This window comes from Falco punctatus, assembly GCF_963210335.1.
Source record: "Falco punctatus genome assembly, chromosome: 4".
Taxonomy (NCBI): domain Eukaryota; kingdom Metazoa; phylum Chordata; class Aves; order Falconiformes; family Falconidae; genus Falco; species Falco punctatus.
In genome coordinates this window covers 78,253,351-78,397,529 of record NC_137583.1, presented here as the reverse complement: position 1 = coordinate 78,397,529, position 144,179 = coordinate 78,253,351, and the positions used below count along the sequence as shown (strand labels likewise).

Genomic DNA, 144,179 nt, shown 5'->3' with positions numbered 1-144,179 from the left:
TCACAACGCAGAACCCCCTTGCTCTATCACACAGCACCTCTCTCGTACTCTCCTTTACAGATCTGTGGCACACCACTTTATTAGACAAATATAATTTATTATGATATCAGATGTGATGAACCTGGATTACGCTTCACAGAACTGCAGTGTTTTTTTCTCCCTTTTGCCGTCTACCTAATGTGAAACTGAAACAACAGGGTGATACTAAATAATAGATACATTGTATTCAAGCTGTATGAATAATTTATTTTTATGTCTTGTAAAAGGCATCTCTGTCTCTGCAATGCTTGTCCAGGTTGAAGAAACAGTTTGTTCAACCTCAAATTGAATGATTTTTTTCAATTTTAAGGTGGAATTTTAAAAATAAATTCAGATAACTTTGGAACAAAAACATCAAACTACCTTATTTGAAAATGATGAAATAAGTGCTCTGACTTTTATAGTGCTGTGGCTCACATTTTGATGTACAACTTGATATGAATTCAGGACTACATTTAAAACTTAAATAGTTTTGAAACACAAATTTTTACTGACTTGTGAAGAAAACATTTTTCCAAAACACTGCTCTCAACTTCCAGCATTACTGTTTGTCCCTTTGTGAGTACCAGCATACCTGATGCAAAAGCCTTGGCAAAACCAGTATTTTGTCACACAGTACAACTGATATTTATTCCAAAAGGTGCCGAAGACCTCGTGCCCCACCGCAGAGGGCTCCCTGTCAAAGGCTTCCACTGCCCAGGTGAAAGCATTACCCTGTACAGTAAGTGCAAATGTATTTTTGACCCAATAATCTGGATCCATTTTTAGTATTAACTACAGGAGAATGTTACATAGTCCATGGCAAAATATGTTACCAGCATAGAGATGGTGTCTTCCTTTATGAATGATGCATTTTTGTGTTCATCAAAGAGGTCTAAAAGAGCAGCAAGGCTGCAGAGGGAGAATGCCACTTGCACAAATCACAGCTGGGACACCAGCCAGAAAAGCTTTTTCTTTTCCAGTGATTGCTTTCTTAAGCAAAAAGTAAAAAACTTCATTTAAAAAAAACTTAATACATAATGATTTGTCTTTTCCTGCCTTTCCCTAATTTTCTTTCAGTTATTTCCTTCTGATGAAACAATGAAGAAATACCAGATGAATTTGCAGTTTAACCTATCTGAATTTCCATTTTTGGTCAACTGGGTGCTCAAGCAAAACAAACCAAAAAAGCATGCTGCTCTGTCAGAAAGTATTTTCTGTGATCTCTTTCCTATATTAATTTTCATTTTCTTTCAAAACCCAAAATTGCATGGCTATTTAGCCGTATCTTCTTGCTAATGCTCGTACAGGAGGAGCTCGTACAGCTGCCTCTTCAAGGTTTTTGGGCTAGGATTTCTGCTCGGCTTTCCAAAACATCCCTAGGAGAGACTTTGGATCAATTAATAAGGTGAAGTCCATAAAATCTACCCCAACAGGACTAGACCGCTCCAGTTGTACAGCAAAGCACACAGAAATTAGAGAACGCCAGCTAAAGATGCCGATGTAACTTAAAGTCGGACTCATTTGGACACATGATACAACTTTTCGTTACCTGAGCACAACAGTTTTTCTGCAAGCTCTGCTGCACACTGTTCATGGTGGCGTAGACGGCGTTTTGTCAAAAAGCCAGCTGTTCTTCCTGGCTTCCAGCCCGTGTCCCCTCCCGATGTAGTGCTCTGCTGGGCGCAGGACCTGCCGCGCTGCTCTGCCCTGGAGAGGATGCTTAGGCAAGAACTCAAGCCGCTGATACAAAACAGAGCAAAACTGTCAACTTGTCACTCTGCCCAAGTCTCTTCACAGCACTGTCTTCATAATGTCTGAGTGTCTTGTGGGCAAAATTCTGGAAATTGTTATAGTGAGAATCCTAGAGTGGGAAATATGCTAATTTTCAAAGCTCTATTAATATATATATGTGTGTATGTGTTGAAAGCATTTATGCAGCGTGTGGGTTTCCAAGAGTACTAAGTGCTTCTAAAAACTGACACTTCTCTGTCAGTTTTTGTTTCACAAAAGCCCTTTAAAGCCCTTTCATAAGCAATTAAAATATATTTTAATAATTATTAAATGTTTTGGAGGAGGAGTTTGCTTTTGATCAAGCTAACTCAAAATGCAGCACGGCTCCATTGCAGGCATTTTTCCCATTCACTTTATTAGTGTTTTGGCCTGCCTCTACGTTAGGTTTGAGCAAATGGAGTTCAAGATTTCAGTTCACAAAATCAATAGAGCTGCCTGCATAAAAGAGAGATAAAGAAGGAGGAATCGGGACAATGGGACTAAAACACACCTGCTGTGGCTGAACTAACATTGAGGAAAGCAGAATGTATTCTTTACTTCTTTCCTGTTGTGAATATTACAGCCATTGTTTTGCATTAGCTTGTCTTTCATTTTTTTCTCGTGGCAGAAACCCAGCGATGCCAAATGATGCCAGCAGGATTTGGCATTTTGCTGGAAAGAAAAGACAAAGTGGTGTGAGATGAAAAATACCTGTGCAAATGCACTAGTTCCCTGGTAGATGCAACATTATTTACAGTGGAAATAATTTCTGTTCGTCTATGGCCCCAAGCTTTGCTTGCTTCAGCAGCTTTGACACGCAAGGGCTGAAATTGTCTTAACAGAGCAAAGGAAAGAGATATTTTAATGTAATATTTCATATCTATATGCTTCTTATTCTGTACAAGTGTGGCTTTGCCAACCCAAATGGAGTCCTGCAAAGTGCCTGTCTTCTAGCTAGATGGAACTGCTAGAATATCATGATGGCTAAAATTGCTTGAATATTAGATTCAGATAATGTTGCCAGGGCTCAGAGATTGTATTCAAACAGAGGAAAACAGCAGATAGACACTAATGCCCTGCCTTTCTCAAGAATATCAGGCTTTTACTGTAAGGATGCCATTTCATTTGTTTGTTTACCTATGAAGTTCTAATAAATATTAGATTTGAAAAGCAGTATGAATATTAATAGCAGGCAGGGAGCAGAATACCACCCACACAGCACCTGGCTCATGAAGCTCTTTGCTGTGGGAAGACCTTATTTTGCCTTCCCAAACCTGACTGTCAGAGGTGCTCCTGGTCATAGTCAGGCTCATCAGTCACAGCCAAAGTGATGTGGCGTGGGCTACAGCCAGGGTGCCCCACAGCATCCCAGCCTCTCTTCTACTCTGCCCTGGCTTGCATTGCCACCACCCGAGTAGCTGTGCAGACTCACAGATCACCAGAGAGCTGTGTAATGCCCAAAGAGAGTCCTGAGAAGACCCCTGAAAGAAGAACCCTATGAGTGAGTCAAGTCCCAGCCCTCAGAGCCTGGCCAAGCGCACTGGAAAGAGGATGCACCATTGAGCAGCAGAAGCAAAGAATGCCCTTCAGACTCATGGACTAGGGACATCCTCCCTGCATTCACAAAAAGGGAGAAGACCTACTATTGCCCCTGATTTTTCTCTCATAACAAGTTGGGGAAACACTTCAGCTACCTCTCCTGACCCATCTTTTGAAGAAAATTGACACTGCTGTTGAAGCTGTACCATTTCATTCTAATGTACACAAGCTGGAAATTTAGTTAAATTTCCTGTAATGGAAACTAACTGAGCCTTCATCTCCCCTTCTGAAGTCTTCAGTGGATAATGAAGGCAATACATGCCCATCTAGATCTTTCAGAAATGGTTGGCTTCACCCACGAGCACCATCTTTCATCTTTGGTGAATTTAAATACATAAAGGGTATCTAGATTCAGAGCTCCTAAAGTTTCAGAAGTATCATCTCAGTTCGAGCAAAGGAATGGCTGCCTGTAGCTAGCAACTGGCAGAGTTTCAGATACCCATCACTTTCTTCTGAATTCATAATTTTTGAAAATGGACTGGGGGCAGTGGGTAGGAAAAGAGAGAACACTTCATTAAACAAGTATGAAATTTGGTGCTCCTCAGCAGAAGACATTAACATCCTGGAAAGAGTCTTATGGATGCCCACCAAAACAATTAGGGGCCTGGGGCACGTGATGGATAAGGAGATACTGAAAGATTTGGTTTTGCTCTGCCTTGGAAGGGAAGGCTAAATAGAGATTTTACTGCTTTCTTCAGCTGCCTAATGGGAAATCATAGAGAAGATGAAGTCCCACTTCTCTCAGGGCTGCACAGTGAAAAGAGGCAACAGTCACAAGCTGGAGAAAGGGAAAGGCCAACTGCATACAAGAAAAAGGTTTCACCATGAGGTTGGTCAAGAACCAGAACAGGTATCCAGAATTTGTGGAGTCTCTATCCTTGGAGACATCCAAAGACAGACTGGGCATGGCCTGAGCAACCTTGACTTTACTTAGAGCAGGGACTTGAAAAGAATGGTCCCCCTTCCAGCCTACATGCTTCTGTGATTCTAAAAGATAGTAACCAAAAGGTTTGCTTTTTGCCTAGTGTATTTTGATACCCAGCAAAAAGCTTTTAAAATTATAAAAATAACATTAGGTAAATTGACCTTGCCCAGCTTCTCTGCTGTTTATTCAACAATAAATCTGTTAAATGCTGTTTTTCATTGGAAGACCATGAATTAGTGTCCTTGAAAATAACCTATCCATTTTGTCAACAAACCTTAGTCCATCTGATTTATGCTAGATACGCTGATTTTATTAGATTAAACCTTGGATACGCCATCTATCCAGCAAGAAAGCAAAACATTGCTAAAGACAATTGGTCCAGTCTGATCTCTCTGTGCTGTGTAAGTGAAGAGGAACTTCACTGAAGTCAAATGAATTTTTGCTGGCGTAATAGTGGCTCCTGGGGGAGCGGAATGAATCTTGGCTGCCCCAGGCTGTTTGACAATAGAGAGCAGCTCAGCAGAAGTTAATGGTTTTATAGTGTTTACTTCTATAATTGCTGGGAAGGCAGAATACCTCTGCAATTCAAGATTTCATGCATAGCTACATTAGATCAACAGCACAAAATCACTTCTGGCAGAAGAAAGGCCTGTTCACCAGGTGGTGATGGGAATGGTTGTCATAAATGGGCAAAGCATTAAGGGTGTTTGCTGTAGGGTTACAGTAATAAACAAGGGCTCAGGAAACAGCTAGAATTCTTCTACCTTTATTTTATTTTCATGTTTATGGCTGTACTAGAGTGAATTTGCTCTACTCCTACCTGAGCCAATAGAAATATCTAAATGCAACACACACCTGTGACCACCGCCGTGATCCTTGATGAGGCCAGAAAGAAAGAAGACTTTGGGGGCTTGTTCCATTTTGTGGGTGAAGTTTAGAAAGAATCTGCTTGCAGCCTGTTGATGACTTTGCTTAAGACGAAGGGAAGGATCACTTGTGTTTTATTATTAGGGGGCCAGCAGCAGGAGACATGTAAGACACCAGAATGTGATATGTTTCTGGATTGGTTTGAGTTTTCTGCAAACATTAAGTCTGGTCTTAGTCTATGCACTCGTTATAGTCATTATAAATCTAATCAACACACTTGAATCAATGAGAGGAAAGACAATTTAAGGAGATAAAAAAATCTGGTAAATGACAGCTGAAGCAGAATGCAAAGTTTCTTTCCAAGTTGTCATAGACAAAAAAGTGTAAGACTAGAGCATTGATAGTAGGCATACAGCCCCAAGAAAGTGGCAGAAAATGCTTTTATTATAGAAAATAAAAGAACTTTATCATTTATTAAGATTTCACCTGAAATGTAAAACCGTCTATCAATTTAAGTTCAAGAAATGAAACTTGAAGCTTCTGTAAGTCTTCATAAGGAAAATAAAATGTGTAATGGCTTCAGAAAACGCCGCTGAAAATTACTGTTTTGAAGATCTGTAAAAGCTTATTTGGAGGAGGGAAGAGGGCTGTAGAAGATTGCCTTCATGAAAATTAGCCTTAGAAAAAAATCTGCAGTTATTAAACTAAATCAGCTGATGTTTTGTGTGCCTTTAAGAAAAGAATCTAAGCCCAGTCTTTTTAAAATATATGCTTTTTCAAGCATATTCAGACTAATTTAAATTACAAAAGGTCCTTTCTGGTTGAACAACAGCTTTCAGTCTTGAATATCATTTTTGGTACAATAGACTTTTATACAAATCAAGGTGTGTTTTTTTGTAGAGTCCAGAGCTAGCTTAAGTCATTACTGGATCTTGCAGAATGAATCATGACAGTATATAGAAAATATATGTAAATATGTACATATCTATTCTTTCTGCTTCTGGTGGAAGTTCTGGAACTACATTTTTTTATTTAAATTGTGTTTTCTGTTATTGCCTGACATCACACGTGGTATTCTTCTGCTTCTGTGCTCCTTCAGTGTTCGGTGGCTAAGAAGAGATGAATCCGCTCCGTGAGTGAGAGGCTGGCGGGTAGGGGGGGTCAGGCTCGGGCAGTTCTGCCTGGGTTTGTCCCATATCCCATGCGGGACTGGTTTCAGGGCAAGTGTAGGGGGAGGATGGGCTCCAGAGCCCTTTCCCTGATCCAGCTGTTAACTGGATGAAAATGAGTAGAGAGTAGAGTAGAGAGGGGACATCACTTGCATTCATCTGCCAACGGCATATTCCTTTCTCACAATGCCATCCCAAAGCAGCTGGAGCTGGCAGGTGTGTTCAGAGACAATGCCCTTGCAGCTGGGGGTCTGTTTGTTGCAATGGTCTATAGCTGAATGCATCCCCTGCCCCCTTAAACTTCGCATTTATCTACATATGAACAGTAGTTAAGTTAGCAAAGTACTGATTAACCTTGTTCAAAACAATCTAGTTAAAAGCAAAAGCTGAACGGCAGTATTTGCATAGAACACCTCAGTTCTCTTTTTAACGATAAGCTACATTTTAGAAAAATAGTAGCACCTTTGAAGTAATTCTTGGGTGTTACAACAATGCACAGGAAAGTGCAAGCGCAATTAAAGTAGGGTTCCATCTGAGACTGACTAATCCAACAACGTGTGCTCCTGACAGTGTCAGGGAGCCATGGAGAGCACAGAAATCATCATATTTTGTCTCCATAAAGGAGAGCCAAAAAAACCTCTTGATTTCTAAAAATAAAAGGTTTACTGACATCATGAGCTAGTATGGGATTATTGACCCATGCTTGCCTCCATCCCTATTGATGTAGAAGGTGAAAACTTGCTTTTGAGGTTTCTCCAGTGTCCTCCATTATACTAGCCTGGTTTCAGCCATCGGTATCCTAGCCTAACCCAGACTATTTAATCTAAAAAGCTGCAAGGCTTTGACAGGCAGGAGGAGGACAGAAATTGTAATGGAAATGATACAGCCGTTCCGGAGAGCTGGTTTGCCCATTCTGAGAGTTCAGGCAGTTTTTCCCATGAGATTTGCCTTGATATTGTACATGGCCAGGATGGCTCTCCTCTCATCCCTAAAAGATCTGCTCAGGTTCACCCAGAGTTGAGAAGCTTCAGCTGACAGAAGTTATCCTATATGAAGTGTGACCTTGTAACTTCAAATTAGACTCTAAGCATATCCAAGCAGGAGCTGATTGCAGTTGCACAGGCATTTCCTACCTCGGCGGCTGCCCTGCACCTTGCTGAGGGAACATGCCGGGAGGCTGAGCAGCGGCAGTAGCTAACGCTGTAGCTTTGCGTTCCTGCATTCTATCCTGTTGTCCCCAGCTCCTGGCACCTGCTCAGACAGAGAGCCCAGGGGAAGCTGACCTTCATCCTGGGGCACAGCAGGGAAAGGCACAGTCAGCGGCAAAGCAAAAGCCCTGAAGCTGGGTCAGCAAGGTGCTGTGCTCTCTCAAGCACCCCCTGACCCCCAGCATAGCCCAGTCACTTGAGCACACATTTCTGGGTTGGAGCTCAGGCTTAGAGCTCAAAAAATTCCTCGATCAACTATCTTCTAGCTTTCTAAAAAGTAAAGATGGTCTCTGAGCCTATACCTGTCCAGAAAAGGTTTCGGTCTCAAAGTAGGTTTTATTCTTCCCAAGTTACACAGTCCTGGGATCTGAGAGGAGCTGATGTTTTACATGCAATCTTAGCCTTCTCTGTGAATGCCATTATAGCTAGAAACAATCCTACACAACCGATAAAATAAGACACTAATTGTTGTATTTATTCCCCTATGAAGGTACACTCTGCACTATTAATTGTACTTAGTCACAATCTGTTCATCATCTAATTGTTCTCCACAGAGCTGAAGAGAACCAAATATTTACCCACATGATTTTATTAATATCTAGTCATGAATCATAACCACTCTACAATGATATTCTTTTAGAGGCAAGAAAAAAATGCAGAAAAGGAGACATGGAAGGTTGAGCAGAGTTTGAGTGACTGGGTGCCACATGGCCTGGGGGGCTCTCTGGGGACCAGGAGCCATGGGGGCTCTCTGGAGGTCCAGAGACCATCCCACCATCCTGGCCAGGAGTGGGGCACCCAGGGCCACCCCACTCCCAGGCACCACTGTGGGCGCCACAGCTGGGGGGCACGGAGGGAAAGGGCTCCATGCCCCACCACATGAGCAACACAGGAGCTGCAGGGGCCTCTCCAGCCTGTCGGAGCTGTGGGTCCAAGACCTTCTCTGAGGATGCAAGCCTGGTCTCAGCTGGCATCTCTTCCAGCCTTTGCTTTGGTCTATCTGTGCTCTCAGGGTGGTATTTCTACTGCATTTAACTTTAATGCAGATTAAGCTTTTCAGTGGCACCGCTGGAGAGACACCTGCTTTAAGACTAGCCTGAATTAAACACATGAGCTGGCAGTGCACTAATCAACCAGTAGGACTAATTGACTTTCCCAGCATGTCCTAAGAGAAGTGTACCAAAAATACTTTACTGATAATATACTAGATATTTTCAGACTCTGAAGGCAGAGTCCTCAAGTCCCCCAGAGAACTGCCTTTGCTGCAAAGGGCAGTGGTGTGAGGTGGGCTAGTGGCTTACACTAATCCTTGTTTCTTCCAGATAGATTTGCCCCTTTACAACGCAAATTATTGTGAGCATAGATGTGACAGATTATTTGATCATCTTGTAGGAAGAAAAATGTCTGCCTTTTAGTGGAAAGGGATATTTACCTTTTAACACACTAAAATATGTAAAAACAAAGTGCTTTTGGTCACTCTGTATTTTTCAAAGGATTCTAAGAGTAGATTTCATGTTAAGAATTGCAGGGGGTTTACAACTTTTAGGTTGAAAATAATGCAAACTCTTTCTCTGCCTGAACAGAAGTCAAAGTCAGAAAATTGATACAGTGGATATTTGTCTGTATTAAAAATTGAGTCTTATAAAGGCACACATACACCACCATCATGAGACGGGATCCTCACTGTGGTTCTGCCACACATTTCGTAAGAGACTTAAGCATAGAAAATGATGCCTGCAATTTGGAGTGTGACTGGGAGGACCAGGATTGACGATGATCTCCTTAAGAGCCCCACGGACCCAGGCTCCCTCACTCCAAGCCAGCAGTATAGGTATCCAAGGAGGGCTGCAGTGCCCAGTCTGGCTGTGTGACAGCAACACTTTTCTCCATCTTTGAACTGGAATTACTCTGAATATTGTTAACATCTTTTTTTATTGCTGCTACAATTTCTGAATATTAAACATGTGATTGTCAATTCAGTATTTAACCTCTGGTCTAATGAAGTTCACGAAAATGGAGGCATAAAATATCGGTATGAAACCAAAGGATTCTGCTCCTCTTCAGCAGCATTTAATGGCTAGTCTGAGATTCATGCTCCAGTCAGATGGGCTTAGCACTAAATGTCACCTTTTGAAAGTAAACCAGATTTAATGAATATGCAATTAATCCTATTTACCATTATTTCTGCCACTTAGTAAAATTTTTCACTGTGTTTCAAGAGGATATTATCACCACAGAAATCGACTTTTAAAGTAAAGCTCTTACAGCCTTATTTATTAGAGGATTATTCTTCATTTACTAAACCCATGGCATATTTTACAAAGTAAAAACACATTCCTATACACAATGAGGAATATAAATGTCCTCTGTGAGTTTACATTTGGTAATTTGAGCTCTTCTTTATTGTCTTGGAAGCTATGCAGCTGTGAAGGCTCTAGAATATATAGTATGGACAGAAATGTCAAGATTCTTCTGTGGAAAATATCTTCCCCTTCATCCTGGTGTTTGAGTGTTTGATAGCCAAAATTACAGATTTACACGTCTGGGAATATTTTTTTCTATAAGCCACAGTTAAATTTACCTTGTTAAATTACTTAAAACACAAAGCAATAGAAAGTTCAGTGTGGACATGTGAGTTCAGCAGATGAAGTACCTTGCTTTGGAAGGTGGAAAATGCAAAGAACAGTAGTTTTACAGTCTGGCAGAACTCCAGAGCAACTGCATCCCCAGAAGCAGATGAACTCCAGAAAACAAATTTACATTTGTAAAGACTGTGTAATCACCTCATTAACAATATACTCCCCAAGACACTATCTAAAAGCATCACTAGATATATTGCAATATAGTTTTCTTTCACCATTGGCTGTGGCCAGCTGTGTAGGATCTGTGGATAGAATTGCTACCACGCTACACTTGACAACAAGAATGTATCACCAAAATAAAATTTCCTGGCAGTAAAAGCTCATTGTAGCAATAAAAATCATTATCTGAACAAATAATATCCTCATAAAAGGGGGGGAAAGTACACTGGTAGCTTTGAGGATAATTTGGAAGATACTATAACATCGGGGTGCTGGCATATCCAAGTGATTATACACCTGATTCACATATTTTTGTTGCAAATTCCTTGCTATGTTGCTAGAATACTGGTTGACTGAATTGTCCAGCAAAGAGAACAAAGCATGAATAGTACCCAAGAGCCAGCGGACATCTCCCTGTCAGGTTTCTATGCTCTCAGGCTGTTAGTTGGTCTGGATCCTGCTGAATGCCACAGTACAGTTATCACTCATTGCAGCAGACACAGAATTGTAGTTGTATTTCCACGTTCACACCCAAAGACATAGCCACGAGCCACAGCTTCATTCTGTATGTGACAAGTATGAAGGAACAGAGTTTGGCTGCAAAAGTGCAAGGATTTAAAGCACGTTATACAAACAAGCACACTACACAAACAAATTAAGAATTTTGTATTTGAAATAAAGACAAATTATTCACATTCCTGGGAAAACTGAAATTACAGAAGAAGCAGTTGTTCAAGATCATACTCCACCTCTCAGCTGGGGACTGCTTAGCTCTTCTGACAGGTGGATAGAGGGCTCACAAATCCTTCCATGTGCCCTCACCTCCCGTCTCACAATGTGATAGCAGCAAAAGTTGTTTGTGAAACAGCTGTTCTGCTGTGACAGTGACATTTCTGACATGATGTACAGTCCCTCACTTGACCTAAAAAGTGCTTGGTTGCTGTGCCCTGCATGGTCCATGCCAGACTACATTCTGGTGAACAAAGACTGATTCTTTCCCTAAACCTCTGTGAGGGTTTTTGTTGTGAGCAATACTGAGTTAGGCTGAGAGCCTAAACACAAGATGTGCCCCCCAAGTGAATTCAGGTTAGACTTGAAATCAGATCTTCAGATCAGACCAGTGCAACCTGATTATGCCATCTTTTTCCCCTCTTTTTTTTTTTTTTTTTTAATAACACCAAGTGGTATATTCAAGGATTTATCTAGAGATACTATTCTCTATGGATACATCTTCTATTACTACCACCAAGAACTGAGCCAATCGCTGTTCTCTAATTCAATGTTGACATCCACTTACTGAGCTGTGGATGAGATGAGGAAGCCGAGATAAGTGAGAATTTTTGCTAACTTATGTTATTAAGTAGATTCCATTAGGCCTTGCGTCTTTTCCTTCAGGGACATCGATTAGATTCTTCTGAAATGCAAAAGAATCATACTTCAAGACAGGAGCCATTTAAATGTGAAAAATGTTTGCTACTGAGAGAAACCAGAGGCAATGAAGAACACAGATTGTCACCGCACATGACACAGATAAATCCTTTGGAAAATTCCTCTGCGCTGCCTTCACCTGGATCAAAACCACATGCTGGGCATACAAGTTATCAAGACATCTCTGCTTTTCAATGAAATAATAACATCATCTGATAAGAAAACAGATGTACCTTAAAGACCCCTGATAATGAGAAAGCATGTGAAATGCACAGGTAGCGCACATTGGCAAAATTGGACAAAACCAGCAATACATATTCAGATGCTAGGGATTTAACAGTGAAAGAGGGCACAATGTGGAATAATGTTCTTTCAGATGAATAAGTACACTAGAGTTTTGTCCTTTAGGAAAACAATCCAGCATTTGGTTTAGGCTTGTTGGATCTGCTGCCTGGGCTAGTTTTGCTTCCCAGTGCTGTTCAGGAATTGCTGTGACGAGCTGTGCAACCAGAGCATCGGCATAGCCAGAGCAGACTCAGGGCAGCTGTCTGAATGGAGACTGGGAGCAGAAAGCCAGACTGTCCAGCTCAAACCTGACAGTTTAATGACTCTAATCTAGTCCTTATCTTCCTAGTGTGCACTTTCATTGATAAAATGTGAATTGCATTTAAAAAAAAAAATCAAGGGCTAGAATTTTTACATTATCTGCTCCTTTTTTTCATGATAATGTATATTACAGCAGTCTTTATGGTTTACAGTTTATTCAGAGTATACCTAGTACCTTCAAGTTGAGAGGCTGTTTCATTATTAAGCAGCATTGCTAATGAGATTAGTTTCTTTCTCAACTCTTATCATTGTACGCATTGTAACTGTCGAATTTTAATTTCTAGAGCCAAAAATAATCAATTTTTATTTAGCAATGTTCTTCTTTTCCTGTCATATTTGCAAAATGCTTTGTACCATGGAGTTTCTTGGGTATTTCCTTTCTCACTGGGGACTTGCAATGCCAAAGGACCCACAGAGTTTTCAGTAGGTCCCATGATTTCAGTATCTTGTGGTCCTGTGCAGTGGAGAACAAAAAGTTTCAAGGATAGAAGAAGAGAACAAAGATTTTTTTTTTCCTAGATGTCAGGTAAAGCTGATTTTTTTTCCTGAATACTCTTTAAAAATAAAAATCCCAGAAAATTGGTACCTTTCTATATTTTTTTGAAAAACTGACATATATGAGTAATGGCTGGGTACATGATCCTATACCCAAGCTTGGCAGGAGCCATGGAGCATGAGTTGCATGCTTAACCACACCTTCTTCTCCAAGAAGGAAGCCAGGGGGGACTTGTAGTTAGTTATTACTGTTCTGTGTTGCAATCTGAGTTACGGCAGTCAGCCAATAATGCAACACACCCATATCAGTTAGTCCCCAACAGCTCACCTCTCCAGGTATCTGTTACATGATCCAGATGACAGGCTCTCCCCACCTGCCTCAGCTACACTGGGCACCACTGTCACCCACAGTCTCTTATAAACTTCAAATGTCCAAACCAGTTTGACTCACACAGGGCACCATTTTTTGCAATTCAAGTTACGGCAACCAGGAAATAACACAACACAAAATGGCAAGCTGCAAAAAGCTTTACCATAGGTCAGATTCTACTGCCCATGCAGTTTCTCCATCCTCCAGAGGCCAGACCACACTGCTCCTTGTCTCTGCTACATCCATTCATTCCTGTCCCACACTCCTCAGAGCTATTTAACCACCTTGTTGTAGAATCACAGCTGCACATCGTCAAAGCAAGGCCACAGCTGCATATTGTCAATGCCAATCAACCCACTGTCTTCATTCCCCTACAGTCCTGCATCAGACAGTTTGGGTAATTCCTGTGCCTGAACTGGGGGACAAAAGACAATTAAGACCTCCATGCAGTGCCTAGCTAACACCTCAATTCCTCTGCTCCTGTCTGCCTCGCCTGTAGCGTTGCTTCTGCCCAAGTACCTGACGGCCACAAAACTTCTTAAAATCGATGTGCTAATGTGGAAGGTAAGGTCCATTTGCTCCCAAAAGGCATCAATAATCACACTGGTGCATGCAATAAGCCACAGCAATTTTGATGTGGGCACAGTGCTCTTGTTACAGAATCCTCACAGACCAGGTCAGTCGTGATGCACCACCCCCTTCCAGAGCACTCAGAAATAGGGCTGTGCTGCTCCCATTGATGTGGAAGTGAATAGTGGCAAACCAGCATTTAGCACAGGTTTCATTGTGCCTGGCATTTTCCAGGCTGAGCTTTGTTGCAGGCTATTAGAAGATGGCACTGAACTGCAAAGATGAGATTTCACTGTGCTGTGAAACTCCCACAAAAGAGTGGTAATTGAAATTGCAGTTTTGCACAGAGGCCTGTTTGTTAAGGTGCCTGGCTCCGTTTTGGGCTTTGCAAGAGAGGACTTGTCAAAAAAAGACCCTTCCTCCCTTTCTGCTGCACCAGTTCAGGGAATTCAATCCACTGGAAAGTTCTGACCATTTGGGGTTCTTTGGGCACGTAGCAGATGATCAATACTTGCGTGGGTGCTGCTCAGACAGGGAGTTTGGTGGATCTTTGCAAGGAAGAAGGGCAGGAGCTAGAAATTAAGCAATTGTAGCTCTAAGGAGGTTTATTCTTCTGCAGCTGACGGGAAACATTTGTGGAAAGTAAAAAAACCAGGGTGGTCCCACAAGCAGGCTGTGGGCATTACCAGCTCATGGGAGTTGTCCACCCATGATGACCTCTTTGCTCTGAGGAGATGAGAACCATTTGCCAGGGCAGCAGGTAAAACCCAAAAAGCCTTTTGCAACTGTCTGTAACCCAGTGTTTAAACCTATAAATCACAGCCTCCCCAGCTGGTATCCCTCTTCTAGACCTGGATGAGGTTGGAACTCCTTGAGTCCAGAACAAAAGAAATACATCACGGCCAGAAGCTGGGCCCCACTCACCCAGCCACAGGAGATGAGCACAGAAGCCAAAATCACTGCAAGGGTCCTTCTCCTCTTCTTTCTCTGAGCTGGGATTTTTGCACCTGCTGTTACAGCTTGCTTGCATGGAGGTACTGTAACCTGGTGACCACACTTTGGCACTTACAATTCTGGTCAGAAAACGAGGGAACAGAAATAGATAATCTGAATGTTTCTGGTTTCTGGTTTTATTCCTTAAAAAAAAAAAAGGAAACGCTCTTACCACGATGACAGCATTCCTTCCAAAATCCTTGTGCAACTGGATTATAGGAGAAGAAACAAACTTGCCCTGTAGCTCAGTGGGTTGTTCCCATTAGGCAAGTCCCGTATATTTCCATAAATCCATATTTCAGTAACTGAGCCAAGCCACAAGCAATGGCAGAAAAGCCATGAGCATCTCCACTGTCTTCAGCAACTTTCCTGTTCTCTGCATCTTTGGTTCCCTTGGAGATTCATTAATCAATGCATTTACTTCCCCGGGTAAATGAAGTTCCTGGAACCCACGTAACAGGAGAATTTCCATCACTGAAGGCATTTTGTATAATTTTACTGTAGCCTTATGCTTTTTTGTTAAAGGAAAACCTCAGAGTTTTCTCAATACAAGGAGGTGCTTCAGCAGAATACTTGTAAAGTGTTTTAACACTAAAAGTGTAAAATTAAGGAGGAAAGAAGAAAAAAAAAATAAAAGCCGGGGAAAAGTAAGCTAAACCCTGGTTCCACCAAAGTCCAGAGCAGACCTGACTGGCTCATATCAGACAAGACATGCTCATCAGAACACCACATCAGAAATGTCAAACCTGACTATGCAATGAACACCTTAAACAATTCTGTATAACCTCATAAAACAGCATGTGAATCTGTTAATGACTCCTTTAGCTCTTGTCCTTTACCTTCTCCCTCATCCTTAAACCCTACATAATAAGCCTTGATACTGGGAAAGTTTGAAGAAATTTCCATAAGGCTACAAATGTCTCCATTCTGAAGCCTGCATGATTCTCCACTGCAAAACAGAAGCCTGTAGCATGTCTTTTGCTTCTGCGTTTGTGTTCTTCAGATCATTCCCTTCTTAGTGTGGGTGCCTTATCACCTGGTAAATGGAAAAGATGTTTTATCATTTCAAAATTCAAAGTACTCATACTTCTATCTGCTGTCATGAGGTGGGGTTTGGGTGGTACAGGAAGTCCTACAACCATTTGAAAAATAAAATTGCAAGATACTTTGGAAAGCAACGTTTGCAGTAGGAGTTCCCAAAGATGTAAAGCTCTTTTGGGCCAACAGCCAGACAAATACAGGAGTAAACAAGCACTAGCAGTCTGTTGGAGGATTTCAAGACTACTGTGGAGCGTAGGTTGCATGAGTAGCACATTTATTACTTTCCATGCTAACAAGTAATTGAAGTATTGATTAAAATCTTGAGTGGCAGGATACCAGGGTGACTCAGACACGTTCATTAACTCATTGGATTTTTCTACATGCAGAAGATAAGCTGCTAGCTTTGTTCTCCCATTGCGTGGCTAGTCGTAGTAGGCTCATTTGTGCCACATGGGAACAGCGGGGTCAGCTGCCCTGCACCCCCCTAGGAGACATCCCTTAGGCACAGAGTCTCCCAAGGCTCTCGGTGGGACCGTGCAAATGGCATGGACAGTCTCAGGTCTTCCATTCCCTTTGGGAGAAGGTCACGCCAGCATTAGAATTATACAGCATTATCCATGCATTAGAAGCATGCCTCTAATTAAGGGCTATATGCAGTTTAGGCACTTCAACTGCCTGTACTTTTTCTGTTCAGAGATGCTGTGCAGCACTCCAGCAGAGGACAATCTGGCAAAGGTGTGGTACCTGGTCACTAAAACTGTTATCAACATGGTGACTGACTCCAGTTGCAACACAGTAATGTGTTTATTAGTTACAGGAACCTAGTTCATATGTCCCAAATATTGCTTGCTTTCAAAATATTTCCCAGAAAGAAAAATTCTACAGATCAATGACAATTTTTAGTTTTCTCTGTGGTTTTTTTTCCTCCCTGCTTTCCTTCCCCTTTCCTCCCAAGGAAATAGACTGTAGTAGATGGTTATGTTTTTCATGTTCATCAAGGCAAGTAAGAAAACGAGGCATGAGTTAACAAGCGTTGTACAGGAGGCAAGTGACTAGTATTCTGCAACTAAATGTATTTTATGGAAGACATTCATTTACATAGTAGGGGATGCAGAACTCTCCAGCTTTTAAAGGAAATTAAATTATATGCATTTCCAAGCCAGTACAGAGAATTCAGAACCTTTTATTCTTTTTTTAAATTGTGAAGAATGAGAGACCATCAAAAGAGATTTGTGTTCAATATAGAGAGTAATCTACATTTCTTGGTTAAATCTGACCTTTAACTAACAGGGGGAGAAAAACAATAGATTGGAAACACATTTCAAAGGAGACATCTCCATTCAGGTTTTGTTCTCCTTTTCAGAGCCTCACCTACAAATTTTTGAAGGCACAGAAGTCTTAATTCATTGCCATTAAGGAACACAAGAAACTTCAGAAGGACTTGGAGATAAATAGAGTCATTGTGTGACTGAGGAGAGACTTTTTTACTTAATATAGAACATAAGAGTTTAAAAGTGTTATGTTCAAAGAAATCATGGCATAGCACCAAACAGTTCATATTATAGTCCCAAACTGTGGCTTCTTTTTCTCCTGATTTATATAATCTGCTGTAGTTCTCCCAGACTTTCTGAAAACACAAGCCTTTCATCAAGTTTTTTGTTTTGTTGTTTCAATTTTGAGTCAATTCTACAAGGTTTAAAAGACGAGACATGACCTTGTCATCTTGTGTATCAGTTCTGATATTGCACTGAGTACTTTCGAGGACACATGGGAACCAAAGCCCAGCCTGCCTTGAGGAAATTATTGTGACTTCTAGCTCTGGCATGCAGAGCTGGGAAGAGAGTTTAATTTTGCCTTGTCACAGACTATTCATGTTTCAGTGCTTCCAGGTCTACTGGCTGTTCACACATACCGTTGTAACCTCTTATAGCACACAGTTCAGTACCTTTCTCATGGTCATCTCCCATGGTCTTTGCAGCAGAAAGGGGAGGACCCTGTCTCTTCATTACCACTTTGGTGTTCCATCACCTGAGGGAGCTGTCCCCCCTGTCTTTTGGTCTTCTCCATCGCACACTCAGTTGCTACAACTCTGTTTGGGCTGGGAACTACCCTTGCAAAGCTGGAGAGTTACAATCCTGTAGTGGAATGAAGCTGGGTTAATTAGCATTGATAATATACAGCTGTGGGCTGGCTTCAGGGGTGTCAGGTTGGCCGATGTAAATAAGGTGCAGCTGTGGCCGGTTCTGTTGAGTGGTTGAGAGCCAATGAAGAGAGAGCAGCCGAGGAAGAAGCAGAGAGAAGAGCGAGTAGGCCTTGGATGAGGTGAGGAGAAGGCAGTGGAGGGACTGTATGAAGAGTATGCTGGTATGAGGTGGTAAAAGACCTTGTTGCAGCTTGATAGTTTGGGAGAGTGCTGCAATACAATCCCACTTTTCAAAAGGAACTAAGCAGTTCAGATGGGGAGATAACTCTACAAAACCCACTTCTAATTCAGCCTGAGCTCACTCTAAGGTGTGTTAGGGCTGGGGTCCTTTTGTTATTGCAAAGTGTTTCCGCCTCTGAATTTCTGAGTTCAAATTAAGCCATAAATAATGTAATCCTTCAAGGTAAGCTGCATTTTCCAGGTTTCTAGTGTATTGTGAGGACCAAAAATCTTGAGATCGTTTGGCTAAGGATTAGCTGCAGAAAATCATGATTTTGTGTCTTGGCTTATTGTCACTCTAAATGTTTCTTGCCAAGAGCAGGAATCATCTCACAAAGCCAAAATCTGAAATATGTCCTCAGTGAGAAAAGGTCGTCATCTACTGAGTTGAGACATTTTGGTCATCTGAAGAATGTTATCAGAGGCTGACTTAATCCACCAGGACTCTGTGCTTGACAAGGATGGTTAGACTTTTAGGTGTAAGTCAATGAGTTGTGACAAAAAAATGTCATGGAAACCAGTGGCACCACTGGCAAAAACAAGCAATATTGACAAGGTGGAAGAGTGTCTTTCCCAAACCATTAGGTAGGCAGAAATGCTCAATTAAACCTCATTACATCCCTTGGTGACCTTATTGCATTACTTGGTGATATAATCCATGTGCTTAACAATTACAATGTTTCAGTGGTGATTTAAATGTAAACAAACTACGTTAATTGGGATGTTACTTGTTACATGATATCTTTATTCAATTTTAGTGTATAGCAGTAAGAAAACAGGAAATTAATTTACCCACAGACAATACAATGATGCTTATTAGCTGTTATCACAACTACTTATGAATACAAACTACAGCGCATTAATGAGTACTAAAGGGAAATAACCAAAATCCAAACAATTTGCAGTTATGGAAACATCCTATTTTACAGTGGGGCATAACAATTCATACAACACTTTTCCATGCTGCATAGTGGAAGGCAGAAGTGTCATTCAATTGACATGCAATCACAAATTAACTACGGGGGGGGCTGTTTATGTTTGGTACCTTCCTGTTGTCTGCTCCCCCAGTAACAATGTATCTCCCAGCGTTTTATGAGCCCATCTTCTAGAGAAAGCTGGTTTCCAGAGAGACTTAGATCCACAGATCTTAAGCCCTCGTATTTGCGGAGGAGTCCCCTGAAGGTGCCTGTCTCTTCTCAAAGACCACACTGAGAGTAGAGATAACCGATTTATACTAGATGCCCTACTTACAGGGCAAAGTCAGGCAACAGGAATCCCACTCTGACATTCCCTCAACCACCTTGTACCCACATCTTCCCTTCTCCACTCCCTAGGGAACTGTAATGAGGAATGCTGTGGACAAGGCACAGTTGTTTAAGCTGCAAACTATGCAGTTACTTCCTGTAAAAAAAACTTTTTTCCAGTTTCCTTGAATTGCAACCAAAAGCTTAGGCAAAAAAAATCCTTTCTTCCTCTAGGAATGAAAATGACAACCCTTTGAAAAGTCTCATAGAAGCTGTGTTCAACAATTTCCTTTATGGTTCACACTCTGGGATCCCACACTGTGTGCATCTGTGTATGGGGAAAGCCATTTACCACTTGCCTGCAAAAAAAACCACCAAAGATCCTGGAAAAGAGAGATTCTAACTGGCAATGGATATTGTGATCAGTCTGGGCATTGTACTGGACTTTTCTGTTGCTGTTTTCTCACTCTTTGTTCTCAGCATTTATTTTTGAATCAACTCTTAAGAATATGTATTTAGTGTCACTTTGTTGGGGCTGTCATCTGAAAAAAGAAACCTGGCTGGGAATTTTGCTGAAAGCTGATCTGCTTAACCAAGGCATTTATCCCACACCATTTTCTTAAACTTTTGTGAAAAGAAGAGATGAGTGAACTGCAAAATAGCTGCACTTTTAAAATTTCCTAGCACTAGTTTATAGGGAGCACAGAACAGGTCTGTAGAGCATAATATATTCTTTCCTGCACCCTTGCAGTTTTGGTTGTCACCAAACACTTTGTTAAAGTTCAAGCTCCTGAGCAGGTTCAGCTCTGCATTTTGTTATGTGAGCTAGGTTCATAATGTTCGTGAGGGGAAGATGAATCTCTTGCATTTGGCAGAGTAGTCCTGTTGGGTCCCTTCCTCTGCCTGTGAAGATATAGATGTGCATCTTCCCTCAGGGTGCTCCTGCATGGTTGCAGGAGAAATGAGGAGCTCTCTGTTCCTCCTCTTAATGTTTGACTGTGGATAAATATCTGGATGGTGAAAAAGACAATACATGGAATCATATCTGCAAACATGATTCCCAGCCTGGAGAACCTCTCCTTTGTTCTGACTCAAAATGACACCACCTCAGACCATCCTTTGGCCTTCCAGTGAGGACACTCCCTTCAGCTTTGGGAACTCACATGTACTCTGCTTAACCCAGGCAAGGATCTTAACCAGGAGCAACTGCTTTTCAGCCACCATTTTGTGTGGAGGAGGGCTTTCCCAGCAAGCCTTTCTTACGTGAAGTAAGCCTTCACTAAGACATGGAGTAAGACTCACCCTCCAGACCACCGGCTCGGGCCGTCACCTGGAAGAGGGGGACCACTGTTTCTCACCCGGGTACATGAATGCTGCCTTCATGCAAGGACAGTTCCTCTGAACCTCAGCTAGCCCTTCGTCAGCGGCTGGGGCTCTCTTCATGACGCAAGATGTGAATCAAAATGTCTGTAAAGAACCAAAACGGTCTCCCAAGGCTTCAGTGAGTGTTATAACCACTTTCTGTTTTTTTGGTTAAAATTCACTTTTTGGCCCCTTTGAGTTTGTCCTGTTAAGGAACAAAGTGGAAGACTTCATTTGAAAAAAAATAAAGATTTAAAAAATCATCTTGTTATTTTTTGAAAAATATATAATTTTGCTTTGAATTGAGGAACAGAAGGCAAGAGCACTTCACAGCACCTCAGTTGTAAGCTGAATGTAACTTATCATGTACCACTGGATTGTCAATTGCATCAGTGCTATATGTTTCACCCCAGAGTTTTAGGTTGTTGCTTTCACTGAACTCATTCATACAAAGGTTGAACTTACCACCTGCTGACATGCCATTAGCATTGCTGTTTGAGTTTTTCTCTCTGCTGCTCTATTATCTTGAAAGGTAATAATTATAGATACTTCTCTTTCTGTGAGTCCCAATCTACACAGGCTTTCTTACTGACGACAGTCCTGTTTTCATGGAGCTTCTTGTGCTTCACCAGAATAAAAGCTTCTTGCCCCGGTATGGGGGAGAAAAGTGAACTGCATGAAGATCTGCTTCAAAATTTGTTCAGACCTCTAAGTTTGCAATGCAAGTTCCACAAACTGTAAATTAGGGTTTTCAATATAAGTGTTTCTTTTATTAGTTTTAAAGGCAGTTGAATCTGCTGCTTTCAAAAATCTTTAAAAATAAAGCTTTTGAAAGGCTCAAGCTGATGCTTGGTCAGTGTCTAATGATCTGGAAAATTGCTAGTTCAGAACCTCTCACTCCATGCACACCAGTGAAAGGGATGCTTGGCCAGGCTGATGAAGGAGAGGTGATATGCTAGTTCATAGCAGAGAGAAAGGCTCTCCAAGTGCATCTTTGACTTCTTTGGTGTGAAATACATTTTATTGTCACACTTCCCATGACATGTACAAGTGGAGCCACAGTTCTCCCAAGTTATTCCATCATGCCGTTATTCAATCTATATAACACATTGGATTGAAGGGATTGCTTTTCACTTCTGCTTCTTAAAAATTGCACAGAGATGGGATTTTTCCCTCACGTAAGTGTTTTTCTCTAGTCTTACTTTCACTGGGTTTGCTCCTATAGAGCTGACATCTTAGGAAAGGGTGGGTAGGGAAGATCTGTGGCAATGATACTAGCAAAACCTGCACCTGATTTGAAGTAAGCAAGGGGGAGAGGGGTGAGGCAAAAGGAGGTTCATACAGATGACTGAAATTCAGGATATGCTGGTTTCGCTCTCAGCTTAACCACAAAATTCATACCTGACCGGAGGTACTTTTCCTCATCATCTTTTTCCCCATTTATGCAAGATATTAATTCTATTAATTGTTCCATATAAGAAGAAACAACAAAAAGATTGTTTCAGAAGCCAGTTTAATGAATACCAAGGAATCCCACTTAATCTGGTGGGTCTTTATCTGAATGAGATTTTATAGTTAGAAATTAGTAGTTGCCAGTGATTAATATCCAGTGCTTATCGATATCAGCTGAAGTATGTGAAATTAAGGATCCTAATTTATAGCAGTCTCCTGTCCATGTCTGTAAATCTCACCTGGAGTCTGTCTGTTAGAGACCAAGATAATACTGTTTCTCATGATGGCATAAACTACCATTTCCCATGGAAAATATGAGTGGAAGAGGCTGAGTGCAGGAACACCAACAAAATACCAGAAAGATTTTGTAAATAAGACCATAATGTTTCCAAGATTTTTTTATTAAAGCCTTTTTTTGTGTTGTTTTCAAGTCAATTATATATCACTGTCTGGCAGTAGAAAACATAACACTCTTCTGCTTGTAAAGTATCAAAATGCATTAGGTTAAAAGGATGTGTTCCATTTCAGTAGCTATCATTTTTTTAGAAATTGGATAAAGAAATCATTTCAATATCTCTTCTTTACACAAGAGTAACCTCTCATAAAAGGTCTATTGTTTATTACTTCAGACTTTATTAAATATTGCTTGCATCCTGCAGGTTACTTACCACAGTTCATGACTAGCCAGAATTGCAATTATTTTTTAAAAAAAATTGATACATCTATACATTTTTGGAGCACATAACCATTGTCATTGTGCTGGAAAACAGAATTAATCTCAGGTTCTTCAACACAGAACTGCCCAGAGATAATCACCTAAAAACTGATGGCAGCTTGAATTTTCCTACTGACTTTAAGCAAGTAAACAAATGTAGCTAGAACTGCCTAAGTGCACCGGTGGGCAGTGGGCATGAATGGCCATGCTGCAAAGGCTTTGGTATTTTGGGATTTTTTGTTATTAAGAAAACTTTAAAAAAAAACAACTTAAAAAAAATCTGTGTTGATCTGAGAATCAGTGGGTGTTTTTCTTCAGCAAAAACTGAGTAAGGATTTCTAGATATTGCTTAAATGATTAATATTTAGGACGATAGGTAATTGAGTCATCTCTCTAGATCAGAGCAAGGCTGTCTGTGAGTGGCTGTGCTCTGCTATCGGATGCCTGGCTGTGCACACCAATTTTCCAAGGATCATTACATGACTGTAACTGTTACAAGTATTTTCCTCAGTGGGATAAGTTTTTCACCTTATGCCAGTGATAAATCTCCTGAAATACCTGTTCCTGTAAAGGTCTAATTTAGCCAAGTCATTTATCAATGGCAGACTACATCAGGCTTTGCCACGAGCAAGTTGCACTGTGTACATTTATCTTGCAACTTTTATTTCATGTTAATGATTTTAGAGTAACCAAACCGTTTCATCCAGATCAAGGTGTGCCACAATACCTCTCACTTCATTGTCTCTGCATCAGTCTGGATGCTCAGTGGACTTCTCCCTTTCTCTCATTTATATACTCAGCTATAAAATCCACCATGGCAGGCCCAGAGCCCTGGCATGTTAGGTCAAGGAGAGGAAGAGAGACACTAGAGGCAACACAAGGACTCTGCAGACAGCACGTGTGAGCCAATCTGATCCTGGTTTCCTCCTGACCACCGAGAGGGAGAGCTGTGCCTGGAGCGTGGCTCACACACTCCTCTCAGAACATCTCTGGTCACTAGTGATGACAACACAACCTTCTCCCAAGTTGTTTGAGCCTCTACATAGCATGCAACAACTCCAAACTGGAGAGGCAAAAGCAAACTCTTCCCCACCCACCAGCATCCTGAAGGTTGGAATTTTGCCTGGAATCTGGTTTTCTCCCAGGTTCCTTTACTGCCCTGCACTAACGTACCTTCACCAGCAGCAGACCCAATGGGACATTTTACTCCTCCTTCATTCCAGTCAGCAGAAGCTGGCCTGCACTGTGAATATTTTAGGCTCCTCAGGACAGAGATGATCTTTCACCCACACGGTTGCCTCATGTGACAGAAGGTGGATCTGTTATAAGGTATTCTCCAAAACAGACAGCAGGTCATCTTTGCAGGATGGCACAGTCCCTCACAGGCATGAAGGGTCAGCGTGCACTCAGTGCTGCCTCACAGGCAGAAGTCCTGCCCTGAACCCTACAGCTACAACCAGGTCTACATCCCTTGGCCCTGATGTGCTTTAACCCCAGCTGGTAACCAGGTACCACACAGCCGCTCGCTCACACACCCCCACGGGTGGAGCGGGGAGGAGAGTCAAGGGGAAAAAAGGTAAACGCCATGGGCTGAGGTAAGAACAGTTTAATAATTGAAGTAAAATAAAATAAAATAATAATAATTGTAACGAAAAGGGAGACAACAAAAAGAGGCAGAAGAATAAAACCCAAGAAAAACCCCAAGCAACACACAATACAGCTGCTCACCACCCGCTGACTGATGCCCAGCCAGTGCCCCAGCAGCATTTGGCCACCTCTGGCCAACTCCCCCAGTTTACACACTGAGCGTGCCGCTCTATGGTATGGAATATCCCTTTGGCCAGTTCGGGTCGGCTGTCCTGGCCCTGCTCCCTCCCAGCTTCTTGTGCACCTGCTCACTGGCAGAGCACGGGAAAGTGAAAAGCCCCTGACTTAGGGCAAGCACTTACTTAGCAACAACGAAAACATCAGTGTGTTATCGACACTATTCTCGTACTAAATCCAAAACACAGCACTGTGCCAGCTACTAGGAAGAAAATTAATTCTATCCCAGCCAAAACCAGGACAGCCTTTTCACGTCTTGGCCTTCATGCCCTCCAGAGCTACAAGCATTACCATTATTCTTGAGATAACTTTTCAATCTTTTCTCTCTCCTTCCAACAAAGCTCTAGGCTAAAGGCCCTGCAAGTAGTACAGCTTCTGTCTCTCCCCACTGCCCACACTCCCCTCACCTTCCACTTATTTTCCTACCTTCTGGCTCTGAGAAAGGCTGGGATTTGTTTGAGGAATTCAGTGAGACACACACTATTGTTTACTGCTCCCACTCACCTGGTTCCCCCCCGTATTCGAGTCTTCACCTGCTCCCTGTTTTGTGTACACAGTCTTCTCTTTTCACCTCCTTGCTTGTGCCTCACAAGACAGCTTTCATTGCCTGTGCTGTCACATGCTTATGTTGTCCCATGAGTACGCTTTCATCCCTGAAGCTTCACGGCGTGTCACACCCAGAAAGCAGAGATTCCTCCCAGATTTAGGCTTTGATCCCTCAGCCACCTAACTCTTCTGCAACATGGAGGAACGAAAAGCAGTTGAAAGCACTGGAAAGGGCCTCAGGCCCCGAGTCTAAGGAGTCAGCACACCCCCATTTGGCACCAGCAGCCGCTGGCCAGGTGCTCAGCTGGCCACAGCTCCCAGCAGTCACACCCCCGGCTGCACCAGTGCCAGCCCAGGCTGCTCGCTCGCTCCCCGGCGCTGCTCTTAGAAAGACAAGTCACTGCCGTAAAGAACAGTGACAATAAGAAAAGCAAAAATAGTAAACTTAGAGACCTTAACATATTACATTGAAATCTTGACCTACTTTTCAGTGGCTGGACTGATACCACACAGTCCCTTGCTCTTTTCTTAGCCCTACTGCCTATCACACACGCCCATGATCACTAGATCACAGCCCGTCTATAATAAGAACAAGTTTCCAGGTTACAAGCAGGAGGGTATAATAACCAAGAAAAGGACTTGAAGTGTATTATTTCTAGTATCTGAGATATTTGATTCCTTGTATAGGTGAAACTTGTAACCATCCCCACTTGGCCAACCTGTCTATAGGGTGCATATAAACAACACGCCCTGTGGGATAGTAGTGCTGCTCAAGAGATGTACGTATACATAACACATCTAGCACAAACGTTTGCCACCCTAAGATAACCTGATAGCAATTAGAGCATCAGAGAGTAGCAGCTATACTACAGTTACCCAGAGGGTGTTTGTATTAAGAAAAGCTTGATAATACTTCTTCTGTCCCTGCTGGTTTGGTGCCATTTCACTGTCCTGCAGGTGAGGTCCCCCCCTCCCCCGTGCCGTTAGAATGAGCCTGGACTGGCTCTACCTCTGGCCTTTTATCTCTCCCAACATTCTTCTCTAGCTCACAGGTCTGCAACAAATGGTTTTGCCTGCCCTCTGCTAATCCACTCCCATCCTTGAAAGTGCATTAAGCTAAGGTAACAAGACATTTTCAATTTGGACAAAAAAACATGTCTGCATATGAAGTTATCCAGCAATAGCCAGCTGTCACTGCACATTCAGAAGATTTCATCATGACCCCCAGGCGAATAGCTGGGGCTAAGCTATTGGATGGGCACTTGTCTATTCTGATTCTATCTGGCATGAAACACTATCCCACACATAAAACGTGCAAAATTCCAAAATACTGGGAGTAAGCCAGAGAAGTGAAACAGCTCTTTAGACTTTTTAACCTCTTGTTTGTAAACACCAAGATGAAATGAAGCAAGTAAATATGTATTTTATATATGAGAGAAAAGTTAAGTATTTGAATGCCATATTTTTTGTTATCTGATGGGGCAATCTTTTTGCAAATAAGGGGCGTGATCATCATGGAATAGAATCAAAGATTCATTTAGATTGGAAAAGAGCTTTAAGATCATCAAGTCTAACTGTTAACCCAGGACTGCCAAGTCGACCACTACACCATGTCCCTAAGCACCACATCTACACGTCTTTTAAATACCTCCAAGGACAGTGACACAACCCATTTCCCTGGGCAGCCTGCTCCAATGCTTGACCACCCTTTCCATGAAGAAATTTTTCCTAATATCCAACCTAAACCTCCCCTGGCATAACTTGAGTCTGTTCCCTCTTGTCCTGTCGCTCGTCATCTGGGAGAAGAGGCCGACCCCCACCTGTCTACAACCTCCTTCCAGGCAGCTGTAGAGAGCAGTAAGATCCCTGCTGAGCCTCCTCCTCTCCAGACAAGCCTCCTCATAAGCCTTGTGCTCCAGACCCTTCACCAGCTTCGTTGCTCTTCTTCAGGCGTGCGTTCTTCTTTGGACATGCAATTCAGGTGTCTGGCCAAAAGAGATCAGTTTAGTTTAATTAATCCTCATGTAATCTATTAGATAGCACTTGTATATTGATTTCTAAATTACTTAAGTCAACATCTGTATCTACAATGCTAATGTCCCTGTGCAGCGTTAAATTTATGTGTGAAATATTATTTTATAGATTCTGTTAAAAATAATGCAATTGGTTAATTTGAAATTAAGTAAATTGTTTTTGGTTTTATGAACTTATAACACAACGCACTAAAAATCCCATCTTGTTTGAAATGCTGTACTCAGCATGGAGGACATGCTACTTGCTGCATGAGCACAGCTGCCGGAGTTAACCAAACGAATTTCTGTTGCCCATTGCTATTGTCTTGTATCCCTTGGGTAAGTTAGAACAGACTTGTCATAAAATATACTTAAAATCAGACATTAGAGATCTAGCTTGCAAGCATTTATCCCATCTGTCAGTGCCAGAAACAGTCAGGCTTGGTAAAGCTTGTTAGGCCTCTCCAGTATGTCCTGTACACACTTTTAGATCACTGGGTAAAATGCAAAAAAACAAAACAAAACCAGTTTGGGGTAACCTGATACCCAGATATTTTGTTTAACCCAAAAATGAAATGGTCTGTTTAATTCTCAGGAATGATTGCCTTAAGAAAAATGAGTTAATTATGAAATGAAAGTCCAAATATGTTTTATTCATCTGAGAAATTACCAAAATTAATTAGACAGAGCAAACTTTAAACAGTTGTTCCTTCAAAGGAGCTGCTGTGCAAGCAAATCATCAGAAAAGTAGATGGAGTCTTTTTCCTACGAGAAATTCAGATAGCACTGGGCATTATTTTGGCTCTTCCACACTCCTTTATTTCCTCATGTGTATGTTCAAAACAGACATAAGTTCAAAGTGAAAATCAACTTGCAGCCCAAAGCTAACTGCAAGACACGACATTTGCGGTGCACCAAGGAGAGTCTGTGCACTGGTGGGAACATCAACGCCATCGGGCAGTGAAATCTGCAGTGGCCAAGGGCAACCCCCTTTCCCTCTCGGCCACCGTGCAGAGGAGCAGAAGCAGTGATGGGGTGAGCCTGGAGATGGGGCTTCCTCCATCCCTCCAAGGCTCATTTCCAGCTCCGGGCGCTTGTACCAGCGCTCCCAGCAGGCACGCTTTCGGTCCTGGGATTCAGCTGCCCCTCAGCACTTCTCCATGTGAGTTAAACTTCAATGCTGATTTTACACGGGCCAAGCAAATGATGAAAGATTAGAGGAAGGGGATGACAGGACAGGTATTTCAGGATTTTTTTTCTAAGCCCTTTCTGGGATTTACAGCTGGTTAAGCTGTAAAGGGCTGTGCAGACAGCTGCGATGTTTCCCAGCTGTTGTTTCCAGAGCTTCTGTTCCACTGTCTCAAAAGATTAGTAAAATTATGGATAAAAAGCAGAGTAAGACATATAGGGGCATATGCTGGTGGATATTGAAGAGCTATAGAAAGCACAAATATGACACCTACTTAACTAGCAGATTTCCAGAATTTGAGGCACAGGATGAAAACGGATGTGTTATGAGAACCGGCGTCCTTCAGAGCTGCTCTTGGACTGACTATGAGTAAACACATTGGTTTCAGCCATGAAAAACTAGTACACTTATAGGAAACTGGTTAACAAGACACACCATGTGCATTCCTCTGTCTGAACAAACTCAACTGAAATTTGACGAGAAAAGCAATCAATAATTCCATGTTCTTATACATCTCAGTATCCTACCAGTACCAGGTTCCCCATAGAGCAAGCCAGCCCACCCCTCCTGACAGACACTGGTACACAGTGGCCTGGAGCAGCGGTGAGAGTACCTCCCAGAAGAAGTGAAGTTGCAATGAATCACTATGATGAATAGCCTGGAGCAACAGCTCATCCTGTGAAGGACAGATTTAAAAATGTTTTTGTTCCCCACCAATGAAACATTCCTCCTGACAGAAAGCTCTGATGAATGAGTTACGCTGGATATGACCCATCTCTGCAGCAAGATGAATCTGCCTTTTCCCAGGAACACAACGTGAGGCTTAGCAAGCTGATCTGTGGACCCGGGCACTTCTGCAGCACGTTGATCCAGACAAGCACGTTGAGCAGCCTCCGGCTAGCATGGCTTCAGAAGAATCAAGCCACCAGCTCCCTGTGCAGTGTGCTGCAAGAGTCACCCGAATCATCAGAAGCCACAAAAATTTGCTCATATAAGAAATAAACATCGGGAGCTTGTGGCTGTAAAACAAAGCAAAAGGCTATAAACCTGTTTCTAAATGAGCTAACCAATACAAAATCAGGATCGTGTTTTCCAAGGGCATGACAAGTTTTCACAACAGAAATTAGGTCAGATCTGCATTCCTCATCTTAAGCAGAAGTTACCAGGGACCTATTCAGAACATATTGTCATACACTTCATGAGTAAAGCAGATTTTGAAAAGTTGACTGAAAAGGGAAAAACATGATGGTTTTAAAGACTGGGGCATGTTTCATACAGATCAGGTGCCATTAAACTCACAGCAAGAAAAACAGGATGAAACATAGTCTGGTCATGTTGCAAAGACGTCTGCACTTTTGGAGAATCTTCTTTATATAATTTTCACTAGGCTGGATCCTACAAACCTATAATAAAGTGGGGCAATTATTCTCATGTCTCTGGGAAGCTAAAGTTTAGAAAGAAATCACTGGAGATTGCTAGGAAATGGGAAAGGATGGAACCTGTCTGTCTCAGGACTGCAATATTGGGCAAGCCCTTGACCCTGCACCCTATCTAACTCTGTGATTAACAGTCAGTCACCGCTGACTTTAAGTACAATTTCTCAGCACAAGGTCCTTTTCTGTTTCCTTTGTAACTTAACAAAATCTTAACACTTCATTAATGTTAATCTGCATTTCACAGCAAATTTTTAATAGCCATCCATTTCTCATGGCAGTCGATACTCTGCTGTTTCTGGCTGTCCTGGACAGATTCCTTGAGCTGAAAGGTACGTAGTATTTCCTGTGTCTGCAAAGATGGAATTCTGGAGAAATGAGCATCCTTCACACTGCAGCTTTGGCGGAAGAGAAGGAGCTAAGACCACCTGCTCATCCTCCATGCGGCTACACCAGCACCATCCACACAGCTTCTGTCCAGTGCATCCCAAAGGCACAATGGCATCCCTAAAATTCACTGGCTGAGGCAGAATATATCCAGCCTGTGTTTTCTAGTGAAGCAGCAGAATTTTTAGACATATTTCAAAATTACTGTTTTCTCCTTTTTCAAAGACCTAGTCCAGATACAATCAGATTTACAGTGGGAGCTAACTGCACTTTCGTAATAACCACATAAAAAAATAATTTTAGGTTCAGTGTTACGAGCGAAGACGTAAGGGATTTGGATGTAAATTTGGACTCTTAAAGGGTTAGGATTACTAGGGATACTTAAAAGGTACTATGTCAGTGAGCTGCTTTTGTAGCAATACTGACAAAAAGCTAATATGAAAGGCAATTACCAATATCTTCAAAATTTGCTGCTAAAAAGAGCCTTCCTCCTATGTTTTTACCAGCAGATGATGAAAAAATTTCTTCCCTAAGAAGACAGGCTTGGGACCCCAAGCACCCTTACCAAAGGAGCTCGTCTGTCCGTCCAGGTGAGCAAGCTGAGCGTTCCAGCCCGACTGCCTCGCTGCTGCAGGGGAAGCTGCGCCGACACCAAGGGGAGCTGTGAACACCAGCGCTGGCAAGGGCAGAGATGCTCGTGACGGCCGTGTGATTAATGCAAGCCATGCTTGCAAAAACACATGGCAAACCCTGACCTGCATTAATCACATTAAGAAGGGGAATTATTTTGCCTGTCACCATGATTAGGCTGTGTCAGAAGGAAACTTTCTCCACATTTGCAATTATTCATATTTGCTGAAACACTTCAAAGCATTATTTAATTAAACTTCTTTTCACTACAACTGAGGCCCTCCTCCTTGCTCTTTTCACCCAATTATCTGTACCATGCCGATAAGGGTGCTTTTGTCCCACACGTCATTATGGCATTTGGGGAGGTTTTGCTAGTTCTGGAATTTTTAGCGTTTTTTGATGAAACTGAATTCTGAGCCCTTCTAGTCTCTGAATTGTTTCACTCTGCCATACAGACAGGAGGCAACCATGGCATGCAAGGGATCTTTCACAGCATCTGTGTTTCCCCTGCCTTCTCGGGGAGAGCTCACGGTTGGCCAGAAAACAAGAATTCTCTTTCACACAGAAAAATACCACACATGTTCTAGTTCCATGCAGAAATGACAAAGAGATTTTTCTGGAAAGAAAGACACATCAGAGAGAGCTTAGACAAGCCAGTGAAGATTAAGATATGCAGCATCAGCAGGGATCTGAATCTGGGTCTGCTGTATTTCAGCCCTCAGCTCCCTCCCTCCCTCTCTCTCGACCCCACCAAAATTAAAGCAAAAGATGTTATCTAAAGGGATGCCCTTCTGTAGGGATCTTCATCTTCAGCCAATCTCCATTTTGTGATGGCAAAATGTTTCATACAACAAACCTTCAGTTAATTGTAGTATTTCCAGGAAACAGAGGTTCTTAAATCCAACACTAGTCTGAATCAAGCTGGAGACTTTGCTTCCCAAGAAGATTTTCTTTAATTATTTTTCTGAATTTCAGCACTGATCCATTAACTTACCAGAGATAATGGAGAGCATGCTGCTTCTTGTGTTACAGTGCTAATGTATAGCATTTGTCAGATTTGGTAATTTTCTGTTTACAGGAAGCCAACATTTACCAGTCATTAGTCTTTATCCTTTTCATCCTTTTGCAGCAAGGAGTGATCTGTATTTTCTCCAGTGGAGTCATTGAGATTTGTAAGCCATACAGCCTTGAATCTGATATTATTCACAATGGGAACACTCTCTCAAATTAACTTATTGGAGGGAAATGTAAATCAATTATGTTTACAGCTCTCAACAAACAGAATTAAAATTTTCCACCAGTCTGCTTCGAGTTCGTAATGATTTGTGTCATTAGCCCAGTGTCTGGGATTTGCAAGAAAGCATGAGATGAATTGGTTTCTCTTCATTATCTGACATAGTTCACTTATTCCTGAGGTGTCCTAAAAAAAACAGGCAAGCAAACAAACTCCCTCTTAAAATAATTAGCCATTAAGAAATTGATAACACCCACTGCCATTCCTCAGGACCATTGCGTAGCATATATGCAAGTCAGAAGGTCACGCTCTTGAGACGGCAAACAAAGCAAAATCAATCACAGGCCCAGAATAAACGTACGGCCAGCCTGGCTCAGGTCCACCTGCTCATGAAGGACTGGGAATGAAGGCAAGAGAATCTGGCATATGATATATAGAAATGCAGCTCTTGAAAATAATGAGCAACAGCCGAAAAGGTGAAGCTTGAAGTGCCACTCGCCTCCCCGCTACAACATTTTAATACTGTCCCCTGCAATATCCACCTCCCATCGATGCCAAATCATTTGTTCCAGTGCAATAAGGAGACCTTGATGATCCCCAGGATCTGCCTGCTTTTGCAATCATGTTAAAATACAATCCCTAATCCATATGTACAATTTGGTTCACAGCTCTGAAGAGCCCTTTGGGCTCAGAGAGGTCTGCCTCACGCCACCCCACAGGTCCTGCTCCCGAGCTGACAGCCACGAGAGTCACATTTGGGGTCCTCATCCCTCTCCTGCAGAGAGCAGGGATGTCCTGGGGAATGTCTGAAAGACACACAGTGCATCTCTCAGACATGCCTAAAGAAATACCAGGCCTGGAGCTCTTTAACTTTCTGTACAGTGATTTATCACCACTTTTTAACACTATTATCATTTTTGTCTTCCCAACATTCGTGTGAAGCAGAGGTTGCCCCATCGTACAGATGGGAGATCAAGGCAGAGCCCAAAGCCTAAGCACGTGAAGGCAAACTAGAGAACTGGCTTCCATAGCAGTGCACTATTTCAGGAGAATCTCGTGTGCCAATAGCATCCAACAGCTTTCCTGAGATGGCTGGGTCAACTCTGCACGAGAAGTCAACCCGAGCTGCTGGGCAGGCTGTGCTCACCCCACTGCAGGAAGAGTTCGACCAGCCAGGAGGGAAGGGACCAGCTCTTCACCCCGAGAAGAGACGAGTCTCCACCTCTGCAAGAGCCACGGCGCATCCCACTCTCCGTACGCGCAGGCTGCCGCAGGGCACGTGCTGCCAGCCCCTGCACCAAAATGCAGTTGCATGCAGCAGGAGCATGCTGTTACAACAAAAAGCATGCTGTTCTCAGCAACCTTCATCCACCTCCAAATCTCAACAGCCCAGATCCTTCCTATCTTAACATAAATCTCTAGTCAGTCTAAAGTCTGACAAAATACATACCTTACACACAGCCTGTACTAATATCTATAAATCCAGCATTTACTGGCTTGACACGATGATAAAATATCACATTATTTATTCCAACCTTATAATCACAAAGTTAGAATTACAGTAAATGGAATCTTTTCTATCCTGTTTTAAAAGGTCTAATTATTTTATTATTCAATGTATGTACATGCAGATAAGTAATAATTATTCTGAGTATTATCCTGCATAATAGAGCCAGTTAATGCTCAGAGATAATAGCACAGAGACAGCTCATTATACCAAATTGTACAAAAATAACAGAATTATTTTTTTCTCTGAACAAACTTGGTCTAGTTTGATAATAGCAAGTTTCAATCACTTCTTTATTTGCTGGAAGATTAAACTACGCGCAGCCAGTATAGTGATTATTATTTTAATGATGAATCACCATGTGCTTTTATATGGGATTCAAAGAGGAATCAGTCATCCAAAGGATTGGAAGACAAATTCACGTAAGGCTACACTAAAATAAGGATGATCCTGAAATTATTGCACATCTGCTTATAAACAGCCTTTTTACAGGAAATGTCACTTAGGAGCCCATGTGCTAACAGCTGAGAACACTCAGATGAGCGTGGAGAGGAGGAAGCAGTGATGTTTTCCAGTATCTCAGAACCACGCACATTCGGGGTGCAGAAAACCAGTTCAGCCATGGAGCACGTTTGGCTTCACCAAGGCTGAACTCATACCCCGAAGTAGGACAGCTGGAACACAGGAGGTGGCTTTCCTGTAAATCGAAGACAGCATTATTCCCTGATAACCCAGCTGCCTGGATTACCCTGTGCTCTCTGCCCTCAACATGCATGTGAGGGGAAGTCCTGGGACAAAGCACATGTTTTATTTTTCCAGCCTTTTTTCCTTTCACCTCCCCTGATCCAAACTTGCTTCATTCAACTCATCCTTATCTAATCCCTTACTCCACTTTTGTCCCGAAAGAAAAAAACTCAGGGGGAAAAAGCAGAAAATATAAAACAAATGAAACAATCTCTTGCCACTCTTAGCTCTTTTCGCTCTTACTCCAGTTTGTTTTTTCCTGCTTGGAGGCCATAGGCATGACATGGCCCAAGGCCATGGGTAGGGCCACCATGAGACCAAAGGATCAGCCCCGAGGACTTCAAGCACCTGCCAGCCCAAGTCATAGTGCTGGGGAAACCCAGCTGGTTGAGATGAAACCTCAGTGGCAGCCTGGCAGACAGCACTGCTGGTGAGGTATGGCAAGGGTTTAGGTTCTCCCAGCACCAGGAACTCCTCTTACCCCCAAAAAAGAGGACAGGCTGAAGGTCCTGCGGGGACGCTGCGCTGGCAGCCAACACGTGTTTCTGATGGATACCTGCATCTGCCTGCCTGCCTGTCTGCTCAAGGGCATGGCACCCCTGTCACATTCAGCCACCACCTTCTCCCCATTCATTGTGTTTAGGAGGCACTCTGAATCCTTTCTGTTGCCATTACTGCTTTCCTCAAGTGAGCTGTTTATCTCTCTAAATGTGTAAGATTATACTCATTGTTAATTTTGACTGACTACTAAGGCAGTTGTTTCTTCTTTAATAGCAGCTTGATTCAGAGAGGGAGTTTGTAATGGGATTCCAGTTGGAAGCAAAAGCTGCTATTAATGCTAAGCCAGCCAACGCCGGCTGCTGTGAGTTACTGGCAAACTGGAAAGTGTTCAGGAGGCTCACCACTTCCAACCCAGCAAAGTGCTGGTTCGGCCCCTGCTGTGCCATCAGCAGTGCCCCCCGGGTGGCACGGGAGCAGGCAGGGCACCCCACCACAGCTCCTGGGCAGAGACACCCCCCAGCTGCCCTCGCTGCAGCCGCCACCTCCCCAGGCTGGCAGGGGCCCTCGCAACACCAAAGCCATGCTCCACTGAGGAGCAGGGTCCCAGGAGGACTCAGGAGCTGTAGCCATCTCAGTGACACCCACAGGTCACAGTGCATTGCCTACAGCAGAAGAGGAGCCTGGTCAAAGTTACCAGTGGTCAACCACCTCCATCCCACAGCATGTGCTGCAACACCAGTACACAGAGCTCCCTGCTGAACTCCCAAAACACAACCTCACCTGCCCGGTCCTTGCCTAAAATCCCCACTGAGAGATCCCTACAGGCAGAGGTGAGATCACCCATGGCCTCCAGACGATGGCTGGTTTAATCTGGATGATTATATCAGATTGGCTAAACTTGGCTATCTGAGACTTCATACAAGCACCTGATTTATTTCCTGTTTGTGTAAAAAATATGTTGAAAAACCTCCACACCCAGCAAAGCTCCCTGTGGGAAGAGCTTGGCCTGCTTCCAGCTGAGCACTGAGGAGCACAAACATCCTTGGCTCCTGGGGGCAGTTCGATCACCAGTTGCAGCATCCCCACAAGGTCCCCCGGGATGTCTCCACGAAAGGGAGACAGCTCAGCTCCCACCTCACAGACCGACATGGGGGTGGCTGGTGTTGCACATGGTGTCTGCCCCCAAAGTCAGCTCTGCCCCAGAGGTGTGTCCTGGAAGCAGGGCACAACCGGGCTGAGCAGCAAGGAGGAGACTGACCCTCTGCCACCTCCTTTTCTTGTGGGATGGGGGCTGCCACAGCAGTGCCAGGGACTTCTGGCACAACAGCTGACTTTCAAGGAAGGAAAATAAGGCACAGAGGAAGAACTAAAACAAAATCTCCATGGAAAAGAAAGAATTTCATTTCAAGCCTTTCTGTCTTGCATCCCTTGGAGTCCTATCCTGCAGTGAAAAGAGAAAATCACTGCTATATTGAACACAATTTCATAGCTCACTTCTGCTTTTGATGAAAACTCATTTGTGGGGTTTTTTTCTGCTCCAACATTTATGCATGTGCTCAAGGAACGGGAAGGTTCCCTTTAACCAAATGAAATATTGTTTCTGCCTCTAGACAGACATTACAGATCCTTGCAATTTCTACCTTGCAGCAGAGGAGCCCGATATTTGTCTGCAGCTTTTGGATGTTCTCAATGCCTGCTGCACAAGCGTGAGCAACTCTGCTCCTTGGCCACCATCTGTCGCTGCTTTGACCGAAGGTCCAGGTTCTTGGGCCAAGGTGCTGACCCATCTCCATCACTGACAAAGGCAGTAGGAACCTGGCTCCACAGGTGTAGGTGAGCTTTGACACCTTCTCCCCTGTATCTGGGGTTTATTGGAGGAATGGCACTTGCTGATGTCCCGCATTCCAGCTAGTCAATAATTCTGCTAGTTGCAAATCTTATTTCTACAGTGCTGATGGGTTCCTTTTCCATAGATTACAAAGGGCATTTTTATCATCTGAATTGCATGAGCAGCACTAGAATTCACTGGAATATAGTTCTTCTGTAAATATTTCATAGAAAGATTTCCACTAACACCAGCATCTCCTGGACTGAAAACGCCACTGAATCATGGTACACACCAAAGGCATTGCAAGGCTTCTTGCAACTAGAAGACTAGAAGGAGGAGCTGTCTGTCCCATCCTATGGCAAGAGAAAAAAAATACACTTAAAACCTTGCTTGGACAAGGTATCCACCAGCACACCACCCCAAGGCTCTGTGACAGCTCTGAATTTTCATGGCATGCAATCTGAGCAGAACGTCAAAGAAAAAGTAGAGAAAACCCTTCATCTCTACAGCAGAGACTATGAACCTAGTGACGAGCCCTATTCCTGCGGTTCGGGAAGCCTTCTCCTCCGTGCTGAGGAGGCTGCTGACCAGGGACGGCACGGGGCGGGGGAGCAGTGTGCTGCAGGATGCCCAGAGAGCAGCTGTACCAAGTGCCCCTGAACATCCTCTGCGACCTCTTACATCTGTTTATCCTCCCACCTCACCATGGTCTCCAGGGGCAATCTCTGTGCCTGCCCCCTCTCCCCCTGCTGAGCAGCCGTGCCTTTTACGCAGCAGATGTTGGTACTTGCTCCGAGACAAGTAACAGAACTTTCCATTGGCACAGAGTGAGAATCATTTCTAAAAAAAAAAACTAAAAACCACCCTGTTTTCAGGTTTATTACCAATGTTCATTTAAAAGTTCATTTCTTATTTAAAAGATGTGGTATTTTAAGGCCATTCACTTTAAAAAGTTGGTGTTACAGGCCTTATGCAGTGCCCTGGGGCTGAAAAACCAGCCTGGAAACGCTTTGATCTCTGACCTGTGAATGCCTGCGGAGCAGCACCAACAGCACACGGGGGCCCAAGGTGATGGACAAGCCGCTCACAGGAAAGGACCACCTGAGCAGCGTGCCCACACCGGAGTCCGAGCCATCTCCAGAAAGGCTCACTTGCTGTCCAGGACAGACAGATGGTTCAGAGTTTCCTTTCTAATCCCTCTGCAGCATATTAAAAATGTTAGAAAAGCCACACAGATCCCTTGAAGTGGCATCAGAGGCCCCTTCTCATTTGGGCAGAGGAGACCTTTTGTGCAGCGAGTCCTGAGTTCCCTGAAGCTTCAGACATTGCAGCAAAATAGCATCAATTTTAATAATCTTACCCAGGTTTGCAAACCTTAAGTAGGTTGGCTTACCTGCAAAGGGGAAGAGCTAAGGATCATCTTTTTTCCAAGCCAGTCTTTCTGTTTTCAGCTGAAAAGCAAACAGTTCTGACAAAGAAATGCCACCGTGGGACTGGAAAAAATATAGTCAAACACACACAATTGGGACTAGATTTGGGTTGATGCAATTTTCAGTTTCTTCCATTTTTTTCCCCCCACCACAGCCAGGGGATGCTTCACTGGTGTGTTACACCAGGAAGATGTGAACCCTTTGCAGTCCAGACCTCAGCTTACCAAAGGCAATGGGCAAATCCCTGCAGGATGACATTAGGATTTCTCTCAGTGGCCTTCTGTGCCGTGCCAGAAGTGCCCTTTCTCACGATGCAAAGGATGGAGGTGGCTGCACCCCCTGAAGCTGGTCACTCTGCCCAGGGAGGTGCCAGGAGCAGGGATCATGGGGAATGGCCCTGGAGTTGGGTCCCCCTTTCCCATATAGGGATGCTCCCCAGCTCCCAGCAGCACATGTACTCCTTTGGGCCCTGGATGATGCTGCAAGGCTGTGACACCCAGTGACACCTGATTTACAAAGAAGCCAAACGAAAGCCAGAGCGTGTGGTTTAGCTTTTAATCACAGCTACACATCATGTCTTCTGCTCCCAAAGCATCTATGCTACAGCAATATCCTCTTAAGCAGCACAGCTATTGGAAAATAGCAATTTAATCCCACAGGTAGCACTGATATTTTGTGTTTATAGCTCTCCCCAGCTCCCTTTAGGCAGGGAACAAAGTTTTGCTCTTACAAACAACTACATCATAACTAATTACATAGTGATCAGTTTGTTTTAATAGAAGGGGCTATGTGATAATGATGAGACCCTGAAGTGATTACAAGTCACACATAAGGTTCATGTGACACATGCAAAGAGCTGCACAGATATCTCGCTACATACATTATGTTCAGGAGTAAGCAGTAACATTATTCATTTCCTAAGCCACTTTTTTTTTTCTGGAGTATAGCCCAGGCATTTTCAGATTTCTAACATCTCAGTTACTTACAGGAACTTTTATATAGTGGTCTTAAAAACCCTTACCATCAGTTTTTGTAATTCTTCCTGAACTTGAAAAGAAATAGCTACAAATTTTAACTCATCAAGTAGTTTGGTAATAGAGAGCTGAATTAGGCAGAGTGAAATACAAAGAACAGCACAGCTGATCACCTGGGATTCCTATGACAAAGGGCAATTTCAACTTCGTAGAATTAAACAAAACCACCACCACCACCCCAACTTGACAGGAATAACCAAGAAAACAAGCTGGGTCAAGATGAAATTACCTACCCTGAAATTCATGCCACAACTGAACTATCAGAATTCATGGAAATCTGGCAAAGTAGGTTTTGCCCTGCAAAATTTGGCATTTGCTCCCAGAAGCCCCTTTGACTCCCTGGTCACCTGTGAGCTACAAAGATTTGTCACAGGTAAGAGCAGAAGAGACAGCAGCTCCAGCCCACATGTGACCAGCTCTGCCTGGCTCGCTCCGCATGGGAAAAGCACCATACCCCACAGCCACGGGCAAGAACAGCTGACTGCAAGGCAGTACCAATGTCTTAACTTGCATTTGGCATTTTAAGACACTCTGGGGTTCAAAGCACCTCCTGCACATATCCCAGATCCCCTTCCAGTTCTCTAGATGTTTTCTCAGGAGCTGCTTCGCGCTCCCTTTGAGATTGATCTTTACATGGACTTTTATAGCTCATCCAGTTTTTCAGATGGGCAGAATCATATTTTGGCCTATAAACTTGCTGAATATTGGTTTCAAAACAACTATCCACATTGTAAGATGTCAGTAACATCCAAATAGCTTTTACAGGATTGCCACTAACTCCCAAGTATCCCCTTGGCATACCAGGTCTATAGCTTCTAGTGGGCTTCTATTGTACAACTAGCAAAATCCCTACCACAGTTCGGGATTAGGGATCAAATTAGTAAATTCCCATAATCTGTCCCCTGGCATCTCACTTCTGTTTGATTTTTTAATTCTGAGAGCCACTAACTGGTCTTTAAATCACTCAGCACAAAGCTCCGTACACACTCAGCCTGGCTGCTCTTAATGCACAGAGGCTATAGTAGACGTTCACAAATAGCCAGGAGGGCACCTCATGCTTTGGAAGCCAGCTGTGGCTTTGCAGAGCCAATGTGAGCAGAGAAAAAGAAGATAAAATACGAAAGCTAATTCCATCTGACTGACTCGTCCTGGAGCATCTCCACTTGGTGTGCTGCTGTTTCTGGACTAATGCACACACCCCTGCAGGAAAGCACAGGGATTCAGGGATGTCCTGAATCACGACAACCAGAAGAGGCTGCTGATGGATCTGAGCGTTTAGGGATGGGGCCACGTGGCCGCCTTCTTTGCTCCTTCAGGACAGGACTTCAGTGCTCATAGACCAAAAGGGACATTTCTCCATGGTGCTCTGAAACCTGTTTGACCGCTGCGTTAGGGATGCCTTGCGCCTCCGCTCCAAGGCTTAAATCCTGTGACATCAAAATACCTTTAGTCTGGCAGAGTCTCATTTTTTGGTACAGATAGGGTATTTTTCTTAAAGAGCAATCTATTGTGCTTAAGATGTGCCACTTTTGAAGTTTCAGAGCTGCTTTCAAAACTATGCCTAAGCACATACTGCAATAATCTATCTATTGTAGCAGTGTGATCGGGCACACCGATCAGTGGCTCTGGACAGGGAACACTGGATCCTCCAAAGGACCTGCAACAGCTGGTTGCTCTTGTGTCCACTATGGCTCTAGTCCCTTCTCTGCAAAAAGGGACTGTCTTGACACAAGACTTGTTTTTTCCCCTATTCCTGTCATTGTTTCCCTTTGCCATGCTGCTGAGAGGTCACTCAAACTGTAATCTCACGTACCAGAGGTTTTGTTAGTGATTTTTGGTCTTCCGTTTTTGGGGAGGGTTGAGGTTTTTTGTGGGTTTTTTTGTTTGTTTGTTTTGGCATAAGATCAAGGAGATGGGAAACAGAACACGTCATTGCTACATAAACTCCAGTCTCCATAGCAACAATGAAAAGTGTTTCCCTTCCTCAGTTTCACAATTCTAATCCTATAGGCTCACTTGAGGCTTGGGTGAGCAGTGAGAGGTTAAAACATTTCCTAACTTACTTGCTTATTCTGGAGTTTTAGAAGCAGGCTACTGGGGTGAGTAGCGCCAGCCAAGTGACACCTGAAAAGCCCTCCTGAGCTCTGGGATGCAAGACAGGAGCTTGGGAAGGGCAGGTGGGAAATAGCATATTTGCCTCTGTAGGACTTTCATGCAGTAAAGCACACACCGTGACACAACTCAGCTATGGTAAAGAAAGTGATGGAAAAGACGAAACAGGGCCACTCTTCCTCAGACAGACCATCCCACTACTGTGGGATTAGGAAGGCAACGCTGTACTGAATCCCCCAAGAGCATGCGGCTGCATTGCTGCATTTGCACCAAAATCAGAGCAATTGCCTTGTCCTGAGTTACTGCTGTGAACCTGCCGCAGCTACACAGGGTGCACGTTGCACGCAGGCAGTGCTGCAGCCCTGAGCTCAGGGAAGCCAAGAGCCATTGCTGACCGCCACCACCTGCAGCCACGCAGTTTTGATACTTCATGTGTGTTCATGAAATGCTAATATTGCTGAACGCTCAGAAGAAAAATGCAAGGAACCTGTAATGGGCAAACTGAATTTCCCAGGACAGATTGGGGAATTCTGAGCCTAGGGAAGACTGGCAGGGTCTGCAGATGTGCACTTGTACAGGTCATGCTCCTGCCTGCGCTGCAGCAACATGTGTTAGTCACATGTCATTAAGGCATCCAAGTCACATGTGTAAGAGGTGTTGATTCCCTCTCCGAGCAAAGTCCCACCACATGAAATCAGCAATCAACAGCATGACAAGGACAACAAAAGCAGGCTGAAATACAGATGCACCCGAACAAACCTTCTTGTACCTCAATGCACATTAAAATGTACTTAATTTATTTTCCAAACTGATCTTCCAATTCACAATATTAATTTGGAATAGTTGAACCGGACAGAAATATCATAATTTAACTCAAAAGAAAAACAAAGCAGATTTGAGTTTCATTGTTTGTAAAGAAAAGCCCCAAATTAATTTTCCTTTTTACTGTACCTGAGGGTACATTCTGGGAGCACTGTGCAATACCATTTTAAGTTGCAGTTTTCCAGTGGTAAAGGATTGCAAGATTTTGCCTAAGAGGCATGAAACTGTCATTTTAAGATATTTCAGGCAGGTCCATTTCCCCACCAGCCGGTAGCATGTGCTCACATTATAAAGTTAAATAGAATGAAATAGAAATTCTCAAATCAGTTCTAACTGTTCCTCAGCATTTATAACAAGTTGAAAGACATTCAGTAACTAAAGGTCATTTTATTAAATATGGGAATTTTGTTTTATAGCCTCAAGTACTAGCTTTGAAATTGTTAGAGTGCAGATTAAACACCGAACTCCCCAGTCACACGTTATCTGTTTTGTGGGAGCAGGTATCACATAAATGGCCTTGATGAAACACCTTTTACTCGCAACACACACTGCTGCAAGTGGCAAAACCATTCTGTTCTCAAGTCATTCAGACATTGATTTTATATGTTGACTTATAGCTCTCAATTTCAATCAACAAATAATACTTTGTATTATATAACGGTTGTATCCAAATTAAATTCAATTCTGTTACCTTCATGTGCCTTAATCATTAGGCACAAACCACTGGAAAAGCTGGAAGGACAGCACCGTCGAGTCTGTTCCCAGGGCAGAGCTGTGGCCACTGGAACTGCTGAAAATGCTCCTACCAAAGCCAGTGGTTTTGCAGCAGGTTTGTAACCTCCATGAACAAGAGCAGATGATTTACAAATGCAGTTGTTGTCACCCTGTCACCAGTCAGGTGGCTTACATCAGTCTTTACAGTGAACTTCCTGGTGTGGTTCAAAGCAGAAGACTTCCCACGACACTGTTCTTCACTGCAAGGCTCTTGGGCACCCAACGCTGGCAGACGCACCAAGCCCAGTCCAGCACCGGGACACACATCACTAGGAGGTGGGTCAGCCAGTTCTGTTACAAAACCTGTGTTGCTGCATCTGTATCCTCCAGCAGGAAGGGTTTACCTTGAAACCCCTTCCAAGAGGTCTGAAAATCAACAGTTAAGGAGGACAGCATGTAGAGACATCTTTTGCCCTAGAATGGACGATGCCTTTTACAGTGATTCAGCTTTCACCTTCCCTCAAAGGTATGTGGACCCTCTGTGTTCACACTTCGAATAAATCAGTCTGCTGAGAGATTCAGCCCTCTCTTTGCTATTTGTTTGACTATAGAGAATAAAAATTAAAATAGGTAACAGGCAGGGAAAGGCATGGTATTGCTCCTTCACTAATTGTTCAATTTTTTTACCTAGAAGCCAATGAAAACTTGGCCATTGAATCATTGGTGAATAACTAGCCTCTCATAAATACATATCCAAGATGAAGAAATAGAAAGCCCACTAATAATTCAAAAATATTAAAGGAAGTTCAAATAGCTGAGAAATGAAACTACTTCTTAAATCTTACCTTCAATATGTTAAATTTTTAATTTATTTTTAAGCGAGAAAATCATGTTCTAATAGCTCTTGCTGGACATCCAGTTAAAAAAAGCATAAACCTACTTTGCAGAAATAATAAAACACTGAAAGAATGACATTTTTGGCTGTTCTTTGTAAGATGCATAACAATATTTTGCATATCAAAACTGGTAATTTTTAATATGACAGATTTCTGAGAACTGCTTGCTTGTCGATAAAGACTTCAGCTCATGCCTTTTCCAGCTATCTAAAACTTCAGCTCCCTTCAACTCCTACCAGCTGCGAGGCGATCACATTAACTGTTACCACAGACAAGGAGACAAGGTTTAACCAAATTAACCAGTGAATTTTATCCCTCTCTTTTAGTTCTAGAAGAGCCAAATGGATTTAAGATCAACAAAATACAAAGGATCTTTCTTAATGGATAAGCTGAATGGAGAGAGGTCTTTAAGGGTGGTAGGAGCTTTTCAGTGTTTAGTTGTGAAACAGCAATTCACACCAACGCACACGGAACACAGCTTAACACTTTGTACTCATTTCTGAAGTGATCATAGCTATTTTTCATTACAAGGTGGTTAGTATCTTTTTTCTAAGCAACTCTTCTGCCATTTGAATTAGCATGTTGCTTGTAGTTTTCAAGTAATTTTGATGGATACTTTCATTATCCATCAAACCCTGTGTAAAATTCCCCACAGAAAGTACCCTACACCTTGAAAAAATAAAACTAAGGACAAAGCATCTTTGTTGCTCTACCCTTCTGTGGACAGGATGAAAATCTCATCCTCTTCCTCAATTTAACTGTCATTAACTACACTTGTAAATCAAAGAATTTCACTCATGCATGGTGGTGTAGGTGTTGCAGAGCTTCTGTGGGGCCACCCATGCCCAACACTTGTGTAAGCACTTCTTGGATCAGCGCATTCCTTAATATTAGCACTGGCTGTCTTAAAGCCAGCAATCTTTAGAGATGTTTCATTCCTGTTGTAGAATTTTGGGTTTTGTAAGACTTGTTTAAAACAAGAATGCAAACATTGTACAAAATATGAGCTATCATTGGGAATGGCAGAAAAAAATGTCAGATTTCCTTAAAAAGGGACTGTGGATCTAAAGATGCTTACCCTCACCTCCAACTCACTTTAGGTCTCATTACAAGCTTAGATTTTTCATACATTAGAGAATTTTCACTATAAATTAATTTAGCCTCTAGAAATGCACATTATCTAGGTACACACATGAGTAGACAAACGCAAAACAAGTATTTTAGCTAGTTTCATTGAACTAACAAGTTTCATTAAATGTGTTGATAAAGATAACTATGCTCTGAATTGCAGTATTGGGAATAAATTTGAAGCAACCTGGATATTGACTGGAAAGCAGGCAGATGTGTGCTAGTGATCAAGGAGAGGAAACAAACTCTGTTAACACCCAAACATTGCTTTTGGTATTAAAACTGCGTAGATCCAGTAATGGAAATTACTGGTTAATGTACATCTGATAGACGTGCAACAGAATACATCCTTATGCCCTAAACTCTTGAGCTGGGTTGGACTTTTACAGACTTTGAAGTTTAAAAGGAAAATAGCTTTAGATATGTATGAATGGCAGTATCAGAGACAACTTTCAAGCTCCCTGAGCGTTCATCCCATCTGCTTCCCACTTTCACGCTGGGGCAAGATCTTGGTCCATAGCAGGCCAGAAGGGAGCTGCCATTCTCTCCAACCATGCCCCTGAAGCACCAGGAACCAGGAGTTGTGAACCTCAGTCCTGCAGTCTGGATGTCATCACTGCTCTTCGATCCTGTCTGGATTAGGCCCTTGAGACTAAATGATGTCCCTACAGCACCAGCAACAAAGGTTGCGGCTGCCAGGGGAAGATGTAGCAAAGCAACTGTAAGTATTCCTTACACAGGAGTCTTGCAATGGGACTTTTAATAGAAATGGCCAACCTGCAACCTAAAATCCTAGTAAAGAATTGGGAAGAAAAGTAAGGGAGAGAGAAGCAGGCTGCTCCACTAATTGCCCCCCGTTAGGATCCAGGAGCATAGCTTTGGCAAACAGCATGTTGTTACAACTTGAGACAGATGGAACTGTGCTTACTTGTCAAAGCTGTTATCCCCCGAGAGGAAAGAAATTATGTTCTCTTGAACACACTGTGGGTAACAGACAGGGAAAGGTCCAGAAATAGAACAAAACTAATAATATAGAACTAGGTTTGAAATGCAAAAATGAAAGCTGTCTTTTGCACAGAAAGGAGGGTGTGTTTTTCTTAGCAGATAAAAAGCCAGAACTTTCCTTAGTCCCAACAGGGTATTACAATAGGCAGGCACACACTGTCCTGACAAAGACTTGACTTATTACAAATAAATTACTAATTTTTGTCATACAGTATTATCAACAAGTAAGTTCTGTGATTGAGGAGTTTACAAATTCTGACCTATATAAAATATTGACTGAGATGGGTTACTGAGCTTTTAAAAAGCCTTTGAATTCTAACTACAGTACAACCAACTCATGAATGCTTTTTAAACATTTTAGATAGTAACAATAACCCGAGTCTAGCTTTGAAAAAAATGCACAATTTTCTTCATAAGCCAGTGGTTCCTTCAAGGTCAATTTTATAATGAACTACATCAGTTATTTTAAAACACATTCCACAATAAAGCTCAAGAAGAAAAACAACTTTCAATTTCAACAGCAGTATGTTTTTCTAATACTGCTCATTTCTTCCCATCAAAACAAACCCACTCTAGTACCATATCTTTGTTCTTTGTCTACTGAATCCGTATCAGAAAACAAATGCTAATTGCATCTTTTCCATTAAGGCAGAGAATGACAGACAAACAGAAAGACGTTGTGCCCTATCAGTACAAAGATAAAAAAAATAATAAAACTTTCTATTTTAAAAATGTCAATTTACTTTTACCAAATTCTTTAAGTCTCCACCTTCCATTAGGAGGGGGGGGGGAAATATTGCAATTAACATAAAATCATTGTGATTATACCATTTTAACATTTATTCTTGCATATAAAGCCAAACAGCCAGAGACATCCGTTTCAGACAAGTTATGGCATCAGCAATGCCCATTATTCCACAGAAACCACATTCAAGTCTGACTGGAAAAGGAAGTTTTCAAAATGCTTGTCTATGCATTAAAACAATTTTTAAAACCTTTCAGGTTTTGTGTTCTGAGTCTTTAGAAATACCGATCTTTTTATTAGGTTTGGTGGCCTCGTCCATCAGTTCCTTCAGCTGCCCAATCTGTTCATCACGGAAGTCATGAAGTTTTTCTTCTGTGAGCTGGATTCCATATACAGTCTTTTCTCTCAAGTTTTGTTTGTCCTCATTAATTTGTTGCTGTATCACTGCTGCATAGTTCTAAGGAGGAAGGAATACAAAGGTCAAAAAAATGATTCAGGTCAACTTTAATACCATTTTACCATAACTGCACACTCTTACTCAATCTTCTACAATAGTTTGTTAATCAACACCAAATGACCAAAAAAAATACACTTCTTATAAGAAAGAGGAGTTATTAAGACACCTCTAGTATCTACGGTCAATTTCATGTGGCTAGTTTAACATGTGTATCATATGTAAGATTAATTCTGTCATATCATGTACTACTACTGAAAACATAACAAAGTTTAATTATAGATCAACTATATTTATGTAGTTACAACTATTAAAATGTTTTCTATCTAGCAGGATGTCAATAGGGTTCAGTCTGTAAAAACATCTGGAAGAGCATTATTCTTGAAGGTATGTACTAGAAAAAGCAATCTATAGTTAGACAAATGCCCTAATCCTTTCTGCCTAACCCCTCTCTGCATTTCTGGGAACTGATAAGGTCATTTGCACCCAGCTCTGGACTGCTCCAAAGGCAGCAGGAACTCAGCAACTGTGAGACTTCTGTCATTCTGCCAGTCTGTTTTGGAATAAATTAGCAATATTAAAAGTTAGGGGAGATTAAGAAGGGATTTCAAGGCCAGATACCTCCATACTGCATGCTCCTTTCCTGAAGGAAAAAAGAAAAGGATAACCCCGTTTCTGTACTGTGTCAACCACAAGTAAGTTCGATCAGACTTACTTTCAATCCTGTTGTAACAGAAAGCATTTGGACAATGTTTTCTTAAATAACTGCATTTACGTCAGTGGATAGGCAAAATGGTCAGTATGTATTACATCAATACCAGGCTGAGGACCATTACAAAAGCAAAACTTTCTCAACAGCAGAAATGCAGGTGGCCAACAGGTCGCACCAATAATGTGGGCACAGTTGGAAAATTGCTTTCTCACCACTCTGGAGCAATCTTTGACCATTAAAACTTTTCTAAAGTCCAACACTTGATGTTTTGCAAGGACAGCAGTTCTGCAAATCTAATTCAGTTAGTGGTGCTACCACTGACACACTGTGTTCAAAGCCCATCAGTATGGATTTTGTGCGCTCCCCGGGTTGCTCTGCCCAGCACCAGCCCTGCTGCAGCAGCTCTTCAAGAAGCTGTAGTGAGTGAATTTGTGAAAAGCCTCACAGCGTGCGTACTCACCGAAGTCAGTGAACCTACCTGGCTGTTTTAAACTTAAGCACGCATTTCAACACTGGGTTGGAAGGGAGCCTAGACTTCCATTTTTCATAAGAGGATCTTAAAAACAAAGCCCACAATTAAGACATTGATTTCAAAAGCTGATTTTTATTGGAAAAATATGGGCTTCTCTCCTACTTTAGTAAAGTATTCTTAAAAGCAACCTTAAGGTTTCAAGCACAACTCTGAATATAGTATAAGACACTGAACTAAAAAAACACCTGTACTCTGAATAAATGAGAATGACAACTGTGTTACATGGTAACACTTCTTTTTTAATAAAGGGTTAAATATCAGGAGTATTCAAAAGCACAGGCTTATAGCAATGAGATATAAGCGTTATTTTAATTTCCAGTTTTCAGCTAAAGGAACCGTCATTATTGCATACTGAATCCAGTTACTAACAAAGCTACTAAAGCCACTGCTTCAGCTGTATCTCTAATAATTCCAGAGAAGTCGGTGAGAAGGAAGAATGTTATTCATGAGCATGTGATAAATTATAAAATTATAATATTTACTAACATAAATGCATTACATTGTTTATGGACGATGTCAAGCCTTTCCAAAGTCAGCAGGATCTTACCAGTCCTGCAAAGCTTAATTCATGGCTATTTAAAGAAAATAGATAGATAAAACAACCTGGGCAAACAAATGCAATTTTTTATTAATACAGACTCTGAACTAAACTGATTCCTCATTCCTAATAGAGAAATCTGTAGTGTTAGAACATTGTGTTAACAGTTACCTAATGAGAAAAATAACAACAGTTCTGTAACACTGAGGTTCTTCCTCACAACACCTCTCCCCTTTTTCCATTAAATACGCGTTCAGGACAGCAACACTACAGTCAATTCCTGCAGTAATCCTACAGTGGTATTACCTTATGGTAGAATTAGTCCAGGGTTTAGAAGGAACTAAAAAATTTTTTTTCCTGATAACTGAACAATCAAACAGTAACAAGGTAAAAAATAATAATGGGTTAAAAAGCCTTCGCTTCATGATTCACAGAATATTTTACCCAGACAGATGGACAGATGTCAGCAGATCAGTAACACACCAACGTGTTACACACCAACTATTCCACCTCGTTCCATCTTCAAATTTCTGCACAGAACAATCTAGTTAGTATTGACTCTGGACTCCAAAAAAATGACACTTCCATTATACCAAACAACATTCACAGCGCATAATTCAGGAACAATACTGAAAGCAAACCACATGAAACTCTCCGTGCCTTATCAAGACACCTAACTACGTGTACAAACCCTGTGCAGGTTCTACAGTAGGAGAAAAGCCCTCGCCACCACTGACAATCAACGACCTGAGAGCAACCTGGGGCTACTGCCGCAAGCATCGGCATTAACTGAAGGCCATTTAAAGACCAGTTACAATTTTTCAATTGTTGACTAGAAGACCATCTTTTCCAAAAAAATTAATTACTGGTAAAGAGTCTGCAACATTTTTTATTTTTATTTTTTTTAATCTAACATCAGACCATCACATTTCACAAAGCATCAGCATTAAAGAATCCAGAAGTGCTGGTCCTCAACAAAGCTGCAACACCCGCTCTCAGAGCTGCCCTGAATCCAGACACACAGCGATGGACTGCCTTTCCCCACGCCTTGATGCCAGGTGTTCTGCTTCACAGCACACCAGCGTGCTCCCATCTGGACACGTCACCACTGGCTCTTTTTTCCCCACTCATTTTCTAGCTGAACAAGTACATGCCAGAAAGCCTCAACAGTTGCAGTTTCACATCAATTTGCAATGTGAACAAAACCTCAAAATTGGACCCTGAAAACACACTGGGTTTTGGTTGGCTCACGACAGAAAACAGAACTTTATCACCTCATTTTACCAAAAGACAGTGATGCACCAAAGAAAATACGTTTCAGCCTTTACAAAAGCACTGGGGAAAGATCAACTATATGGCATACCTCATTTTCCCTGCCTGCAATGCCAGATGAGGAATGAACAAAGCTTGGGATATTTAAGTGTTTAACACATTACTGTTCCCCCAGAAATTCATACTGTTACTAGGTAATCAGTGATCTGCAGAAAGGTACCACATAAATTGCTAGTACATAGTACAAAGTTCTGTAATTTAAGATTCAGCTTCTACACAGAAAACGGACCATTTTGCTAACTGCACATGAACTCTAATATGTTGAGCTCCAAAGTCTAGTAACAGCTTTAAAAGCTTAATGAAACAAAAAAAACCTGAAAAAAACCCACGCAAAAAACAACCCAAAAAGCAAGCCAACATTTGTTTTTGCAATAGTATACCTTTGGTCACAAAATATGATGATCACAGTGCATCCCAGGCAATAAGGAGGAGCAGCATTTTTGTGTATGCTCTAGTTTTCATTAGAACTTAACAGATACAGAACTTAACTATTTCTTAGTGTCATCTCCCCTACCAGCTGACCTGAAACAAACCTTTGCTTAGCTTTATCAAACAAGGAAAATCACTTCTACCTTTCATTTTATTTTGCATATAACTCCATCTTCCAAATATAATGAAACTCCTTTGTCAATCATGACACAAATCCTTGGCAGATTCTCCCAGGGCATCTTACTTCAATTACAGTTCACACTGTGCTCACAGAACCAGAGACACGAGAGACAAAATGGGAGACAAGTAAGCCTGCATCCTCACAGAGCTAGGCTCAGCACACACAAGGATGGCAGAGGTACACAGGTGCTCTCTCCTCCCTTGCATGGAGGGTCAAGCGTGGCAGGTCAGTCAAGGGCAATCTCTGCCCCTTAGGTTTTTCAGGATTGTTGGCTGTTTCTTTGTAAGTAGCTCTGCCTGCACCAGCTGTATACTTTCTGGGCACCTACATGAAAAAGACCAAACAAAAAAAAAAGCTGAATGGTTAAAGCCTTTGCCCCTTGTATATGACTGCTACCAGAAACAAAGACGATCAGAATCAAGCCCAAGTCAAGACAACCTCTTCTAACTGTTGACCACCAAAAGCTGATTTATACACTCTTCGATCCCAGCATGCTGGCCATCCGTATCACAGACACCTTCAGAGTCCGGCGCCTCCCAGTATCCATCCCGGTCTTAAATTAGGATAACAGTCTGAGGTACAGACTGGCCAGGTCTCCGCATTGCCAACAGTACATGCGGCCAGAGAGACACTCTGAAACATTCTCTGTATCGCCGATGCCTCACCTGAATGCTCTGATGCACTCAGAGATATTGGTTCTGCCCACAGATCATGTTGGCATCTACAGCACGCAAGATGAATCCAGCCATTAGGCTCTCCTAAAATTCTATGACGTTATTAAATTCTTGAACCTCCAAGTGATTTCTAAAAAAACACAGAAAGTATTTGCTGTAGTCAATAACCACAGGGGATTTTATTTAAATTCACTGACTGAAGCAAGGGCACCATTTTCCTCTGCTCTCTGATTCATAAGCATCCACAGAATGCACAAATTCATCAAAAGGGCAAGGGGATGGGTGGAATTTGAGGTTTTAAAATATCACACGTTACAGAAAGGGTATCAGCCTTGTTGTTTTCAAAGTTGAGAAAGGATTAAATCAGAACCAAAAGCCCCACTCCCTGACTGCCAGATGTACTCCTACCTGGTCCAGTGCACGCTGATATTTATCTCACACATGAATATAAAATGCTGATAGACATTTATGATTTAATCATAAGATTAAATGGGTTGAGTCTATTTGCCCATTCTCACCAGGGAGAATGGTAATTATAATTTCTGGGTTTTTTGGTGTCCTCCTCAACATGTACAATGATACATTTTAGACAACTGCTTCAAAAATCCTGTAAGATTCATTTAGACAGAAAAAGGCAGGATATGTCTGTTTACAGTAACTACCTGTATGATTCACTTTCTTGCCAGATTTTCTCTTAAGAAAAGGTCTAAAATTTTAATCTCACTCAAGCAGTTAAAGTATAAAGCTAATATATTCATCCGTTCCAAAAGGCTATCTCCACTTGCAGTCAAATTAATGACAACATTGATAAACAACATTACCAGATCACAAGCCGCTACTCTGAGATGTGTTAAACACACAGGGCACAGTCAGGCACTGAGAAGCACTATCAAACTATTTTAAGTTGATTTTTCTCTGAGTGACATCAAAAAAACAAGCATGGCCTGACAGGCCACCCTCCTCACTCCCTGGAAGTCAACTTAAAATTGCAGCATTTCAAATGCTGCTGTTACTACTAGGAGCAAAATCAAACACATGCTGCTGGGACAGTAGCATGAAGAAACAACTATGAACAAACAGCACAGCAAGGAACAACCTGTTCCTGGAGATATGTTGAATTAATTACTTTATGCATGTTCAGATAGATTTCTGCAATTGATTTACTGTATTTTTACTACAAAACTGTTTTGCTTGTTAAACCAAGTATCAGCAAAAGACAAAATCTTTCTAGAGTGATTTTTAAATAGGAGATGCACCTCACGGAATTCCAGAGCATCTTCATATATTTTACCTGAAACTGTGAGTATAGTTAGAAATATAATAACAAACCAAGAAAATTCTACCACACTTAAGCTCAGTTTAATACAGAATTTCAGTGGATATTTTCGTATACATATTAAGCCATCCTATACTTCACCCTATAAGACCATTTTAAATAACAAATAAATATTTTTAAAATTGCATGAAATACAATTACTGTCAAATAAATTATCTAATCTGAATAAACAGTTACGTGAAGTCACACATCCTCTAACAGGAACAATATATGATCAGATCATTTCAAACCACCTTCGTTTTTGTAAAGGACACACCATGATCACTTTAAAAAAAAAAAAAGTCAATATACTATAAAGGGTGGTGAATAAGCCTTCCTCCTGCTTTTGAAAATCCTCATCAAATGGTATTTGAATAATACCAGGTAATGACATATGGCTGGCGTTATCAATTTGTTATGTGGAAAATTAAAATAGTAATTGCTGGGAAAAGGGCAACAGAATGAAGATGGGAATTTTGCTCTGAGGTACCCAGCACAGCAGCGGACCTCCGGGGAATAAAGATGTCCAGCTCCTACTGCAAGTCTTGACAGAATGTCAAAAAACAACTTTCTCTTCTGGTATTTAAGTCACACGTGATGAATGCTCAGGTAACAGCAAACCAGAGGCAACTCTTAGCAAGAGGAACTTCCACAAACATTCAGCACTGGCTTAATGCTGCTCCAGCCGAAAGCCTAGATGTAGGGAGAGTGGTTACTGAGTAGTTGTGCAAAAAATGTTGGAATAACAACTGTAGTGTGAGCAAAAGAGGGAGATCTCAAAGAGCATTCTATTTCTGAAAATGCTATAGGACTTTACATGTAACCCTGGAAAACACCAACATCCAAAAGGTATAAGGCCAAATGTTTCATCCACAGATAACTACAGCTCCAGTGCAGCAGAAAACTCACATTCTGAAGCAACATTAAGGCCTCTAAAATGACACTGTGCTCCAGTTAAATAAAGTATTACAAACAAGTTTGTCATCATAAAAATATGGTTATGCTACAGCTACAAACTTATTTGTCATAGAAACCAATGTTCTTCCTCATGTTTTCTTGTTCTAGCATCCCTTTCATTACCAATGTCACAGCACAAAATCCATCAACAAAATGTTTAATATCTACTAAGTGAGGCACAGTCGTGCAAAGTGACACTAAGTTTTCTGGTTTCAAAACCAGGAAGATTTTCCCAGCGTGGATATGTTAAAGAACACCACAGAACAGCCCGTGGTTTGGGCTAAGGTAGCCATAGCTGCAGTCGGAGAACTCAGGCGGTGCTGCAGGCAGCAAAGGCTGCAACAACAGAGGTAAGCAAGCAAATACTTTTCAGGTCCTGTGTTCATCACTGCTTATCTTGAGGTATTACTTAAATAATATTCTAATTCTCTTTGCATTTACACACAAACCTCTGTCACTCAAATTAAACATACTATAAACTCAAGCTCTGTGGCTGGAGTGAAGCACCAGGGTTGCTAATGGACAGGATATCAGTGGCTACACTATAGGCTACAGATTTAATTAGCTCTTCTGTTAAACGATTTATCTATACTTCACAAGAGCAATTTGGTTATAAACACTGCTGTTCTGAGATCTGTTTACCACCTTCTGACAGCTCTTAGACATAAAGAAACAGACAAGCTAAAAACTGCCATTTCTGTTACACTTCAAATTTCAGCCATCCTTCATATTTTCCATTAATAATAGAAGGGTTCAGTTAAGCAGAAGTTAGGACATAACATATTAAATAGGTATGTTTTATTAAGAGGTTTGCTATTTATAAAAACATGAACACTTAAACTGACTGAGTAGCTTATATGACCAACCATAAGTACACTACATTGAAACTTTAAGCACATATTAGAATCAAAAAATTTGCCAGAAAGAATAATTTATTTTTATTAAAGCTGAAAAATTACTATTTAAAAAAAATACAAGCCCTCTTTTCAGAAATTAAAGGAAAGCACACTTTCATACAATTTTTTTTAAACTTCAGATTATGTGAAAGAACAAAACCAGATTTTTTTAAGCATTTTTTTCTAATATAGCAACAGTGCACACTGCATTGCTCCCAGGGCAAGATCCCTGTTCTTTGGCTGTGCATCACCACCTGTTGAGCAGGGCAGCTGAGGAATCCCCAAAGGGAAAAAAAAAAAAAAAAAAAGAATGGGACTAAACCAGAGTTGTTAACTCACAGCCACTGTCCCTGCCCCTCTGCTGAGACAGCCACTACGGTGGCACTCCAGAAAGGGAAGGAAAAACACGGACAGCAAAGCAGTACACAAAGTTCATTTAATCACAAATGCAAAACATAGCAGATATAAAAATGACATGGTTTGCCAGAGGCCAAACCAGTTCCTCAAATACTCTTCAAGAACATAAATGTGGAGAATCCATCTCACTACAGGATACATCTCCTACCCCCAAAGGAAAATAATGCAGGTAAAATAAAATCCTCCCTTTTCTAACAAATATAGCTAACTTTAATTAACGAGAAGCTCTAAAAACAAGTTGTGCAAAAAGCAGCTTGGATAAGCTATTTTGTATTTCAGTCCATTATTAGATGGAAAGATTTGTAGAGGCTATTTCAAGCCAAGAGGATAGTCTAGCACTCGCAATGGGATTGTCTACATCTAAATATTTCATGTCTGAGTGAAATTAGAGACGTAGGTTGTCTTCGTGCTAAGCATCAGAAAGAGAAACTTCCATCTTAAACATGTGATGACTGCATACACTGTCCTCCAGAGATGTGGGTCTCATCACTGCGAAAGCAGCTAGGTATCTCTCTCTCTCACTGGCTGTAGATGACTGGCTTCAATCAACCTTCTTCCTTTCTTATGGTAAAAGGAAAGTGTTCATTAGTTGTTTTGTTCTGTGTTTTTTTAATTACAAAAGGCAACAAAAATGCCACTTCTCCTTGAATTAATCTATAATCTCTCCCCTGGAGTTTATTTTATCTTTGAGCAATGCTGCTGAAGTCAGACTCAGCAACATCCTGAAGCAAATCACATCCTTAGAAAACTTTGAATTATATATATTTTAATTTCTGGGGATGAAAGACCATGTCACCATTCCTAATTACAATGCACAGAGGTAAAACAGATTCCTCCAGGACAAAGTCACTGGATTGTAAAAAATGGGAACAGTCAGAAAATATCAACGCTTTCTAAAAGTTAATCTAAAAGGAAGAGCCACAAGAACTTTAACAGGATCACATTTTCCCAGGAGATTTAGGAAGGATGCTAGTATATGTGATTATTGACCAGATTTCAGGATAGTGATCACAGTGACACAACAACGCACATACCGCAACTATACAGAACTGTTAACATATAAGGGTTGGGGGTTTTTTTGGTTGCTTGCTTGTTTGCAGTTTGGGAGGAGAGAATGAAAAATTGTTCAGCTAAAATGGAGCCAGGCAATATAATTATGTAATACTTAGCAATCAGCATGGAGAATTATTATTTGATCAGGAAGGTATAAAATAGACTACTTTTTTTAAAACAGTTTGCTAATATTGTTAAACTGGAAAAAATGACATTTATTTAGAGGAATGTGAAAAAAACTCAAGGATTAACTCAGCATTGTTTATAGCTTAAATAACATGTTATTTAATCTTTTTTTCCATGAAAGCCTTATGAGATCATAATTTGAGGTGAAAGTGGGAAGTCTGTGGCCTGACCATCAAGGTAAACATATATAAATGCTATTAAGTTTGAAATGGAGCACAACAGCATTACAGTACATCAGAGTCACTTTACTGTCATTTGTGGGAAAACAAGCTGTGATTAATTATTTCTTTCTGGATGCACAATGCTTACATCAGTATTGTACATCAGGGCCAAAATCTAGGTCACTAAAAGCTTTTTGCATCATCTCATAACAACCATAGTCTTTGAGATCCTCTCCACTCACGTTAATAAGCTCCACCTCAGGCCTTAAATAGCAAGCTTGAGCTCATTCTAGGGAAGAAGGAAGGAGGGAAAAAAATCTGAACATACTAGCCAAAAAAACGAACATTTAAGAAAAAATAAATTACTAATTACATTCTGAAAATAGACCAATCTGAAATGCAGATGCAGCACAAAATGGCACAGGAGGAAGAGATAGGAGGTAGAACAACGGAGATGGTCACACAAACGGGTTCCAATGACTCAAAAAGAACATGATTCTCTTCCCTTGGACGGGTTCTATCATTCAGAGTGTGAGCTCCACTGAAAAAAAGGACTTTTTTATGAAAGGATAAAAAAAAAAAATTCTCTGAAGTACACAGTGTTTGAAAGCCTTTTATATTGGTATTGGAGACAAAAATACTTGAAAGAGAAGTATAGTAAAACCCCATTAAAACTTAACATAGTTAACAACAACAAAACATGGAAAACTATTCAGTCTGGACCTTCATCTGTAAAAACTGTGATCTAATTACACTGTTACTAATACCAAACTCTCAGACTGCTGTGACTGGACAAACAAGCTACAGACTGGAAAAGTTAAACTTCTTTCAAGAACATTGTTTCACATTTTCATATAAATCCTAACAAATTCTCAGTGGTTTGAAATACAGAAACTGAGTTCAAGAAATAATTATTTTGCTTCGACATTTTACACTGTGCATGGCAGCTCTTTGACTAGTAAGAAAGCCACCCTGTGCTTTTGTCTACTGCTGATGCTTTGTCTGGCAAATACTATGCTACAATCTCACAGAATATTCAAGGTTTTATCACATGCTGTTAATTTAAAGCAGGTCAAGGAAAAGTCTGGAAGTGACAGTATCAGTTCGTTTTTAGAAACTTAACTTCCTCAATGCATCAGTTATACTGTAACACTTCCATTTAAATATTAAGCTAGGAAATCTTGACAAAGTGCTTCACTGCAGATAATTCCCAGACTAATATCACCACTAAGTACAGGCATTTTACCTAAAAAAAACTAAAGACTGTTTTAGCAACATAATCACACACCTATAATTAAAGCACACAATGCAAACATCACTTACAGACTCCCGTATCAATTCTTTTAATAGAGGACAACCATGTTAAATTTGCAGCTATTTCTTTCAGAAGTATTACTTCCAGATTTTCAAGGAAGACAATGATTTCACATCTAGATATTCACAAAAGGAAAATAAAGGCTGTTTCCAAGACAACCACATTAGTTTCCAGACTGCTAGATACTAAGAATATACAAAAGATTACGTATCCCAGATGACACTTGAAAGACTTTCCACGTATGTTCTCCTACTCAGTTTATACCCAGTGAAGCATCTGAAGTCTACATATACATATTCGAAAGAGACTCAGTATTCTTATTTTTCCATAACTCACATTCCTATATGCTCATTAGAGCCAAAACCTTAAACAAATACAGTAACAAAGAAAACCTCAAGAATAAACAAAAATTTAATCTGCTAATAGGCAACTTGTATTGATTTCCCTGGCACGACGAATAACCCTTCTGCTCAGGGTACACTGAATTTTTTACTTTAATGGACCTGTAGAAGAATAATGTGCTTGAATGAATTAAGTAAAAAGTCAAGGACCATATTCAACAAACAGACCAGAAGGTCATCACTGTAAAAGTCAGATCCATCCCTTAGGACAAACAGACAGAAACTTCTCCAGTTTTAAGTGAACATATTCTATGTTCCCTGTTCCAATACAACGGGATACTAATCTAGCAAAGCAAATCTGGCAACTGAAAATACTGAGCCAAAGACTCATTTTCTTGGCCACAGTCCCTCTAAGCAACAGGGCAGAGGGACAAGCCCTACTTGGGTGCTTGTGGAGGCATTTAAAATAGACAAGCAAGGAGTCACTGAAGTTTATCTACCTGCTTCTTCAACATGGCACAAACATTTTGAGGTGTGCTCTTCACAGAGGCTGGTCATCAGTGAAAGAAAGCCTACACACAGGTAGACTCGTTATGGTTGCAAAAATAAAAAAAAAATATTGCCACTGGGAAACACAGATGTTTTCTTATAAGGGTGCTACTCAGGTTAAGTATCATGTTCACTCTAGTACTTTTGAAAGTACTACTCTATAGAAATAACTCTTGTGTATTTGACCATAATCATTAGGTTACAATTCAATCCCTCCTGCTTTTAAATAGCAGCAACAGGGCATCTCTATGAAAATAAATGCATACCGATGTAACTTGACCTTTTCCTTAAGACAGCTAACAAAATACAGGTTTATATTTGTAAACTCCCTCCATGGAAAGAAGGCTTATTACTGCAAGTAACATGTACTTCATAGTAGTTAATAAAAGGCAAAAAAGATTAACTCATCAGTCTCTGTGCTACACCCAGTGCAAATTTTTAAAGTTCTTGTTGCTGCAGCAAAAGATGTTAAATGATGTTTAAATTTTGGATGAAATATACACTTTGTATACACATAAGCATACCTCTGTCAAATGCAGTTAATAATATAAACTGTTTAGAAAGTCTTTCATATCCTCCAATCAACAGAACAAATCACAGCCTTTCCTTCTTCCTTAGTTTTACTGCTCTCAGAATTACAATAGAAAGTCCCTTACTCTGTTTTGTTTTCCTGAAATATTGTAATATAACACACATGCAGCCAGAAAGTCCTCTGATACAATGGTGCAGACAAAAAGGGTCAGAGAAATTAAAAGTTCCCATTCTAAACATAATTCTAAAATGGTGCTGATTTTGTTAGCAGTTTCTTAAGGTCAAAAAACTCTAAAGCCTACAAATCTATGTATCTTACCGAGGCTTTTTAACTTGCAGACTTTTATACAATCTCTGAACTGCTTCAGAAGTAGCCACAGAAGTTAATTGAAGAAAACAAATATGTAATCAGTATGTTTGAGAGCTGCTATAAAGGAGCATACATCTCTCTCTACTGATTACATCGGAACCCCCAAATCTGAAAAAACAAAAACCTTCTGTAGTCATCTGCAAGTCACTATCTATTTATCCTTTTATTCAGTGGCTCTGACATTTAAGAGGATTTTTAGACCGTCTGTCACAATACAGCAAGTATGGGTTGGGCTGTCACACAGGACTGAAGGGATTATGTACAAAAGGAAAAAGGCAAATTCACTGATCTGCTGAACAAGTTTCAAACTTCAGTGAAGTACTGTAGAGACAGCTAATTTGAAAGCATTCCTGAAAAACTCCACAAAGTATTCTGTACTGGTCTTGGGGAGATCAAATACATATCAAATTCAAGCCTGAACATGTTCTCCTGTAATCTCTATACAATACTTCAAAATTAACTCACCTAAACCTCATTCTGTTCCTTCTTTTTTGTTTCTGCTATTGCAGGAGGTTTCCCAACTTAATAGTTGGGAAAGGGATCTTGCTTTGAATTAGCAAATGACAGTGAAGACAGGGTATGGAAGTAATAAAGGGACGGAAATCAAGTAAGTGAAATAGCTTACAGTAGTACATACTTCATTTTGAAATGAACAGTCAGTTAAAAAAAACCTTAAGCTTCTGCAACAAAAATCCAGACTGCCTACTTATTTCTAAAAATTCTCATCCACCTAGAACCTCTCCTTTTTCTCTGTGCAATCAGAGGCTATCTGATCCCAAAACACATGTTGAACTGGAACAGAAGTTAATTTAACTCAAGAATGTAAAGGAAAGCATATTTAAAAGAATGCAAAAACACCAGCACCAGGAAATTACTGAGGCAAACTTTCAGAAGCACAAATGCACCATGTTAAGATTGGTCAAGCCAGCTTAACCCTGTGGCCTGGCTGCCAGCCTCCCAAGTGCTTTCACAGCCGAGTACCACGGTCTTCAGCTACGGGTAAAGCATTAACATTTGCAGAAGCAGCCTGCTTGCAGAGAAGGTATCAAGAATGGGAAATGTAGCATATTAGTTCTACTTGTATGTCAAAAAAACCCAAGATAAACTACCTCTGCTCTGAGTGAAGTAGTACCATTCAATCATTTTGGTATGGTACATCTGCATCTGCTCAGGTGCCCTCTCCACACTAATACGATGGTAGTTCTATCATTAGTGTCAAATTGCTGCACTGTTTGTTTATACTGTATTAAGAGACAAGTCCTTTTTCTACTTTATATGATCAGGAAGCAAAAAGTTTTCAAACTGACTATATATAAGTCCTAGAAAAAGCTCTGCTTGATATCCATTGACAATGCAAATAAATAGGTGGCCTGAAGGTTTCTACCAGTCAGAGGATACTAAAACTATTCAACAGGTTTAGTTTGTGTGTCAAGACTTTTCAGTCTTTAATTATCTCAACTTATATTTTCATTGCTTTAAAATTACTCTGGACTTGTTTAAAGCAATGCAATGCTATATGAACAATAAAAGCTTGAATTGTTTTTGAGATGTTTATAGGTATAATGTATTTTTCTTGCTAGTCAAGAAAAATATGCAAAAGAAAGTCTTGTGTACATCTGCCCACAAGCAGGCAGCTACATGACAATCAGCATGACCGCTTTGCCTCACTCTCCACTCTGCAGTATGGCTTTCAGAGCTACCTGTTTAAGATAAACTCCCAGTTGAGCTACTCTGCTTTTTAATTTAGTCACAGGATTCACTATAGAGTTAGGCCAAAATAGTAAACAGAAAAAAAATCTCGAATAAGTTGCCTGAAGACACCAGTAGAATAATCTTGAATAACATTTACATCACCTACCACACAGCAATGCTTCCCTTGGACCACACTGACAGTAAATTATGGGGTCTTGGTGAGCAGGGGCTTACTCCGGTCTTGGGGGGGGGGGGGGGGGGCGGGGGCAGAATATTAGCATGTTTTCCTGTCCCACATAATGTTTCATGTGCCTCTGAATATAAGAAAAACAGTCATGCTTCCTAAAGGGCGGGGAGAAATCCTCCATCCAATCCTATTGCATTTGTGAAGCCACCAGTCCAGGGAGAGCTCAGACTAGTCAAACCAAATCTGTTTAGTGATTTAGTTTAGGGAACTCCTCTCACTCACCAGTATCACGAAGATGCAGCAGGTGAGCACAGCACGCAGAGGCAGCAGGTCACAGCTCTGAGTGCTGGCCCTGCACAGGAAGGCATCACTGCGAGGGTTCCTCTACCATCCCAGCACATGCCCCATTTCTACCGCAGAAAAGATGGGTTGACTAGAATAAACAGTTGTTCACACCAAAATCCACCTGTGGGCTGCTTGCTGAACTGTCCCTATGGGCTAGACGCTGCAGACACCTCCACAGGCTGGTTCCAGGGCCATGGTCAGGCATCGCTCTGGTGACCTGACCACACCACGCTTCCCAGCTCACCCCACCTCCCTGGATCTCTGACCCGCAGGCATATGCACTAAAGCAAATTCAACAACAAAGTCCACCAGCCGTGAAGAATGCAGGATTAGCCTTTACTATTGACTGCTGCCCTAGGAAACCAGAACAAAACATAACTTACCTTTTCTATGTCAAAACATAACATTTTAACATGAATTTTTGGTTTCTTAAAAGAGGAAAACACTGAAAACACGACTGTATGCCAGTGGGCACGGGGGGGGGGGGGTGTGGAGCAATGGGATCATTCGTATTCTATTGTATTTATTTACGAGAAAAATACAACAGATCTCATGTTCACTGAGCTGCTTGCTGTATCCACTATAGCAGTGATTTTATAAATAACAGCTTTGCAAAACATCTTCCTTCGCAGAACCCAGCTTAGTAATGCTTTATTTCATCAGGTGGGTGGAGAATTTCCCTGGGAAAGTTCTGCCAAAATTGCTGTCAAAATTATGATACCTTTTTGAAACATCTTTAGGATCCTATCTCCCCTCAAAAATGCTGCCTACAAGCAATCTAATCAGAAATGAAAACAAACAAAAAAGTTTCATTACTCAGGAAAAAGGAAACCTTTGGCAAATAACTTGGTAACTTGCCAGTGAAAGATGCATCACTGTACCAAAAGCTTTAATCAACAAATGGGATATGCTAAATATTGTACAAGGGGTCATGAGAACTTCATCTCACACAACAGAACTGAACATCTGAAGGTAAAAAAAAAAAGACAAAGCCAAATAAAACAAATTCAAAGTGCTCATTCACACTGCAATTAAATCCATTACACACTGTTGCATGCTTTCTGCTAGACTACTAAATAAATTGAGTGAAGCACTGTTAGATATCAGTCTAGCTAATGCATTCTAAAACTGTAATGCCATGAAATATTGGAACTAAGTCTTTTGGATACTGTGGAATTGATTTTCAAAAGAAAAATTAGCCTAGCACATTAACCCTTCTTTCAGCCACATATATAATTTATATGGCTGACTTTTGTCTTAATATAAAATCAGATAAACTAAACTAAAGCACACTAAACATATGGTTGAAATGTAAACACACAGCCAACATCATACCTACATAGTTACATTTATATATAATATTAAACAAATTATACAAAACCCAACACAGTAGGATTTTCAATTCTTTGGGACATAGCACTCTTGGAATGAAAACAAGTGACTAGCTGTACTGCCAAGGATACCAAGGCAAGTCAGTGATCACATACTATCAGAGTACTCGGTTAGCACTTGTACTTCATTTAGTTGTGAATGCAGATTTAAATTACGACCTTCTGACTTCTACAATTATAATTAGTTTTGCTTGAATACCAGAAACTGGGAATTTCCTCAGCTAACATTTGAATATTATACTGTAAGTCAAATCTTTTCTCCACATCCTCTACACCAAACAGCAAAACTCAAGGATTTGTGAGCTGACGAGGCCCTGAGCAACCTCATTTGATGGCCCTGCTCTGAGCAGGGGGCTCCAGAGGTCCCTTCCAGCCAAGGTCTTCCAGGCTACCTCTGCTTTATTACTCTACTCATTAAAAAGGTAAGATTAGACCAAGTTACAGTTTAATAACTATCTCTTAAGTGAAAAATATTTAAAACACAAGTCTGAGGTTACAGATAAGATCTGACATTATATTTCAATCTGACATTATGTTTCAGGGATTACCAGATTTAAGGGTTTTTTCCCAAATGTTCCAGTACTGAATATATTGTACTTTAACAAAGTTCTTTTCTCCCCTCAAGGCAAATGTATAAACACAACTAAACCACCTACAAATTTCACCAAGACAGACAAGTTCACATACTTAAGAGATCAGCAATAGAATATTATCACTAAATAATCTGCTGATTCATTCAAACTGTATCAAAACATGAGCTTTTACTGAATGCATGCATAAGCTAGTTTCCATCCTATTCTTTCATAACACAAAGCTTCATTGGCAGCTATTTCTCAGAAGAGAAACACAGATTGTATTTATTATTTTCATCACTCAACTGGTCATTAAAGCTTTATTTCTACAATATGCAAGTAAAAGGAAGAACAAAACCACCTTTCCACTTGAAACACAACACACATTGTGCAACAGCACCCAAAAAATATCTGATCCAAATTTACAAGCAATACATCTTAAAGATACCAGTTCACCAAATTAGGCTCAACAATAACATAGCATAAATGAGAAATGCCCTAATCCACAAAGTGGTATTACCCAAAGAGAAACAAAATGTATTTTCTGTCTGCTCATCCTTGGGTTATTGTGTAAGATGACAGTAGCTCTAGTTTTTCCAGGGAACTTGGGAGTTCCTCTACACCCATCACTACCCAAGCAAATTTAACCAGGCTTCCCTGGGGTGCTCTTCACATGCACAACATCCTCTTAGAGGCACTGCACACAATGAACTCCACAATGTCATCGTCTCATCTGCTGTGGCCCATGAGAGTTTAAACTTGGTCCATGACATTTCAGAAGTGGGTCAGTAAAGGGGAATGATGAAAAAGTGCACTTACTTGCCTTATCAATGCAAAGAACAAGTATGAACAACAGCTGATACATATTCTCAGGAGGACACTGAAAGGGTTAATACCAGTGAACACACTCATTTAATTGAAGCAGAAATTAAATTTTAAAGAAATAGTAGTATTCAAATAACATTTTTCAGATCTAGGATGCAGAGTAACAAAACACATGTCTAGCAATCCCTCCTGGCTAGAAAGACTGACAGCGTGGGGTTTTTTTTGCTTTCTTTTCCTTCCAGGAATACATTTTCCACCTATTCAGACCAGAACATTCACAACTGCTGCTACACAGACATAGTGCCCAGCTTAACATGCAATTTCATAAAGGTCTAGAGACTCTCCCCTTATCTTACCAGACCAGCAACAGAATAGCACTAGAAAGTTCAGAACTTGTTTTTTAGAATGGCTCAGATCTACACACAGATCCAGAGATGACAACTCTTGATCTGGAGAAAGTTAAATCTAATGGTTCGTGAGAATCTGATAATGCAAGGGAGAAAAAATCCAGTAAAAAAAAAAAGCGTTTGCACTTGACAGCAGAGTCAGAGCTCTGTTTGCAGTAACAACTGAAACCACTGACAGGGAATGCTTTGAGAAGGTACCAGACCTCAACCACCCACCCTGGAAGCTTGGTGCCACAGTTCCTGCCACAGGCTTTTATTAAGTATAACTAGCTTTCTCCCAGGCAACTCCCAGGCCCAGTCGGTGAGCTGGCACAGATCAGGGACTGCTCCCAGCAGGCAGTTTGGATGTGGCTGGAGGGTAAGAGTTTAACGTGAGCATGGGCTGTTCCACTGCCAGCTGCAAAGCTGCCCCAGGCACATCCGATTCAGCAGTACAGACACTGCTTTAGCCTGGCAGTGCTGGGGCCAAACAACCAAACAGATCCCACCACACTCTGCAAAAGAAGTATTCCCAAATCAAAGGCTTATTTCACACACTGCTTGGTACTGGCTTAGAATCTCCTCTGTGATGTGCAGTTTTTGTATGGGGATAGTTTTTTCCAAAACCTCACCACTCGGCCTGTGAAGACTCCAGGTGGCAGAGTACACCACCACCTGAAAGGGACAAAATGTAGCAATGTTATCAAGCAGAATTAGTACAAAGGTTTGACTCAACGCAAACAGATAAATGCTGAAGTTCTTCAACTGCAAAATTTAGACTCCTTTCTCTCAACCAAACTCTCTGATACATGAATGACTTTACCTTCATACTTCAGTAAAAGAGCTGAAAGGAACTTCACCTTCACCTACAGCAAGTTCTCCACACTTCCTAGTGAGGTAAGCAATAGCAAGATTGGTGATCTCATTAATCCTCACTATTTTCCCCCTTACTATCATACAGCAATGCCTCAACTTTCTTCCAGTTAAAAAAAAACCACTATTTTCTTTTTTCTATTTTCCTTGTCTTTCCTTGTGTATCTAGTTTCCCGTCTCAACCGTAAGCAATATTTACGAATAGTTTAAGTAAAAATTACTATCTAAAACCATGCTGTATTGAATACAACAAAAAAAAAGTATTTTATGTCCTTAAGCAAGATACAAATTTATCTTTTATTTGTTAGTTTTCAATTCTACTCAGTAAAAACCAAAAAAAATTAGTACTGTACCTAGTATTCTTCATATTCTGTTGTACGTGTTTATTTTATTAACAGAACAAATACCTTCCAATTATCAATGACAATAGGGCAACAACATTTCTCAGTTTGTTCTCCACAGTGTTATGCTGCAAAAAAGTATCCAAGGGCCTTCAAAAAGGCTAGTCACTGCAAAATCAAGCATACATTCAGTAACAAAGTTTGAAAGTTCAATGTATGTCGATTTAGCAGTCAAAATCAAACGCCAAGAAAACTATAAAGCATTTAGCAGACCCCCTCCAGACTCCTGCCTCTGTTTCAACCACAGTGTTACAAACTGCAGCATGTTGGAATGCTGATTATTTTGTCCGACATACCTTTTACTAAAAGTACAGCAAATCCAAGATGGTTTTCCTTCTTACTAACCTAACAGCTCTTCAGACTAACCTCTCTTTTCCTTCAGGAACTATTCCATAATCCAGGCAGCCAACATCTTGTTACGCTTCATTTCACTCCTTCAAATTTCACTCATTGCCCCTCTACTGGCATCACCACTGAACTGGCCACCTCCCAACCTAAAGGACTTATCAGAGTTATCAACAATAGATAACTCTGCCACCAGGAACTCAAGAAAAAAAGGGAAAATCTTCCAATTTTTTGTGACTGATATTACCGATTAGGCGGCCGTGACTCAACCACATCCCTACAGAAGGCAGCACAACATTGCTACTGTTCATTGAGAAGACTGTCTGGCACATCTGCAAAATTCAGAACCCACTGAAAGCATCTTATGATTGCAATATGCTTTGCTGCAGGTCAAAACCACTAAATACTCAATAAAGCAGATGGCATCGAACCCCTGAAATACACCATATATGTATAGTGTGTATCTATACTTACATGTATTCCAAAGAAAACCTCAATCCTAAAGGGCTGGAAGTAGTTGATGTCTAGAAAATTCAGTTTGTGAAACACCTGTTATCACTGGATAGTTTATACTAGTCAATGGTACAGAAAACGTCCTTGATAGAAACAAGTTTGCTGTAACGTCAGATGGTATCAGAAAAAAATTTTCCTGAAAATTACATTAATAAAACAAAATGCAGATTATAAAATTTCCTAGGAAGAGCCGATGAATATAAAAGCAAGGTCCATATTGCCCTTTAGGAAAACAGGTTAGTGGTGAAGTAATTATTAAACAAATGCTGATAAAAAGTCCCCAAATACGTTTTCAAGCTAGACACACACAAAATATCACTCTATGACCATGAGTTTATTCAACTTTGAAAAGTTAATAGTGACATTCCTCTTTTGATCAATTCTTTAGTTAAATGCTATTTTAGGATGTGAGTTTCAATACACGGCAAACCTCAACTGTTTAATGAACACATCACTCAGAATAGTTCATGTTTCCCCACTTCTTGCAAAACAGCTTAATATCTATTTATCTGGAATCATACAATATACACTCAGGAGAAGAACCTGTAGCTGTCAATGCTAACCTTCCACCTTGATGTTTCCATTTTAATTGGTTTTGCTATTCCCCACTAGACTCAAATATTTTTGTTTTTTCCATTCAGACTAAGTTGAATATAAACAACCACAGAAATTAATCTTTACCACTGGAAAAAACTTACACTTACAATAACTAAAACATCTTAGTTTTGAAACATCTCAGACACAGAAAGTTACATTTTAGAAAACAAAGCAAAACAAAACGTTTTCATCTTACAATGAAGCCATTTCCAGAAAATTACCAGACAGACTGCAGCAAACTGGCAAGGGCATATCTAAACTGACATACGGTCTGCTCTGATCCTGCCCATTCTCAGGCTGCCTTGTGAGCAAAACCCAAACTATACAGCCCAAACTACAACTTGAAGGAGCCCTTTCCCAGGAAAAATGCAGGAATGCAATGATACTAGCCCAGATGGCTTTTTTCACAGTTAATTCTCCAGGGTCCGTGTGGCATGCCCAGATCTTCACAGGTTTCCCACCAGCGACAAGCAGTGGTCCACATTATTTTTACATTAGGGGGGCAGGGGGAATGTATATAGTTAACAGACCTTATCTCACCAGGAACATAAAACTAAACCTTTTGAACAACACACACAGGTGGATATGAGTGTGAAAAATCAAGAACTTGTTAGCCATACTGGGAAGCCTTCCATTACTGGCAGACTGGATCCATCCAGATGGAAGGTGTCGGAGCTAGAAAGACAGCATCCATCACCTCAGTCCAAGGTCTGCTGGTCTAACCATATTTACCAATTATCAAAATAGTCTTCTACTGTAGATGTCTACAGAGGCCAAGACAGACCTCACCCACATCCAAAACATCAGCTGTTAAGAAGACAATTGTTTAAAGTTTGGAGATAGCAATATGCCATATTCACATCCCAGGACATCTAATCGCAGGATGATGTCTTTCCAAAATTTAGAAAAGACAAACAATATTCTAGTCCAGGATCCCCTTGTCTATTTTCACTGCACAGCTTCTAAGTTCTTTCTTGGCAGGTGCACTTACAACTTGGCCAGCTGTTTTTCAATACGCCTAAAGGTTTTATAAGGACTTGTCCTATTGCAAGTCAACAAGACTTGGGCTTCTAAGTCATCCTCCTCATTACACCTTTACAGAAATCCCAATACAGACACCTTTCCACCACCCAAAATCCTTCCATAAGGAAGCCTTCTGAGTCCTAAAAGATTCCTGGGTCATCCTCTATTCAACTAAAATACTGCTCTACACAAAACCTTGAGCAATAAAGGCATCTTACTCTCTGTACTGCCATTTTTCCAGCCCTGGGGTTTAATGCATCAGCAGGTAACAAAACTTTAAACAGCTCCTTTGTAAAATATAAATATTTGTTTATAGCATAGGTTGTTCTTATCAAGGAAAACAATGACAATCCCAGGCAAACTGCCATCAATGTTTCTAAAAACAAATGTCTACCACAACTGTTTTCCTCTATCTGGTCAATTTTGGGAAACTAGTCTGTTGCTAAGGAGTGGCATCTGCTGGCAGACAAGCACTTCACAAAAATCAGATTCACCAACTAAAAAAACAAAAGACAAGAAAAAAAAGGAAAATCAGAGTTCACATTATTCACAAAGCAACTTTCACTTGCATCTTGACTGATAGGATGATGATGTTTTTCTTAACAATGTAACTCACTTCAGTTATAGTGATGGTACTGAATTGCCCATGAACCAGAATGGCATTGCTAGCGCTGACTAAGAAATTGCTTTTCACTACTCCATCAGCAGTGGGACTAGTGAAAAAAACCCACAGCTATACAAGATCTCATCTTTGTAAACCACTAAGGACATAATATATGGGGTTTTATTTAAAACTCTTCACATCATGGATCTCTTAAATAAATTCTTACAACGACTCACTGTAATGGATGTTAAAAAGCTCACTTCACTGTGAACAATCAACTGAATGTAAAAATTCAAGAGGCCTAGAAAACAGCTGAATATCATGGTTTGCTGTACACCTTAAAATTAATTCTAAGCACTAAATCAAATTTAAAGTACCGTAAATGAAGTACATCCACAGAACAAGTAATTTCAAGGTGCACCAGAATCTCCTTAATTTTTCAGCAAACTGCTTTCACCACAGCCTAAAGCTGACCTACGCTTTCCATGAGGTGCTATTCTTGTAAGCCATGGTTCCTCTAACTGTGGCAGACTATAGCTTTTTGGCCTAAAACATCACAGTGGATGACTAACACATGCCATACTTGTTTTGGAAGGGACAGGGAAAAAAAGTAAGAGATTCAGTTTAAATGTTTTACCCATGTCCAGGAATTAAAGTAGGAATAAATATGGTTTCATACTGTATTTTCATTTTTAGAGAAAACTTCCTATTCCTAACAACACCATGCAATACCAATGTACTTTGCAACAGCATCTAAAATGTGGCATTATTAACAATGAAGTTTTTCCTCTGGTGAAAAAAACATGCATATTGGGCTATTACTGTACGCTTCCGAGAATATAATCACTTTAAAACTCAACAGATCCCATATGAAAAAAATAAAATAAATAAAATAAAATACATTTTTTAAAAAGAGAGTTTTCTGTCTATGCAGAGGCTCCATCTCCTCTGGGCATACTCTGCTGGGGGCTACCGTGGCTGATCAGAATTCTGCAATGACCCTTCTCAGCTACCAAGTTAGTCAGATGAAACCACAGCAGAAAGATACTGTGGTAATTATCTCCCTTCCTGATACCACAGTAGCAAGCTAAGGTGTGCTTTTATGTCATCTGTCATAATATATGACATCTGACATCAGATATGCGGCTAAAGAACCAGCTCGTTATTCAGCTACAATTATCCAATGTTAATTTGAAACAACAATCATCCAATTGCTAGACTTTGAGAAATTATGAGAGGTTGCTGTTGATGAACAAAAGCCATACCCACAGAAAGACTCAGCCCTGGTGTCCTCATCACCCTGGGGACCTGGTCACAGCAGTTCCAAACTCCCTTCCAGCCCCACAGCATTAGAAGCCTACAGGTGGAAACCAGGGAGCTGCTGTGTATGTCCAAGGTGTAGCCTAGGTACAATCACTGATGGAGGTACTAATGGGATTTCATTGGGCTTACTGGAAAATTTACATTACTGACCTAGATTGCAAGATGACAACTCGGAAAGAAAGACTGCAATGGGGAAAAATAAAGGAACAAAATACAATACACTATGTCAAACATACACATCTATTAGGAGTACACAAAGAAGAAAGTATTTAAACTGATGAATGTGCCAGAGAAAAGCCTGAAGAGGAATGAATGAAGCGAACCTATCATGTTGGACTGTTTAATCACAAGACTATGAGAAAAAGACTTTGAAGAACTTCAAGAACCTTCTAATTGCAGGGGACTTTTACCATGCCAATATCTGTTGAAAAATGTAGTCATACGCTGGCAGTCTATAAAGTTCCTAGAATATGATTAGGATATTATTTAATTTTTTAAGTATCATGGACGTTAGTGCAGGGTGTTTATCTTCGGCTGGTTCTCCATCACATGTTTGACTCACCTACAAATTGTGAAATGCAGTTTGAGTAAAAATCATCATAAAATGAGAGATCAGCACTCAAAAAAAAAAAAAAGAAGCGTGGAAGAGGCATATACAAGATCTCTTTGCAGAGTTCAGATACATTTCTGTAACAGACAAAAGCAAAATGGGCTGCAGAAAAGCAGACCAGCACCACTGGGGAAACAGAAGTGCTAGGGCAACACTTTGAAGTGTAACGGAGTGTTGTAGATGCCCTTTTTCCTGCTAGGATACCAAGGAGTAGCCATGTAGCCATGCTAAACACTGCGAACTACTGGGGTGGCTGCTGCTGCATTTCACTACTGGGGTGGCAAACTACCCCAATGCAAATCAAAACCAGAAAGCACATCATGAAAATATTAAGGCTAAACCAGGTGGAAACCACAGGAAAGTTTTTGCATTAAAAAGCCTTCTCAAAAATCTACAGCAGGACGTTAACAAATCTCAATACATGCTGTAATAATTTAAGAAGAACTGAATCCGTGACAATTCCAGTTTGTATTAGAAAACGTACTACTGGTTTCCAGCAGAGGCACAGGCCTGACCAATTTAAGTATTTGGTGCCATCATGTGTACACTTCAAAAACTGCAGTCCTAGCAAAGATACTTCATTTATCAAGTCAAAAATTAGCTATCAGACTACACATGAGGGCATTACAAACTTCAGTCAGAAGGTAACGAAGTTTCAAACATTGTTAATGTAATATGAATTCTTCCCTCAATACAGACTGCATATACATCAAACAGCATACAAACTCAGTTTCATTACAAAGACCATATGCTTCCACTACACAACTGTAAAAAGCAACAAACTGATTATGAGCTAAATGGTATTTGGTGGTCCACAGAAAATAAATCAGTTTCTCTGGTTCATTCCATGCAGATATCAACACTAACAAACCAATTCAATACCTTCAAGCATGATGCCTCCAAAGAAGCAATGGTGCTGGGGCCCTAAGTTTGAACCCTTCCATCAAGCTTCTAGTTCAGATTAAGAAAAAAAAAAAAAAAGAAAAGGAAAAAAAAATGTTACATTAACCTAATTATCTGTTCATTTCCTCTAAATTGTGGAATAGAATAGTCCAGGAAAAAGAAAAAAATAGTATAAATAAGCTTAAAACTAGTGTACAAATTTTACACCATTCAGGAATTCCCATGGAGCCAGGGAACATGCATCTGTATTTCAAGGATCAGTTGCTGGACAGTTTTGAAAGATGGGTGCAAGATCAATTTAGAAGGTATTCTACAGATTTAGCTAGTTACTGCGGGGAGGGAGGGAAAGTGCATCATGCTCTTTCACCTCCTCCTGCTCTGTCTCTCACTAATACCCCTGAAATAACAAAAAAGGAGCGTATTAACAGGACTCAAGCTCCCCACATTACAGTAAGCTTAACAATCAACATTCAGTAACGCTACTTCTAATATTACTTCTAACTTACTTCTAGTATAATAAACATTTCATTAGAAATACTTCTTTAACATTACTTATGGAAATAACCTTTAAAAACCTATAAATTCTAACATTTTACCAGACACTATGATTAAACACATTTTCCCAACCATATCCTTCAAAAAATGCAGTTTGAATTCAGCAGCTTTAAGACACAGAAATAAAAACATTTCAGCAGAAATTTTCTGTGCAGTATATTCCCAGGAGTGATCTGTATAAATAGCAGGGCATCGATTAGAAGATGTATGGTTGTAGACAGTCAGCCAAAGCTCTTGGCATGACAGAAGATGGCTAAAGCAACATGAAGCCTAAGAAAGATGCTACTAAATACAAGAATACTGCCAAAATCTGAGGTTCAGCTTCTTGCAAAAAAACCATATTTGATTAACTGACTTTAATATTAGTGAGCTGTATAAAAAAAGCTTCCATCCCTTAATGGGTCCAAACACATCAGTGTGTCCTAAGTACAGCTCTGTATTCAGATGTGAAACACATATCTGGGACTTTAAAATTCCTGCAATTTGTATAATGCTACTTGTGCAGACACCCCGCATTATGCTGAAAGAAGGAAAAAGAAAGAAGAAAAAAAAAAAAAACAGTTCCTAAGCAATTACTCAGATGTGCTCCAGATCTCATTTTAACTCGCAGAGAATATCAATTTTGTGTCTACACAGGACAGAAAAGCACATCTATACAGTATGTGCAATTACAGCACTCATAATATTACTGCAGTAATTACAAAATATGGTACTTGACAGCACTTGTGGAAAGTTGGCAGTGTTTGTAGTGGAAATGCACTGAAAACACAGTAAAACCTACCATGCTTACAAAACACTACAAGCTGACAATATTGACACAAGTACCAAACAAATGCTAGAAGGAAGGTGTCAATAAAACACAAACAAGCAGAAATCCTTATAAATTTGCAATTCAAATTCATACTCAGTTTGTCTGTTTGACCCACAACATTGTCTTAAAATACAACAAAGTTCAACAGATTTGTGGATTATTTACATCAATATTATCTGACGGGGGCAAAGCACTCAAAATACCCATCTCCTCCTCTTCTTTTTTTTTTTTCTTTTTTTTTTTTTTAAACTCTAAGACAAATCGAACAGGACTCGCACACATACAACTTAAATGTAAGTTTTTAAGACATCAGTTTTCTTTCTGTAACCTGTCAGTTTTCTTTCTGTAACCTGTACCAAGTTAAACTTTTTGAAATGGCTGTCAAGGAACACTGAAAAAGTGAAATCAAGCTAATTTGCAGCAAATACACTGTTAGATTCAAAGACTACCCAGGGATCTGAACGCATGCTGCCAAAATAACAAACTCCTGATCATTACAGCTCTAACTTAAAAAAATCTGGAGGCCCTGAGAATTATGTGCTATTATGTATATGATTAATACATAATACAGGCTTTTGATTTCCTAAGTTTCAAACACATCCACAAGTACTAAGAGTATGTTAGCTAGCATGGTTATGTATATGCTGGATCTTATATGTCTTGGAGGGAATTTTAAACCACCACTAGATGGAAACCTGAGTTACCTCTTAAATTGACAATTCTGTAAATGCTCAACTGCTGGCTCTGCTTCTACTGTGTCTGACCATTCCTATATTCTTATTTAGAGATCTAATCACACATTGGCTGTCACAAACCCATTCTCATTAGGAACGTTTCTATGAGCAGGCATACACAAAACCTCCAGAGTGTCTTCAGATCTGAGAGCACTAACATAAATATGCCCTGCTCATTTCCCAAGCCAGCGCTGCTCAATGCAAGGAATAAACATTACACATATTAGAGATTTACCCCACTTCTACAGCAATTTAAACTTCCCCCCAAAGTTATAACTAATAAAAATTGCTGTACTCTGCCAATAAATTTCAGTTGGGATTTAATTAATGCCACACTTTAAATATCAAAGGTATGTCATATACTTTACAAACACATGCAACAGTCAAATCATCTGAAATTTATAAACCTATTTGCACTCCACATATTTATACAATATTCCACCACTTCAGTGGAATTTACTGTGCAATGTATTATAACTTGAGGTGACTAGCACACACAAGTGACTGACATTTCTGTCTGACGTGACCCCAATGACTCAGATATTATTTCCTTCCCTGTCAGAACAGTTGTAAATAAAAACTTCAACTAGCAGGCTGGCATGGTAATCAGGACAGCCATCTGACTAGCTACATGCAATCATGGATAGGATAATACAGAAATAATAGGCATAGTAACGTGACAGAAGCACTGAGAGTACTGATGTCACAACTTAAGAAATTTTGAATTTTGAAAATACAGTAAAGGTCTAAACCAAAATCTCACATTTGCCTTTAAGTCTTATTCTCCATCAAATCCAGACCACACCACACCATTTTTGATAGAGGAGAAAAAAAATGCAGTCTATTTACATATTAAAAAGTTAAACAAAAGAAATTAATCAAATGCTATTCTATACCAATATGTACACACACACAAAAAAAAAAAAAAAAAAAAAAAAGCAATCACTGGCCTTAGCAGTGGGCAGATGAATCTGAAAGTGAATGACTCTGCTCTCCAGATGACAAGTACCAAATGCCCCTTCTCGTGAGGGGCATGCATCATGCACAAGCCATCAGGTACCTACCAGGTTCCCCAATTTCCTCTGCAAGAGAAAGCTTCCAGACTGCCTGGATTCTCTGCGGAAGAGGAGCAGACACCAGCTCCTGCTTCTAAACCCAAATTTGAAGGAGCACTGAAAGGATGGAAGTGATGCCATGATATGAAAAAGTTGTTATTACCGTGAAACTATGCTATAGGGATCCATGTGGTCAACCTCTGCTTTAATTTTTTTGCTCAAAGGGACAATTGCACATGAATGCTGGTTCAGGAAACTCACTATATCATGGGTGCACCAAGGCAAAATTGCCATCTTACACAGGTAGCCTTCAAGTCTTACAGCAAAACAGGCCACCAGGAACACCAGGTCAGAGGAACAGGCTGATTTGGCATGGCTGGTCATACCCGAATCCCACATGCTCTTCAATTTATCAGCCACAACTCTGCAGCTCTCAGAAAAGTGAGAAATTCTTTCCTGCCTTTTGAGAAATACCAAAGAAAATAGCGGAAATTGTCTCCAATTTAGTTCTTACAAATTAATATCCAGTGAACACCCTAAGTGGAGGCTAAATACATAAGTCTCAGTAGGAATTTACTCTTAATAAGAAACTTTTCATCCAGATAGCCACAAAAATGACTAAAAGCAAATTCCAATGTATCCAGTAATGTTATAATTAAATACTACTCTTAAATCTTATTTCACAACTTCTATTAAAGTCATAAAATGGCAAAAGTCATATTTCACGTCCAAAAAAATTTATTTCTTTGTCAGGCAAAGAAAAGATCACACATATAATGCATTTCACTGAAGCTGAGAGCAGAATACAGAAAGTCAGCAGCAGTTTTAGACTTATGCAACCTCTGCATTTGCTGAAAGACAATACAAAGGGCACCCCACACATCCCATTCCCATCCCAGTCTGACTCCAGTACTGGCCACAGCTTCCTCTTCCACCTGTCCAACTTTCTTTGGCTATTTGCTCTTCAAATTCTCTTTTCAACATCTCAATGTATTTTTGAGTGCCAGAAGCTGAAAAATAAATCAAGAAAGTAGTGGAGGGAAGATCACACTGCCCCAAAGAATTAAAAAGCAGAAAGAGATGTATCAGAACAACTATGTCCTAGAAAATATCATGACACCATCCCACGATCATCCCAGCAAACCAAATACTGCAAACGATATGGGCAATTGAAAACTAATTTGATGAATGACAATTATTTGTATCATATCAAATATCATATTGAGTCAAAAATTAGCCATTCTTGAGAGGTTACATGACCAGGTTCTCCAAAGACACAGAGTTCCACCCTAATTTTACCAATATAACGCTTAGATTTGTTATCAGGAATAAAAAAAAGGTCACCTTTCCTCTGAGTACACAACAGCAGATGCCAGCTCCCAAATCAGTCTCAGATCACTTGAAAGCTTATAAAAAGGCTTTCAGAGTCAAGAGTGGGCAAAGCATTTCAAAGGCAATTTATTCAATCTGTTAGATGTGAGAAAATGTCATGTAATTTTGCAGAATGATTCTGCTCAACTCAAGATAGTCCAGACCTTCCCATGTACAGGGTCAAGCTAAGTACGAAATGGTAATTTTCAAAATTAAAAGAATAATTAACTAAAATTATGTAAAACAAATTATTACTGAAATTACTTAGCTGAATAGTCTAAATGATATCATTTCTAACCTGGAATAAAGTAATCAATATCATCGTAGTATTACCTATTCTTAAGTAAGCATTCTCATCAGCTACCGCATGATTTAGAAGACTGTTGAACTAATTCACTTATCATATCTGTCAACATTAATTCAATAGCATTGCAAGGTAATAATCACTATCAATCTAATTATATCAGCCACCTCCTGTAAATGAGTACCAATTATTTTAATTAAAATATTAAATATTTAGAAAATAGAAAGGGATGTATTTTAATAATTTATATACTTAATTTGAATCTATCTGAACAACCATCCTGAACCACAAAGCTTGCTTTCTTTGTATCCCCATTTAATACTTTCCAGCAGGCTTCAAGACACAACCCATCAATCCAACACCAGTGATAGAACAATGTAAATTTTACATTTTTCTTACTTTTATATAAAATGTATACACACTTGCAGACTATTTTTATGAGTCTAACTCACTCAAGAAGTCTTCCAAGAATATTCAAAGGATAGTTTCCCTATTTTGTAAATGCAAACAGGTCAGTTTAGGTTTTTTATAAAATGACATCAGCCATCAACATGGTTGGGTTCTAACACTAATCCCCTCAATTCCAGTGCGTGGCAAACAAGGGAATCCCTTCTCATCTTTACAAGAAAATTATATGACTCATTCACATACTATGACAACATCATTTGGGAGCCTTTTTACCTCTTTTAGACACTATTTCTTTTTAAAATTAATCTTTGAAATCTCCCTTTAATGTTCCACCTGTGCTTTTGTGGATTGTAAGGATATTCAAAATATCCGTACTCCCATCCGAGGGTTAGGCTGAATATTCAGGTCCTGCACTGAGATTTGGGTTCTTCCCAAAAGCCATGGAGCAGAACCTAATATTAAAGAACCACAGCAATATTAGAAGCTACAGTTGTTTGAATGCCCTGTAAAATTAAGATTCATTTAACAGGTTTTTTTAAAGCTTTTAACAGTAAAATCCTGCAGGTTTTTCACCATGTTTCACAAGAAATAAAGGAATTTGCTCAGCTTGTTTTCTTTGACAAACAGTCAATATGCCCAGTCCCCTTGCATCAGCATGATTTAAATACCAAGGGGGGGGGGGGGGGGGCAGAGGGGATAATCTGGCACAACCATAATGCCATTAACATACCAGGCCTATCAGCCAAACAATTAGCAAATACAAATTCAATCGGAGGACAAGAAAGTGTACCACAAGCAGACTATGAACTAGTGTATTCAAGCACACACAGAAAGTCTGACTACCCAAAAAAGCGTGTAGAGTTTTAACGAAAGTAGTTCCATGTTAAAGTAAATCATCCTTGGAAATTTTCATTCAAAAAGCATATGGGGTGGCTTATTAAGATTATAGTCCATATTGAAGTCCTTAGCCAAAGCCAAGAAACATCAATGTAACCATCACAGCCATAATCTTAACCCTCTGGTGAATATACATTAATATAAACTATTTTAATACAAAATTATGAATACTGTTTTTCTGTAATGTGAGACATCGGGCCACTCTGCACCAGACACCTTGCATGCAACAGAACATACAAGGAAAGAACTTTTCCAGAAGGAAGCTGAGTACTGACAACCCTAAAGAGCAGTATGGTATACACGTACCCTAACAAACAAGAATATTGGGAAGAAAAGTGCTTAACGTGCAACATGCCAAAATACTGTTACCAGAGCTGTAACTTTGCATTTTTCCCAAAAAAAACTGCAAAAACAACAGGGAATATAAACCTAATTTTGTGTTAATGTTGTAGTGATCTGTTTGGGGTTGGCTTTATTTTTTTGTTGTTGTTTCGTTTGGGTTTTTTAATAAAAATAGATATGGAGGCAAGAAATACAGTTATGGCTCATGTATGCGAAGTAGCATATCACAGCTTCACACACCACTGTGTGATTCATATGCCCTTCAAGAACTGGGTGCTGGTGCAGGTATCTGGTGTGCTCTGCACGAACCATTCTAGAGCCTCCAATGTAGTTCTGATTAAGAGTGTCCTGCTGCCCAGGAAAGGGTGCAAAGAGGACTCCAACACGAAGCAGAGCACCCTTCTCTGTTACCTAATGCAAGCTGTCTACAGTGCACCTTCCTCAGTTACCTAGTTCAAGTCTTCAGGGAGCTGGGAACCACAGAGCAAGTCCCTCAGGTCAAAAATGTGAAAGTCTGATTTAAATTCCACCCTTGAAACAGATTATTATTTGGGGGAAAAAAACCCTAAGAATAAAACAAAAATTAAACATGAGAAGAGCGAGACTAACTATGTGCTAATATCTCCCAGCATCTTGTAAGAAGGCAAACATATTTGGAAATTTTTTTATATGCACACACTCAAAACAGTTATTAAATTAGTTTATTTTCCTTGAACATATCATAGCTAATAGCACTAAATGTCAGGTTTCAAAATTCAACTTCTGTTCCTTGTAGTCTAATTTTTTTCCCATTTTTCCCTATTATCTCCTTTTAAAACATTTTAAAACGGAGAAACATTTTCACTATTTGTTTACTTCACAGAAATGACTTAAGATATTTCAATGCACACATTTTCTTCCTTGTCTATAACTATCTTAAGGAAGGTTTTAGCACCTAAAATAGTAATCTGTAACTTGTCTTTTTAGCTTATGTTAAAATTGGAAGCAGTGATGCGGAAACATTTTGGCAACATCAAGTAAACTGCAATTGAGAATTACAATAGCATCAAGCATTTTAGCTGTAGAAACAAACTTTCCCGATTTCAGGGCATATAATTTGGCAAGAGGCAATTAAAATGCACTTACTCCTCTCCTCGGAAGAGGATACCAGGCAGTGTTCTCCCTGCTGGTTCCTGATGCCCGAGCACAAGGGTAACGGAGCTGCTTTACCCCCAGGATTTCAAGTACAGCAGGTAGAAGGGATGGGTCAGGTCTCTCCCCATTACCCTTCTGCTGTCAAGCCAGAAGGCACCAGACACTCCTATGCTAACCAGCTTCCAGGGCAGAGCAGAACACAAATCCCTTCCACAGGAAGGAAAACAGTTTTGAGTTTCAAAACCACTACCAAACCAGTAGTTCACCAAGCATGAAAACGGATGGGAAGCTTGTCTATAGATCTGCCTCTTGCAGTTGTTTTCATGCTTTAATTGAAGTTCTTCCTCTGCAAAGTGTCTATAACATTCACCTGCCGTATGGATTTCTGGGGGTCAATTAACACGCTAGCACCTGCTGAAGTTCAGGCACGGGGCGGGGGGGGGGGGATGTCGAAGCAACTTGCATGTCCCTCTCCTGCTGCTGTGACACTTGTTACACCCCAATCTCGGGGGGCAGCCTGCTTCCCTGGGACCCGCTGGGTGCGGGGGGAGGGAGTGGTAAGCAGGAGCAGCGTTTCCTTAGGAAACACTCTGAAAAAACATCACCCAAAAATGAAACACAAGTTCACGGGGAAGTTATTTACACCTAAGTATTTAGCTAATTATAATTAGACAATTATCTATGTATGTAGTTATAAATACATATATACACATTTATATGATGTATTATTATAAAAAACACAGATAATTGTGTACATCTATTTTTATATGTGTATATATTGCTAATTATAGAATTGTTGTCATTCTGTTGGATATACTTGTGTGAGCACAGTTATAATCACAGACGAGGAGGCAGGGAGCAGGAACCACAGAAGACAACCCGCCCGGGGATGCAGACTCCCGAGGAACTCTGACTGTCCGAGCCGGCCCGAGGGGCGCGGGGCAGGGGCCGGCGCTCCAAGCACACGAACCAGCCGCCCACACTCGGTGGCAATCACCAGCGAAGGAGCCAGCGGGCACTTGCTGTCGCCCTTTCTGCGACAACGTATCCTTAAACGGCGCTAGGCCGCGACAGGGCACGGCAGGGCCGGCGGGCCAGGGCCCGGCCGCCGAGAGGACGCTCCCCCTCGCCGGGGCGGGCGCCCGGGCCTCGCCAGGGCCTCCCCTGCGCACCGCCGGGCCCCGCGGCTCCCGGCCGGGGGAGGCCAGCAGCGAGGCCCGGGCTCGGCGCCGGCCGCCGGGCCCGCGGTCGGGAGGCGGCCCCCGTCAGACTCCCGAGGGGCGGCGGGCACTTGCCTCCCATTCCCGCAGGAAGCGCTGGGCCTCGGCGGGCCCGGCGGCCTTGTGCTTGCGGAACTCCTCCTTCACGTAGCGGTCCCCCAGCGCCCGCAGGGCGGCCGGCAGCGCCCGGTGGAGCAGCAGGATCCGCCGGTACAGGCGCCGCGCAGCGCCCGGCATGGCGGCGGCCGGCGGAGCCCTGAGGCGGCCGCACCGGGGGCGGGGCGCCGGGCCGGGCCCGGGGGCGCTGCGGTGGGTGCCGGGGAGCCGCGGCGGTGCGGGGAAGGGCGCCGGGCCGACCCGGCGCCGGGCTCTGCGGAAAGTGCTTGTCCTGGTCGTCTGCGCAGTGTTTCAAACGTTACCAAACACCGATTGCAATAGCGATGGAGGATGAATAAGCAACTCGCGTTGTTTCAGGAAGATGTGTGCAAGATGGCAGGGGCCGTGATAAAAATTAAAAACCCTGTTAATTTTCAGCTCTGCTTTTGCCACCAGGAGAGCAAACTGTGCGCTTTATACCCGGGTAGAATTTGGCCCAAATGAATTAGGCCACTAAAACCAAGCTTCACACGCTGACATTTGATTTATCTGCATTTTGAAGCAGGGGTGCGAGAGGGGAGGCGACGCAGCAAGGAGTGTCACTGCGTCCGTGGGGCTGCTCGGGGTTCGTGCCACCGCCAAGCTCCCGCTTTCTGTTACCGTCTGCCTGCAGCCCGAGCTGCAGCTCTCCAGCTCTCCGTAAAGTTTTTTTCAGCTGTTTAACATCACAGCCAACCCAACCACACGGAAAAATCTTCAAATGTCAACAACGGTCATGGATATTTTGGAAAAAGCAACGAGTCTGAAAATCAGGTGGTGGCAGCATGGCCCGAGTCCTGCCCCCTCAAGGGGCCTGTTAAGCTCCTTCCAGCCAGTCAAATGATTGACGTTTCAAAACGAAACGGAAACATTTCCATAGGCCCTGGGACCATTCCACTTTCCCAGGTCACTCAGAAATGTCATAAAAATATACTGCTTTATCAAAAGCCCAAGTCATTATATGTGAGCAACAGAGGAAAGAGCAAACTGCACACAATTTCACTGGCTGCCATTTCTTAATGTTTATTTATTCTCCCAAGCACTTGTGTGGTGGAAAACACAAGTTCCCAGTAACACAAAAGTTACCAAAAAAAAAAAAAGAAAATGGTTATAGTTTCACTTTTTCTCATGGAAGCTTTCAGTTCTCTTTGTGCCTGTGATGCTCTCGGGGTGAGCGGAGGGGCCTTGGCCAGGGAGTCCAGATCCTCAAATGGATTGGTCTTGCTATATTTTCTGACTGTATTTTCTGCAGGCATTTCTTTGAGGAAGGATTTCTGGACATAATGTATTTTGTCTGCCCCTATGTCTTTGCATATGTTCAGATTTTTAAAGGATTGAGGTTAAAAATCTGATTTGCTTTAGTAGTTTTATTTACAGTGATGCAATTCCACTAAATCACCTCAGGGTGCATTAATCTACAGAATTTCTTTAAATCTATTTTTATATAATGACCACCGTACTTACCTTGCACATTGACAGCTCTCTCCTTGCTACTGTTGGTTTTTAGGAGTCCTCTTCTTTCAGTGGCCTGCTTAAGCCCTCTGCTGGGCACCTGCTTTGAGGTTCAGACACTAACCAGGATGCATCAGCCAGATGTCTCCTTCCAACGTTTTTTACACCTTGTCTTTCTGTCCACAGAGGCAGAAAGTGGTGGTTCCCGCCCAGCAGTAGAGTAGAATTCACACAGCATCTGTGAACCTCTGGGCTGCTACACCTGCGGCTTTTGAGCCCCCTCCTTGCGCCTTCCCTAGGAGCTGCCATAGGAGTGAGGAATTTCCTAGTAAATTGCCCCTGGAACAGAAGATAGAGCTGTAAGCTCAGCAAGCTGTTTGATAACGGGCTAAGTTGTCAGCCTTTGCCCATTAACAATTTTTATATCCCAAAGTCCTCAAGGGGCTGTACACTATCAGGGAATGTGGAGAGGCTGTAGAGGCAGCTGAATGCCGGATCATTTGTGCATGGGGGCAAAAGGACTCACCATCAGAACTCAGTAAGATATAATATTATATTAGAAGTACTCTTTCCATATAATGACCTCTCAATCACCAGTAGTCAAAGTATCTATGCCACAGCTTGAGTCCAGACACAGTTTTAGCTAATATGCATGAGTACAAGTCCTCCACATCCTTCTTGCAGACATCTGCCCATGCTCCAGGCAGCACTGCTTCTGTGCAGGGCACTGGGGCATCTGTGCTGCCACCCCAGGTGCTCCACAGCCTGGGAGGTGCTGCTTAGCTTGCGCCAAAGAAAGAGGCACCTCAGGAGGATTCATCCCACCTCTTTTGGGCAAGTGGAGGCAATTAATCCCTGTATCTTTTCAGCTGTCAATAGAAGGATGTGTTGGGGTATACGTGATTCAGACACCCCATAAAGGATTATTCTGTATCCAGCTGGGGATTTGAGCGCTGGCTTAGTGCTAGTTAAGCTAAAATCAGAGTGGATCATCTCCATGCCATACTCCATAGTGCCTTTGGATCGGGGGAGGCAGTATCAGCTCTGCCATAGGGCAGCACAAAGGCAGGCAGAGTGGCTTAGCCAATATACTAAATTTTTATTTACGTGGCTAGGACTGTGTGTGTAGCATCTCAGCCTTTTCCCAGGATACACAAGAAATCTGTGGTATAGATGCAAAGTTCTCTAGTTGCTTAGCCCATCCTTCTGAGCTAGCAGCAAATTAGATTTTGACCCTGTGAATCTGCCAGAGGGGCCATATTGTTTGCTACAGTCCTAACTCCAAACGTAGAAAGACTGGAGGAGCATTTCCATGTTCCCTTTTTTTCTGACTAAAGAAGCTGAAGCTGAAGTACTTATTGAGCTGTTATAATTGCTGTAATTTTTTTAATTATCAAGAGCATCCTGAGAGGCGTTCTTTTTGTGAATCAAAATTAATTATTAAATATAGAATGCAGTGGCGTGATATTCCTTTCCAGAACTGTTGGTAGTTCCTGACAAAGCTAAATTGTATTGTCATCTGTTTAACAAAACAGGATAATCTGCAATCTTCTTCTCTAAGCTGTGGATAAATGTTAAACTACAATCTAATTTCCTGCTATAAAAAAAAAAATGACCATACAGGCCTGTCCCATGTTTCTTATTTTTGCATTGTGCAGATCACAACAAAATTGCATCTCTTACTTCAGAGCTATGAAGTTTTTAATAAACTCTCTAAATATTCAAACAGATTCAAGACAGTTCATTTTTGCACACTATTCCAGACCAATAGATTTTTCTGCAGACTTTTCTGATTCAGAAGCCAAGCCAAAGATCTGTTATGACGGCACAAATTGCCTGCTAAATATTCTGCGGCATCTTCTAGTGTGCCTCGTAAACTAAAAAGACGCAGAATTATCCCTTCTTTGTGGGAAACAACTGAAAAATGAATAGTTTCATAAATGACTTAGAAAAAGCTATGGGTAATCAGAGATTCACAGGATGCTTCTGCCTGTGTCAAAGTGGAGTAGAGCTTTGTCCCTGATTCAACAGAAGTAACATCAGTCCTAGCATGGGACAGTCTGCTTCAAAACCAACCAAAAAGTTGGACACGCAATCTATTATGCGGGGATGCTGTTAAAAAATGGACCAGCTCTTTCCCCAGAGCTTGGGGAAATACAGGCTGATGAAGATACCAGCCATGTTTGCTGTTGGCTGGAGAGACAACTGCCTGTCCATGTCTCACCTGGGTGAAACCGGTGTTCTTCACACAGGCTGTGCTTGGGGAGCCTCAGGCTGGTCAGCAGGGTGCTGTAGTGAGAGCGGGACAGATGGTTTTTATTCAAAAGCTTCATTTCAGTGGGGAAAAAAGCGGCCATAATAAATGCTGTTTGGTGTAACTCATCAGGATGGCTTCAGGTACTCGTGTGTGCATCTCATAGTAGGATGAAACCAAGTAGAAAGTATTCCTTATGAAATAAATAAAGTACATGACAATTTTGGAAGGGAGAGACAGCCAGCTGTTTCTGGACTTCACTCAGTTGCATGCTTGGCGTGTTGATAGCTTTTGGACATTAAAAGAAAGTTCTGCTTTGGTTCAGCTTATGCTTGAGCTGCTCATTCATTGTAGGTTTTCTTGTTCTTTCATCTGAAGCATATGATCTGTATCATCCAAAACACATTTTTTTGACAGTCAAAAGAAGTAATTCCTGAGGAAGCTCTGTTTGCCTCCTGCAGACTTGAAAGATGCCAAGTACATTCAAAATCTTCAGAGAATTTAGCTGCCAAACTCTATCAAGTTTCTGCTTGAACATGTGCGAGCAGAGCTTTGCAGCAAGCCAAATGTAGGCAGCTTCATGCCAGAGGAGTGCCAGGCTTGTACATGGACCCTCCTGCTCCCGACCTTCCTCTCTGCAACTCTCCTCTCTCTAGTCCAGTGCCAGATTTTGAAACACAGAGGCACCAACACTTCTCAGGTAAGCGGCTGTGAAAGAGAGAAAGCTTGCAAAGAACCTGTGAGGATTTTCTCTAATTTCATTTTCAGAAACAGCTACTATTCAGCTGAAATTTTCTAAAAGAGTTCAATTCAGTGAACTGATCCAAAATCAAAATTCTGGGTAGAGTGTTTAAAAAGCATAAAAACTCAATGTAATGACAAGCAAGATATATTTATAAGGAAAATCCTACACCTTCATTTATAGGCAGCCAAATCAGACTGTGAGCTGGAAATCTTTTTTGGTCCTTAAGCTATTATTGTTTTCAACATTCAAAGAAAACACCCAAAAGATTGCCTGTGTTACAAAACAATTTTCCACTTTCGAAAATTCAAACTGGAATTGAAAATGTCAGTATTTAGAATCACTGTGTGTCTTCTCCTTTTATGAACAATCTTTTTGGTAAATACACTAGTAATCCACTTGGTTACTCTGCTGCATGTGCTATTCCGTTCAACCGCATTAAAATTCTATAAAAGATGCAATGTTCTTCTGTTAATTCACATATGTACAGTTTGAAAAATCATGTTTTATTATTTCAAATATAATATAAAATGTGCATCATTCCTGGGTAAAACTTTGTTTTCCTGGTTCACTTAGTAAGGTACTGTAAAACTTAAAGCCATGCAAAGATGCTTCCACAAATCCATTAAAACTCCTTCCAGAAGAACAAAAAAGAGCACAGAAATTGTTATGTTGATGGCTGTAACAGAGGGGGGAAACAGAACAAGGGAGATGTCCAATCTAAATAATATAATATTTTGAAAAGCTGCAGAGAAGATCATACATGTGTGAATGCAAAACCCTAGCTCAGCCTCAGAGTGTCAGGAGGGGAGCACAAGCGAGCCCCTTCTGAGCCACGGTGTCCATGGATCCTGGGAGCTCCAGATGGAAGCCCAAGTCTGAACTCAGGGAGTAAAACTAGCTAGGCTACATCACATCTAAGGTTTTAGCCCAGCTTCACATTAACCCAAGGGGAATTTAAAACACAACAGAAATATGTGTTTAAATGAAGTTAGAAGAAAGCTTCTTCCTGTCTCCTGTTTTAGTTAAATATGTTTTATATGAAAAGCGTAGCTTACAAATGCAAGCTATGTGGTTTCTCTGGCAGCATTGCAGCTCTAAATAAACACACTGTAGTATTATTTTCTTTGCTTTCTTCTCTAATTAAGTTTTAAAAGTTTCCTCAGTTCTCTGTGTGGCTGCTTCAGTTTTGGCAGCAGTACTGTGGCAAAGGGGACAGGCAAGACTATGCTTTCTCTTACTCCCTCCCTCCACTGAGTAAACCAATCGCTGATCAATTGGAAATCCCTTCTCAATTTTTTAAGATATATAGATGACAGATCACATGCCACAAGCAAAGCATGAGCCCTCTGGGTCATACTGGTGTGAGAGCCCGCACACTCCCACTGAGAGAGAAGTGAAGCAGTTGACTGCACTGATCATGGGTGGTGCAGCTGCAAGCGCCCAGACCGTGCTGCATGCTTCAGAGCAGAAAGCAGAGCTGAGCCGCAAAATTCAAAGCCAAACATGAATTTTGTCATCCCTGGAGGGTGTTTGGATTTCTCCTTTTACCTTCCTCAGAGGCTACAGGTTTCAGTTTCAAGGCTTTGCTATAAAACTGTTAGCATTTCAGGAATCCAGATCATTGCTGTTTAAAATGAAGCATGCATAATCCAGCATTGTTCGTCATTTGGCATAAACAATATGCTATCAGCAAAGCGCATTTCCCATCTCAGGCTCTTCCCAGCCCTCTGATAGCCCTACGAATGCACCCAGTGTGCCCGGGAGAATTTAACATACTGAGCAAGTACTGAAACACTTAACTGGCCTTGCATTAAAACACTTGGCATCACCTTTGATGCGAAGCACTGGATAGTCATCTCTTGTCCTATCCAGTTTCTGATGTTGTAATCAATCAGGAAAACAAATCCAACACAAAACTGGGTAGCTCTGTAACTGTTCATGTCTGTTTGCTGTATTCCCTACCCTGAAATTCAGCATCACACTGCAGGCTGGGGGGCATCTGTATGGTTACTTATCCTGTCATCCTGGCTTTATTATTCACTGGATCTGGTAATATTTGGGATTACATTTCTTGGTAGTCAGGATTTTCCTTTGTGGTTTCTTGATATAACATCCATGTATTAATGGTTAAGATTCAGGATGGAACTATAGGATACCACATAAAAAAAAGGTAGCTTTAACATAAATAGTCAAGGTTCCTTAAACCTGTTTCATCCAACAGCACTATCACTGTTCATCGGTTCCTCCCTCCGCCCCCTTCCCAAACCACCTGAAGGCAGGATCGGTAGTGATCAAAAGACATGCTACATTTCTCAGTATTGAAAAGATCACATCTGTGAAATATGGTTTTTAATAATGAGTTTATTGCTGTTTGCTTTGTGAATTATGGCTTTGTGCTTCTAAACCAAAACAAAAGTTATTTACAAGGTGCCACAGGATTAATTTTTAGACTGAAAACAGCTAAGTTAGCAATCACAAACTCCTTGCTGATTCATGAAAGTGGCATTTGTTTTATTACTTCTTTGAGATTTGATTTTACACTGAGATGTTGAACAATAATTTGTTCTTGTATGCTATGGAACAGTAGCAGCTCCAGGTGCTATAAAAGCACAAAGACTTTCAATTGCAAAAGCAAGCTCTAGGGAAAAAAATTATCAATTGTTTCAGTCTAACATATTAGGTAGTAGGATGGTCACAATCTCTTCAAAAGAAGAAAGTTGGAGACCTTCCACCAATGGAAGATAGCAACTACAAAGTGTCATAGCATCGTTTATTCTCCTGTTTTGTTTTTTTCATCATATATAAACTGTAACATTCTTATATTAATCAATAGGGTAGAAAAAACAATGTGTATTCTAAAATCCTTGTCAATGAGTCTTGAAAGCAAAGTGTTTAATGGCACAATGATGTACTTTTGGAGCTTATGGTAAAAAGAACTTTCTGTAGGACAGAGGATTTTCTTGTGAGCTCTTCAAAACTTCAAAAGTTTTCTGCATCATGTTGACAAATAGGAGAATCCTGTCCAGGTCTAGGGTACATTCTGTATCTCAAACGTCAGGTTGTTTAAGAAATGGATACTCAAAATGAAGCCTACCTTTAAAAAATATCCCAACATTAATATCTGGCAAGTCTCACTGTGTTTGAGGGATCATTTTTTATTTTTTATGCTTAGAGCAGCACAAGCATACCCTGAGCTGTACTGGAGGGGATCAATACTTCAGAAATTCTTCAAAAGAACAAGAATTGTATCACTTCTGTTGTTCAGCTTCATATATCAAAATTGTGTTCTTCATAGCTTCCAGAGGGCTTTGCTGTGACTCATTTACTGTCTTCCTGCACTCTGTTTTCAAAGTTATGCCCTGGGAGCAAAACTTCTCATTTAAGACCTGGATTTCAAAGTGCTCTAAAATCCACAGGCATCTCCGACATGTTTTGAAAATTGCTATACCTCATCAGAGCCAGGGGCAACATTACCCATGCAGGTCTGAAGTCTGTTGGTCTAGCAGGTCTTCAGATAATACCCCTTCTTTTCAGCCTTCCCAGGAGGACTGCATTTAATAAGCTCTGAAATCCACTGGGATATGATAATTGTCTTGAAAACTCAGTCGTGACAATGACTGCAGGACAGATAATGGTGCAAATCTGGGGTCATTCCTCCCTCCCTGTGGAACTGCTTATAGCAATTTTTGATTCTTGTTTTTCCATTAGCAGCTCAGAGAAATCTGAAGGTATGAATCCCATGAAATATGTGTATAATACAGTCTGATCCTGAGCTCAGCTCTTCAGCTGACCAAACTGACCACATCAAATTTACTGACATTTTGTAAACAGCCAGTTTAGAAATATTTAACACTACTGATTGATTAGAAAAAGAATAAAACAAAGTAAAAAACTGCTTTTTTGATTCTAGAACATGAATTTTTCTTGCTCTCAGTAACTGCATTCAGTTCCTGCTCAGCTATTGTCTGTATGATACACGTGCTGTTGTTGTACAAGCAAAAAAATAGGGATGCCACAGATATGCCACACCAATAGTGTGTGCATATATATGCTTACACCTATTTTTATATAAATGTATATACATATACATACATCCACATGTTCCTTCAAGCACACATACGTATGTCCATAGACACACATGTGCACGAGTGCACACAAAACGTTTTTGTTATTGTAGCGGTCTGAAGTAATGTACCAAAACCATATTTCCCAGTTTTACTTTGTAGTCAGTTTTTTTAAGGTTTTTAATACAGTGAGAGTGGTGGGGTTTTTTCTTTCTGGTAACTCATCCCAGTACTTCCCACAATATAAATTGTATCCCACGCATGTGTACTTGACACTCACTGATTGCTTTGCATTCTTTCATTTCAAAATGTGCCTTCAGCTACATCAGGATTGCCTGTGAGTGCTGCATTCCCATTCAACAGATGGGAAACTTGAGAAACTGAGACATCCTGCAAACCTGGCATTCAGTAAGACAGTAGCAGAGACACTACAATAACTTAAGACTTTCCTGGGTCTCAATTCAGTGCTTCACCCAATAGCTCATATTGTCTTTGAGGTTTGCACAACTTTGTATTATCCACGCTGTGTCAATGTGACAGCTTTTATTAAAAATGTTTTGGGCAATACCTTGTCATCATGTGATAAGTTACCCATACAAAACTAATGTAAAGTCTGTGGGAAGTTTGTAAAATCTTTCTATATACACCGCAGAGGCTCTCTCAACAAAGGGAACATGCAGCTATTGAGATCTGAAGTCTTAACCCTAAAATGAACTGAAAGATGTTCCTGCAGAAGTGTTGCAAATGCCACTAGCAGCAAAAGACTTGAAAGATACCGATTGTCTCTGATTGACATTAAGTAACAGAAATATGCCTTAAGGCAAGATTAAAACATTTACTAAAGAGGAAAAATAAACAGCACTACAAAAAAATGAGGTTTCCCCCCTTACACTTTAATAGTTACAAAATATTCTTCTGGCTCTTTAATTGCAGCTTGCAAAGGCTCTATACTGAGTCATTTAGTTTCTGGAACAACTCTGTCCTAGCCTTCTTATTGGCATTTACTCCTATGCCACCCACATTGAACTCCAAATCTGGATCCAAGGATTGCTGAGCTGTGAAGACTGTATTTGTATAGTTCTGCCAGTTACCACCCATATAACCTCAGAAGAATCAAAGAGAACTAAAGATATGCTGAAACATTCAGAAGTCATATGAACACCACCTACCGGGAGATGCTCAGAAGTTTAAGAATATTTAATATGCATCCTATTCCATTCTCTGGTTGATCTTTTCAGGGTGGTGAAGGATGGGAAGGGGTCAAAGACGGCTGTTTGTGTTTAGCTATTCAGCAAAATAGAAGTTTTGTATTCCACCATCTCACCTCCAGGTGGTGGTAAGTCAAATCCCAGCACTGTGCCACATTGCAGGGCCAAAGGCAGGGAGCTGAGCGTTGCCACAGGGTGAAAAAGCATGTTTAAAAGTAGATGAGGACTAAAAACGGCTAGAAGTAATTAGCATAGCTATGCTGTTTACCCATTCCACAGTTTGCTCATTCACTACCTAGAAATCATCCCTTCCTCAGCAGATGTCTTCTTTTTGCCTGCTTCCTAAAGAAAATGTACAATTTACCCAGGGCCAACAAGAGGTCAAGGCAAGAGCAGAGCACCCTCAGCATCCTCACCTTCACCTGCATCTCCTGGATTCACCCCTCACTCAGGAGTTCCTGTGTCCAGTTTTGCTTGTCCCACAGGCGTTCTGTCTTTAGGCTTGACAGACAACGCTCTGAGGGCTTGAAACAAAGCATTCATCGCTTCTAGTGTCTGAATTAAGTGTCCTCATGATGGCACAGGCTCTGTGCTCCCGAAGAGCAGGTTCTTTCAGGACATCTCAAAGTAAGCACCCAAATGTGAATAACACCAGCTTGCTCCTCAAGTATGTCCAGGTGGAGGCTGCAGCATGTGAAGCTCTCTGGTTCATCTCTACACACATATGTGAAGAAGGTGCATCTTTATGCATCTACATATGCAAGCAGACCTCTGTACTGAAAACAAGAAAACAGAAAATTATGTAAAAGGCCCCTCCCCACTCTGTTTAACTAGCAATAGCAGTGATCTGGCACACCTGAGGACACATGTTCTTCCATCTGTGTTTTTAACCAGGGTGCTTAACCCTCCCACCTTTAATTTCTGAGAATTTATCAATATTTTTCATAAATTCATAAATATTTGACTGCCTGTCTGTATTTCCTCATTCTCCCAAGTTGGACAAACAAAACTGGTTGATTCATTTCAGGTTTAAGTAAAGAATTTCTCATTTTCACTCCCTGACTTCCATGCGTGAGCACAAGGCTGCATTGGCTGGGATGCCTTGGCTGAGTGGAAGATGTTTATTTGTAATAAAGATACACCAAAATCCCCTGTATCCACTGGAAATGATAAACATAGAAATATCTCCATGAGTCCAGTTTGTTAAAAAAAACTATGTTTACAATTACTATCTTTAGGTCCCAGTTTGTTGTCACAGTGTCTCTTTAAACAAATAACCCAGGCAATGCAATGCCTTTCAGAGGGGGAACAAAGGTTACCACTGACTGTCCTCTTGCTGATCAAGAGATTCAGCAGATTTTTGTGGTTTGGATGAAAAAAAAAACCAAAACACTCTATTATCTGAACAAATAATTTTTTCTTAATAATTTCTATGTAACCAAGTTCATGGGAAATTAAGAAAAAGTCAAATGAGGGAAGAGAATAACTAGGGGGACTCCTCAGAGTGTTTGATTATTACCCAGAATTATTGTGGAATGCACCTATGGACACATGCACATGTCCAGCCACCTGCCAGAAGGCAGAAGGTTTATGTTAGCATTAAACATGGACACAAGTATCACATTTAGTTTTCAGGCTGCATCTCGGTTGGTTACTGCAGTAAGAAAACCACTTGCATACATGACCACTTGCAGAAATCGTGGATGGCATGGTAACATAGGACAGCAACCCAGAAATCCGTATCTGATTTATTTTTTATTCATTATTAGGTATCACTGCATTGAACACGAAAGTTCACATCCCATAATAGCTCCATTTAAAGAAGTTACACATATCAGAAAATATGGAAGACATTTTCCTGCTCTTGATTTTTTTTTCCTCAATACAATATAGCCATTCAGAATCAAAACCCAGGATGTCATATCCAAACAAGCAGCTTCGCAGATACACACATTCCTGTTTTGTCCTGCATCCTGAATGCTGCCAGTCAGAAATCAAATGCCAATTCTGACGCGCTGAAATTACTTGAGGAGGGAAATCCAGCCCACAGTTGTCCCATTGCTAGCATCCCTGCATCCCCTGGAGGGGATGCCTAAATCTGATGTACAGAAGGATACATCTGCTGTATATGGTCTGGTAAGAACTTTCTATAATATTTTGACTGTCAGATTATCTCTATTACAGATTTCTGTTTTATTGCTATGAGGAAGACCATTTTTAGATCTTTATAATCCCAGGCTGAACCAGTAACACCTTACCATTTTTTCCTTTTCTGTTTTGCCTTTTCTCCTTCTGCCTCCTCCCTCTCCCCTTTTCTTCCTTGCAAACAGCACTGTGAAAAGCCCATTGTTGAGCGGTGGGGTTGTGGCATTAGGGTCAAATCCCTACCCCTTTGCTCACATTCCCTCTTCTCCTCTGTAAGGGATGAAATCTAAGTAAGGGAGTAACACACAACGCTGTACAGAGCGTTGGACTGCTTGTTTATGTTATACAAGATACTGCTCCAGTCTGAGCACTTCCTTGACTCCGGCTAAAATCAGTGTGTAATGGTACTCCAGTCTCCACGGATTAGGGTGACCTCCTTTAACGCAGAACTTTATATCAACACATTGTTCATATTTGCTGCTCTTGCTTCTGTGTACAATATTCACTATTTCTGGACAGCCTAGATTTTCTTCTTAGCACCTAGAAGCCTGTACAACACTGGACTGGATCTAGTCCATGCTGTGTCCCTTAGCTCTGGATTGATTTGCTTCCATGAACTGGAACCAAAGCCTTCCTTTCCACACAGTGGATCCACACTCTTTTGAATGCTACACTGATACCACAGCTGTGTAACATTTCCAACCCAATGCCACTCACTGAGTAAATTGGCACAGCCCACCCATTTTAGACAACAAGTATGATGATTTTAGAGGTGCTGGTTCTGCTGAACTGCATCATCTTGTTGAGGCAACAGAACTAAAAATTACAGGAGCAGAGCTGACGAAAGACAAGAGACTTGATACGCTTGGAACACGGGAGCTGGTAGGAAATTTATTCTCTTTGCTATCCTTAGCATTCACATTTTCAGAAACAGACATGTTTTGATTGCCTCCTTTATTTATTTTTAATAACACTATTTGCTAGAGAAATACCTTACTGCTGGAGCACTATGCATTTGGGGTTGATTAGGTATAATTTTCTTCACAAGACTTACAGAGATCACATCATGTTAAAAGAAAAATGCACTTAAGAGGAGTGCCATGCAGAAATCAGGACTGTAACATTTTAGGATATCAGAAACCCCTGCTTACACGTATCTGTTGTATAAGAGCAAAGGAGGTGCTTTTGTTCATTTCGGAAGTCGTTTGTGGATTTCAGCTGGTTGCACCCAGTGTAAGTTGCTTTAACTCCTTTTTTCCTCTGACAGCCACTACTGAAGACAATAGAGAAAATTTGCACCATCTGAGGATTTGGTCAATGTTTTGCTTGTTTGTTTATTTGTTTTCCAACTAACAATAAGCAAGTGGTACATAAGTAAAATACCTCGTATTTTCTGGTTTGCAATTTCTGTTTGTATCACTTGAGATATCTCTGGATGTTCTGATTTGTCATCCTGCCTTTTAGAAGGATGACATCCCCTTTCCTCACCGAGTCGAATCTGCACTGTTTTCTGCACATAACCCTCCTGCAAACACTCTTACAGCCATCTGCATTGGCCAGTAGATGTCATTGTGTTTCCACTGCAAGAGCACATCAAACATATTCGTCTGGCTGCAAATGCATGTCCAGTCCTGCAAACAATGCTGTTGATTATTTAGGTCTTTTTCTACCCTGCAGCAGAATATTTTTTAAAGATACTAAGCCAGAAAACAGTGAAAATTAAGTTCCAAGCATTTGATAGCTGTGACTAACTAGGCAGACTACCCTTGGTCTCAACTAATATAGTGCCAATGGCGTTATACAAACACAGCTTACTCAACAGGACACAAATCATTGTCAATAAACTGTTACAAAAGATGCCAACAGAAGAGGACAGAAATAATGTCTCATGGATTAGCCAGCTTCTTTGAGTAACCAGCTTGCTTTGCTGTGAGGTAATCTGCTCTTCAATACTCAGACAGGACTGAGGATTTGTACTTCAGAACTTTTAAGACCTTCAGAATGTAATGAAAAGTGGCTGTAGCCTGTTATTTTTCAGTTATTTTATCCTGAACTATGTTAACAGTTTCCTAATTTGCATGATATAATAATATTTGTGATGTAATTAGAAAGTTCCATTTGAGGTCAAAATATGGTAGCAATAGAGAAGCAAACACTTGGCAGTAATCCCAGAGGTAGGGTTTTCCAGAAAGTCTGTCATATTTTTTATCAGCAAAAACCCAAGAGACATCATTTCAGGTTTTATTTTTAACCATCGTTTCATAAACTTAATGAATGTAAATGGGCTTTGATATCTAAAAACCTACATTCTCAATTACAGCTCATTTCCCAAGCTAAAGAAGAAGCACAAGACGAACATAGGGTGAAGTCAGTTTGCAACATCCACACTGGAAATGGCACGTAGGGCCAAATTCCCCACGGGCAGCAACCAGCAAGGCTCCACTGGCCCTAACAACACAGGAGACCCTTGACAGATTCAGCAGAGGACTGGCCTTTTGCAATGTGTTTTGAGTCCCGGGGGCTGGCCACAAAACTGAGTGAAGTCAATGGAAATCCTTGGCTTGCTGGCAGTGGGCGGTGGGTGAAGCCATGAATCAGGTTTTCTGGAGGCTGGGTGTAGCACATCTGTCTTGGGGTGAGGCAGCTGAAAGACATGGGCTTGGATTTGAAAAGATGAGCTCTATCTCATGGGTCTCTGCTCAAGCTTTGCTACCTCAGGAATAACCTGAGATGATGCTGTGGTAAATTACGTTCTTCCCTTGCAATGCCTACGAGAGCTATGAGGAGGGTGGCTCATCTTGCTTGCTCACAGAAATACTGAAACCCCTTTTCTGGCCTGGGAGACTTTTGCACAGGGAGTAATCACAGACTGGTTTGCGTTGGAAAGGACCTTTAAGGATCATCACATTAAACCCTCTGCCATGGGCAGGGACATCTTTCACTACATTGGGTTGCTCAAGGCCCTGTCCAACCTGACCTCAAACACTTCTAATGATGGGGCATCAACAGCTGTGGATGGGAACTGTGGCTGCTTTCAAGTTTGGATGTGAGGCGTATGCTGTAGGTACAGAGACCCTGCAACTGGGGACCCCTCTGACTGTCTAGACCACCAAACCCTTCCATTTGGATGAGCAGAAAGATGCCCACTGGTGTCCCATAGGTACTACAGCAGTTTCCTCTGGGCTGTAAGACACAAGGGACACATTTAAGGATCACAGCAGCATCACCTGCTGTTTTACAGATAAACTCACTTGCAAATACAGGAGCCATCCACAATGCAGAACTTGTCTTTAATAATATTCCAATGTCATCCTTTAGAAAAAAATAATTTCATGACAAAACATAAGCCTAACACTACAAGTGACATACCAATTTCCCACACACCGCTCCACGCTCATGTCATACATCCCACTGCTGCTCACTCTCCAAAGCACACAGAGGAAACTGCACTGCTCAGCTGGGACTGGGCTCAGGCTGCTGAGGTCCCAGTGCTATGCCTCCAGGCTTTCGCATTTACCTGAGGTTTCTCATTGGAATAAGATAATTCAGAATTGCCCCCAGGTAACCTTTTTGATCCACATCAGCTGAGCCTTAAATATAAAATAAGAAAGAGGCAGCACTGTCTCAGGAAGCTGTATTCCCAGCTCACTGCTTCCCCATCTAATTCCTTTCACTCCTGCTCCCCATCCCACGCAGCCAGAGCTGGCTGGCACATTTAACTGAGGATTTAGCTGACTAAAAGCACATCAGCAACTTTTCTACTTTCAGATGCACACTATTTGCAGGCAACCTACTACATCATTACAGTGTGACGCTGTCAAACATACACAAAATGTAAAGGAGAAGAAAACAGAGCCCTGTTTTTTCTGTCTGCCTGAGGACATCCACACACAGGTGGAGACAGTGGTGTCTATGCTGCTGAGATAGATGCAGGCACCCAAAGAGCTGACTTAAATCTGGACTCCAGCAAGTCTCCTCTGTCTCATTTTTCCACCACAAACAGGGGAGGTAATGCTATTCCTTATCTCATTTCACCTGAGGAAACATGTTATCAGGGTTGGTAAGGCACTTACATACTACAGAGACTAGAAAATTTCCACTCCTGCAAAAGATCATGAAGAAATTACTGACTCTACTTGTTGTACCAAATGCAGTCGCTAAAGGAGAAGATCACTAATTGAAAAATGACAGTAAAAGTACTGACCTATCTCACTTCCTAAGCATGCCTTGGATATCCTCGCCAACACAAATGTTCCAATTAAAAAAAAAAAAATAAAAGTACTGGTTGATGATGTAATTAGAGCCTGTGTTAGCACACACTTCCAGAAGGGAGATGAAGACATTCTGACTGTCATACATTTTGATAAATCCAAGGTTTGCTGTATTTGGAGCTGCCACTATCTTAATATTCTTTAGTTTTTAATGTAATTATGCAAGAGCTTGCATATCTTTCCTTGCTTAGAGCAGATCCAAGCATGGGAACAGTCAGGTGCAGGTGGGGGTTTTGCAGCAGGGCTCAGGGAACCAGAGCCGCCTTTCACCGCAGCCAGGGAGACATGTGATCCTGGGGTGGCTGCACTGCTGGCCTGCGTGGGTGTCACTGCAAGAGAATCTCTGCTGGGATCAGTTCCCCCTCATCACAGAGGCCTCAGAGAAGGACCTGACTTAGACTTGTCACCTGGGATTCTTCTGCACACCCCGGCTTGTGCAGCCATGAATCTATAAGACATAGCGCTGAGAGGCATAAAAGGAGATGTGTTGGAGGTTTGGAAATTTTTTTTGTTGGTTTTCTACCAAGTTATTTTTCTTCCAGCTGCCTTTTTTTACCCCTTTGTGGAGCTAGACTCTCCTAACTTAAACTGTTTAAAAGTTAGACAGTGAAGCTAATTTACTTCTCCAGGTTGCCTCTGCAATTAGGACTACCATGTCCCAACAAAATCTTCTCACATCTTAAGAGATGGGTCTAACACTGATTTCTTCTGCTGCCTGTGATGGGAGTTGAGCCACCTGGGCACTTTGCTGCCCAGCTCAGGCACTTGACTTCTGAAGAGCCAAAGATGATGAACTGACTCCTGACCTGGTGAGTGCTGTGCCCACCTTTGCTAGCCATAATGGCAGGCTGTGCACCCACCAGGCTCTGCATCCTCCAGCCTCAGAGTAGCTCTACCTATACGTTGAATCTCTTGGCCATTTTTAAAAGAAAGAAAATACCAAACTTTGCAACAGCTGAAAATGTAAGCAAGAAAACTGCTCATGTTCATGCATAATAATTACTCTTCAGTGGGGTTATTTTGCAATCATGTTAATAACCTATTTATTCTAACTGTTCTTAGTACAGTATCATCACAAAACTCTCTTGGTGTGCTCGGTGTAGAAAGTCAGTTGAGATGCTGTAATGATGTCGAAATGAAATGCTGTCAGCGCAGATCTGTAAAATGACATAACGGTGTCAGAAATGAAAGGGAATCATATCAGAGTGTGTTCCAGCACCACTCAAAAATTTGTGAGAGGAAAGGGTGCCACAATTTGGGGACAATGTTTGTTATGACAGAAATGCTCAAGCAGCTTAAAAGGGAAACTGTTTGCCAGCCGCATCGCTTTTTAATCCAACAGATTTATCAAGAAGTTGTGCTAATTTCCTCTATAAATATCTCTGTGAGCAGAACACTTTGCTTCTGTGTTGCAGAAAGTGGTTTTTACGTGGTCACAACTCCAGGTTTCTTCTGAAATGGAACAGGAAGGTTCATTGCATTGTTTGCTTAAAGAGTAATTTCACTTTTGAGAGAAAGAAAAACAAAGCATTTCTCATTTCTCATCCCATACCGTATGGCGTCTACTCAGCATGTAAAGCTGGGGGAAGAAGGAAGGTGGGAGACATTTGGAGTGATGGCATTTGTCTCCCCAAGTCACCACTACACGTGACGGAGCCCGGCTTTCCTGGAGATGGCTGAACCCCTGCCTGCCCATGGGGAGCAATGAATGAATTCCTTGTTTTGCTTTGCTTACACACACAGCTTTTTCTTTGCCCATTAAACTGCCTTCGTCTCAGGCCATGAATTTTCTCACTTTTCCTCTTTCAATTCTCTCCCCCATCCCACTGAGGAAAGGGAGTAAGCGAGGAGCTGTGTGGAGCTTAGCTGCCAGCTGGGGTTAAATGGCGACAGTGAGGCTTAGTTACCTTTATTATTAAAAAGGAGTGGTATCACTTCTGTTTGGAGCACTCTGACTTCAGCTTCTCCTGGGACCATGCTACACTTGTGCTTGAACACCTGTCCATAGCGCTTGGAGTGGCGGGCACGCCAGGAGATGTTCTGGTTACCTGCGAGCCTGAAGAGTCAAACGTTAAACTCATGGCGTATGCACACAGAGAGCAAAACCACCTTTATCTGCTGGGGTTTGGTGGATCTCCTGGATTACATGCAGTTACAGTGCTAAATGCTCAGAGTGTATTGTAGATGGTCTGGAAAGTGCTCCTGGCAAGTCAGTTTGCTGTGCTTATATTAACATCCACTTTTATCCTAAATACTTGAATTTGACAGTATTCTTGGTAGATGCAATAGATCAGGTACATAGCCCACCGCTGTCTCCTGACGCCTCTCCTAGGAGGGAGTGCTCCCTCCTCAAGGCGTGTCCATCTTTCTCCACTTCAGCAATGGAGGCTGAGGGTGCTGGCGTAGGCTTGAGACATGCATTTTAGGTGGCTAAAATAAGGCAAGTTGCAAAGACCACATTAATGATGCTTACTGACCAGGTGGTGTCTGATGTTCATAGATAGAATTTTCAAATAAGACAAAAGAGGCTGCCTAAAATTTCAGCTGATGTTAAGAATTTTTCTAAGTGCCTGTCTGCTGTAGGAGCTTACACTACATTTGCCAGTGCTTTGTTTAAATAACAGAATAGGTTGTTTATTGTTGATTTGTTGTTAATTACTTTCTTCCAGCCAAAGTTGTCTTTTAACAAAAACTGTAAATTTGGTTACTCAAAAATATTCTGTGACTTGATTTGAGAGGTTTTTATCTTCAACTGTCCATACTGAAAAAAAAGACAAAATAGTATGGAAGTCTAAAAGGTCCACACTGATATTTTACAACACATTTTCATTCTGTGATTACAAAATTTCTTTCATTTCCTTCATACAAAACCAAAGTCCCTAAAGAAACACTCAAAGCTGAAGTGAAATATTTAATTTCAGGTCAAGACAAATGTGTATTTTACATGATCTGAAAATTTTGTCAGAATTTCTGATTTCTACAACATTCAGAATAATTATTGAGTGATCATTCAAAATAAGGTTTTAAAAGACCCATCAGACTTTCCAGTGACATAAAATCCTAGCTGACATGCCTGGACTTTTTGAAAAGTGGTTACCTCATATCAGCAATGGCTGAAAGCTGGAAAGCAATATTGCTAATTTCAAGGGAAAGAGTTTTCTGCAATGATTTTGCAACTTATTTCTGCTATAGAAATGATGGTAAGAAAAAAGATCAGTTTAATTTCTAAATAGATGTTCAAGCAGATTAAAACTCCTCAGGAAGTCTCTGAAGGTGCTGCTGGTTTTGACTAAATAACATTCTTCTGATATTTGTAATTTCGACAAAATATTTCCATTTCACTAGGAATAGCCCATTAGGCTTTCATTTGTGTAAAATATGCTCCCCAAAGTAGTAAAGAAAGTGGAAAATCATGTTTTACATTATGGTAAAATGGGGATATCTTTTAAATCCTTTCAATTAAAATCTGGATTTCTTCAAGGAAGGCTCAATATTCATTTTTTTTCCCTGTACAAACAAGATTTTCACTCAGAGGAACTCTCCAAGATCTTCTGTACATTCATACATTTTAAAAGTAAGTCTATTACTATGTCAAATGTGTCTCACCAGAAAAAGCTATTGACTTTTCCATTCTATTGCTTTAATTTTGCACTACTCCTGTACATTGGAATACTCCAGGTGGGTGCTACGTGTGCTTCTGATTATGCTGTGTTACACAGCAGGGAAACCTCTTATCTCAGACTGGTTGCCTGGCTGAGAAAAAAAACACATTTAAGGTAGTAAACACAGCTGTGGAAGAAGTATTTTCTATTTCCTTGCTGTTTGTTTTAATGTACTAAAATGACATAATTATGGAAGTCTGCAAAAATGCCAAAATGTAAAACAATAATAATTTGGTTTGTGTTTCTATTATAGTCTATATATCTTCAGTTATAGTTTTAAACAGTCCAAGAAAATCTTCATAAATCGCTTTTCTGCTTTACACTCTGTTTTGCACTTATAAATAAAATACAGAAGTTCAGAGAAAAGGAATTTAAAAGTAATCTCATGGTTACACTGGTATTAAGAAGTGTTCAAGTCTTGTTCTTGACATTTTTCATGCCAGCTTGGAACTTTTGGCTTGAAGATTTGTGTTTCTATTGTTTTCTTTTTGACTCTGTGCAAACACTTTAAAGATAGAAAATTTGCAGATCTGTGAAAAAAAAAAAAAAAGAATGGAGGTTTTGTAAATCTAACCACTGCAACTTCATTTGAAGAAAATGAAATCTGAACTCTGAAAGAGGACAATGCCTTTTATTTATTTTTTTTCAGCTTGCAAAGAAATAGAGTAATGCAATCCCTTTTATTTCCTACTTAAATGAAGCTGAAGTGTTTTCATCTGTGCGTGTGAAGTCTGCTTTGCAAAGAATAAATTCGGAGCACACACATTGTAAGTATTTGCGGAGAGCACCAGGCTTATATTGATTGAGTAAACAGCACTATAATATTGCAATTATAAAAACAAAATGTGCAGAAATACGTGATTGTCGTTTTTTTTTTAACACTGTATTACTTTCTAAAGTCCTAGTGGGAAAAGATTAAATGAGAAGCCCTCAATTAAAAGTTCTGTGCCATTTGAACCATTTTCCATCACCTATTATTTCACCTGAGGAGGAACCAGATTTTGAGAGAGATCCTCAGTCCAAACTCTGCCCGCAAACACTCGAAGCCATCTCCCCTGAAATCCTGTGTAAGAAAACACTAATGATGTCCTGGCCACTTCAGTCTATGGAAGGTTTCGTCTATTATATCACGATATGCAAGCAATCAAAGGGCCACATAAAGTTCTTTTGACTGTGGCTGGAAAGGTTCACACCGGCACCGTCGTGACTTTGGATCACACTGTACCATCCTTTCACTCGAACCACAACTATTATTTCACTGCCCAAGATTGTAATGTGACTGCCTTCCTTCATAATCTCTGCATTTTATCTAACTTTCCTTTTCCTTCTTATCCAGAGAGGATAATTGTCATTACACACACAGGAACACAGGAAAAAGGCTGTGGACAGGCTTCAGGGCAATGGTTTTCTCTGCTCTCCAGACTACCTGTACCTTCTCCAGGCTGTAAGTATGTTGAGGAGCAACAACAAGCATGACGAGGATTTCTGATCTACCTAAATTCAGTAACAAGTGCCAGAGGAAGAAAAGATTTTACATCCAACCCATCATAGCAGAGTCCTCCAGCAAAGTGGAATAGAGAAGAGGGCAGGTGAGAGCTTCCAAGTCATGGGTACTGAAATGGGTAGGCCAAGGCAGAAGCTACAGCTCTGTGGTTCCAGGTACTGGAAATCCATCTACCCCCACGGAAACCAACAGGGACTCTTTCTACTGGTTTTGCCAGGACCTGGATCATGTTGGTGCTTTGTATCAGGGGGGTTCCCTGTGGACATCAGGGAGAAGGAAGCAGCAACCATGCACACCTTGTTGTAAAGAGCTTTACGGTTTACTTCTGGTCCTTCAAGTGATGAAAAGTCCCAAATCCAAACCCAGGCATCATCACGCGCCCACCATTTCTAAGAATGAAGGATTCTGAAATCAGGATGGCGGCACATTAACCATGAGAATTTTATTGGGCAGCACATAAGGGAAAAAGTGGACTTTTTTATGAAACTGACAAAAAAGTTACTGGAAACACACAGATGTGAAGGCCAGAAGGGACCACAGCAACCATTTGCTCTGATTTCCTGCACAGCACAAGCCATACGACCTCATTTGGTCATGCCTGCACCATTCTTTCACCCTCTGCTTGATCCAAAGATCTCACTTGGAAAGGGAGGCATCTTCATGAAAAAGTACAAGTCACGCAGAAGCCACCATAATCCTTTGGGGTTTTTTTCCAAAGGTTAAATTACCCTTTTGAGAGAAGAAGAAAGAAAAAAAGATAAAATGTCCTATTTCTAATCCAAATGTATCTTCAGCTAAATATCTTTAATGAAAATCCTTTTCCTTCTGTAGGTATTCACCCAGGTGGTACTTTACCTCAAAATACGTGCTTGCCTCAAAATCTCTTAAGAAAAAAATATTATTTCTCATTCCGAAACCAAAGCATTTTCCTAATAATAAAAGGACTAGCAGGCTTGCAGAAGCACAAATGATACAGCCCTGTGAGCTATTTTCACTGACTAGAGAACATTGTGATGAAGAAATCTGAGCTGAAGAAGAAAATAACCTCCATTTTTCCAATAAATGAAGATCTTCACAGGAACATAAAATGAATCTTAAAGCCGAGCATCTTGGTGTTTCTTGCAGCAGGGCCTCTTTCAAAGACAAAGATGTAATTCAAACCAGGAGACCAGAAAAAGAAGAAAAGTCTTTTCCTCTCTCTATGCTTATGAGTATGACAGTGACCTTACAGAGCCCCTGGAAAAGGCAGCACTGACAACGCAGCCAGTGACATCCAGCTTCCCTGCAGGGCTGCTCACAGCTGCAGGCTGGACTGAGACGGAGGAGAAGGTGCCCCTGTGCTGCACAGGAAACTTTTAGGAGACTGAGCCTAGATTATGGCAGGGTACATTTTAGTGAAGGACACAAAAGCTAAGGCAGAAGATGAAATAATATAGCTGTGGAACTGCAGTCACAGGGAAAGTCTAGCATATATTTATTTTAAAGATAATAATAAAGACTAAGCTATAACTGAGGAATGGAACACGAAGTAGGTTTTATGACAGATGTGAGTTATTAAGCCATTTCATAGATATTATCTACTGCTAGCTAGTGTATATACTGCCGGTGAGTACATATTGATAATAGGTGAGGCCAGAGGGACCGTGTAACATAAGTAATAAGGACAGAACCACGTGACAAGCGATGTACCTTTGCTATTTTGATCTTTAACCTGCAAGGTGTCCTGGCCCCTTGTTCAATGTCACTTCTCATATTCACTGCTCCAGCAGCCTAATTGCTGTGGTTTATTTCTGCATCGATTTGTATGGTTTACAGCTGCCTGATCTGAGCTGATTGCACAGGCATGCTAACCTCGCACTAAACTGAGCATTAGCTAAACAGGAGTTTCCGAGAGTTTTTCCTAAGGCTGCCATCGTCCGCAAATCCTTCAAGGTCTAAGTTATACAAGTCTGGCTGACCTCTGTAGGATAACATATTAGATCATTATTACAAGAGCAAAAGGAAAATTGCAGGCTTAATTCCTGAGGTTTGTAGGGGAAAATCTGTGTGATGCGTTGCACGAGGGCCCCCGGGGGTGGGCGTCCCCGAGCCCCTCGGCCAGCAGCCCTGCCCTGCTCGGCTGAAAACACACCAAAGGGCCTGAAGAGCTATGCCTCAAATTCTTTGACCTGTCGTCTTTTAACAGGGATGTCAGAGATCTGGGAAAGCATTCCTGCGGCATTGGGATGCAAAGGGATTTATCTCACATCTGAAGTCCCGCAGAGAGGCAGCGACCCTGCTCCTATCTGAGAGGCCGAGAAGTGAGTTACGGCTGAAGGAGATGTGACAGGCGGCAGAGACTAAGCAGAGCGAACGGCTGTACAGGAGATGAATCAACCCTCTTCCTTGAGGAGCAACTGCCTTTGGCTACTCGGAGCTAAAAGCTACAGTAATAAATTTTAAGGTCTGAAAAGAGCATTACAGTCATCCATCCAGCCCAGCCGCCCACTCATCCAGGACACTGAATTTCCTGAAGTCGTTCGCTCCTGCCCCTCACGCCACCACAACTAAGGTCCTTTCCTTCTCTGCTCTTCCCAGCGTGCCACCACCACTCCGACCACCGTACCAGACGCTCCCCGTGACACCGCAGCCAGGCAGCACGGGCAGCTAGCACAAATATTTTCCCAGGAGTGTTTCTGGCAAAAAGAGCTTTTACGTCCAGCGGTGCTCGCTCATGCTCTGCGTCAGAGCAGCACCTCCAGCAGCAGCTTTGCCCATGCAGCTCCAGGTCTGTGCTCAAATGTCTGTGATGGAAACCTCAAGCAACGACTTGTGCAGGCAGCCATGCTCCTGCAGCTCTCACTGCTGACCCAAACTGCGGATCTGAAGATGGCTCCACCTGGTTTGTGTCTTGTCTTTCTGGGAAACCACTGGGCCTCACATCAGTTGAAGTACCTATGGCTCCTGGAATCACAACGCCCAGCTACCTGTGGAGTGGGCAGGTAGAGGAACAACTCAGTTGGAAGAAGTTGGGTTTTCTGACGTTTCCCTGCTGGCCTCCATGACCTCAGAAAGAGGCCAGTGTTACACAACGATAGAAGCACGTGGGCTGGGAATGGGAAAAAGCACTGGGACAGGCTTTTCCTGAAACATCCTGCCAAGCCCAGAGCAGATCTCCTTGTTTATGAAGATGGGGCCCTGTCCACCATGTCGAGCCATTGAATCAAAGAACAACAGGAGCTCCCCATCTGCCCCGTGAGCTCATGTGGACAGAGCTCCAAAAGGGAAGGGAATAGGTTTGTTCATTGAGCATTTCCCATTCTGGAGAGGCAGGCCATGGCTGGACTGTGACTGCCAGGCAATATCCCGCCTTGGGGAGGTTGCGAGGCATCAACAAACAGCTAAGCAACCCTGCAGTGACCCTGGCAGGCACACCCCGAGAAAGGAGAGAAGGGAGGCTGCAGGCAGGAGCCTCATGTCTCCAGGAATCCCTTAACATCACCTTGTCCCACACAGTCTGCTACAGCTGGTGCTAACAAGGAGCCCTGGCTCCTCCTTTTGGTGGTGTCGATGCAATTTGAGGGAAATAGGTGCAAGTGTAAGCTGCTCGTGTCAGCTCCTTGGCAAGTAAAAGAGACAGCCACAATTTGCCCTAAAAAGCAAATTCTAATTCTTAAGATTGCATGTCATGGTTTTTATGCGCAGTGCGACTTGCAGGCCAGACAAGCGAGGCCAGCGGAGCCCAGGCTGCAGCCAACCCCAGCAGTGAGTCCATCAGCCGTGGAAATGCCGAAGTGACAGGTTCACTTCGTTAACTAGAGGCCTGGCGTTTCCCGGGCACGCACAAGCAACTGGAAGAGAAAAGGCTGTTCCAGGGCTGGAAGACAACCAGAGCCTAATGAAGGCTTTGGGATGGAGGGCAAACCACAAAAACAATGCCCGCCCCAGGGCTTCAGAGACCAGACAGGCTTCTGTCCCCAGGCCACATGCACTCCTTCCATCAACATAAATGGTGACCTTCACAGGAACACAAAACCTGCTTCTCTTTTGGAGGGACGCAAGTTCTCCAAAGCAGAGCGTGTCATGCCTAGGTGAAGAAACACCCATTTTTCTATCCTTAAACCAGCTGTACCTGGAGCCGGAGGCTCCACAGAAAGCTACTGAAATCCGAGCAAAAAGTCCTAGACTCTTTCCCTGGGGTTTTCTGACAGGTTTATTTCTCCTCTCCTGCTCCCAACTGTTTTTTTCCAGAATCCTTTCCTGCATTTTTCCCTTTTATCACTGGCCTGTGAACGTCCTTCTGGGTAGTTCTCTAGCCCACTCCACCACATTCCCTAGCTTTTGCCCATACTGGACATGACAAGGGTTTTACTTTGAAGTAGATGGTTTGGGTTGGGGGTTTTTTTGCCCAGACTTAGGTGAGAATACAAAGATTTCAGCCCCTTTGTCTCTTCACTCTGAAAATACCAGCCTGGGTAAACAAGTCCTAAGCCTATGGTGATGCACTGGAGCACCCAGAGAGCCCTTGGTTGTTGAAGTTGTTCTAGATCGCCATTTTCTAATGCTGTAAAACAAGAGTTAATCCATGTTTCCACTGTGGAGGGCTGTTTGGTGGTGTTTTTTTTTAAGAAGGGGGAAAAAAATTCCTTTCATTCTTTGCCAGCAATTTCCATGGAAATAAAGTTTCCAGCAAAAACTCGGTGCCCAAACGAGAACATTTTATCCAGAAAGTGAAGGATTTTCTCCGAACAATTGCAAGACTTCATCCAAAAGTCTGAGAGGCTTCATCCGAAATCTTTCGCTCGTTGGCTGGAAACAAAGCAGCGCCGAGCGGGAGCGGCCGGAGACCCGCGGGCAAAGCCCCGCTCCGCGGGGAGGCCGGCGGGGGCTCGGCCGCGGGGATGCTGCCGAGCCGGGCGCGGGGAGCGGCGGGCACCGGCCGAGGCACAGCGCCCCGGCCCCGCCGCGGGGCTCGGTCGGGGGCCCCAGCGCTGCCTCCGCCGCCGCTCCCCGGCGCGGGCGGGAACAATCGCCGCGTTGTCCGGCCGCGGCCGCCGGCCCGGCGGCTCCCGCGCCCCGGTCCCCGTGCCCTGCGGGGACAGCGCTGGCGGGGCCGCCCAGCTCCACGCCCGCCGCCGCCGCTCAGTCTGGCCCCGGCGGCGGCGGCGGCGGCGCGGGGGGGCGGGGGGGAGGCGGGCGGCGCGCAGGTAGCGCGGTGGCGCGGCGCCCCGGGCGGCCACGCCGTGGCGCTCTTGCCACGGGCACGGCCGCCGCGCGCCTCCGACGTGGCCGCGGCCGCGGCGCCCCACGAGCCGGGAGAGGCGGCAGGCGCGGCCCCCCCGCCCGCGGGCGAGCGGGGCTCGGGCCGAGCGGGCCGGGGCCGGGCGCGGGGGCCCCGGGCAGCCGCTCAGGCGGCGCGGCGGGCATGTGCCGGTAAACAATGAGCATATTGTGAAATAGAAAACAGACTCCGGCTCCCTCCGAAACGCGCGCTCTCACCGGATGTGTTAAATAAAAACCGCTGGGGGAAAAAAGCGGCAGAAAGTCAAGAAAATCGCGTTCGGGCTGGGAAGGACGGGGGGCAGGAAACCCGCAAACAGGCGGGTTTGTGTGCCCTCGGCTCGGTAATCCTCGCACGGACTGCAACGGCTGCGGATGCCTTCAAAAGAGCTCAGCTCGGGGGTTTTGCGGCCGTATCTTGTGGATTTCTGTCTTTTTTTTTTTTTTTTTGCCTTTAAATATCGAAACTTTTTTCTCCCCCTGCCTTGCCACTGAATAAAACAAGAGCAAATTTTCTCTGCTGCAGTAAACCGATCCAGATTTCCCCGGTGAGCTGCAAAAATAGCTTCCCGGATCGGCTCGGCCGGGACCCGCCGCGGCTCCGGTCGCTGCCGGGGCTGGATGCGATACCGGCGCCCAAGTCCTCCCCTGTTTTCTCTCTTCAAACGGCACCTTCCTGCCCGGACGTGTTGAAGTGCAGTGCCCTGGAATTTATGACACAAATGGGCTTTCCCCCCACCACCACCATCCCACCCTCTCCCCCTCTTCATCTGCTTAAGATCTCTACCGTCCCTTCCAACTGGATGCAAATTGGGAGCTTTGATAAACTTACTTCCCCCCTCCCCAGTCGTAAACATTCATCCCTCTCCGGTTCCTCTCTTTAGGAAAAAAAATAAAGGTGGGGGGAGAGATATTTCCAATGGATTTAAGTAAGTGATTCGTATAATGAAATGCTTAGGGATTTGTTTAATGTGATTTTATATGAGCTGTGGACATTTCCAAAGCAAACAATAAGTTCAAGTACAACATGCACGGTTGTGTTACAAGTGTTACCCAGCTGGCTTGGAGATCTTCGGTGAGCAAACAGGCTAAATCTGGAGAGTAAACAACTTCAGAAAAATCTACAACTCCAGGTCACTGAAAACAGGCTTTTATTTGTTTTCCTTAGTGTCTAGTAAAATCTGGTCCATTTTTTTTTGCTACGCTGCTGTAAAATCACCGGGGACGGGCATCACCAGCCCGTGGCTCGCCCCGGCCCGACCGCGGAGCCCACCCTATGGGACCTCGGTGCGTAGGCGGCCGCGGAAAACCGGGTGCAGATGGAGGAGGGTGCGGGTCGAGGCACGGCGGGGGGGGGGGGGGGGGGGAACACCCCCGCGCAGCGCCAGCCACCTCTGGGGGGCTGTCACCCGGGAAGTGGGGTCTTGCGGCGGCCTCCCAGCGGAGGAGCCCCGCGGCGGCCTCCCAGCTCTCCTGCCCACGCGTGAGGGCGATTTCAGCTCCCCTGACGACGGCCATCTGACCCCGGCCCGGAGCCGGACCAGACGGCGAGCACCGCCACGGGGCGGCGAGGAGCGGCCACGCGTGGGGCCGGGCGCGCACGGGCGCACCTGGAGAGGGCCGGCGCCCCGGGGGCCGGGGGTTCTCCGCCCACGGGCGTCGTGCCGCAGCCAGGTCGCCGTTCGCGAAACCCGCGGGGTGGGCGCCCCTAGGCTGTACGGAGTCGCCGGTGCTCCCGGCAGCTCCCCCACGGCTCCACGGCCCCACGACAGGGCGTCCCGCCGGGAGGCTCCCGCCCGGCTCCGGGCCGCGCTAGGGTCTTCGACGCAGGAAATGATGTAACTAAAATTCAAGATTTTGGGGGGTGGTGGACGGGGGGGGCGTGTGTAATACGATTTACTTTATTTAACGCAGACGTCCCGGACGGCGTCCCCCCAGAGAGGGAGGACGATCCGAGGGAAACAATCCTGGTTAGACGCTGATGGTTATCGCCACCCGATCAGCGATCGCGCTGGGAACCAGGAGCGCCCGGTGCGTTGTTCCCAAGCCACCAGCGTAGCCAAGAGGGGACCGGACGGCAAATCCGAGCGGCGTGGCTGCAGCCCTTCCCCGGGGCGCTGCGGGCGGGAGGTGCGGGGGCACCGGGCTGCGCGCCCGCGGGGCGGCGGGGCCGGCCGAGACCCCTCGCTGGGAGGAGGGAGCCGGAAACCTCCCAATTGCGGCGCTCCGGTTCGGAGATTGCTGTTGGTATTCACTTTAAAAGAGCTTGAATGGGACTTTTTTTTTCCCTTCCCCCCCCCCCCTTTTTTTTTTTTTAAGCCAAAGCTTTGTTGTGCTAAACTAGTTGGACGAGTTAGGGTGTCGCTGCTCCCGATTGCTCTGGCCAATGGAACCCGATCCACCCTGCTGTGCGTAAGAGCGCAATTAAGGATTTAACCAAGCCTATGCTGCGCCCCAGCCAGCAGTCTGCCGGAGACAGACACAGCGCCGCAGCCTCCTCCCCCAGACATGTCTGCTTAGACCCGAGCAGCCCCAGCAGCCAGCCCCAGCCAGCCGCCGGCTCCGAGCTATGACAGGAGTATTTGACAGAAGGGTCCCCAACATCAGATCCGGCGACTTCCAGGCTCCTTTCCAGACGGCCGCAGCCATGCACCACCCGTCCCAGGAATCTCCCACTTTACCCGAGTCCTCGGCTACGGATTCCGACTACTACAGCCCGACGGGGGGAGCCCCGCACGGCTACTGCTCGCCTACCTCGGCTTCCTACGGCAAGGCGCTCAACCCTTACCAGTATCAGTACCACGGCATGAACGGATCTGCTGGGAACTATCCTGCCAAAGCCTATGCAGACTACAGCTACGCCAGCCCCTACCACCAGTACAGCGGGGCTTACAACCGCGTACAGAGCTCCGCCAGCCAGCCAGGTGAGAGCGGGGGGCCGGGGGCAGCGGGGAGCAGCCGCGGCGGTGGGGAGGCTGGGAGAGCCCCGGCAGAGCCCTGCACCGCGGAGTGCGGATGGGCAGCTTTCCCTGAACCACAGGGAAAAATTAAGAAGAAAATTTAAAAAAGTAAACGGGGGGGGGGGGGAATGGAAAAAAAAAAAGTTTAAAAAAAAAAAAAAAGTGGAAAGCTGGTCTAGTTTTCCTGAGCAGCTCGCACGATCTAAAAGAAGGCCCTAGGACTGGTGCTTTGGAGAGGCAAACGTCGGTCAGCAGCCCCCGGGCCCCCACGGCCGCCTCCCTCCTCCTGCTCCCCGCAGGAAGAGGGGGGGAATAGCCGAGCCTTGTTGCGTGTCTCAAACTCAGGTTCGCGGTGGCAAAGAAAGTTTCCTTCCCCCTGTGCTGGGGGCGCGGGGGAGGAGACTGGGAGGGGGAGCCCAGCCGTGGCGGGACTGCGAAGCCAGAGGGGTTTTTACCAGAAAAAGACGCGGTTTTAGCGCTTTCCATTTACTTCTTTGTAAGCTGGGGGGGGGGGGGGGGAGGGGAGCGGGGGAGGGTTAAAAAAAAAATAAAGCAAGCTCGTAGCCAAGCCAGGCGTCTGGGGCTTGGCTGGGACGAGTGCGGCTGCGGCGGCGCTTGGGGACACGCCGGCGGCGGCGGGGGGAAGGCGCGGGCGTGCGGGGGCAGCGGTCGGTGCCCTGGGTAGGGCTGCGCTGCGGGCCGGCCTCTTCCCAGCAGGGCACCGATAACCCTCCCAATGCCCCTGGCGGGCGCGCATGCCCCGCGCGCCCTGCCGCGCCCGCGCAACGCTGCGCGCCCGGCGGGATGCCCGGGGCGGTGCGGGAGGCGGGGGGGCGGCTGAGGCCCGGCGCCGCGGGAGCGGGGCCCCCACCTCACCGCGGAGAGCCGGCGGAGGGTGCGCGGTGTCGCCGCCCGGGGGGGGCCGGGGGGACCCGTCGGGCCGGCGCCGCTGCCCGGCCCGGCCCGCGGGCGGGATGCCGGCGGCGCAGGCTGCGCGGCGCGGAGCGGAGCCGTACCCCGCGCCTTAACGTCTGCGTCTGTGTCTCTCTCCCGCCCTTGCGCCCGTGCAGAGAAGGAGGTGGCGGAGCCCGAGGTGAGGATGGTGAACGGCAAACCAAAGAAAGTGCGCAAACCCCGGACTATTTATTCCAGCTTTCAGCTGGCGGCGTTGCAGAGGAGGTTTCAGAAGACCCAGTACCTCGCCCTGCCCGAGCGGGCCGAGCTGGCCGCCTCCCTGGGGCTCACGCAGACACAGGTACCGCGATCGGCTCGGCTCGGCTTGGCTCGGCTCGGCTCGGTTAGGCTCGGTTCGGCTGGCCTAGGCCGTGGCCGGCTCGGCCCGGCGGGGCTTTGAGCCCCGGATCCCCCCGCGGCGCGGCGGGAAGGGCGGGATCGGGCCCCGCGGAGGGGCTGGGAGGGCAGCGGGGAACGGTCCCCCCGCAGCCGCGGAGCGCTGCTTTACCGGGCGGGCACTAATGGTGTCCGTTTCCCTCCCCCCTCCCTCTTTCCTCTCCTCTCCTCTCCTCCCACCCCCCTCCCAGGTGAAAATTTGGTTTCAGAATAAAAGATCCAAGATCAAGAAGATCATGAAGAACGGGGAGATGCCTCCGGAGCACAGCCCCAGCTCCAGCGACCCCATGGCCTGCAACTCTCCACAGTCGCCTGCGGTTTGGGAACCTCAGGGCTCATCCCGCTCCCTCAGCCACCATGCCCACGCACACGCTCACCCTCCAAACTCCAACCCGTCCCCTGCATCCAGCTACCTGGAGAGCTCCGCTTCCTGGTACCCCGCTGCCAACTCCATCACCTCCCACCTCCAGCCCCACAGCTCCCTACAGCACCCGTTAGCGCTGGCCTCTGGGACAATTTATTAGAGTCTGACCCTTATTTTATTTTTTAATATTTTTTTTTGTTGTTGATCCTTGGACTCCTGTGTTTTACTGTTAAGGAATAATAACGAAAGGAATGCATATGGGGGATTTTTAAAAGGGAAAAGAAACAAAATTATTAAAATGTGTAAAGCTTGTGCATGTAACTTATTGCATTTCAAAGGAAACCCTTTTTTATACAATACGGACATTTTTTGGCTCAGCTGTGGACACTATCAATGGTGCCTTGAAATCTATGACCTCAACTTTTCCAGAGACTTTTTTTCAATGTTATTTTAACCCTGTAAATAATTGTAGATAGAGGAATTAAACTGTATATTCTGAATAAAATAAAATTATTTCGACCACGAGAAACGTTTCCAAATTACCCCTTCTTCTATTATTAAGATGGGAAAAAAATGCTAATTTGCTTGCAGAGAACGACCGAGGACAGGGATTTTTGAGGGGCCCGATCCTCGGAGCTCCCATTCTGCCGCCGTGCGGTGCCACGCCACCGCAGACCCGGGTGTGTCGGCAGGATCTGACCCTTGCAGGTCCCCACGGGCGAGCCGAGGGGCAGCGATGCTCTCTCCCCCGCTGGAAAAGGGGCTGTTGCAGGACCGCGTACACCTTGTCGCCCAGTGATTTAAGCTGAAGCGAAAGCTGCCCATCCTGACGCTAGAAAGCAAATCTCTCGCCTTAAGCCGCTCTGAATCCTTTCCTGAGAGCAATTAGCGTCGAGAGCTGCACACTCCACAGCCCATCAGTCGCCCGTGTGCACTCGCCTAATTATACAAATTACGTTTCCGTCAAAGGGAGCCACTAAATGTGAGAAAAGGATAAAATAAGGGCCCCGCTCCCCTTGCTCCTGGTAAAAGCCTGCAGCGGCTGCGGCTGAAGGAGGGACTTTGCGGAGGTACTTTTATTTTTTCTTTTTAATCTCTCTATCCACACGATTTAGGGGAAAAGAAGCCGGGCGGCGGAGCCACTGCCGTCGCTGCCCGGTGCCGGAGGCTCGGCTTGAGCGAGGTGGCCGGGGCCACGGGCGCGGCAGCACGCAGGGGCACGGACCCCTCTCCCGGCAGCACCCCCGGGCCCTCCCCGGCAGCACTCGGCCCGCGGGGCCCCCACGGCGGCGCCCGCGACCGCCGGGGCCCCCCTCTCCGCGACCGCCCCGAGAGGAGCGGGGAGCCGCGCTGGGGATTCACGGCTGTGCGGGGTAAGGAAGCAGCAGTGGCCGTGCCACAGGCGTCGCTTGAAGGATCCCCCAGATAAAAAATGGGTCCCTGCCACCCGGGATGGTGGGAAGAGCACTGGCAGAGCTGGGAGGCGAGGCCTGAAAAGGCACGCTTCTGCCCTGGGGCTTGCTTACCTGTCTCCAGCCTTCCTCCCCTGCCCTCCCCCGCCTGCCTTCTCCCTCCTGCCACGGTTTGTGAGTGAGGGTGAGTGCGTGTGGAGTGTGCGTGCGTTCTCCCCAAAGAGAGAAGCCCGGGGTTGCTGTTTTGTAACAGGTTTGGGGGTTGGTAAATGGCTTGCAGTACAATAGACCAGTTTGTTCGGTAAAGCTGCTGCCTGCACGCCGGGGAGGGCTGCGTGGGTGCCGGAGAGAGGGTGGCGGGGGCCGCCGACGGCTGCCCACCCCTGCCCGCCGCCGGGCGGGCGCTGCCGGCTAGCGGGCCGCCCTGCCGCCGGTGCCCCGCCGCTCCCAGCGTCCTCTCCGCGGCCCTGGGGACCGGCTCCTGCTCATTGCACTCGTAAGGTTTCAGGGACTTCCCGCGACTCTGCTGAAAAGCTCGGCTTTGTCTCTTCTGATTTAACTTCCACCCCTTGAAAAAAAAAACCAAACCCACCACACCAAACAACAAACGACCTTTTAATTTTCTTCCGTTCTTTTCGTCGTTTCCCCCTAGACAAGCATTAATATTTTTTTTCCAACCTGAAGCAGGAGATTCTCCCCTCCCCGAGGCCCCTTCCCTTGCGGAAAGGCTGGGATACGAGAGGTGGAAGTCTATTTCCCAGGTCGGTCCACCCACCCTTTTCTCTGAGGAGCTGCCGCGGGGCTGTTTGGTTACGGTAACCTGCCGGGGCCGGGAGGGCTCGGGCGGACAGCGCAGGATCAGCTGCGGGGAGGCGGGATGCCGGCCGGCGGGATGCCGGGCAGGGATGGGAATTTGCTCTGCCGGCGCTGGCCGGGCCACCTGGGCTTTAGCACGGCTCATTTCCGTGCCGGTCCCTCTCCCCGCTTAATTTCTCCTCCTCCCAGCTCGAGGTGGTAGTGGGCAGGTCGGGGAGAGCCCCGCATCCCTTCCTGGGAGAGGGTGGCCAGGCCCGATTAGGAAATGCCCCTCGTCGTGGCTCCGCGTCGCCGTGGCCCCGACCCCAATGCACACGCAGGGTCTACAGCCGCCCGCCCCTTGGTGAAAGCCCCAGGCCGAGGGGGATGCTCCTGTCCCCATACACACAGGCAGGCACTCCCCGGGGCTTCTCCTCGCCCAGGCGCACCCCCGGGGCTCCGTCGGCGGCCGCAGGGAACCTGGCTTGTCCGGGCCTACCCCCTTGCCTCCCCGGGAAAGGGATGGGATCAACTGTCCTTTGTCTGACGCTGGGTCTGGACTCGGCGGATTGCTGGCTCGGGGCTTCAGCCCCCCGCTTCCCCTCCCTTCTCTTTTCCTGGCGGCCACTTCCATGTGGAGCCGGGGCAGCTCGGGGAGCCGAGGAGCCACATTCCTGTGGGTGCCGAGCGGCTCCAGGGCTGAGCCACAGGGCCTGACACACACACACAGACACACAGACAGACACACACCGAGCAGCCTGCAGCCCCAGCTGCCCCAGATCGAGAGCTCCTGACGCTGCCTGCAGCCCTGGGGCTCTCCCACCCGCAGCCGCTCCACGCCCCCACCCGCTGCGCTCGCCCCACGGTGGGGCGCGCACCCACAACACTCAGATACCCCCGCAGCTGACTGCCCGCCACCCCCACCTACGGACACCGGGGGACCACCTTCCCCAAGAGCACCCCGCTGCTCCCTGCCCGGGCACCTCCACATCGCTCGGCGGGGCAGCGCCTCCATCCCGGGGAGCGCAGCCTCCTCGCCAAGCGACTCGCTTTCCCTCCCCTTCCTCCCTGGGGAAAGGAAAAAAACCCACCCCCTCCAACCTGTCACCGCGTCAAGGCAGCCCGCTCGTCAAGCGCTGCTGTCGCCCTCTCGCTCCCCTCGGTGTCCCCCATAAATGCGTTCCCCCGCGGCGCGCGCTGCCTGCGCGGGCCTCCGGGCGCTGCCCGCTCCGCCGCCGGCCGCGCTGCATCCCGAACCGGCATCGCACATGTGGCATCGATTAGAGATTTCTACCACGCAATTTTGCGACTGACAGGCTTTAGGTAGTTCGGCTGTGGATTACGGAAAGGAGATCTATTGCTTCGGGAAAGTTGGGGGGGACGGGAAGGAGGCGGGGGGGGGGGGGGGGGAGAAGCCCCTCTTCTTGCTTTCAGTCATTTGAGCGGTTGCCTGCAGTAACGCAATAACCTGTTTTATAGGTCAGACAAGAGCCGTGAAAGCAGGAACCGCGGAGTTTACATGAAGCCTCCCTCTCTCTCTCTCTCTCTCTTTAGGGAGAAACTGTGTTACATCAATTAAATGTTTCTGCTCTTTGTTCGGCGGTGCGTCTGCTTACCTGCCATTTGGGAGGATAAGCAATGGTTTATCTGCCTGGAATACAGACCCGATAAACCCCGACACGCACCCACGCCCCGGGCATCTGTGTGCACACCTTCCACGGACACGACCTCCAAGGCCGCGGGAAGAACTCCCAGGCCCCCGCACCTCCTCACTGCCTTTTGGGAGAGGGCCAGGGGAGCCGGCACCGGCCAGAAGCTGCGGCGGATTCAGCACCTGGCAAGGAGGAGCCTGGGGATGGCTCCTCGCTCCGCTCCCGCTGCCGCCTGCCTCTCGGCAGTCCCGGGGAGGGTGCCCAAACCTCGGCCCGGGCTTTGCAGCAGGGATCGGCGAGCTTCGCCGGGCCGGATCCTGACTTAGCTCCATGCTGTGCAGACAGTCCTCAGACTGGCCCTCCATCCCAGGAAATCTTCACAGTCTTCTCGATATGCACCATATACCGCATTTTATAGGGCTTTCGCCTCGCGGTATCTACTGAGCTTTCCTTTCCCTTTCTCGGCGTTATTTTTATTAATTCCCGTGTAGAAAAGCGCGCAGAGGAAGGCTGCGGGCTGCCGGGCGCGGCTGCGGCCGTGGGAGGCCGGCACCCCCTGCCCATGGGGCCCGCCCCGGGCGCTGCCCCCCCGCACCCGGACCCTGCCGCTACCTGCCGCCGGGGCAGCCGCCGCGCTTTGATGATTCGGCCCATTAAAAATGAAGCGGGTTTGTGTATTTCGTGTCGAGGGTTAATAAAAGCTAATCAGGAGTCGCAAGCGAACTAGCCCAATGCGTTAACCTCGCTAGCTGCAGGTAGCCCTGTTAGCCAGGCTCTTTTGGTTAATTAATTACCATTGAGTCGGTTCTGTGATAATTTCCTTAAGGACCCCTGACGACTGGTCCAGCGGGTGCGCGGGAGCGCAACAGGCCGCGGGGCCCGCAGCCCCCCGCGGAGGGGCCCCGGCCCCCGCACCCCGCGGCCCCCACGCGCCCCCGCCCGGTTACGAGGCTCCAGCGGCTTCTTGCCCGAAAGTGACGTTCAGTCACCTGAGAGGAGGCACACGGCAAGGGCGAGCCCGCTTTTGGGGAACGAGTGGGGAGCCCGGGGGTGCTTCGGGTACCGGTGACAGCCTGCCGGGAGGCGCCGAGCCGAGAGGCGGCCCGGTGAGGGAAGCATCAGCCCCTGCCTGCACATCAGGCTCGCGCTCGTCGGGATTTGGACACGTAGCGCTGCAGACCACTGATTTGCTATTTTCTTAATTCCCGCTCTTCTCATTCCCTATGAATCAAACAGTCTTTTGTCCTTCAGAGTTTGATTTGATCGCTACTGTTCACATTTCACTTTTGTATTTTTCTCTCCCTATACCATTACTCATTGAGTGCCCCGTGAAATTACAATCGTACATTTTCAACTCAGCAACCCATTTGCAGTGCAAAAATAGGGTCTAAATAATGGCTGAATTAGCCCTACTGGACAGTTTCAGATGTAACACTCTGTAATAATTATATTGCAGGCTGGATTAGGATGCTATTATCATAATCTGGACGTTTACAATTATCTGTAATTTGCAAAGATGCGCCAGGTCTTGATTACAGCAGTTTTTTTTTTATCAAGCTAACCATCACTAAACAGTGACAGTAATAACAGCTAATTTTGCTGGCAATATAAGAGGTGCTGGGGTGTGCAAACAATTTCACACCTGGATGTGCTCACTCAACCAAGAATATAGAGAAAGAGCTTCTGCCCTGAGACTCAGAAAAATATTCTCCACTGCTTCTGTTCAGTATAGATTTCTAGACCCCGGTCCTTGCTTAGCAGATTTTCACAGGGGGTAAGTTTTGGGGCTCGCTTGGGTTTGGGGTCGGTTTGTCACCGCTTCGCGCCTTCCCCTTCGAGGCACGCTCCGTCTCTGCTCGTTCCCCCGCTTTAGCGGTCGCTCTTTGCACCGGCGGTTCCCCCCACCGGGCCGGACCCCGGCAGCCCCGCGCCCCCTTTCCCCCGGGTGCCGCCGGGGGCGCGGGGCGGGGGGGGCGGCGGGGGCCTCGCAGTGCTACCGGAGAGGCGGCGCGGGGCTCGGCGGCCGGCGGAGGAGCGGTGCGAGCCCCGGCCGCCCGGCCCCGCAGCGGGGGCGACAGCGCGCCTTTCCGCGGCTCTCCGCGGCGCGCAGCCTGCGGCCCCGGGGCGGCGGAGCCCGGCGGCGGGCGGGCGGCGGCGGGGCGGCGGAGCGGCGGCAGGTCTGGCGGGCGGCGCGGGGAGCTGCCGCCGCTCCATCCATAGATGACGCTGTTTCACGAGAGTCTCCCGGGGCGGCCGCCGCGCGAGTGGGAGCCATCGCTGCCATCGCTCCCAGCCTGCTCCCGGGAAGGCCTGCCTCTCCCACCTTCTCCCTCTCTATTAAGCTAATCGGGCTTTTTAAATTATTATTGTCATCGTTTATTTGTTTGCTGGCTCGCTTGTTGCCTGGGTTTTATTAAAGCCTATTTGAGAAATCACCCGTGGGGGAGGAGGGCACGACGCACCGAGAGGCTTTCCGCGCCGGCACCCACGCTGGCACCGGCGAGGCGTGCGGGCGAGGACGAGCCCCCCGAAAGCCCACGAGAAGCAGCGAGAGCCCCGCTCCCACGCCACCCTCCCGCCCGGGCCCGTCAGCAGGGGGGGGGACACCGCCTGCCGCCATCCCCACTCGGGGGATGCAGCGAAAGGGTTAAGGCTGCTGGGGGGGGCCGGGGGGGCCGGGGCCCGCCGGGCCGGGCCGGGCCGGGCCGGGCCGGGCCGGGGTCCCCGCTCTGCGGGACTCGCTGCCCGGGGCACCCGCCGCCCTCCCGCGGGGTGACCCGCACGGGGCCATCCCGGGGGTGCCGGGCTGGGGTTCTGAGAGATGCACACACTCGCTCAGACAGACACACGCACGCACACACACGAATGCTGTTGGTTTAAATGTACGGTAGCTTTCTCTCCAGTGTCATTTGAATAATTCAGTGAGCCCCACTACCAGCTGTACTTCTGAAGCCTCTTCCATTCTTTTCAGCATTATAATTTTGGTTAATTTTCAATTTTAGGCCCTACGTCTCTGCAATTTGTGTATGAATAACAGAATAATTTTCCTCTTTTGTTTCGCCTTTCCTGTTCCTGAATCTAAATAAAGATGGCTTTTTAGTATTAAAAGTGGAAGAAAATTACAGGTAATTATCTTTGACGGTAAAAACGCTGTAATCAGCGGGCTACATGAAAAATTACTCTAATTATGGCTGCATTTAAGAGAATGGAAAAAAACCTTCTTGTGGATAAAAACCTTAAATTGTCCCCAATGTCTGCTTCAAATTGGATGGCACTGCAGCTGGAGGCTTTGTTCAGAATTGATCCTGGGGAGCTCTGAACCCAAAGTTTCACAGTGGGAAGGGGAAAAAAAGAAAAGAAAACATTTTTCCTAATGTAACAATACGAATGGTAGAAAATGACAAGACTGATCGGTTTTAAACCACTCTGAAGACTGACTGAGCGTGGAAGTTGCTCAAAAAAAAACAAAAAAACACCCCCCAAAAAACTGGTATATTGGTAAGTAGTCTTTGCTTTGTGTCTAATTATAGTGACTGTCCTTTTGCACGACTGTGTGTAGCTGTCATTATATGGAGCACTCTGAGGATCTCTATTGACTTCTGATAAATGGCTCAGTGGTTTCAAGGTTCATAATTTGAAGGATGCCCAGGTCTCTAGCCATTAATTCTCGCAGTATGGGGCACCCAGCTTGGATGAGGAAAGGGCTTTTCATTGTCAGTAGTTGTGCTTTCCACAAGCTGGTGAGGCTGGAGCTGGCTGGAGAGCGTGTTGTGTGCCTGGGCACCTCTCAGGGCTTTGCAAAACATTCCTCAGCTTGCATTGTCTGCTCTTTAAAAACAAAGGAGGGCGCCTCCTTTCTTAATAATTTGGAGTCCCCAACCTTTGGGAAGAAAGGCAGGTCTCTGAGCTTTGCTCGGCAAGAAAGCTCAGCTCAGCTGAGCAGCGGAGCAGTGAAATCGCAGCAGAAATGGCCGGGTGATTAGCAACTTCTTCTAGGCTTATCTTTGCGGTCTCGGTATCTCCTGTCTCAGTCGCAGCCTTCAAACTAACCGAACCACCAGCTTACACCCCCCCACCCCCCCACCTCCCTCCGCCTTTCCTGTCTTTGCTCGCAGATAGCTGTTCAGGTAGCGGTGTCTGTGCGCGCAGCAAGCGGGGGACAGCGCCCAGCTGCCCGGCTGAGCCGGGGGGCAGGTCGGGGGCAGGGGGGGTCCGCTAAGGCGGGGAGAAATAGGAGCCAGGCGGGCGTTTTGTGGCTTTTACTCTATATATGAAAGAAGACAAAAACATACAAAGTATATGTACAACTAAAATTCAACAATATATACAGAAAGGTTGCTCGGGGGAAAGGTCCCTCTCGCTCGGTGGGTGAGGCTGCCGCCGGGCAGCGCCGACCCTCCCGTCCCCAGACCGCGGCGGCGGGGGTTGCCGGGGACCCCTCGCTGTGTCCGGCGCCTCCGGGAGCCCGGGCGGCGGTGCGGGAGCGGGTGCGGGCTCGGGCGTGTGCGGGCGAGGGGGCTCTTCGCGGGAGAGACGGTGGTATCTTCTGAGCCGCAGCCCATTGCATTTTGAGAAAGCATGCAGGTTTTGCTTCGTGGTAATGTTCTAATCTTACAGTATATTTTCATTTTTCAACCAGTTCTCCTTTTTTCCCCTCTTCAATGTTTTCTTTAATTCCCTTCTTCTCGCTTTTTTTTTTTTTTTCCCCCCAGTCCGGATTTGGTGAATAAAAATGAAGGAGCTTTGACTAGTCTCTCTTTCATCATGTACTGTCTTTAGCTCATTAAACAAGTAAAAACGGCTGCCATGGTAGATTCAGGTTCTTCTTGTGGGCAAAGTCTGTAAAAAGTTTGTTTTGACGTATACTCCACAGAGAAAGAGGCTGGTGCCTTGGAGTCCAAAGGAAAATATCCTAAAGAGAAGTGTCTTCTGTGCGCCAGAATGAAAATTGTGTCTTTCTGTTCAAGATCAATCGCTGAGGTTACTTTAAAAAAAAATAAAATAAAATAAAGCCACTCTGTCTCTTTGCCGCATCTACAAGTTCACACAGAGCCTGTTAGCTGGCACGGCTTGGCAAAGCAGGGGAACTTCTTGCCATGTCGAGATGAGGCGTTCTTGGGAGATTATTTCTCTTGGACAATTCACATCATTTGTGGTCTCTGCATTGTGTCTTGATGTGGAGAAGAATACCAGTGAGAATAGCCAGGCATGTAGCTGTTGGGAGGCATATTGACTCCCTTGGCAGAAGCTGAAACGTCCCAGACTGGAGGCAGAGCCGGAGAGCGAGGGGAGAGGGCAGCGGAGCCAGGCAGAGGGTCGCTCTCGTGGGGGTTGCTGCCCTGCTTCAGCAGCTTCTTGAATTTGGAGCGCTTATTCTGAAACCAGATCTTCACCTGTAAACCAAAACGCAGCAGATATTAGGCTGCCGTCAGCACCCAGGGCACGGCAGGGGAGACCCCAGAGGCCGTGGGTTTGCTCTGGAGAAGGTCTCCAGAGCCCCACGCCAGCCGGGGATGGGGAGAGGGGAGGAAGGGGTAAGTACTGCTCCTCTTGGGCTCTGAACGAAGCTGAAGAGAACAGGAGAGGCAGAGCGGAGCTGAAAAGCAAGAGGGATGTAGGTTTTAACTTGGCACGTTGTTTTCCCCGGGCAGGCCGGATTGATCGAGCTGAAACAGCACATACTCCGAGCTCTCCTGCTTTAATGCCTCATTCAGAATTTTGGAGGTCATTTGATCATTTGGGCAAACTGTTGTCAAACACGGGCAATCATATGATTTTGTGCCAGGAGACAGGAGCCAATAGACAAAGGGCATCTTACAAAAGAAATTGCGCATCTGAAAACATGCACGATCAAATGGTCCTTGCTGATGTGACGAGGAGGAGGCACAATGGAATGGAGATTGTGGCTTTACTTTTAAAGTTGTTTTTAAAGAAAGGAAAATTCTCTTTGCTCCACGAGTAACTGGCTTTCAAGATTACTTTGGGTCTCATCCTGCTCCTAATCCAGCAGAACTCCCTAGGAGGGAGTCTGCACGTGATGAGGTGTGCAAGGATCGGGCTCACTCTGGCAGATGAGAATTACTATAGGAATTATATCTATGTAAGACATATATACACACATATTTCTCAAAAACAGTCAGACAAAGAAAACAACTCCCACATGTGTGTTTGACCTTGCAAACTTTGCAGATGTAATCTTAGGGCATAAGCAGGGCTGCTTGTCTAGTTGCCTGATCAGGATTGGGCCCCTAAATCTATGCATGCGAGACAGAAAGCGAGACAGCAGTGAGACAGAGCATGCATGCTAAGGATACTAAAATCCCATTTGTAAAACCATCAGGTCCATTCCCATCATTAATGTTTGCTGTGTATTTAAAAATCACTGGCTGGAAGCGACTGCTATCAATGGCAATGATAAAATCCTGAAGTTATTTGTTAAGCTCATAAATTCACATGATTACATTTTACCCAAATTGATCACATCTATCCATGCACTTTTCCGCAAACCCCAGCCTGGGAAGCCTGTAATGCCTCATGTGTCTTTCAAGCTTAAATTAGCAGAATGGCACAGCTACTCCAACCACACTTAACTATGGCTTAACCTGCTGTAATTTTGTACACGGCTGTCTTTGATCTTCAGATCTATTATCACCTTTCGTACATTTTGCCCAAGGGTAACCACTGCATTTGCATTAGTCATCCAGGGTGAATTTACTATTGATTTTACAGGTATTTCCTAACGTGTTCCTGCTTCCCCTCTGCCTATAGGTTGCTAGGAGGCAGCTTGGCTTTGCTTTTAGCTCTACTTCAGGCCCAGCGATTCCTTGCCTTTGTTCTGTTCTCCTTTTCTCAGCTGGACAATTGCATCTCGGTGCTGGAATTAGTCGAAAACACAGGCAATTTTAATATGTTATGTATGGCATCAAAAGGGAGCGTTTGCTAGCCAGGCGGCTGAGAGAAGGGCGCATTCAGTCGCTTCTGTGGCAGGCTGGTCCCTCTGTCGTGCCTTAGATAAGTCCTATCACACAGAGATGGGGACCGTGTGCGTTACCTTTTCTACCGTTCCCGTACAGAGAGGCCAAAACGTTTAGGGAGCATCGTACTTTCCTTGGCCTTTATTGCTCGAGCAGGATTTCAGTGATCTGGGATTCCCAGTAATTACCTGTGTCTGGGTAAGTCCTAATGAAGCTGCCAGTTCAGCTCTCTCTGGAAGTGCCAGGTACTGAGTCTGCTGAAAGCGATGGTTTAACGCCTGGAGTTGTAGACTAGAGTAAATGGTTCGAGGCTTCCGAATCTTTTTCCCTTTTCCATTGAATCTGATTTCACCGTTTTCAATCACTGTGGTTTTTTGCTGATCTGCAAGCAAAACAGCACAGCTGAAGCATCACCCTCCTGAGCTATGTAACGCGGGCGCTCCGGCTGCCGCGGATCCCGGCACCGCAGCAGCTCGCCCCGCCGCTCGGCACACCGCGGGCGCGCAGGCTCCGGCTCGTACCGGCAACAGCTGCGGGGGGGCTACCCGGAGAAAACACAGCTGTCCGGGCACGGTGGGCACGCTGCCTTTCCCCCCGGGGGGCGGTGGAAATAATGACATACAAAAAAAAAAAAAAAAAAAAAAAAAAAAAAAGGCAAATAGAGTGCAGCGCTGGCTTGGTGAAGGGATGCCCGGTTCCAGCGCCATCCGGGTTTTACCCGGCGAATTGACTTCGCGTCGCCAGCTCGGTGGTCAGTGAATCACCAGTCCGAGACTTTTAACAATGCTTTCCCCCCCCCCCCGCCCCCCCGCCGTGCCCCTCCGGATGGATATATATGTACAAATGAGCGGCTCCCTGCAAAAAAATACATAAATCAGCCGGCCCCTGAGCGGAATGCGGCCCGCTCGCCTGGAAACTTTCACTCCTCAGGTGTTAGCAGGAATTTTGCCTAAAGCCGGTCCCGCCGTAACAAAGGAGTGCCGAGCGCAGCCCCCTGCCCGCCGGCCTCGGGGCGAGCGGGGAGGCGCCGGTGGCCAGCGCCGCGGTACCGCCGGCAGCCGCCACCGGCGGGGGGGAGCGCGGGGGCCCCGCCGCCCGGTACCGCGGCAGTAGGCCCGCGGAGGGGCCGCAGGGACGAGCACACCCCCCCCCTCCCCGTGTCTCGCCGCCGCCCCGCGCACCCCGGGGCCGGCATCTCCCGGGGCAGGAGCGGGGGGCTCGGCGGGGGTCGTTGTGCAGCTGCCCGGGGGTGGCCGCGGAGAGGCCCGGGGACGGAGGGAGCGGGGGGGAGACGCTGGCAGCGGGTTGGGGAAGCGGCGCCGGCTCACCTGCATCGTCCGCCCGCGTCTGGCTGGCCGCGCTGCTGTTGTGGTAGGACTGGAGGTAAGGGCTGTGCTGCGAGTGGCTCACGTAGGGGTAGGCGGCCAGCGAGCGGTGGTTGTAGGAGCCGGCGCTGCCGGAGTAGGGTGAGCTGTGGTGGTGATGCTGGTGGTGCGGGTGCGAGCCGGCGGCGGAGTGCAGGCAGTGCAGCGGGTAGTGGGCGCCGGCCATGGCCGGCGAGCTCTGCTGGGAGTGGGGCGGCGGCGGCGGCTGCGGCGGCGGCGGCTGCTGCTGCCCGAACTCCATGAAGGCGGATTTGGAGGAGTCTTGCGCGTCCAGCCCGTCAGCCATCGTAGTCATGGTCATCATCAAAGTTTGGGAGGGAGAGCGCGGCGCTCCCCGGCTCGCCCCCCGCGCTCTGCCTCCTCTCTGCCCAGCCACCGCCGCTCCCCTTACCCGCCGCGGCACCGCTGGAGAGGCGGCGGTGATTTAATTTAATTTCTTTTCTTTTTTTTTTTTTTTCTTTTCCGCCTTTTTTTTTTCCTTCCCCCCCCCTCCTCTCCAAGGAGCCGTTGTGCGAGGGGCCTCGTTCACTGAGGGAGGGGAGGAAGGGGAGGGCGGTGTGCGGGGTGTGTGGAGGGGGAGGGCGGGCTACTCCCGGCGCTTTTTTGCGCCGCTCTTTTCCTTCATCCCCCCGGCGCGTGGGGTGGGTTTTTTTTTCTTTTTTGGGGGGGGGGAGGGGGCCCAGGAGCGGGGGGTGGGGGTGGGGGGTGTTTTAAGGTGGAAGCCGGGAAAGTTGGGGCTCCGGCGCTTCGACTTGAAGGGCAGGGACGCGCACAAGTCGAATGGTTCGTCTCCGGAGGGCAGCGCCTCCCTCATTGGTCACTCAACCCCCTGACGTCACCGCCCCGACGCGCCGGCAGCGCGCGCTGCCCGCTCCCACCTCCCTCCCCCCCACCCGCCATCCTTTCCCCCACCCCCCCACCCGCGCGCGGAGCGCGGAGCGCGCAGCGCGCTCCGCGCCACGCGCGCGGGTGGAGAGGTGGGGGGTGGCGGAAAGGGGAGCGCCGGCCCTCCGCTCTCCCCGCACGCACCACTCCCACCCGCCAAAAATCACGCATCCCCCCTCCAAAATTCACGACCCCCTCCACTATCACCACGCCTTGCGCGGTATTTTCGCTGCGGCGAAGGCGACGCGCAGTGCATTTTTATTCCCCCCCCCCCCCCCCCTCCACCCCCCGCTGAAAGCAGCGGCGGCGGCAGCGGCTCCCGTAATCGTTTTCAAATATATGCAAATGGCTACGTGCGGTTGGCGGTTTTGGCAAAAGCTTGATTAGGATATAAACGACCCGAGGAAAAAAAAAAGTGCCTGCGCCCTAAATTTGTCTTTAGATTACAATTCCAGTTGATTTTATTTTATTGTCAACATTGTTAATGATAAAAATAGAGTCGTTTTACAGTTATTTTTACTTTCTGGAAGGAGGCAATTAGACTTCTAATCAGGAATACACAAAAATCTCCCATGATTAACTGCAGTACTTTGTTCAAATTGCTGCTATAAAATTCAGAACAATTTGCCTGTAATGATTATGGACTGGGTTTATTTTGGGAGGTGGAATAAAAGTGGATATAGCATAAATTATCCTCTAATTATACACCAGTGTCGCCTCAATTATCCTCTTATCAAAATGGTTGTCTAACTGCCGCATTTAGTTTCAATTCTCTCCTTTTTTCTATAAAAAGAACTTCATACCTTGTTATTATTAATCCATTTATTATTTGCAAGGGGATTTATATCCGAACATCCAGGTGGTATTACCACTTCTCTTTCAAAGATGGACTAGGGAAAAACATTAAGTTTGATCCAGCACGGCGGAGGATCTCTCTCTCCTCTCTCTCTCCCCTCTCTCTCTCTCTCACACTCCCTCTCTCATGTTTTTTTCCCCCCTTTCCCTCGCTTAAATCTCCTCGCGTCCAGCTAAGCATGAACTCCAGAGGCAGATCCCACCGCAGAGGACTGAGGTAGGAAGGAACCGGCGGAACTCGCTAAGCCTAGAGAAATCCGAAAGTTGCTCTAGATGGGGAGACGGGCTGGAGGCTTCGGGCTTTGAAAACCAACACTGGCACCAGCAGCCGCCGCTTGCAAAACCCCGCACAGCCCAGAGCCATCCCCAGACCGAGCACAGGTCCCGACACTGCCTCTCTCAGCGACATTGCCTGAGGATTGGCTTCTAGGTTCTGCAGATTGTTTTTTTTTAATCGCGTCGTTTTTAGGAATATTTAGAGGGCTTGTGTTTTTCGTTCTGAGATTCACCCCCTCTTTCCCGTTCTTAATTTATTTTGGGGTGTTGCTTATCCGCAGCCCCGTCATTAGCTCTGGGAAGCCGGGGGATGCGAGCCCCCTGTTTGCATATCGCACCGTCCTCGGGGGTGGGGAGGAAGGGGGATGCGAAGCGATGCTCGATCGGTGGCAGGGCATAACCCATAACCTCTCGGCGCTTACAGTTCAGCTGGCTTGTTTCGGGGGGTGGGGGGCGTGGATGACTTTTTTCCTGGGCGGCTGGGATGTTTTGTGCCCCCTTACCCACCCTCTCATGGTTGTTTCACTTCTTGAGCCCTTGGAGTCGGTTCACTAACTCTGAATGCAGTTGTAAGTGTCTTGCCTTGTTCTCCTGCTTTTAACAAGAGTTCCACTTTAACACGCGAAAGGGTAACCCGATCCAGGCGTTTACAAATCTACAATGAATAAAAATATAGAGAAAGGGGAAGAGAAGGGAAAGAATTCCTACTGGGACTCTTTATTCATAGGTGTAGGTAATGTACTCAATAGGAACAGGTACATTTGGCAGTTTTATTGCTTTATACCCTCCAGCTTGCTGTTAACATCATGAAGGCATTTTTTTGCAGGTGCACATACTAGCATTTTCTCCAGCAGCAGCAAGAGCACGCATAACAAAAGGTGTCAGAAAATAGGCTGGGGAGTGTTTGCAACACGTTGCTTTCTTATTTAGAAACGATTCCTGCCGCGTAATGGATGCTAACCCAGGAATGGGGAAAAGTTGGGCAGGAGAGGAGACCGGTTTGAAATAATACCTATCTGCCGGCTTGGCGAAGGGCATCAGGCGCCTGAGTCAGGCAACATGAGACAAAAAGGAGAAGGCGGCAGGGAGCGTCTGCAGGAACTGCTCCCCTCGATAGGCAGCGAGCGGAGCCGGTGTGCGCCCCTCGCTCAGCCAGCTGACGGGCCAGCTGCGGTGGGGTGCGGGTGTCGCAGCTGCGGGACAGGAAGCGGCCCCGGGTGCGGGCTGGACAGCGGCGGCGCCGCGGGGGTGCGGGAGCCCCCGCCGAGTCGTCGGTGGGCGCCGGCGGGAGGGGAGCCCCGGGCAACCGGCGCGGCTCTTTCGCCGCGGTGCTCAGGCGTCCTCGTCTGTCGTCAGGACAGTTGACTTCATCCAGCCTCACACCGATAATTTTCCCCAATTTAATTAGGCCCGCTGGGGGGTGGAGGGCAAAGGGGGCCGGTGGCGGAGGAGTGATACGGGCCCGAGCCGTGCCCCGGTGGAGGCGGCAGCGGCAGGGGTGTTTCTCTTCCGAGGGACGGGCAGGCCCCGGGCCCGCACGCTGGCGGGGGTGCTGGGGTGGCCGGGAGGTACCGGCCCGCCAGGAGCGCGCGCTGCCGGGCACCGGTCCTCCTCGGCGCCGGCTTGCGTGCGGGCGAGCTCCGTTACCGGCCTCCTTCTGAAGAAATTACACCTGAATCAATAGCTCTGGGTGCACCGGAGCAGTGAGGTGCTCGTTTGCAGAGTGGGTGACATTAAAGGGGGGGGACGGGGACGACGACACACGACGACCCCGCACCGCCTTGTCTTCTTGCACTGAAGGGCCTCCGAAAGAGAGCAGGCAGCAGTCACGAGTGGGGCGCGGAGCCGCGGGGGCGGCAGCCCACGGGGGGAGCTGCCTGACCTCGACCGAGCTCCCCGGGGGCTGCACGGGCCGGGCGGGCCCACCTTGCGGGGCGAGGTGCGCGTCAGAGGGAGGCTGGGGGCTGCCCTCGGGCGGGAGCCCCCACACCGCCGCCCGGGAGCCCCCAGCCCTCCTCGGGGAAAAGCAGCAGGAGCTCCTGGCCCCTGACCCGCCCTGCCTGGCTTCTCCGCTCCTTCCGTGGCCAAACCCGAGCTCCCGGAGAAGGAGGCTGCAGCCTTGGCCGAGGGCTAGAGGGATGCGCTTTGTGCGTTACTCCGCGCCCCGTCCGCTCCGGACCGCGGGCAACACCGCGCTCTGCCCGGGCACCCCAGGCCGGGCTGCTCCTCCCAGTGAGGACCCCTCGGTTTAATCTTCCCTGGAGTTGCGCTCCGCAAGCCACCCTCTCCCGCCTGGAGCGCAGGGAGGCCTTCGGACCCGAGCGGGGTTAGGGCCGGTCCTTCTCCCCCCTCCCGGCCGGCTGAGAGCCGCGGGGGCAGCGCGGCCTGCCCCCCTCCCCGCCACTCGCCCCTCCGCTGCCGCAGTGACGGGCGGAGAGTGTGGCACCGCGCGCAGGGCTCCCTGTGCCCCACGACTGGGTGACTTCGTGCTGCCGGTCCTCCATGTCACCTTAAACCGCATCCTTTTAATGATGTTTGCAGGTAATACTTTCGAAAGACCAAAGCGTGTGCGCGTGGTTTAAAGTCCCATTTGTGAGTCGAAGGATGTCACACAACAGACACAACAGTTAGAAGGAGCTGACGAACAACAGGAAACGGGGTTCTATTTTTAGGCTATAATAGGAAGTTAATGTAAGCGGCCAGAGGCTTCCTATATGCCTCCGAGCACCTTCTGTTCCATTCATTCATTCATTCATTCATTCATGCGTTCAACAATAACAACAGGGGGAAACAAACATTCCCGTTCCATTTCTCATCCCCTCCTTCCCGGGAAGTCCTGCTCTGGTGTTTGCACGGGTGGGCTCTGCAAGCGGAGTCCCCCTTTCGGGCAACAGCTTGTTTGTTGGTTTGTTGGAGGGTGTGTGATAGCTGATGGTGTTCCGCAAGCGAGGCTCCCCCAAGATGTTCTCCTTGGGGGGTTCCTGCCCGCAGGAGTACGCAGGGGCTGAGGGCTGCTCTCTGGGAGCATATTTTCCCCTTTCCCGATTCACACCAGGGTCCGAGAGAATGTTTTCTGTCCCACCCCGGCCAGGGAGGCTGGGAAGGTCCGAGAGAAGCTTATTTCAGGAATTATGTTAGTGCGTGTGGTGTTGTGGTTGGGTTTTTCTCTCCCCCCCCCCCCCCCCCCCCCCCGCAGGAAGCCCATGTACAAGCATGATGTGCATCTTGCAACAGGATTTTTAAATGGGGCAGAGAAGGGGGGGGGGGGGGGGAGGGGAGGGGCGGGGGATATGCGAAGGTTAGTGCGGCATCCCCGGGTTTTTTTTAGCAACAGAAGGGAATCCACAAAGCAATCGAAAGGCGTTCGGGAGAGAGTGGGGGTCTCCTTCCGAGTGCTGGTGGGAAAATCTCGAGAAGGGTGGAAAGCCGGGAGAATATTCGCACTGGCAGCAATGCGCTCCAGATGCATTTTTGCGGAGAAGCTCCCTCCGCAGAGGCACGGGACTCTCCTCGGTTGGAGCGCGGTTTCGGCGGCCGCCAGGCTTGTGCCCACGCGCGGCCGTGGCGCTCCGCGTGTGTCCGCGGCTGCACGGCGCGGGTGTGCAAGGTGGCGGCACGGGACGGCACGGCTCGGCTGGGCAGCCGTCCTGCCCCAGCAGCGCAAGCTCTGGCCGCGTTATTTACAGCTCCCAGAGAAGCTACAACAAAGTATCTCGCCTTGGATCTTCCGACGGTATTTCCCCCCCAGTCTCTCAAGCCTGTTTACCCCAAAACACATGGCCTCCTCTCCTCCTGCCAGCATGTCATACTGCCATCGTCTTAATAGCAGCTGAGTGGTGAGCAAAGGCTCCCGCAAAAGGAGGTCACCTCCTCAAGCTGGAAGCGAGCCATTTTAAGGAGAGACTGGGGAATTTGAGTGTTGCCAGTGCGAGAGCAAGAGCGGAGCGGAGGCTCCTCTGGATTTCACCCCCCTAACATTCTAACAGACAGGCAGGCGTCAATGGCTTTCCATACCGCGAGTGCGAAGGAAGTGGCAGGGAGGCGGGGGTGGGTGGGTGGGTGGTGTAAACCCCAGCCCAGCCTCGCAGATGGATCACACACGCCGCTCTCTATATTGTAGCCTGGGTCAAAATAATAGGAGTCAGGAGGGGAAAGATCCAGAGGGAACCAGCCACTGTCTCTTGTACAGATTTGTAGCGAAGCCTTCGCTGTAATTAAAACCTTACAGCCAGATTCATTCAATGTGTGGCTCTGCAGAGGGTCGGGGTTGGGGCTTTTTGTTTGGTCAATGTTTTGTCGTGTTGTTGTCGTTGGTTGTTTTGCCTGATGGGGGCTGTGTGTACGAGGGGGTGGAAGGTATCTGCTTTAAAATGGAATTAGGCTTCAGGCGAGTGGCTGCCCGGCTGGAGACGGGACCCCCGCGGAGGGCCCGGCCGCCTGCCTGTCCCCGCACCTGGCCAGGTGTGCACCCACACCACCCTAACCGCCCCCCCGGGGACAGGTCCCCCCCCGCTCTGCCCACCCGGCAAGCCTGGCCCCAGCATGCGGGATCCCCGGAAAGAGTCTGAGCGGGCGGGTTTGCCTCCTGCACCCCTCCGCCGGGAGCCTTACGTGCGAGCGGCGGGGGGGACCTTCCCCTCCGTGGGTGAGGGGGAGTCTCCCCCCGTGCAGCCGCAGGTTTGCAGACCTCCGCCTGGGAGGCTTGCACTTGGCAGGCGTCCCCGCCCGCGCGGGTTGCTGCTGAAATAGAGATGTTGGTTTTAGCGGAGACTTTTGTTGTTTTGTTTTCTTTTCAAATGAAAGAAAAAACAACAACAATTAAAACCCCCCTTCTTCTGGCAGAAGAAGAAGACGCCATCCAATTAAAAAAACCCAACAAAACCACCACCGCTCTCAAGTCCCATCTTGGAAGGGCTCAGAGGCGAATGGAAACTCGAGGCTCTTTCAAGTCAACGGAGAGGCTGCAATTTCTCCTGCGGCAGAGGCCGGTATCTCCCCGAGCCCAGCGCCGCGCCAAGCTCCCCCGAGCCCCGCCGGGCCGGGCCGCGGCTCCCCACGGCCACCCGGGTCCTGCCCCCGTGACACGCGCGGGGAACGTCTCACCCCGGCTGCGCGCGGGAAGCCTCGCGCTCCGGCGAAGGAAAGCGGAGGCTTTAATTGCGGCTAGCTAGCGCGATGTCCTCTCTCTGCAGTCTGTTTCGCCTTCGTTTATTTTTAGTACACTTCAAATGCCTACACATTTCCCTTGTTGAGATCAGTGCAATTATTTACTCTACCTTTAGGGATGCATTTACCCAAGCATTGAATGGAAATGTAGTAAACACTGCGCAAAGTCAATGCAGTTATTGAGGTTTATTTAATAGGAAAAGAAGTAAATATCTCGGCTTTACTTGTTTCTTCAGGCAGCCTCGTTATCTAGAATAGATTGCAAGGAGAGCTCTTCACTCATTCCCGTGTAATGAGATTGCTTTATAGGTTTATCTCGTATCTGTATCTAGCTACACCCTCTTTTGTCAGGGTCTCAACGGACTATAAAAACAAATCTAAAAGTTAATTTAGAAAGGTAATCCGGAGGGATCCATTATCTGATCTCTCTATAGAAACTCAGCTAGGCGATGTCCTGTATCTGAGGGCATAAAAAGAAACAGACAAACAGCATCGCCTCCAGCAACGTGAATTCCGCCTGCATCCACCGTCCGGAGCGGGGAAGCTCTTGACACCGAGCGCGATTTCACTGGCGGAGTGAAACTGCTTTTCCCGGTTAACTGGTCCCAGTCTCTCCGCTACGCTATCCTCCAACTCGCCAAGAATTATTTTTATTTTTCGCGAGTGGAGATCATCACCTTTCTCTACCTGTTTACTCTGACTCCTCTTCCCCCTCCGCCCCCCGCCCCGAGCATCCTTCGCACGGAATAAATGCAGGAGGAAGGGACGGGGTGGGGAAGGCGGTAGGAGCACGTTAGGTATCTACAGCATGAGACGCGGGAGGTATCCCGGGGTTCTGACAGCTGGATCTGAAACAAATCAGATCTGGATTAACTTGCCTGTTTTGTGAATTGTCTGCATTTGAGCGAGCAGCCCTCACCCACTCCGCTTCTGGCAGGTTTTGTTACACGTGCCTCTATAAATGTATTATTCCAGCCCTCTTTCCTCGTTGGAGCTCTCTGTTCAACAAAACAGAAACCAGAACGAGGAGAAGCGATTTTCTTTTTTAAATGAAGACATTTATAAGTAACCTAATTTCGTATCGTGGAAGTAAATTTCATGCTAGGATATATTTTGCACAACATGTAATCTTTTAGAGCCGGAAGACATTTAATTAAAGCCATATTCGGAGAAGTACGGCTTCAAAGCAGTCATACGACCACATACCTCATTCATATTCAGGATCCGTCCGCGAATTCATATTGTTTTAATGTGGGACATCGCCTTTACGGCATAACTCTGCGAGGCCTGGGCAGCTTGGGAGATAACACAAAGGAGAGCAGGCAAGAAACAGCACGGGGTGCTTTACCAGGCGGCGAGGTGTCTGTTTAACCTAAAGACCACCGCGTTCTGCTTCCCGGCGTTCGGTCGGAGGAACTCCCGGCAGTGCGCGCGCAGTGCCGGGGGGCTGGGGGGAGAGGGAAAAGCCCCCCGAGGAAGGGCCGGGGTTGAGCATCCCGAGCTGGGTGTCCCCGCTCCAGTTCCGCACGCCGCTGCCCGCTTCACGTCGCCCTGGGACACACGTGCGTGGGCGCAAGGTTTGATCGCGTCCCTTGCGACCCCCCACCCCAGGAGAAGGTCGGGGGTCCCTTGGCAGCCCCATTGCCTAGCACTTCGGGGAGAGACACGAACCCAAATGGCTAAGAGGGGGTCTCTGGAGAGAGAGGGTGTCTCTGGAGAGAGAGGGGATGGCGCCCCGCTGGAACCCCTTCGCAGGCGCCTGCGAACTTTTGATCGCACCCATGCCGTTTGAACAGAAAACACCCTCTCTGTTCAAGTGATTGCCCCATCTCCTCCTCCACGGTTTGATTATTCAAATGAAGATCAGAGACCCCCGAGAAATGGGGGTGCAGGAGGGGAACAGCCCAGCCCCGAGGTGAGAGCGGAGCTCCCGCCCGGCGCTCCCCTGGCTGTCCCGCGGGCTGCGGGGCTCGGGGGCCGCCTGCCCCCGGTCCCTCCCGGCTCCGCCGGAGGGGCACTTGCTCTTTCGTTGAAATAACTCGTAAAAACTGTCTTGAATTCGGTGCGGGTCTTCCTGTGGTAACTTTTGTCTAAGCGGCTGCTTGCTCCCTCCAGCCTGTCCCCTGGGGCCGCCGGTGCGAGAAGCTGCTTTTCGGGTAGCCGCGGGACTTGTGCGTCAGCAAGCACTTTTATATTCTTCTTCTCGAAAAGGACGGCAAAATACTTCTAAAGGCGCGGGGAAACGCTAAGTGAAATAAACTGAAAAAAAAAAAAAAAAAAGCCCCATAACAAATAATCACCCCATCCAGCCCCAGGCAAAACAAACCGCAGCAAAACCAGCTCCCCCCCACCCCACTTTGGGGCTGCTTCGTTTCAGAGGGGATAAAATTTAGCGGCCAAATCAAATCAGAAAGGTTCTGGTTAGTTTCCTTGTAGTGGTAATTAAAAGTATTAATTGGTTGTGTCGACAGCTTAAAAAGACAGGTGTTGCTAAAAAAGGCTCATTAATCTTCCAGTCATTACTAACCGGCGGTGGGAACCGGGCTGGGAGAAGGAGCCGATTGTTTACAAGGGTCTTTCAAGGTTTAAGAATGGAGATTATAATAATAGCACTGCTAATCGGACGACTTTCTCCATTCCTTTGAAAAACGAAAATAAATCAAATGGTCTGCCTGCAGCCCTCAACTAGAATAGGGCAAGAAGTTTTTCGTGGACTTTGCCGCGTTTAAAATAAACTTTAAAGGGTTTGCTTCATTTTATATGTACATATGTATGGACAAAAAATTAAGAAAGTGACTCATGCTTCGTGTCTTCGGATTTTTTTTTTTTCCATCAGGTGACCTGCGGACAAATTAAGTTTTATACAAGTTTTCAGGACCCTGATCTAAACTTCAGAGGTTCTCACTAACCCGGGTCGGGGCTGGTTGTGCTGCCTCCTCCACTGTGCAAAGCAAGAGTCAGTGGTATTGCAGCCCACGCGTGTGAGAACGAGCACAGGAGGAAAGCCAGGCCCCCGGCGTGAGCCCCGCGCCCCGCTTTTTGAACGGATCACTGGGGTTTATTTTGGTTTGCTTGTTTCGGGGGGGCTGCTCGGCCGTGCCCGGCGAGCAGGCCACCGCCAGTGGCCGAGCAAGCTCCCCCGAGGGAAGCACAGCTGCGGATGCGGCGTGCCCGCGTCCCCCGTGCGCACGTCGAGGGCACGGCAGGCCCCGGGGCGCCCGCAGCTGCCCGCTGAGGGAGATGCCCAGGGCGCCGACCGGGTGCCCCCCGGAGGGGAAACCCGCCTCCTGCTGCCACCGGGCGCCTCGGGGCCGGGCCCCCTCCCTCCGCTGCGGACAGCCAGCGCGGCCGGCCCGAGGGCCGGTGCTCCTCTGCCGGCCTCCCCGGGGCGGCCCGACCTCCCCCGCGGCCGCGTCCCGCAGCGCAGGCTCGCTCGGCGGGGCTGTGCCGGCCTCTCCTCACGGCCGTTACCGCCGCCCGCGCGGCACGTGACCGCGGCGCAGGGCATGCGCGCGGCGGCAGGCCTCAACGGCCCTAACGGCCCTAACGGCCGCACGCGAGTGGCGGCCGCGGCGGGGGCGAGGCGCCTCGGCGGCACCCACGGGTGTCCGTGGGGCGCGGTGCTTCCCGCCCGGCGGGGCCGTCTGCCGCCCGGCGGGGCCCCGGCTTGCAGCCTGCCGGCGGGGCGGCGCGTCTCCGCGCCGGGAAGGGCCCCCGAACGCCGAAGCACCCTGCGGGGTCATCGCGCCCGCGGGTTATTTCCAGCCCTCCCGGTCGGGCTGCTCCCCTCCGCCGGCCGGCGCAGATGCCGGGGTGCGGGCGCCCGGCGGCGGCCCTCGTTCCTTCCCTCCTCTCCTAGCCCGCCGGGTCAGCGGGAGGGGGGCGGTGCGCCCTCCCCGCCGCTCGGGTGGCGACGGGTTCTACCGTCTCCTGCCCCCGCCGTCCCCTGCCTCTCCCCGGCCTGTGGCACCTTACGGTGTGTCTGTCTCCTACCGCCCGGCCGCCCCTGATCCTTGGACACGGCAGGCGGGGGATCCCCGCCACAGCTCCGTGCGCTGCAGTTCCCCCCTCCCCAAAGTAATCTCTGAACGCTGACCATCCGCTCGGACAGACTGTTCCTGCAGATTTGTTTGTGACCGAGGGTTCTTTCACAGCCAGGCACCGACAGCTCCCCGGTGCTGCCCCCCCCGGGGGACGCCCCAGCGCGGGGGAGAGCGGTTGCGGGAGCGTTGCTGGGACGAGGAGCGGGCGCTGAAGCGGCGGCTGCGGCACGGGTGCGCCCAGAGAGCCCTGCTACCCCAGCGAGGCACCCCGTTCCCAGAGCAGCCTTCCCTGACAGGCTTCTTGGGAGTCTTGGGGCTTAACCCCCTGCAGAACCTCAGAGACAACACATGCAAAGCCTTCTTCTACTTCGTATCCGTAATGACTTTGTTTTTTCCCCCTCCTTGCTCTAAAACAACAAAACACAGACTTACCTGAAGTGGTTTTTATTTTCACAACAAGGCATATTCCCTGCGTTACACGCATACACACAACGCATGCACACGCACACACACACACACACACACACACACACGCGCATATTAACCAATAGAAAAGCAAGTTATGAGGGTTTGATGCTCCGCCGTGACATGAATAATTGTTGCATCGTGTAACTTCCTACATCTTGGTTTTAATTTGCAGTGAACCAAACAAAGATATTTGCAATTTTTAAATAAGCACTCTATGTAATAAATGGGAACATTGTGCATGAATGCTGTTTCTTCCCCTTTTCTTTAGAAGACATTATTAGCTCTGACAGCATGCAGCTCAGGTTTGGAGGAGAGGATTTTGTAAAGGGATGATAGACAGGAAGGGCAGCAATCATGGGCTTCTTGGGCTAAAGCTTTTTTTCTTTTTTATCAGAATGTTCTGTTCGATGCCATTTATCCTTGATGATAGAAAATTGCTCTGTTGCCAGGACGCTGCTGCTGAAATAGAGGGCAGGAGCCACATTTCCATTTTGCAGCTTGAAAGCTATTCAAATGAATTTGCAGAAAGGGGGAAAAAATCTAGAGATAAACAAATGAGAATAAATCGAGTTCCCCTTTCCTCTCTTTTCTTTCTCTCTCTTTTTCTTCCTTTCTCCCCCCTCCCCCCCCCCCCCCTTTTTTTTTGAGAGAGAGTGTCTGTGTGTCTGTGTGTCTGTGTGAAGGAACTATTCATTTTCTACATAAGGATTTTGGTTCAGCAGTGTTTGCAGTACCTGGGAAGTGCTCTAAATCAGGGAACACATTTTGGTGCTGTTCCAGCCACTGAACTTATAAACATATTAAAGAAATCTACGTGTGTGTGCAGATATGCAGCCACCTACGATTTCCTTACGTGTGTGTGTATATACAGACTGACCCAGAAATGCAGCGCTGTGTGTTCTTGGGTGTGCGAAGCAGAGAGGATACCAAAGACGTGCACCATCATCACCTTTCAGCAAGCGTGATTTCTCCCCAACATTTACGTGTTGATTCTGGTTAAATACCTCGTCGTTTTAAGACGATTAAAACCTGAAATGCTTAAACCATCGCACTGTCCTTCGCTCGTTACTAATTGAGTGGGAAATCTTCATTTTCCCTCCCAGTCCATTTCGATATTTCCGGGGTCCCAAGGAGGACTAATAACGCATCTGGCTATAATCCAGCACGTAGCCCAAGGGCTAATTTTTAATCATTATTTTTAAATTAAGCATTGAATAAAATAAAGCCAGAAACATTATTTATAAATCAGAATGAATATAATGGCAAGTAATTATGCTCTTCCTTCGCTGGTGATTCAAGGCTCGGCTCAGCTCAGCTCCTCAGTTCAAATCCAAATAAATGAAACGTGTGAAGCCTGTTAAATACTTCCATTTCATTTACTTGTTCCGTCTGTAGGCTGCTGCTGTGTCAGGCTGGAGATATTGGACATACCTTGACTGGGGCTGTAAAAACTCTCAGAGGTCTGAGAGCCCGGTTACCACAACATAACTTCAAATGAATTCTGACTTCACTTCTCTAAGTAAAAGCCGGTGCCAGTGAGTCACGGGGTTTAGAAGATTATGCAGCGTCCTCTTAAACACAGATTTTTAAGCGACCATAATATATTTGATGACATACTAAATTTGATCAGCTTGGATTTTTTTTCACTATGTCATTTCAACTGAGTTTTACCTCTTGCTAATCTATAATTAGCACGGTGGCTTCGAGCATGATGCATTTCAAAGTGGCACCTTGTTAGACGCGGTTCTCTTCTGCAAGCAGGGAAATTCTGGAGGCAGAAAAGAAACAAACAGAACAGAGAAAGAAAAAGGAGGATTGATTTATTGGCCTTGGCCAACAGCTTTTCCTTAAGTGTCCAGGCAGTCAGGCATGCGTCTTTACTATTGATTTTTAAATCTCCCTTCAGCCGAAAAGAGCGGCGCACAAATAATAATGAAGCCTAATCACTGCTGCTATTAGATTAGGCTGAACGCGGGGCTCCGAGCCTCCGGCCATGCCCAGCTCCTCCGGCCGCCGAGGGAAGCGGCCCCGGCAGCCGTCTCCGCGCCGCCCCGACCGGCAGCCCCGCGCCCTCCGTGCCGCGGGGCCGTGTGGGACACCGCGACCCAGCGGCGGGCGGGCGGCGGCGGCGGAGATGCCGGGCGGGGGCAGCGCTCTCCTCCGCCCCCGCGGGCTGCTGCCCCGTGGTGTCGGGTCAGCGCGGGGTCCAGGGCGCGGCACCCCAGGGAGAGAGAAGCCAGCAGAGCCGGGCGGCCGCGGCCTCCCGTCCCCGCTTCCCCCGCCGCGCTCCGGAGATGGCCCGGCCCCCGGCGGGGGCGCGGCGGCCGGAGGCGGGCCCCGGGCGGCGGCGCAGAGGCGGCCCGCTCGCCCCGCTGCCAGGCTGTCGGGGAGCGGGCGGGAGCGGCTGCGGGGCCTGCGGCAGCGGCGCACCTGGGGGGACTTCCCGGGCCCGCGGGCCTGGCGCCGGGCGGGCGGCGGAAACCCGCCACGCCGGGGAAGGTGCCGCCTCCCCCGCCCGCGGCGGCGGCCGGGCCGCGCCGCTCCGCCTCAGCGCGGCCTCGGCGTCCGCGCTGGGCCTCCCGCGGCCGGCCCTGCCCCGGGGGGCTGCCCCAGGGGCCCCCGCACGGCCCGGCCCGGCCCGGCCCGGCTGGCCCGCCCGCAGCGGCTGGTCGCCTTCGGCTCGAAGCCTCTTCGTTGTGTTCCGTGTTCCCTATGGGCTCCTCAGGCTCTGTCGCGCCTGGTGCTAGCGGCGGGGCAGGGCGGGAGTGTTGCTCTCGGGCCTGGCGGACCATACCAGAAACCGGGTCACCCCGGCCGGGCAGGCCCTGCCAGGGGATGAGCGCTGGGCTGGGGCGCTCACTCGGAGGGCGCCGGGCCTCTCTTGCCAGGTGCCTCACTGGCCATGGAAAGGGATAAATTATGATTCGAGAGGCGAGATTAAAGCTGCTGCGGCCCAGTCTCCTGCTATTATCTGGGAGATGAGAGCCCCTGGGCCTCCTGCTCCCCCCCATCCTTAATGTGGTGACTTGACTTGGGCTCAAGGAAGCCAATGCCTGCACATTGAAGCGATTGTAGAAGTCAAACCTAATATCTGTAATACCCACTGTGGTTCAGAGGGTGCTAGTGTATTTTCAGGCAGCAGATTATTAGAGTCGTAACTATTATTTGAGGGTCTTTTGTTTAAGAAAACTGCAGGCCTAGAGGAGTCCGGCTTGCTTACAAGATAGTGACTACTTTGTTCTGAGGGCTAGAAAAGCAAAGATAACTAGACCTGAGTATAAAGTTTCAAAGGCAAAAGGCTGAACAAAGAAATATTTAGAGAAGAGGTGACAAAAGCCACAGAACTGCCAGCAAATGCCAGAACACCCCCCCAAAAAAAAAAAAACCCAAAACAAAAAAACCCAAAAAACAACCAAAAAAACCCACCCCAACTTTGTCAGTACTGTACTTATAATGTGAACCAGATTGCCACGGAGAACAAAATGGGTCATAGGCTAGGGAGCAACCTTGGCTGCAGTCTGCCCCTTTCTGTCAGCAATTCCCTTGATGGTGCATGCCATGTTGCTGCAGTCCTAGGCTGCTACCTCCCTTTCTCTGTTTCTCCGCACATGTCTGTGCAGGAGCTTACTGGCACGGCAGAGGGAAGGAACATGTTGACATGGCAGAAGGGCATTTCACAGCCTTCCACCTCCACTGTTTAGGGCAGAGCTGGGTTGCTCGACCTGTTTCTTGCTACGCAGATCTGGTAATTCTGTCTTTCATCAGGACTGTCCAGCACAACACATGATAGTACTCTTTGCTCCTCCAATAAGTCGAGCTCACACTATCTTTGTCCTGTGGAAAAAAGTGTATGTGCCCATGTGATTAAAGCATGTCTAATCATGAGCTCATATAAGGAACTGAATTTGGGTTGCATATGTAACCTCTTGTCTGGCACTTTCTACCTTTTGAGTGACTAACTTCACAATCTTACTGTTCTTTTAGCTTCAAGGTATATGTGCGTGAGAAAGATCTTTATGTAAACCAAAGCAAAATAAGCAAGCCTGACATTTTTATAAAGTTTTTTTTTTTTTTTTTTTAAACAGAGGCTGTCCATAGTTTGGATTTGTGACCTGAGAGCAGAAGTGTGTCTGCTGTTTGAATTCTGGCAGACACAGCACCTGAAAAATCTCTTCTCTCCGATTTGGGTTCAAACACAGCCAGTCTCATGAGAATGGCTTGAGACACAGCCTGGTTATCTCTTGATCTCTGGCGCCTTCTCTTCCCCACAAGAGAATTAGAATGCCTCTTTTCTGATTACACTATTTAAGAGATTAGGTGTTGGAACATTAAAGAAATAAACATTTGAATATGCATCTGTCTCCTTATTACCACTTTCAAATGGCTAGGTTTTAATGGTGCATTCCATCAGGAAACCATTGACTGCAGTTTAAAAGGTAAAGTTTTTGCTGTGTAACAATCTTTTCAACAGACTTACATTGTTCCTGCAAGGGGTAAGGAATCCCATGAACTGTGTGGGGCTTCTGTCACGGAGAAAGCTACAGACTTCTTTGGTTCTCCAAAGTAACACTGGCTTGAGCAAGCTGGATTTTTAATGTCTCTTGAATTCCCAAGCCATTCTAGATTCAGGCTGGTCAGTTTTAATACTAGTACACTACTTGCAGTTCCCTTTGAGTGTCTTCTTCCACAAGCAGCAGGAATGTTTGGGGCATCAACTCTTAGCCTGGGGTAGCATCAGCATAAGGGCAGGGCATGTGTGTTCAGCCTTGTGAGCATGAAGGACATTCTGGATCCAGCAAATGTACAGTTCTTACTTCTTGAACCACATTCGTAAAGTCACCTTTGCAGGAGGCCTGCTGTGTGAATTTGCTATTGTTACGCAAATGGTAACGTTTCTTGTCTATAAATGTATCTGGTTTATACTGAGTATTTCCAGAGAACTTTATAAGGTGCTTTTATAGCCAGCCATCACCTAAGTTTCTGAACACAGCTCTGTGGTAATCAGCTGTATGCAAAGATTGATTTTTTTACAGTCAAGTCGTGTATCTCAGATGGACCTCAAGCAAGGTCAGACAACTAAGAAAATTTCATAATAGTTTTATTTGAAAGTGTCCATGGCAGAAAGCAGTCAGATTGGCTGTTTCCAGACAGTCCAAGATCATCCCCATTTTTCCTAAGTATTTAAAACCTGTGGAGTTAAAGAAAATTAACCTAGAGTTTGTATTGAAAAAAAGTTTTTTTCTCTCTGAGTTACTCAGTACATCAGTAAACTAAGTCATTTTTTCCTAGCCTGTTAATGAAGAATGTCCACCTCCACCATCCCCACCCCCCCAAAAAAAAATAATGTGACCAATTTTAATAATATTTCATAGAAAAAACCCTATGGGTACATTTTGCAAAGGTCGATTGCAGCATTGAACAGAATTACTGTACCAGCTACAGTACAGTAGCACAGTAAAGCGAGAGCTCCTCACACTTGAATTTAAAAACCTGAAGATTTTTATCACTTGACTTAAAGGGAAGATTCCTCTGCTGAAGACAGCAGGAAAACCTTAGGTTGTCTGTACAGGTACTTTCACATGCTTCCGGATGACTGAGCAGTTTGTACCCCACAGCTGCACGTTCCCACCCCTTGCTGAAGACACATATGCCTAGCGTGCACAGTGTCCTTTCTGCTGCAGATACGAAGGAAAGGGTGAGGTGGCTTGGCTTAAGCCGAACACTGTTGACTACTGGAGGATAAATTACATCTGTTCATTCTACCAATATTATAAATTAGATACAAATTGTAATAATTATGCTTAATTGCCGCTTAATTACTGATTAAAAGAAACCTTTTTATTTTTCTTTATTACAGTCCCATGCATATTTTTTTCCAAGGATGTTTAATCAGGGAGATGTTTTGAAGAACAGCTACAAATCATATTTTAGTGGAAGGATTGGAAAGATAGCATTCCATACACCATTTTGAATAAGAGCACTTGTATATGACCTAAACTTCAATACATTTGGATCATTTTTGTCCAAGCGTTGCCAAAAATGTATGCAGCTTTTCAAAACAAAGATATTTTAGATGTCCAGAGCATGCTAGTACACTAAATAAATGATGGATTTCCCCGTCGCCCCCTCCCCCCCCCAGTACCATAGCCCTTTGTTAAGCAGACAAACTTGCAGGCAGAGATGAGTGAAAATAAAATAACTTTTAAAACAAACCTGGGATTTTTAGTTGTCACAGTAAAGTCCTTACATCAATGAATCAAGGAGAAGAGGTGGAGGAATCTTTTTGTGCTTTGTTGTAGAGCAGGGAAGATAGAGGGATCTTTTGCAGAGACAGAATGATAGTGTGCTTGAATTTAAAGAAGAGCCAGGTGAGTCATTAATCGAGATCATGCCTAGATAATTAGCTGAAGGGCAACAGCAGGGTGGACCCTACATTTATGGCTTTGAGAGTACGGCTCATGGATGTCAAAATAATTTTGACTGTGCAGCAAGTCTGGTTTGGGCCAGTTGTTCTATGTATGTGAATGGACTATCCTTTTTGAAGTCAGTGTGGATATGGTGGTACAGCTGCTGAGATCTGACCCTAGGTATTTACAATCTAAAAAAATTCCTATTTAAAACAATTTTCCAAGCATTAGAAAGACCAACTGCTGCTAGTCAGTTTAGAGGGTTGGAGTAATTATGCCCATTGCACTGCACAATATAAAGCACTTATGACTACTGTATGGATTGTTTTACTGGGGGGGGCTTGTCATTTGGAAGGGAAACATAATCACCTATTCTCTTTTTGCTTGTTACAAAGCCCATTGAAGTCAATGGGAGTGTTGCCATTGATTTGTGTGGGCTTCCGTCAAGCCCTGTACACGCTACTGCAGACTGGAGGGGGAAAAGAAGTACAGTTAAAGGGAAGAGAAGCAAGAAGGGAGGAGTTAAACATAGGCAAAGAATAGAGCCCTTTGTCTATTAATTAGGGTTTACATGGCTTGTGGAAAGCAATGTTCCTCCAACGCCAGATCCCTCTGCCCCACTACTTGATTTTTACATCTCCCACGTTAGTTGCTTTTCAGATCAATATGCTAACAAACTACGCACTGTGTAGAACTACCCATAGCACTCTGCCATTCTGATGCATAGGAAAGGAAGGCATTGAACTGAACAAGCTTCTCTAGGGTCAAAAATGCTTTATATTTCTGCAGCTGGTGCCCACTCTCCCTGAGACGTGTTGTCTGGCAGCAACACCTACATGTATCACAAGAACTTTTCTCTGAGTTACTCAACAACATCTAATCGGTTGTTGTTTTTGGAGAGACAGGACCTGGTGGAACCATGGAGTTTTCCTGATGGAGCCTTGCCAGCGTGCCTCAGCTGAAACTGGAAGGGCTCACTGGACAGTCACAGTTCATTCCGATGTCCATTTTCTCCTGGTTACACCCACCAGAAGACAGTGACAATTGGTCACAATTAGAGAGGAAAAGTGCCATTGTATTTGACACTAGGCTGGACTCCGGAGATGTTGTTTAGTCGCTGGGTGTGTCTCAAACTGCTGGGTGACCTCGGGTAAGCCACTTGGGACTCAGACTTATGATCAGTTTATGACAATTTAACAAGCTATTGTGTCTCAGTTGAAGAGCAGTGACTGTCCTTGTGTGCACTCTTACCCAGGGCAAACACAGGCTGATGTGATCCAAAGTGTAGTTAGATGAGCAAATTAGGCCAGTGTAACCAGCTCTGCTGCCGTGAGATTGTATCCCT

At 45.1% G+C, this 144,179-nt stretch overlaps 3 protein-coding genes across 4 annotated transcripts; 1 reads left to right on the top strand and 2 right to left on the bottom strand.

Moving 5' to 3' along the window:
• Positions 1-46,193: 46,193 nt before the first annotated feature.
• Positions 46,194-81,510, bottom strand: SDHAF3 (succinate dehydrogenase complex assembly factor 3). Its single transcript, XM_080385989.1, has 2 exons — positions 81,219-81,510; positions 46,194-47,236 (listed from the first exon to the last, which is right to left on the bottom strand). Exons 1-2 carry the CDS (start codon positions 81,378-81,380, stop codon positions 47,033-47,035), a joined length of 366 nt encoding a protein of 121 aa, XP_080242115.1. The 5' UTR covers positions 81,381-81,510; the 3' UTR covers positions 46,194-47,032.
• A 946-nt stretch (positions 81,511-82,456) lies between these two features.
• Positions 82,457-113,045, top strand: DLX5 (distal-less homeobox 5). The gene is made up of 3 exons (XM_080385987.1): positions 82,457-110,766; positions 111,873-112,057; positions 112,344-113,045. Exons 1-3 carry the CDS (start codon positions 110,412-110,414, stop codon positions 112,674-112,676), a joined length of 873 nt encoding a protein of 290 aa, XP_080242113.1. The 5' UTR covers positions 82,457-110,411; the 3' UTR covers positions 112,677-113,045.
• Positions 113,046-114,877: 1,832 nt separating this feature from the next.
• DLX6 (distal-less homeobox 6) lies at positions 114,878-125,650 on the bottom strand. 2 transcript variants are annotated; one of them, XR_013927905.1, is made up of 4 exons: positions 124,678-125,650; positions 123,538-123,731; positions 115,825-121,768; positions 114,878-114,978 (listed from the first exon to the last, which is right to left on the bottom strand). XR_013927905.1 is itself a non-coding variant. In XM_080385988.1 (3 exons), exons 1-3 carry the CDS (start codon positions 125,036-125,038, stop codon positions 121,517-121,519), a joined length of 807 nt encoding a protein of 268 aa, XP_080242114.1. In that variant the 5' UTR covers positions 125,039-125,650; the 3' UTR covers positions 114,884-121,516. The 2 variants fall into 2 exon arrangements, 1 of the variants encoding a protein (XP_080242114.1); XM_080385988.1 differs by having other exon boundaries at positions 114,884-121,768.
• Between the last annotated feature and the right edge of the window lie 18,529 nt (positions 125,651-144,179).

Excerpts from the sequence above, each read along its gene's own strand:
- SDHAF3 (XM_080385989.1), bottom strand. The coding sequence starts at position 81,380 with ATGCCGGGCGCTGCGCGGCGCCTGTACCGGCGGATCCTGCTGCTCCAC. Across the intron at positions 47,237-81,218 it reads GCTTCCTGCGGGAATGGGAG|AACTATGCAGCAGTGATACA; the intron begins GCAAGTGCCCGC and ends CTTCCTCCTTAG.
- DLX5 (XM_080385987.1), top strand. The coding sequence starts at position 110,412 with ATGACAGGAGTATTTGACAGAAGGGTCCCCAACATCAGATCCGGCGAC. Across the intron at positions 110,767-111,872 it reads GAGCTCCGCCAGCCAGCCAG|AGAAGGAGGTGGCGGAGCCC; the intron begins GTGAGAGCGGGG and ends GCGCCCGTGCAG. Across the intron at positions 112,058-112,343 it reads TGGGGCTCACGCAGACACAG|GTGAAAATTTGGTTTCAGAA; the intron begins GTACCGCGATCG and ends CCCCCCTCCCAG.
- DLX6 (XM_080385988.1), bottom strand. The coding sequence starts at position 125,038 with ATGATGACCATGACTACGATGGCTGACGGGCTGGACGCGCAAGACTCC. Across the intron at positions 123,732-124,677 it reads GACGCGGGCGGACGATGCAG|ATCAGCAAAAAACCACAGTG; the intron begins GTGAGCCGGCGC and ends TTTTGCTTGCAG. Across the intron at positions 121,769-123,537 it reads TAGGACTTACCCAGACACAG|GTGAAGATCTGGTTTCAGAA; the intron begins GTAATTACTGGG and ends TTTGGTTTACAG.